We start from the raw sequence: 136,185 nt of genomic DNA on the forward strand, positions 1-136,185 counted from the left end.
CCCTGAATTGTGCTTGCAGGGGCTCTTCTGCGACCTGACTTTTTGATTTGTGACTCCTCTTTGGCCACATTTCTGAAATGCCGGAGGCACCTCATATTCTTCATCGGTATCATCTTCGTCTGAAATATCTTGAACATTCTCCTCAGAAGACTTGGTTGACCTCTTGGCCACACGATCTCTAATTCTCTGACTGAATGGATTTTTGTCTGAGCTGGTGCCAGCCTGCTCACTCATCATCCTCTTCATCATCTTCTGAAACATTGCGTACATCTGAGGGTCGATACTGTCATCTTCTGGTTGCTCTTGGTCTTTGTCTGACCTTGGCGAATTCATCTCTCCTTCTGATGTTGATGAGTAGATGATACGCTGAATTGGTGCGGTCTTCTTCCCTGACCTTGTCTGAACCATCAAATGTTGTGAAGGCTTTCTTGTATTCTCTCTCTTTCTCTTTCTCTACAGGACTCTGCAGGGCAAAGATAGGATCAAATTTTGAGGAATTTTTTTTGGATTTTTGGAAGGAAATATTGAAGAAAATATGGTAGACCATTGGAAGATTATCCCATTACTAAGGAGTGAGTCGTCATAAGGATTATGACAATTGTGTTGTCATTCTTTATAAGAGAAATAAACAACAGAAAATGTGCCTTGTTACCTAGGCGAGGTCGTCAACCACGAGTAAAACACCATTTTTGAAGGAAAGAGATATCTTTTGGAAAAACAATCCGCAAACAGATTTAGAATAAGGAGAAGGCAAGTGGGTAAATAGTTTCCGCCACAATAATCAAGGTATGCACGAGGAAAATGCGGTGAAGAATTTTGCAAGTAAACAACAGGATCGAAAATCCAATGAGAGAAAACATATGATTTTGAAAAATTTGCAGGCAGGATAAAAATGCAGCTGGAAATTCGAGATCCAATAGAACGGGAGAATGAAAAATCACCTGGAGTTTTGAAAGAAATTGAATATTTGGGAAAAACCATCCAGGGTTTTAGAAAATAAAGGAAAATATGAGAATATGGATATTTGGAAAGATATTTTTGAAAAAAATATGAGAGAAATAAAAGTAGCATACAAACTCACATCCTGCATAAACATTTATGCACATTCAGCACTCCCTAAAAAGCTGACTCTAGATGCATCATTTTGAAAACAGTTGTAGGACCTTAATCCTAACTCTAAGTTCAGATCATCTTTGTCCAATCCAGTTATGCCGATATACCCGAATCGAGATCCGAGGTACGTGGCATAGAATTTCCACTCCGGTTCTAAGGTAAGGTTTTCCAACATCCTTGAGCGCCTACCGATATACTTCGGACTGTGGCCCGCGGTACGTAGTAGGGGGGTGTTAACCCAAATAGGTGGCCCAGTTGTGAGGCTCTGTCCCGAACTAGGGTTCTGGAAGAGAGCCCAGCAACGTGAAGACCGGGTAATGATAGGTAATGGGGGTTTTGAAAAAATGATCACATGCAAGAAATAGAAGGCTCTAAGTCCTAGAGAGATAGATTTTGAAAACTTTGAAGAAGCACACATTGTTAGCATTCAGATCCTAAATTGAGGAGAGTTGTATTTAGACCTAAGTCTATGTGAGCATGAAAATTTCTCCTCAATCTAGTCCTACCAAACCATGCCTAAGCTACATGCAGTCAATGTCAGCTAGGTCAGAATCTAGGCTCCTAGGCTCACATGATATTGAAAGTAAAAGAGCTGACATTTTGTGAACATAATTTTGATAATTAAACTAAGTCAAGCATAATTTAGGTCAGACAAGGACAGGTCCCATCTCGATCGCCAAACCTGTTATCGTCGCAAAATTTTTCCCCCGTCTTCCCTTTCTTGCGGAAGAGAGAAAGGAAGGAACGCTTTCGCGATTCAAACTTGACCGGATTTTGAAAATTTCTTTTGAAATACTCGCCTTCGTTTTGAAAATTGCGGGAAAATCCATGGGATGGGGCTCGACCTGTCGGTACGAGGTTCGACCGTTCATGCCGCCTTTAACAGGGGTAATCGAACCAAGGACCAAAATTGTGCTTGACTTAGTAAGATCATCGAAATTATGTTCTATCCTAAATGCACAAAGAATTCAGGCATGTGCTATGAGAATTTTGTAAAATGCATCTTGGAAAAACATGATGTATGCTTGGAAAATATTTGGAGTTGAAAAGAATCTCTCAGGAAAGAGTTCAATTTCTCAGGAAACTCATATAAAAAGGGTTTTTGAAAACATGAGAAAGCTTATAAAGATGTGATAAAATCAGGAATAGTTGAAAATCCTGGGAAAATGGGAGTGATTCTTGAGAAAAGATGAACCTTTTGAAAAGGGAAACACTTCTTAGGAAAACTTGGACTTTGAGAGTTTTCTTAGGAAAATGATGGAAGATTTATAGGAAAACTCATTGGAGAAGGAAATTCAAAACTTGGGGAATCGAAATCCTGGGAATTTTACCTTTTGAAATACTTGGAAATCGATTTTGGATCTTGGAGAAAGATTGGAAAACTCTTTTGAATCTCTTAAGAAAATATCATTTTCCAGGGAAAACTGTGGAGAAACTTGTCTTTGGAAAACCGATTTTGAAAAATCCTTAGAATTTCTTGAGAAATCGATTTCTTGAGAATGAAGTTTTCTTGAGAAAATCTTGAGAAAATCAATGATTTCATGATGCAAATGACATGAGTGAATGAATGCACTTTGAGAAGATTTTCTGAGGAATTGGTTGGAAAATGTGCATTAAGTCCAAATAAATCCTTTACATATTCTGACTGTGGCCATGAATATGTTCAGAACTTAGTTGATTTGATGCACATGATTTTGAAAACTTCAGAAATATGATGTGCATTTTAAGATAGCCTAAGAGTGTAGGCTCAATGTGACTAGTAGAAAGATGACGGATCTGGGTCTCGTCCATATTCCGACTAGGGCCGTAAATATGGATCCCACCGAGTCCGTCAACTCCCTAAGAGTTGGTGCACGTGCCATTCGTGAACATCCATAGTGCTTTTGAAATAAGATGTATGCATCACATAAGCAGGATATTTGCATAAATTCAAACTATATGATATGCATCCTAGTCTAAGCAGGAAATTAACTCTCTTATTCCAAAATTTACATTATTACATCACTAAATAAAGGAAATAAAAGAAATTTGCAGACTTCAGCTCCTTCTTTTGAATGTCTCTGCCAAACTTGAAATAAGGTTAGCTCAAATATGTGGGTTTTTCCAAGATTTTCCAATAATATTATGAAATTATTGGACTTAATTGGATATAAACCCTATTCTCATGCTTCCTTGATATTTTGAAATGATGAAAATGCTATAAATTCAGTAGAAAACAATTTGAAATTCGGAATTGAGGTTAAAATAACCAAAATACCCCTAAAATTAAAATTACACCTTTAAAATCAGGGTTCTTTGAAGGAAAACTTGGTAAAATTGAGATTTTGAAGTTCAAATTGAATCAAATGATGATAAAATGCAGTAAGAGATATGATGACATGCTGCTAGACACATTAAGACTGTAAAATCAGAATTTGGTATTTTGCAATTTATCAAAAATAACGATTTTCGCTTGTTTTTCGCTTGGATCCGGGTCCTGCGGGACCCTGTTTTGGTATTATGGATGATCCGAACCTCAAATGGATTCCAAATTGCACCAAATTCGGTATAAAGCATCTAAACACTCTGATAAACAACCTAGAATGCTAAAAATCACGAAATGATATGATTTAAATGCTAAAATTTAAGGAAAGTCCTAAAAATGATGGATTTTGCCTATGGATCCGAACCAAATGCAATGCCTAATATGATAATGCAAGATTTACACCATTAAAACTTCTGATATTTTGCAGACTGCTAAAAGACCAAAAATGGAACATTTTTGGTTTTTACAGCCTCGGGATTTGAGCCATGGTGAGTTCAATAACAGAGATTTAGTTCTGACAGAGGTAAAAATCACACTAATCTGATGAAAAATGCTAAAAAAATACAAAACAGCCATGGAAATTTATGAAATTAATCAGAGTTATGCACGACACATACATGAACAACTTTCATGTTTATGACTTCAGCATTTGATCAACGGAAACACAGATAAAAATATAACTATTTCTGCCTAAACTAACAGAACAGACAAATGTAGCAAAACAGAGGGCTGACAAGAAAAATCAGAAGCAGGGGTCAACACTGTTTTAAAAATTACAGTCTTTTAGATTCAAACAGAGGACATCTCGTACACCACTTTCACTTTTTACAGTTTCGGATTTGGAGCAACACACAAAGAGAAACCATAGCCCTAAGTCGATCCAAGATCTCAGAGGCCCAAATTAGGCTCTGACACGTGTCCCGAACTCTCAGATTTTTGTCAGATATAAGAAAAAAATCAGAAAAAACTGAAAAAATCATATTAAAAACTAGACATTCTCCAAAATTCATAACATTTTTCTAATCGAAAATCGAATCTTCCCTGAGGGATATCTCGATTTTACAAGTCGGCAAATGATTTTCAAAACGCATCCCAGGTGACAAAACCCGACTTGCCATTTTGAATGTTTACCGCAGTAAACAAATTCAAATGCCTCTGAATTTTTGGCAAAATTTTTGGGACACCTAAGGGCGCATTCAGTGATTTGTTTGGGATTTTTAATAAAAAATAAATGCATGAAATGACGTGTGGACTGACTGACAAAAACAGGGACCTACTGAAAATAAGCAGAATTGAAATAAATGCTAAATTAATCCAAATTAATTCATGAAATGTACTAAATGAATGAAATAAAATGCAAATTAAATCTAGCTAACTACATGCATGTTAAAATCATCAAGGAAGTATAATTATGTATTTTTATATATGTCGTTTTATGAGAATAGCTCAATCCATCCCTCTGATGAGCTCTTTCTTCAAACGACAACATGAATCAAACCAAAAGAATTATCATAGTGAAATCAATAGGAATGGAAGCTTACCTTGTGTTCTCCAGCGGTTTTAGAACTCCCAAAATGAGTGGCTACCTTGATAATGGGCTCCAGAGGGGCGTGAATCCAGAGGAAACCAAGAAAGAATGAAAATGGAATTCTGAAGTTCAATTCTCAAACAGGGCTCTCAGAGTGAAAATGCTAAATCCAAAAGAAGCTCCCCTAGGCTGGACATGGGGCCTTGTATTTATAGAGATTTTTGGAAAATTTTGAAATTCAAAGAAGCTTAATCTGAGCCCTCCATGTGGCGCCATCTCAGAGGGTGTTGTCTTGGAGTTTGAAATTCAAATTCTGCTTTATTCTGGAAGGAGGAGAGACTTCCATGTGGCGCCATCTCAGAGCATCCACATTGCCATGTGTCAGAAGGTAGGAGCAGAGGAAGCAGAAGACGCCACCTCAGAGGGGTTTGAATTCTACTTTTTCTGATGAAAGGAGAGACTGACATGTGGCGCCATCTCAGAGCATCTTCATTGACATGTGTCAGAAGGAAAGGCAGAGGATTCAGATGGTGCCACCTCAGAGAGAGTTTGAAATTTAAATTTCTGCTTTTTCTAGAGGAAAGGAGAGACTGCCATGTGGCACCACCTCAGGGTGGTTCCTACAATGACATGTGGCAAGAGGGAGGAAAAGGGACACGTGGCACCATCTCACACAAAATAGAAAAGGTGAAGTTCAGGATTTGTGCCACCTCAGACTGGAGTTTGAACATTTGAATTCTAGCTTTCTCTGAAGGAGGCAGAAAGTGACATGTGTCACTTGCTTTTTCTGAAGAAAGCAGAGAGAGACACATGTCCCTTGCTTTTTCTGAGAAGAGCAGAGGGTGACATGTGTCACTTGCTTTTTCTGAGAAAAGCAGGGAGTGACATGTGTCTTCTACTTTTTCTAAAGGAAGCTGGAGATGACATGTGTCATCTACTTTTCTGAGAAAAATAGGAGGGAGACATGTGTCCTCTGCTTTTTCTGAAAGGAGCAGAGATTGACACGTGTCGCTTGCTTTTCCTGAGGAAAGGAGAGAGTGACATGTGTCACCTGCAGGAGACATAATTCAAATGGTGCCACCTCAGGGGAGACAAGTTCTACTTTTTCTGAACAGGACAACACATGACACGTGGCATCTCATGGTGACCTTGGAATGACACTTGGCACAGGGTGAAGATGGTAGACATTGACACGTGGCATAAAATAAAGAGGATGACTAATGACATGTGGCGGCATCTTAAGGTGGTCCCACACTGACACGTGTCAAAGGGTGGCAGAAGAGAGAAGGTGACATATGGCGCCAACTCTAGGTGAACCCTATGCTGACACATGGCAGGTAAATGGGAGGAGAGAGAAAGGACAAGTGGCACCAATCTAGGGGACAAGGTTCCTATTTTTTTGGGTTTTTCAAAGTTTAGGTTTTTCAAAAGAAAAGTCTATGTGACACCACCTCAGTGTGGGTCCCACATTGCTTCTTTATTGAAATAAGAACAAGACCAACCTCTTTTTGGAATTTTCATAAAATCTGGGCTAATTGGTAAAACAGGATTTTTTGGAAAGAGTTGGCCCCTGTAGGGCAATTTTGTAAAAGGAAGATATTTGAAATTGTCAAAAGGGCAAAATCTGAGATAAGGTGGCTGAAATCCATATTAAAACTATCCAGATCATTTTCCTGAGGAAATATTTTAAAATTCAGAGCCCTGGGGGTAAAATGGGAAGAACTGATAATTTTGAAGACCCAGGGTTTTGAAAAGAGTTAAAATTCTAATCTGGATTGAAAATTTTGAAATCAACAGTTCTGGACCTCGAAATGACATGCTGTGCAGTGCAGTGATTTGAAATGCTCATGCAATGATAGGCAATGTCATGTCTTATGCAATATAATCTTGAGCCAAGACTCGGAGATGTCTGTCTCCTGTCAGGAGTAAAATTTTGAACATCTGAGCTAAAAATAGGGAAATTTTGAGAGTTCCAGATGAAATTTAGACTTTTGCAAGGTCCGGGCTCAGAAAATGACCATTTTGCTCTCCAGCGATTTCAGAGGCTGGATGTTGATGCTTGGTGGAAATGTTGTGGAGGTGAGTGAAAATTTGGGGTGTTTACAGATGCCCCTCTTTGCTACTAAGCCGGCTCATGGCCGAGCTTAGTGGCAAAGAAAAACACACCAAATTTGGGTTATACATAAAAAATGCCCCAGTTAGAAGGATCTGACTGGGTGTGAAGAAATTAGCCCGAGGAAGATGGTAGATATGGAACGAAGAATGAAGAGGAAAGATTTGCTCTATGAGAGCGAAGTTCAGGTTTATGCCCTTGACCTGGATGGGACAAAAATACCTCGTATGGAACGAAGCTCAGGTTTGGCCCTTAACCTGATTGGGGAATGAAATATCTCCTCGAAATGAGACTCAGGTTTGTACCCTTAACCTGATCGGGCGGAAAATGAAATACCTCTTTGATTGAGGCTCAGGTTTGTACCCTTATCCTGATCGGGCGGAAAATGAAGTACCTCTTTGAATGAGGCTCAGGTTTGTACCCTTATCCTGATTGAGCGGAAAATGAAATACCTCTTTGATTGAGGCTCAGGTTTATACCCTTATCCTGATCGGGTGGAAAATGAAATACCTCTTTGATTGAGGCTCAGGTTTGTACCCTTATCCTGATCGGGCGGAAAATAAAATACCTCTTTGATTGAGGCTCAGGTTTGTACCCTTATCCTGATCGGGTGGAAAATGGAATACCTCTTTGATTGATGCTCAGGTTTGTACCCTTATCTTGATCGGGCGGAAAATGAAATACCTCTTTGATTGAGGCTCAAGTTTGTACCCTTATCCTGATCGGGTGGAAAATGGAATACCTCATCAAAGGAGGCTCAGGTTTATACCCTTATCCTGATTGGGCGGAAAATGAAATACCTCTTTGATTGAGGCTCAGGTTTGTACCCTTATCCTGATCGGGCGGAAAATGAAATATCTCTTTGATTGAGGCTCAGGTTTGTACCCTTATCCTGATCGGGCAGAAAATGAAATACCTCTTTGGATGAGGCTCAGGTTTGTACCCTTATCCTGATCGGGCGGGAAATGAGATACCTCCTTGGATGAGGCTCAGGTTTGTACCCTTATCCTGATCGGGCGGAAAATGAATGGAATCCTCGAAGGAAGAGACCATGATGGAACCTTCGGATTTTGCACAGTAAATCCGATAGGGGTTTTGCAAAAGGAAGGAAAATGGGGTCCCTAAAGCTTGAAAATGGATTGGTTTTGGGCGTCTCATTGCTGAGACTAAAATCAACTTTTGAAATTGCCTTTTGCGGGAAATGATTGGTGGTTCGACCTCGAACCGAAATGGGACTGTCTATGGTGAGACAGTGGGGACACAGGGAAGTGTGCAAATCTGAGAGTTCATGCTCTCAAAGAAGGGAAGGAATCAAGTCCTTAGGAGGGATTTAAAATTGGTGTCAGGATGCATCGAAGACGGATATCAAGCTCTCACTTCACGTCAGGATAGCTAGAAAATATTATCAAAATATTGAGAATTTTGTTGTTGATTCCAAGTTTTTGAAAATGTTGCACATGGCTGCAAAGATATTCTTTCTTTTCTACCCAAAGCATTACCTCCAAACAAGTTTCACTTCGTAGAATCGAAATTGGAAACCCAAATTGTTTGCAATTGACCTTCTTCAAGGAAGCTATCAATTTTCTTGATATGAACAAGAAAGAGAATTTGATATTATGAAAGCAATTGATGAAAGAATATTGATAATAGAATTTCACAAAGTTAAAGAGGATTCTTGATAAATCTGGCAGCTTGATATCATGAGAGCTTCTCTCTTGATAATCTTTCTGCACTCTTTTGGCTCTCTGGGTTTTTGCTACACTCTCCTTCATTTTGGAGATATTTTGACTTTTTTTTTCTCTCTCTTTCTTTTTCCTCTCTTGCTCTCTTTTGGAAGGGTATGTCACAAACTCCTTCATCTTGGAGATGTTTCGATCCTTCTTGGACGATGGGTTTGGAGATCTTTGGATGATAGCTGAAATTAAATATCTTTTAGGGACTGTCGAGAGGTTCATCGCATCTGCCTTCATCTCGACAGTGCTTTGGACTTTCCCTGGAAGGACCCGTCACAAACTCCGTCATCTTGGAGATGTTTCGAATCTTCTTTGGCCCCAGGGGTCTACTCGCCTAATTCGCCTTCATCTTGACGACAGGTGAGAGATCCTTTTTGCGGATATTTAATTGCAGCTTAGGTGATTCTGAGGAGACAGGGTTTGGGTAAATGCTCTCTTTTCTAGCACTCAGGATATTTCCACTGCCTCATTTTACAAGAATAGCCTTTAAAAATGTGCCATTGACTGCGATCACTATCAATCATCTATGGCTTTGCAAAACATTGAATTTTCTTTGTTGGCCATATCGAGGATTTATCCTTCATCCTTTTGGTTGGCCAAATAGAAAGAATTTGAAGATTGAATCTCTTTTCGCAAAAGCTTCACTCTTTTGGAAGTAATGCTGAAGGTAAACTGAAATAAAGATTTGTGCAATAAAGATTCTGAAATCAACAATTGATTGACAAATTGACAAAATTTTCTTGAAATCCTTGATGAAAGAGAGCACATGAGGTCCAGCTTAACGCATCCGTGACGAAAATTCTCCTCTCTTTTCCTCAAAGGAGGTGACTATCAGTTCACTGGGAACAATATCAGTTCAATTAAGAACGACCATCGGTTTGCTGGAAACAATATCAGTTCAATTAAGAACGCCCATCGGTTTGCTGGGAACAATATCAGTTCAATTAAGAACAACCATCGGTGGGAATAATATCAGTTCAATTAAGAACGACTATCAGTTCGCTTGGAACACTATCAATTCAATGAAGAACGACTATCAGTTTGCTTGGAATACTATCAGTTCAATGAAGAACGACTATCAGTTCACTTGGAACACTATCAGTTCGATGAAGAACGACTATCAGTTCACTTGGAACACTATCAGTTCGATGAAGAACGACTATCAGTTCACTTGGAACACTATCAGTTCGATGAAGAACGACTATCAGTTCGCTTGGAATACTATCAGTTCAATGAAGAACGACTATCAGTTCACTTGGAACACTATCAGTTCGATGAAGAACGACTATCAGTTCACTTGGAACACTATCAGTTCGATGAAGAACGACTATCAGTTCACTTGGAACACTATCAGTTCGCTTGGAATACTATCAGTTCAATGAAGAACGACTATCAGTTCACTTGGAACACTATCAGTTCGATGAAGAACGACTATCAGTTCGCTTGGAATACTATCAGTTCAATGAAGAACGACTATCAGTTCACTGGGAACAATATCAGTTCAATGAAGAACGACTATCAGTTCACTTGGAACAATATCAGTTCACTTGGAACACTATCAGTTCAATGAAGAACGACTATCAGTTCGCTTGGAATACTATCAGTTCAATGAAGAACGACTATCAGTTCACTTGGAACACTATCAGTTCGATGAAGAACGACTATCAGTTCACTTGAACACTATCAGTTTGGTTGGAACACTATCAGTTCGATGAAGAACAACTATCAGCTCGTTTGGAACGACTATCAGTTCGCTTGAAACACTATCAGTTCAGTGAAGAACGACTATCAGTTCGTTAGGAACACTATCAGTTCAATGAAGAACGACTATCAGTTCGTTTGGAACACTATCAGTTCAATGAAGAACAAAGACCATTATAGAGAGTTGAATCGCTTCTATGAATGGTTTCAGGATTATCCCCTTATCCTGAACGGGGAATGAAAATTGGATGACCTGGCGATCAAAATTGAGAATTTTGGTGATTTTAAAATTGGGAATTGGGTGACCCGGAGGTCGAAATTGAAGAATTGGATGACCCGAGGGTCAAAATTGAAGAATTATGGAAAATGATTCAGGTTTATCCCTTAACCTGAAGGGGAAATGGAATTGGGTGCATAGTCAATGCAAATGCAATGCACATGCACATGAAATGCAAATGAATGCAAATGAGTGCATATATATGCAAAATGAGAGAATGGTTTGTTCTGCCTGCATACAGGATGTTTTGAGGTAAAGATAAATTTTCCAAAAAAAATGCCCCAGTGTAACTAGGGAGAAAATTTTGAATAAAAGAAGGATAATTGATGAATAAGGCGACAAGCTTCTTGACTGATAGATGTCCTCAAGATATTCTTCATAAGAGAGACATTATGAAAAGGAAGAGGAAGTAAATAAGACGACACCAAGCTATTGAAAAATTCGATGACTTTATTGATGCTTTAAAATCAAGGAAAGAGAATGGGATTACATTATTCTTTTGAAAAAGCAAGATGGGAAATGGGAAATTGTTGGCATTGTCATCTTCTTGAATGATTGTAGAAAAAATCTTTGTCAGGATGATTGGTCTTCCTTTTCATCTTCAACGAGGAGCTTCTTGTCAATGTAGTCTTGAACAATGTTCTTAAGGACGAAGCAGTTTTCTGTATCATGCCCTACTGCTCGATGAAACTTGCAAAATTGTTCTTTGAATCTGCCCATAATTGCTGGAGGATCAACAGCTTTAGGCAATCGGACAAGGTCTTTCTCAAGCATATACTCGAGGATACTCTCGAGTGTCTGATCCAGAGGGGTGAATTCTCGATCAGTTCTCCAGTCCTTGCGCTTTGATTTTTCCTGATCTTTCTTTTGATGCTGAGGGCTGGATTGGAGAGGTTTATCACTGTTGATGTCCTTCCCCTTTTGTTTTTTGATTCCCTGAAAACTGTTGCCATGATCATTCTTGTTGCCTTTGCTATTATTGAAAGATTTAGACGCAAAAGTGAAGTGAGCCTTCTTCTTTTGTTCACCTTGAGGATTGTTCTTGGAAAATGTGAAGCCTTTATAGACTCCATTCTCCACACTCAACTCGAGCCATTCTGCTCGTTCAATGAGTTCAACGAAAGATTTGGATGGTGAGGTAGAAATTAATCCTCTCAGAGGTTGCGAAAAATTATTGAGGATCAATGATAAAGCATGTCTTTCTGATATAGGATCCCTCATTTTGTTGCAGGTCTCTCTCCATCTGCGAATGAAGTCCCTTGCCTTTTCATTTTCATTCTGCCTTAGATTGCAGAGATGGCTCAATGTTGGGAGCGCTTCAATATTGAACAAGAATCGTTCAACGAACAAATTCACGACTTTGTCGAACTCTTTCAGTTCTATAGGATTGACATGTTTCGCGTACCATTTGGCCGCGACTCCTTCCAGGCTGCGAGGAAAGCATAAGAACAGTGCTCTATTGTCTCTTTTGAACCTAGAGCATTCAGCGAAGAACATGGCGAGATGGGCTTTTGGGTCGCCAGAACCATCGAACTTGATGAATTTTTGGGGAAGATTCTCCAGATCATCATCCCCTTCTAAACCGTCGTAGAAGTCTTCGCTGGTGAAGACTTTCTTGCCCTTGTCGCGGGCTTGCAGATCCTTGACCACTCTGGCCATTTCCCTGAATTGTGCTTGCAGGGGCTCTTCTGCGACCTGACTTTTTGATTTGTGACTCCTCCTTTGGCCACATTTCTGAAATGCCGGAGGCACCTCATATTCTTCATCGGTATCATCTTCGTCTGAAATATCTTGAACATTCTCCTCAGAAGACTTGGTTGACCTCTTGGCCACACGATCTCTAATTCTCTGACTGAATGGATTTCTGTCTGAGCTGGTGCCAGCCTGCTCACTCATCATCCTCTTCATCATCTTCTGAAACATTGCGTACATCTGAGGGTCGATACTGTCATCTTCTGGTTGCTCTTGGTCTTTGTCTGACCTTGGCGAATTCATCTCTCCTTCTGATGTTGATGAGTAGATGATACGCTGAATTGGTGCGGTCTTCTTCCCTGACCTTGTCTGAACCATCAAATGTTGTGAAGGCTTTCTTGTATTCTCTCTCTTTCTCTTTCTCTACAGGACTCTGCAGGGCAAAGATAGGATCAAATTTTGAGGAATTTTTTTTGGATTTTTGGAAGGAAATATTGAAGAAAATATGGTAGACCATTGGAAGATTATCCCATTACTAAGGAGTGAGTCGTCATAAGGATTATGACAATTGTGTTGTCATTCTTTATAAGAGAAATAAACAACAGAAAATGTGCCTTGTTACCTAGGCGAGGTCGTCAACCACGAGTAAAACACCATTTTTGAAGGAAAGAGATATCTTTTGGAAAAACAATCCGCAAACAGATTTAGAATAAGGAGAAGGCAAGTGGGTAAATAGTTTCCGCCACAATAATCAAGGTATGCACGAGGAAAATGCGGTGAAGAATTTTGCAAGTAAACAACAGGATCGAAAATCCAATGAGAGAAAACATATGATTTTGAAAAATTTGCAGGCAGGATAAAAATGCAGCTGGAAATTCGAGATCCAATAGAACGGGAGAATGAAAAATCACCTGGAGTTTTGAAAGAAATTGAATATTTGGGAAAAACCATCCAGGTTTTAGAAAATAAAGGAAAATATGAGAATATGGATATTTGGAAAGATATTTTTGAAAAAAATATGAGAGAAATAAAAGTAGCATACAAACTCACATCCTGCATAAACATTTATGCACATTCAGCACTCCCTAAAAAGCTGACTCTAGATGCATCATTTTGAAAACAGTTGTAGGACCTTAATCCTAACTCTAAGTTCAGATCATCTTTGTCCAATCCAGTTATGCCGATATACCCGAATCGAGATCCGAGGTACGTGGCATAGAATTTCCACTCCGGTTCTAAGGTAAGGTTTTCCAACATCCTTGAGCGCCTACCGATATACTTCGGACTGTGGCCCGCGGTACGTAGTAGGGGGGTGTTAACCCAAATAGGTGGCCCAGTTGTGAGGCTCTGTCCCGAACTAGGGTTCTGGAAGAGAGCCCAGCAACGTGAAGACCGGGTAATGATAGGTAATGGGGGTTTTGAAAAAATGATCACATGCAAGAAATAGAAGGCTCTAAGTCCTAGAGAGATAGATTTTGAAAACTTTGAAGAAGCACACATTGTTAGCATTCAGATCCTAAATTGAGGAGAGTTGTATTTAGACCTAAGTCTATGTGAGCATGAAAATTTCTCCTCAATCTAGTCCTACCAAACCATGCCTAAGCTACATGCAGTCAATGTCAGCTAGGTCAGAATCTAGGCTCCTAGGCTCACATGATATTGAAAGTAAAAGAGCTGACATTTTGTGAACATAATTTTGATAATTAAACTAAGTCAAGCATAATTTAGGTCAGACAAGGACAGGTCCCATCTCGATCGCCAAACCTGTTATCGTCGCAAAATTTTCCCCCCGTCTTCCCTTTCTTGCGGAAGAGAGAAAGGAAGGAACGCTTTCGCGATTCAAACTTGACCGGATTTTGAAAATTTCTTTTGAAATACTCGCCTTCGTTTTGAAAATTGCGGGAAAATCCATGGGATGGGGCTCGACCTGTCGGTACGAGGTTCGACCGTTCATGCCGCCTTTAACAGGGGTAATCGAACCAAGGACCAAAATTGTGCTTGACTTAGTAAGATCATCGAAATTATGTTCTATCCTAAATGCACAAAGAATTCAGGCATGTGCTATGAGAATTTTGTAAAATGCATCTTGGAAAAACATGATGTATGCTTGGAAAATATTTGGAGTTGAAAAGAATCTCTCAGGAAAGAGTTCAATTTCTCAGGAAACTCATATAAAAAGGGTTTTTGAAAACATGAGAAAGCTTATAAAGATGTGATAAAATCAGGAATAGTTGAAAATCCTGGGAAAATGGGAGTGATTCTTGAGAAAAGATGAACCTTTTGAAAAGGGAAACACTTCTTAGGAAAACTTGGACTTTGAGAGTTTTCTTAGGAAAATGATGGAAGATTTATAGGAAAACTCATTGGAGAAGGAAATTCAAAACTTGGGGAATCGAAATCCTGGGAATTTTACCTTTTGAAATACTTGGAAATCGATTTTGGATCTTGGAGAAAGATTGGAAAACTCTTTTGAATCTCTTAAGAAAATATCATTTTCCAGGGAAAACTGTGGAGAAACTTGTCTTTGGAAAACCGATTTTGAAAAATCCTTAGAATTTCTTGAGAAATCGATTTCTTGAGAATGAAGTTTTCTTGAGAAAATCTTGAGAAAATCAATGATTTCATGATGCAAATGACATGAGTGAATGAATGCACTTTGAGAAGATTTTCTGAGGAATTGGTTGGAAAATGTGCATTAAGTCCAAATAAATCCTTTACATATTCTGACTGTGGCCATGAATATGTTCAGAACTTAGTTGATTTGATGCACATGATTTTGAAAACTTCAGAAATATGATGTGCATTTTAAGATAGCCTAAGAGTGTAGGCTCAATGTGACTAGTAGAAAGATGACGGATCTGGGTCTCGTCCATATTCCGACTAGGGCCGTAAATATGGATCCCACCGAGTCCGTCAACTCCCTAAGAGTTGGTGCACGTGCCATTCGTGAACATCCATAGTGCTTTTGAAATAAGATGTATGCATCACATAAGCAGGATATTTGCATAAATTCAAACTATATGATATGCATCCTAGTCTAAGCAGGAAATTAACTCTCTTATTCCAAAATTTACATTATTACATCACTAAATAAAGGAAATAAAAGAAATTTGCAGACTTCAGCTCCTTCTTTTGAATGTCTCTGCCAAACTTGAAATAAGGTTAGCTCAAATATGTGGGTTTTTCCAAGATTTTCCAATAATATTATGAAATTATTGGACTTAATTGGATATAAACCCTATTCTCATGCTTCCTTGATATTTTGAAATGATGAAAATGCTATAAATTCAGTAGAAAACAATTTGAAATTCGGAATTGAGGTTAAAATAACCAAAATACCCCTAAAATTAAAATTACACCTTTAAAATCAGGGTTCTTTGAAGGAAAACTTGGTAAAATTGAGATTTTGAAGTTCAAATTGAATCAAATGATGATAAAATGCAGTAAGAGATATGATGACATGCTGCTAGACACATTAAGACTGTAAAATCAGAATTTGGTATTTTGCAATTTATCAAAAATAACGATTTTCGCTTGTTTTTCGCTTGGATCCGGGTCCTGCGGGACCCTGTTTTGGTATTATGGATGATCCGAACCTCAAATGGATTCCAAATTGCACCAAATTCGGTATAAAGCATCTAAACACTCTGATAAACAACCTAGAATGCTAAAAATCACGAAATGATATGATTTAAATGCTAAAATTTAAGGAAAGTCCTAAAAATGATGGATTTTGCCTATGGATCCGAACCAAATGCAATGCCTAATATGATAATGCAAGATTTACACCATTAAAACTTCTGATATTTTGCAGACTGCTAAAAGACCCAAAATGGAACATTTTTGGTTTTTACAGCCTCGGGATTTGAGCCATGGTGAGTTCAATAACAGAGATTTAGTTCTGACAGAGGTAAAAATCACACTAATCTGATGAAAAATGCTAAAAAAATACAAAACAGCCATGGAAATTTATGAAATTAATCAGAGTTATGCACGACACATACATGAACAACTTTCATGTTTATGACTTCAGCATTTGATCAACGGAAACACAGATAAAAATATAACTATTTCTGCCTAAACTAACAGAACAGACAAATGTAGCAAAACAGAGGGCTGACAAGAAAAATCAGAAGCAGGGGTCAACACTGTTTTAAAAATTACAGTCTTTTAGATTCAAACAGAGGACATCTCGTACACCACTTTCACTTTTTACAGTTTCGGATTTGGAGCAACACACAAAGAGAAACCATAGCCCTAAGTCGATCCAAGATCTCAGAGGCCCAAATTAGGCTCTGACACGTGTCCCGAACTCTCAGATTTTTGTCAGATATAAGAAAAAAATCAGAAAAAACTGAAAAAATCATATTAAAAACTAGACATTCTCCAAAATTCATAACATTTTTCTAATCGAAAATCGAATCTTCCCTGAGGGATATCTCGATTTTACAAGTCGGCAAATGATTTTCAAAACGCATCCCAGGTGACAAAACCCGACTTGCCATTTTGAATGTTTACCGCAGTAAACAAATTCAAATGCCTCTGAATTTTTGGCAAAATTTTCGGGACACCTAAGGGCGCATTCAGTGATTTTTTTGGGATTTTTAATAAAAAATAAATGCATGAAATGACGTGTGGACTGACTGACAAAAACAGGGACCTACTGAAAATAAGCAGAATTGAAATAAATGCTAAATTAATCCAAATTAATTCATGAAATGTACTAAATGAATGAAATAAAATGCAAATTAAATCTAGCTAACTACATGCATGTTAAAATCATCAAGGAAGTATAATTATGTATTTTTATATATGTCGTTTTATGAGAATAGCTCAATCCATCCCTCTGATGAGCTCTTTCTTCAAACGACAACATGAATCAAACCAAAAGAATTATCATAGTGAAATCAATAGGAATGGAAGCTTACCTTGTGTTCTCCAGCGGTTTTAGAACTCCCAAAATGAGTGGCTACCTTGATAATGGGCTCCAGAGGGGCGTGAATCCAGAGGAAACCAAGAAAGAATGAAAATGGAATTCTGAAGTTCAATTCTCAAACAGGGCTCTCAGAGTGAAAATGCTAAATCCAAAAGAAGCTCCCCTAGGCTGGACATGGGGCCTTGTATTTATAGAGATTTTTGGAAAATTTTGAAATTCAAAGAAGCTTAATCTGAGCCCTCCATGTGGCGCCATCTCAGAGGGTGTTGTCTTGGAGTTTGAAATTCAAATTCTGCTTTATTCTGGAAGGAGGAGAGACTTCCATGTGGCGCCATCTTAGAGCATCCACATTGCCATGTGTCAGAAGGTAGGAGCAGAGGAAGCAGAAGACGCCACCTCAGAGGGGTTTGAATTCTACTTTTTCTGATGAAAGGAGAGACTGACATGTGGCGCCATCTCAGAGCATCTTCATTGACATGTGTCAGAAGGAAAGGCAGAGGATTCAGATGGTGCCACCTCAGAGAGAGTTTGAAATTTAAATTTCTGCTTTTTCTAGAGGAAAGGAGAGACTGCCATGTGGCACCACCTCAGGGTGGTTCCTACAATGACATGTGGCAAGAGGGAGGAAAAGGGACACGTGGCACCATCTCACACAAAATAGAAAAGGTGAAGTTCAGGATTTGCGCCACCTCAGACTGGAGTTTGAACATTTGAATTCTAGCTTTCTCTGAAGGAGGCAGAAAGTGACATGTGTCACTTGCTTTTTCTGAAGAAAGCAGAGAGAGACACATGTCCCTTGCTTTTTCTGAGAAGAGCAGAGGGTGACATGTGTCACTTGCTTTTTCTGAGAAAAGCAGGGAGTGACATGTGTCTTCTACTTTTTCTAAAGGAAGCTGGAGATGACATGTGTCATCTACTTTTCTGAGAAAAATAGGAGGGAGACATGTGTCCTCTGCTTTTTCTGAAAGGAGCAGAGATTGACACGTGTCGCTTGCTTTTCCTGAGGAAAGGAGAGAGTGACATGTGTCACCTGCAGGAGACATAATTCAAATGGTGCCACCTCAGGGGAGACAAGTTCTACTTTTTCTAAACAGGACAACACATGACACGTGGCATCTCATGGTGACCTTGGAATGACACTTGGCACAGGGTGAAGATGGTAGACATTGACACGTGGCATAAAATAAAGAGGATGACTAATGACATGTGGCGGCATCTTAAGGTGGTCCCACACTGACACGTGTCAAAGGGTGGCAGAAGAGAGAAGGTGACATATGGCGCCAACTCTAGGTGAACCCTATGCTGACACATGGCAGGTAAATGGGAGGAGAGAGAAAGGACAAGTGGCACCAATCTAGGGGACAAGGTTCCTATTTTTTGGGGTTTTTCAAAGTTTAGGTTTTTCAAAAGAAAAGTCTATGTGACACCACCTCAGTGTGGGTCCCACATTGCTTCTTTATTGAAATAAGAACAAGACCAACCTCTTTTTGGAATTTTCATAAAATCTGGGCTAATTGGTAAAACAGGAATTTTTGGAAAGAGTTGGCCCCTGTAGGGCAATTTTGTAAAAGGAAGATATTTGAAATTGTCAAAAGGGCAAAATCTGAGATAAGGTGGCTGAAATCCATATTAAAACTATCCAGATCATTTTCCTGAGGAAATATTTTAAAATTCAGAGCCCTGGGGGTAAAATGGGAAGAACTGATAATTTTGAAGACCCAGGGTTTTGAAAAGAGTTAAAATTCTAATCTGGATTGAAAATTTTGAAATCAACAGTTCTGGACCTCGAAATGACATGCTGTGCAGTGCAGTGATTTGAAATGCTCATGCAATGATAGGCAATGTCATGTCTTATGCAATATAATCTTGAGCCAAGACTCGGAGATGTCTGTCTCCTGTCAGGAGTAAAATTTTGAACATCTGAGCTAAAAATAGGGAAATTTTGAGAGTTCCAGATGAAATTTAGACTTTTGCAAGGTCCGGGCTCAGAAAATGACCATTTTGCCCTCCAGCGATTTCAGAGGCTGGATGTTGATGCTTGGTGGAAATATTGGGGAGGTGAGTGAAAATTTGGGGTGTTTACAAGATGTAAGAAGCAACAAAATATGTCATTCTCTTCCATTGAAGTAGAATTTGTTACGACAATGAAGCCATACATGATACTTCAAGTACAAGGTTTTGATGATGAGCAAGTGGAATCAACTGCATTTCAGCTAAGGCTATGAAGAAATTAAAGAATTCGATGAAGAATCTTTGAAGACTAGTGTGCAAATGTTTAATTCATTAAAAGTCTTAGATTCTTGTAAGAGCCTTACTTAGAGTGCATATTTAAGTTGCATTTCACCTTAAAAGTCTTTAGAAAAACTTTTCTAAAAGAACCCCTCATGAAAATCTTTTTAGAAAACTCTTTTCTTAAATTTTCATGTTTATTAGTCGACCAATAGACTTACCAGTCGACTAATCCTTTCGCGCCATATTTTCTAAAAAGTCATTTTTGTCAAATTAGTCGACCGAAGGTTTTATTAGTCGACTGGACAGAATGTCTGTTTTTTGAAAAATTAGCAACAGTCGACTAATGGTTTTATCAGTCGACTGAACAGAACATGTGTTTTCTGAAAATTTAGCAGCAGTCGACTAATGCTTTTATCAGTCGACCGAACAGAATGTTTGTTTTTCAGAAGATTTTAGCAGCAATCGACTAAAAGGTTTTTCAGTCTACTGATGATATTATCAGTCGACTAACTTTTCTCAAGTCGACTAAGTTTCAAAAGTTCAGATTTTCAAACGGCTCGATTAACAGATCCGTCGACCGACGATAACTGTCAGTCTACTAATAACTAACTATTAGTTGACTAACTGATGTTTCAATCGACTAATTTTGCCGTTTTCCTGAAACTTCAAAAAGGCGCGTCTCTTTGTTTTTCAAACGTTTTGATAATTCAAAATGGACTGTTTTGACACCCTTTCATACTCTCAATGTATGGAAATTTTTAACTATAAATATGAGTGCATTTTACACTCAAAACAACAAGAATTCAATTGATTTGAATCATTTATTTATTGTTTTTCACTCCTATTCATTCAAGTATTTGTTTTCTCACTCACTTGATATTTTCACTTTAGTTTTTCACTCAAATCACTTTGGGAGATAGTGAATTCGTGAGTAGAGTATTTCAACAACCTCAAAAGCCAATTGCATCTCATTCGCATTTAAAAGAAAGGCTCATAGGTTGTATTTTAAGTTGTTATTTCTTTTCTGTAAAAAGGACTCCTTGGTGTAAATGAGTTGTTTGCTTTCAGTAGGGTTGTTACTGAAAGTGGGATCGGTTTTGGTCTGTGTGATCTTGTAGTTTACAAGGTTGATAGTGGAAATCTCAAGCGGGTTTTGCTTGGGGACTGGATGTAGGTCGGGTTAGACCGAACCAGAATAAAATCTTGTGTTCTTTGTGTGTTTGCTTTTCGATTTGCAAAATCCTTCAATATTCCGCAGACAATTTTTAAAAGCACTATTCACCCCCCTCTAGTGCTCATTGCCTCGATCCTAGTGCACTTTCAGAATTTCGTGTCATGACAACAACTGCGTTTGAGTTAGTATGGTTGAAACAATTATTAGAAGATTTGGGAGTTCACATTGCAGAACTCTTGAGATTATGTTGTGACAACAACAACGCAATATACATTGCAAGCAATCATACATTCCATGAAAGGACCAAACACATTGAAATAGATTGTCACTACGTTCGTGAAGAATTCTTAAAGAAGACCATCACATTATCTTATGTTTCATCTGAGTATCAATTGACGACTTTTTTCACTAAAGCACTCTCGTCACCTTGATTTCACTTCTTACTTGGCAAACTCTCGTTTGTTACACCATGAGTTTGATGAAAGGTGTTAAGATAAGCTTCTAATATATATATATATATATCCATATGTGTGTAAACTGGAATACCTATCAGGGGTATTCCGATCATTTTACATTGTAATAAGAGTCAGCCCATTAGGGGTTGACTATTTTTTTTTTTTGTAATTTACCTTTTGTACCGTGTTTGAGATAAGCTCCAACTAGCTGTTGGAGCTGACCGTTGGGAGTAGCCCAACAACTATTTGGGCTGCTCCCTATGTTCCTTGTCTATTATAAATAGGGCTTCAAGCTCTTTATACTTCAATGCCTTTTTTGCATTTTATACAATACAAAAACCTTTATTTGACCCTTGTGTGGGTAGTGTGGCTTGATCAATCAAGTGTTCATCTTGTTGGTTGTATTCTTGTAAGTTCATAAGTGACACTTGTTTGCTTTTGTTTCATTTCATTACAACTGAACTGTAAAATATGTAACGAGCTTGTTAAATGTTAGTTTTAGAATAATCATGATATTTTATGTTTGTATCTTTTGTAATCAAGTTGTATCTTGGATTGAACCCAACCAAGAATTCTAGGATTTCACCTGGGTCTTGTTGAGTAGATTGGGGACAGTAGGGTCTGGTAAACCCTTGTTACTTCATTCTCAAAATAGATTGACCAGTTGTGAACATTGGTTGCATTTGGTTTTGCTTTAAGATTTCACTGACTTTATCTGGTAAAACCGCTACACTCCCTTTAATCTGTGTTCCACAAAGAGTAAAGGTTCTGATGGGCCAACTCTTAAGCTACAGGACCCCAATTGGATGGATTTAGGTCCAGGTTCAGGATCTGCTATGCCAATACCGGGTCGGACTGGCATAAGTGAGTTCTAGGTAAGTGAGAGGACATAGCATTCTCATTGTAAGGGAACTAGGAGGATGTTAATTTAAGTTGCTAATATATTTTCAAAACTTGGAAAACCACCTCACTTATGAGCTCACTGGTGTAAAAACCTCAGGTCATGCTTTCTCACCAGGGAGTACACCCAAAATTTTTTCTTGCGGCAAGGGATGCACATCTGTGAGTTTTAAACTTGTGATGGTGCACCTATGATGTTTGTGAGTCACCCTTAATAGATGAGCGGAGGGCTGAATATGGTTTCTTTTTTCTTTTGTAAGCAAGCTAGGAGATAACTTACCAACGGGGGGCTTCGCTTGTCTGGCAGGAGCAGTTAGTGCACGTCACCTTGTGTTGGGATGTTGCAAGTTCGAATCCTAATGGTATGGTTGTATAACTGGTAGGGGTCTGCCTAATCCCAGCTTTCTCGGTCGAAAAAAAGCTAGGAGATAACCCCACGAGATTCCAACTGGACATTCTTAGGTTGTGATTGCGAGATCCAATCATCTATCTCATTCAACCCTGCTTTTCTTTCATGGTTGACAATACTTAATTCATCTAATATACATACATGAAGTTTCTAATGATCTTAACTGGAATGAAGGGAAAATAGTAATTATATACAAATCATTCTTTTAATTTTACAACAAACAAATTTTGACATAGAAACAAATCTTAATAGAAATGAATGTTGATTCGTAGAACCGAAGTATGGAGCTTCAGTAGATTGTGGTGGTTGCATTTTTATATTTTTATTGTATATTTTTAAATATATATATATATATATGTACACACACCATATTTTTCCAAATTTTTTACCACAAGGATTTTCCTTTGCTAAGAAAATCCAAATGGTAACAAGATTTGTGACTATCGTTTGTATTGTAGTAGTACGAAGTAAACAAATCGTATTAAATCGGTTCTTCACCAATTTTATTGAAAATCAGCATGAATGGGTTTTCTGCCTAATTTCTAATTTCAGAAAATGACTATACTGGAACAAATCGTATGGAACCAGTTCTTCAATTTTCTTGAAAATCAACATGAATGGGTTTTCTGCCTAATTTCTAATTTCAGAAAATGACTGTATGGGTACTTTGACATGATTCTCTAAAAACTCTATAATTTTTTATATTATTTTGATGTCTAAACTCAAAAATATCCAACATCGTTAGGACCTTTTTATCCTTTTCAACTGCAAATTGAGACCTTATTGTGATAGAATTGTACTGCCCGTCGGCTAGTGCAAACACACACTTAAATCCAAAATCGCACATTTTTTTATTCGGACCTCATGAACTCGCACAAATTTATTTGAAATTTTTTTGATGAAACTAAAACCACCAAAATCACAAATATCCTACATTTTCACATATACGTCAATATTTTGCATAAATATATTTGCAAAACTCCAATCACAAATATCCTATTTTTCACATATACTTCACGGATTCACATAAATATATGTGCAAAACTCCACTTAAAGGGAAACAACAAAATTGCAAATGTCCTACTTAAATATTTGCGACTATATTATTATATGTGATTTTTCTTAATATTTGTGGAGTTCTTGAATCATATATGTGTTTGTTTTTTATTTGAGGGTTTCTTGTTTTCGTTTGTATCTGCAAAAAACTTCGATCTAAAACCTTTGCATTGATTCTCGTGTAATTTGGCTCTGCATTTTGAGGATGTTGCAGTATCATCATTATGATCGACTTCTCCGTCTATAGGTTCAAAAGGTGATTTTCATATAATATATACATGTGTATCTCCATGCATATTTCTACTTAATATGACAGCCTACAATTAATAGTGCAAACGGATTGAACTCACGATCATTTAATATCTTCATGCGTATTTCTGTTTGGTTGTTGCTATATATGTTTTTTGTATGTTTTCTTGTGTTGTCATCCATCTTTCTGTCATCAGATTTACCGTTTAAAATTTACTATGTTTACAAATTTTTTATAGAAATATATATATATATATATATGTTTTTGATGTAGATGATTTATGATTGTTTGCTTGTCTTTTAGTTAATATTTGTTGTTTTTGTGTTGGTGTAATGGGGCTAGGGTTCACTGTGCACGAGCATTGAAATGGCTAAAGTACAATACCGTGGTTGTTGTAGGCAACCAATGACGGCGTTTGAAAGGGTTAAAGTACACTACCGTAGGTCTGATTATACTAATTGAAAATCTATTGTGCTCTCTAAAAATAGTATATTTAAGGAATCTACGACTTTGATATCTCGTAAAATTGGATATGCGGCAGACTTAGTGAGCCTCCGGTATAGTTATTCTCCAAACTTAAATAACCAAGAAATATAGATGGATGTTGAGGACGATGATGATATAGAATCAATGCTATTTAATAGTGATGTTTACTTGGATGTATGCAAAGTTAATCAAAGAGCAGTTAAACAAGGAGTAATTGATTAATGAAATGATGCAAACCCCACGTATTGCATGTATCTCAAACACCATCTATCAAGTAGAGACCTTTACCGATTATCCAACTTTCTCAAAAGTAGATGATATTATTGTTGTACATGATCAACAGATCACTGCAAATGATGTGGAACCACATAGGCAAACCAATGCCAGTGATCTTCATCGCAGTAATTTGAATGACATGCAACCTTCCTGAACATACGATAGTACTAGGTATAAATTATAATTTTGATATGATTTATTGTTAAGATGTAGGTGTGATGATGAATGTGATGTTTTGATGGTTAATCTTGAATGTTAGAAATGCAGGAATGATGCATATATAGAAGCAAATTAAGCGATAGATACAATGAATTTTGATTTAGTTGGTGCAACCGAACATTCAATTAGCGTTATTTGTAATAATGTTGATAGTGAAGAATCAGATGATATCGATGATGATGAGTATACTATATCGATAAGAGAATATAAAGACAATTATGGCATGGGACAAATAAAGGCAGGTGAAAGCGATGCACTAATGACATTTGAGAATGCAAACCCTTGGTTCTCGTTTAATGGGTTCTCATATAATAAAAAACAATTGAAAATCATTTGAAGCAGAGACACCATATTTGTATGAGCAAATGTGTAATAAAAAGCGTAATGATGTGAACAATTCTAATGGCTAACAACAAACTCAAACGATTGAAAAATTACTTTGGGCAAAAGGTTTAATGATTTGCAACATTGTCGCAAATTTTTAAAACATCATGTGATCAGGAATAACTATAAAGCAAATTTCTTAAAGAGTTGTAATAATAGTCATTGTCGTATGCACGAGGAAGAACACACATATGACAGTTGATTGCCTTTAAAAGATCCATTGCACAAAGGTACACGTAGTAGGTTTCTTTCAAGTGAAAAAGTATGAAAGCAAGCATACATGTGGTGGATCACTCAACAACCTTGTAGTGGATAAAGTGTCTTCAAAGTGGATTTCATGTGTTATTCACAAATGCATGCACGATCACTCAAAGATAACTCCAAGAGAAATCATGAATGATATTAGTCGCAAGAATGGTGTAGAGGTTACTTATAAACAAGTATTGTGTGGACGAGAACACACTAAGACTGCATTATATGGTTCATTCAAAGAGTCCTTTAAGATGCTTTCTACCTATTTAGATCATCTGAAGAATGCTAACCGAGAATCGCTAGGATATATTAAGACCGATCAGAAAGATCAATTTCAGTATCTGTTTTTATCTTTTTGGCCAAACATTGATGAGTTTTTGAATGAATGCTCTCCAGTTCTTATGGTAGACGATACATTCCTAAAAAAAAGATATACGAGTTTATTGTTCTGGTAGCATTTGCAGTTGTTGATAAGGAGTCAAATGATTCATGAAAATGTTTTTTAATGCATCTAAAGTCGAATTTATACACTTCGACGAGTTTAGAGAGAGTGGAGTATTGACTAAAAATGGTTTGTAAAGCAGGGTGACCTAAGGTTAACTGACGGAGAACAAAACACAATAATATTGTGCCATACAAGTGCAATGTTTGTGGTGAGGTTGGTCACAATAGGAAAAACACAAATAACAATATGTTAGAGTACATATGCTTTGCAAAATGTAGGATTTGTTCATCTTTGTTTAATGAATTGATTTTGTGTGTATATCTAGTATTTTTTAATAAATTACTCTAATGTCTTATGTCTTTTATGTATATCTTAGGTAGTTCATGATGTATAACCGTAGAGGTTACCGCGGTAGAAAGGGAACCAAACAGTTTTAAGTTTCGAAGAGTAATGAACAAATTGTCGTACCCCAAGTATAAGCATTATCCTGAATCATGTGTGTATATTTGATATTAATCATATATAATTTATTTTGTTGTTAAGAACATGTTAATGAAAAATGAAAAGTTATAGAAGAGCACCTCAGAGTCGAAAGAGTATGAGTTTGGCAAAAAAACTCTTTTGACAAGTGATGTAAGTGTCAGATTTGCATGTTCTTTTGTTTATTTCTTTTTTTATGTTTACACATTATTTTGTTTGTTCTTTTGTTATCACACTAGATTTACTATATAGTATCTAGCAAGATTCGTAAAAAGACTCCAAGTGGCTCACAACGAGGATAGAGAAAGAGACAATTTGCTGAAGATCCATTACCTTACCCTATATTTCTTTGAGTATGAGAAACAATGTTTATATTGTTTTACTATCGATTAACAAAAACTAACTGGTAAACCTTGTCTATTTATAGCAAATGATCACAACTAAAGGGCAGCAATGTGAGGCATCTGACTGCTTGTTGAGCAACGACTTGCCATATCATTTTCTTGATGCTGACAAGGTATGTTTTTATGCAACTTTTCATACTTACAAATAAATTTTCACGTGCATAATGACATTAAATTAGATTTATTTTGCAACTCTAATTCCTTTTAATTGGGATAATGAACATTGGGTTCTTTGAGAAATGAACATGAAAGAAATGGACTTCAGGCTTTAAAATTTCATGCCAAACACATATTTAGCAGATAAAAATCTCAAACAAATAGTACGATAACATAACTTACTCAATAATATACTCACTTTGTTGTGTATGTTATCTTATTTTCATTCATATGTATTGCAGGTTCATTTTTGTTAGCATAATTTGCATTTGACTGTTACACATATTGGATAACGCAGACCATGGAGAGTATTTCTCAACAAGAGAACAAGTAATTACTTTGCATTTGTTTGTTAACTCATTTCATACATGTACATATACACATGTATGAATGATATGGACAATCTTGCTATAAAATTAATGATGTTTTTTTGTTTGGACAATATCTCTATTGTGTTTAGATTCAGAAAAATAAGTATATTTGCAATGTTTTGATGCGGAGGTTCACAAATATGTTTATGTGATTTTAGAACATATATACGAAACAATCAAATTTTTGTGAATCAGTAGGATTTTCGCAAATATGTTTATGTGAATTCGTGAACTATATGAAAAAAAAGTATGATATATGTGATTTTAGCGGTTATGTGTAACAATAAGATTTTTGCTAAACAACCAGCTTTTTGTGAATCAGTAGGATTTTCACAAATATTTTTATGTAAATTTATGAATTATATGCAAATGAGTTGGATATTTGCGACTTTGGTTGTTAAAGCAGTTATGCAAAATAATAACGTATATGCGAAACAGTTGGCTTTTTGCAAATAAGATTTTTGTAAATATGTCTATGCGAATTCGTAAATTATGTGCAAATGAGTTGGATATTTATGATTTTAGTTGTTAAAGCGGTTATGCGAAACAATAAGTTTTTTGTGAAACAGTCATATGTTTGCAAATCAGTAGGATTTTCTCAAATGAAGGTCATTAGTAAGATTTTTGCGAATCTGATTTTAGTTGTTTCAGTGGTTAATGCGAATTCATGAATTATATGCGAAAAATATGATATATGCAATTTTTGTGATTGCAGTTTAAGAGGAGTTTCACACATATGTTTAAGCGAATTTATGAAGTATATGAGAAACAATATGATATTTGCGATTTTAGTGGTTTCAGTTTTTTAAATGGAGTTTTGCATATAGCAACATAAATAACAATGACATTATATACAAAGCAATGACATTATATAAAATTCCGTTCATAGAAACATTTCCAAATGTATACTCAATGACCCTATTCAAATGACATTATATACAAATCAATGACATTCAAATGACATTATATACAAATTCATTCATAAAAACATATCCAAATGTATACTTAATGACCTCATTCAAATGACATTTCTACAGTTGAGGATGTTGTCATTAGCGCGATATAACTCCTCGATGACCATATTTGCATTCTTGAGAAAGTCAGCTTGAGTACATATCACATTCTTGAGCATGCACATTTCTTCAAGTTCAAGAGTCAATTCTGTCTCCAATCCACTTATGGTCCTTTTGTGGTTCTCTCCAATTTTCTTCTCTCCCTAAAAGGCCCTCTTTACAGAGGAAGAAAATACAACCTATAGGGTGGCTAGAAAATTGTCATTGATGGCACATGTCATGGACAACAAGCCGATATCTTCGTCACCCTCGTGCCAGTTTTAAAGTTCGAAGATGAATATCGTGAGGTAATCCTTCGTCCGATCCCTAATGAAATGTGACAGAAATTTGTTAATTGTGCAGGGGTCTACATTAACCTCAACCCCTTGGTCAGGTACCTCATCCTCCCTCTTATCACTGCCACTGTAGGTGACCACATCTTAAGCTTCATTTAGAGCATCGAGGTTAACAACGACCTCAGTGCAAGTCAATGGGTCACCCTCCTCCTCTTTAGATGCTTATGGGATGGGAGATAATAATGTGCCCACAAACTACTCAACTTTTTCTGCACATGATGCCTCAAATATGGGTTACTTTGAATTTTGTAAATGTTTTTTTACAACAATGAAGTTTTTTTTTTGCAGCAGACTGAGTGAGCGTAATGAGGGCGACTGATTACCGAGAGTGCATTTTTTATGAAAAACATCGGACACCCATAATTTTGGCTTTAGTTGTGAACCCCTCTCTACCCACTTCTACAAACTAAGCCATGCTTTCAAATTATCAAGATGACCGAGTTCATATTTCTTCGTTTGCTTTTATTGTTATGCTACAACATTAGATGATGTGGGTGTGAATCCCTTCAACAAAGTCTTTTTATTGGTCATATTGTATTAATAAACATATTCAAAAAAATTTATAATAATAAGACAAAGAATATGGAAAAAGCATTACAAAAAATAAATAAACTATTTACGAGGATGAGTAGTCAAACAAGTTATCGTCGATGGAAAAATTAAAAAACATTTCAAAAAAAAAACACACGGTTTGATTCAACTGTTAAACAAAGAGAACACTCTGCTTACCAGAAAAATACACTGTCAATGGTTCATAAGTGATGAAGGGCCACCTATGAATAGTGGTAAGAAATAGCTGCAAAAAATATTTGCCGAAATAGTTATTAAAAGGAAAGCAGGGTGGGGACAAAAGACAAAAAAGCTCTAGATTATGTAAAAATAAGGTTAGGAACCACAACGAGTTTATATATGATTTGATAAGTCAAAAAAATAAAACACAATATTGCATATTTGTCATAAATTGGTAAATACTTAAGTATGATAATTGTAACATAAGGAGATTCACAAATACATTTATGCGAGATCGTGAAGTATATGCGAATAAATAAGATATTTGCAAATTTGTAGTTTCTGGAGTTTCACACATATTTATGCAAATTCGTAAAGTATATGCAAAAAATATGATATTTGTGATTAGAGTTTCACAAATATATTTATGCAAAATATTGACGTATATGCAAACATGTAGGATATTTGTAATTTTTGTGGTTTTAAATAAATTTATGTGAGTTCGTGAGGTCCGCATAACAAAATGCATGATTCTAGATTTAAGTGTGTATTTGCACTAGCCGATGAGTGGTACAATTCTATCACAATAAAGCATCAATTTATAATTGCGAAGGGTAAAAGGGTCCTAACGATGTTGGATATTTCTGAGTTTGGACATCGAAAGAAATATCAGAAATTTTAGGGTTTTTAGAGAATCATATCAAATTATTTGTACAGTACGATCATTTTATGATAACTATGATATTTACTGGCTATTATATTGTTTCAGAATTAAGTGCATATCTTAAAATTTGATTTTGACCCTATAAGATGTCATTTGCTTTATTTATGTATGAAAAAATATATGGTGGCTTTGTTCCATGATACCACTCACGTTTGCATAGATCTAACCACCAAATGGTATATCTAACCATATCAATGTGTTTTGCATGATTTATTTAGTATATTAAAAGGTTTTATGATGTTTAGTACACCATAAGATATCATTTTTGAGACGGTCAAAATCAATGACTCACAATTCATGAAAATAATGGTGGTTTAAAATAGTATAAAACATCATGTTTGAGTCAACCTTAACACATGAAAATAACAATTAGAATATGCTAAGCCTGATCCAATGGTTAGATTTTGCTTTTGGAGATTAGTTTTATGCATAGTGACAAATATCGTGAGCTTTATGAAAATCTCGCAAGTAACTACCCAAAAGTTAACAATGGTAATTTCTCATATTTTTTAAATTCTCATATTTTTTATTAAAAACATAAATATCATAGTTTAAACATGTTATTTATGTTTTTATCGGCTTTTTATCATGAAAAAACTGTGGTTTTTATTTTTAAGTATTGCCATTTATATTTTATTATAAATTTTATATATTTTTAATTTATTTGTTTGCCAAAATTTTGTCCCAAAATGCAAGATTTTAGAAAAAAAATCAATTTCTCACGAGCTTTTTGGCTGCCGAAATTTTGCTATTTTTAACTTTTGTCACTATGGTCTATGTAAATGAAGCAGGTACCACCGTAGGTGATGTATTTCCTTGTTTTAGATAAATTTTTGTTGTATTTGTGATTTGTCATGATTTTATTTTTCCAAAAAAAAAAGTTCAAACAAATCGGATCCAAGATTATTCGATTCGGTTCGGTTCGGTCCGGTCCAGTAACCGATTCTGACAACGACTGCCCTGCGGGGCCGCTGGCCGGCGCACCACAACATGGCACGCGATGATAAGTATTTCAGATTTGTGGCTTAAAAAAAGAAAAAAAGAAAAAGCGAAACAGCCCTCACCCCAAAAACAGAGAAAAAAAAAAAAGATCCCAGAAATGGCGGAGCGTCTCTCTACGGCTTGCTTGGGCGCACGCCCCCTCCCAATGAGCAGCAGCGGCAGCAAGAGATCCCTCCTCCCTTCTTCTTCTCCTCTCTTCAAATCCTCTCTTCTCTCTAAGCCCTCTCTCTCCGTTTCCTCCAATTCTTCGTTTTCGTCTTCTTGGTCTTCTTCCGTTCTCTTCTCGGTATGTTTTCATTCCTCCAATATCGTAGTCATCATCGTCGTCTTTTCTTTTTATGGCGTGTTTGGATTCAGGGAATATGGTCAAATTCGTTTTGATTTAGGGAGTTCAGTGAAATTGAATCCGCAATTCCACTAGATTCTTCTTTGCGATTGGAGAACGGATGAAGAATTTTAGTGGAATTTAGTGGAATCGGTTCCCGGTTCTGCTGAATTCCCTGAACCCAAAGGCATTCTGCTTGTTTGTCTCGGAAGTAGTTATGGGGGAATCAAAGGTTTTTTATTCCGGCATTGGGTTGTTTGGGAGAAAAGGAATCGGTGGAGTCGTGAAAAGCAGGAAGGGAATATGTGTACATCAGCCAGATGACTTCTAAATCCTTTGTTTTTGGATTCAGTGTGGGAGAGAAGAAAGTTGTTAGGTCCTTCTAGAAAGAAGGAAACCGTTTCCTTTTTGAAATCTTCGGCCAGGTGCTGCTTCCAAACAAGAGGATTTCTCTCGACTTCTTCCATATTCCGTTTTCCAATGAATTCACTCCAAGTGATTTCCATCAATTCTTCCCAAATGCCACCTCCCTAATCCAATCATCGCCCCTAGGATTTTTTGTTCTCCTGTTTCTGGTCGATGATCTTTTGTTTTCTTGTGCGGGAGTTTTCTTTTTTGGTTCTTGTTCTGATTTGGTTCCTTGATCATGATTTAAGAATGCAAGGAGACGGCTGGTTCACTCGGCGAACGCTAGCAGCACCGTGTCGGTGAGATGCTTCGCTTCGGATCCTGACCAATTGAGGAGGGCCAGGGAGGACGTCCGGGATCTCTTGAAAGCCACCTTCTGCCATCCCATTCTGGTAACTCTTTAGCTAAAACCTTTCGTTACTTGATGGTTTGCATCTTTATTGTATATGAATTCGTTTGGTTCTTTTACTAATACCAGTTCGTTTTCATCTCCTCTTGAAGTCTTGGATTGGTCTTTGGTTGAGCTTTTATGGAACTATGATCACATAGGAGTTTCTCCATAAATTGTATTGATTCCTTTCGGTGGATGTGATCTTTATGAATCTTAATGATAAAATTTTTGCATGTTTCTACAGTCATTTTTTTCCTTTTTCAAAATTTGTGCATGTTTCTACAGTCATTTTGCATATTTATTTTGTGCATTAGAAATTTGAATTTTTGAAGTGCGGATTTTGGATAATTGGTGTGTGTCTATCTGCAATATTTGGATTTTGTTTTTTCAGTTTTAGAAGAATGAGTTTAGAATTTTTCATGACCAATTAAGGGTTGGAAACGTCTTAAAAGTTGTTTTTGGAAAAATGTAGGTTCGACTAGGATGGCACGACGCAGGTACCTACAACAAGAACATCAATGAGTGGCCACAAAGGGGTGGAGCTAATGGAAGCTTGAGATTTGATATAGAATTGAAGCATGGAGCCAATGCTGGTAAATGTGCTCCTGTGTCATCCATGGTGTTTGTTTTTGAGTTAATGTATGCCCACCCACCCACCCACTCGTGCTCATTGTTGCCAGGGCTGGTGAATGTTTTGAAGCTGCTTCAACCAATCAAGGACAAGTATTCTAGTGTGACATATGCAGATTTGTTTCAATTGGCGAGCGCCACAGCTATCGAGGTCTCCTTTTTTAAAATATTTGGCTTACTCTGAGCTTCTCTTATGCAACCATTTTTTATATCATTGAAAACTTTTTACCTTCTTGTTTCCAATGTACTAGGAGGCTGGAGGTCCCAAAATCCCTATGAAGTATGGGAGAGTAGATGTTACAGGTCCTGAACAATGTCCAGAGGAGGGAAGGCTTCCAGGTTAGTGCATAATTAGTTAAGAGTTTATTTTTTGTTACCTTGCCCTTGTTTGTTGCCAAATCTAGAAACTGCTGCTTTTGGTTACTGTCCACATACCATCGGATTGGTTGTTCGAAAGTTTTGTTCCTTCAAATCTCGAATTCATGTTAAAGGACACTTGTATTGCATGTAATGACGGTTTATTTTGCTGTGACATAAACTAAATTTATCCTTTATTGAATACAGTTCCAGCTGTATTGCATTATCTATGAGGACTATATGAGTAAATGATGGAGTACCAATTAACACCTTCACAATTTTCTCATGTTATGCTTGTAGATTTAGCTTGTTTTGTTCTGCACTGGACTAAGCATGATTAATTGCAGCAAAAGGAAGACCTCAACATCCATTCTTTGGACAACAGTTGCATATTGAAATACCCCAACATTACTAAAACATATTGGACAATGTGCCATTATCAACTTAGCATCCCTCTGTAAAACTTCACCATGTCAACAAGTTGATAAAGATTCATACTTTTATCATTTTTATTTGGAGTTAAAGACACAAAATTCTCTTTTCATGTCTAGATGCTGGCCCTCCTTCACCAGCAGATCATCTACGTGAAGTGTTTTACCGGATGGGCCTCAATGATAAGGTTACCTCTATCTTTACAACTTGGAAATTGCATAGCCTGTTGCATCTTATGTTTTGATTTGCTCTTCTAATTTAGTGTGGTCCTTTCTGCAGGAAATTGTTGCATTATCTGGTGCTCACACCTTGGGTAGATCTAGAACAGAGCGGAGTGGGTGGGGAAAGCCAGAAACCAAGTACACTGTGAGTAGATGCATTCCTTTTCTTATCATGTAGATCATATTTTATATTTTTCACGGAATGATTCTTACTTGTGTCCTTTAGAATTACCATATGAAGGGATTAGAATGACCTGGATATCCTTAACATGTGCAGGTTTAATTTTTACACACACACATATATATATATATATATATATATAGGAAACTAGAATATATAAACCAGTATAATATGTAAACTGGTTGAACCAACAGGAACCGTCCGATCCTTGTGCAATCCCTAACGCACCCATCTTTTCTCTCTCTCTTTCTCTCTCATCCACACTGGAAGACCACCACTCACCCACACTGGGGGACCACCACTACAGCGGGAGGCCATCTGGTGGGGCGAAGGCTGCGTGACCCGATCTGGCTAGGGCTGGGTGAAACGCAGAAGCGAGAGGGAGAAAGGGGCGGTGGGGAGACTGTCCGGCAGTGGTGGAGGCCAGGGATGGCGGTGGGGAGGCCGGGGACGGTGGTGGTGGAGGCCGGGGATGGTGGCAGGGAGGTAGTCCTACAGTGAGTAGAGGTGTCAGTGGGTATAGTTTGAGAGGGAGCAGGGGGCGGTGGGGAGGCTCTAAGAAAATTAATAACTGTTTCCCCTAATTGTGATAGCAATTTGTTTCCATTCTTATTTCCCAACCTAGTATTTATGGTGGCAAGTTAGGGATGCAGGTTAGTCAATAAAGAGGAACCGATAGATATCAACGATCTGATATGACAGCCATGACTCAAGGTTCAACTTGTTAAGATATACATATATGTATATACATATACATATATGTATTTCTGTTCTATGTAAACAGAAATACCCATCAGGGGTATTTCGGTCTTTTCTTGTAATAGGTGTCAGCCCATTAGGGGCTGACTATTCTCCTTTTTTATTTTCTTTGGTTTTTGTATTTATTTTTTTGGCTGTTGTCAGCTTTTTCAGACTGAGGGGACAGCTCCAAATAGCTGTTGGAGCTGCCCCCAACAGTCACAAATGTGACCGTTGGGGGCAGCCCCAACAGCCACTTGGAGCTGCCCCCTCTCTTGCTCATGTATAAATAGGCCATTAAGGCCTTGCATTTGTTATCTCTTTTGGAGAGTTCCTCCACACAATAATATATATATTTTTGACCCTTAGGAGGGTGGTTTGGATGATTCAATCAAGTATTCTACTTGATTGAAGTGTGTTCTTGTTTGTCCATAAGCGACGTTCTTTGGATTTAGTCCATCTCATTACATGGTATCAAAGCTTTGGAGTCCTTGAAGTGTTGTTCCAAGAGGAGAAATCGTGATAAGCATTAAAAGGAGGAGGATTGTGAGCTTGAAGAAAACAATGAATCGTTGCATCGGGAAGCGCATCACCTCTCAAGCAAACCTTGTATTTCTTTTCCTCTCATTTTTTCTCACTTTTTTCTATCTACCTCTCTCTTTTCTTGTTGTAAAAGAATGGAGAATGAAAGGGAAGTAATCGTCTCCATTCCCGTACGCCTAAATGATACAAACTATGTGATGTGAGCATCCATAGTAAAGCACAAAATATGAGAAAAAGGCTCATGGGGTTTGGTGGACGGTACCAAAAAAGAACCCAAACTCATTCTCACCAAAATTGAGAATGGAAAAGAAGTGGCTCTTCAAGGAAAGGAAATGTCTAAAGTCGTTTTTCAATTATGAGAGAAAATGGAAAGAATGGAGGATGGGTCATTCCAAGATAATTGGATGACTCATCAATAGTGTGGATATTCATAAATGTTCTAGTTTAGCGAAATTTGATTTTGCTAGTGACGCATGAAAATATCTTAAAGACATGTATAGTCTTAAAGATACTGCCCACATATGTAATGTTCAAAATATGATAATTTCGTTGGGGCGTTCCCTACTGAGCAACGCGCTGTACTCTATAGGCCCGAAGGCAGTGATAAATGGGCAAGGGTTGCTAGGTCGTCGCCCGGAAGCGACGCGTCACACCGGCGCTTGGGTGTGGTGTCAAATAGGCAAGGGTTCCCTCACTTTGTTGGACGGGTGGGGGTAAAGAAGTTAGTCCAAGACCATAAAATTAGGTTAGCCACTTGGAACATAGGGTCTTTAACTGGTAAGTTGGTAGAGTTAGTAGATGTTATGTGTAGGAGAAAGATTGATATTTTATGTCTACAAGAGACCAAATGGTAGGTGAGAAAGCAAAAGTGATAAAACCTTGGGGATATAAGATTTGGTATACAGGAATAAATAGGAATAGGAATGGAGTAGGGATTGTTATGAGTCGTGAGTTTATAGATAATGTAGTTGAGGTCCGTAGGAAGGGTGATAGGATTTTACTTATTAAATTAGTATTAGGTATGGATATTATTAATATTATTAGTGTTTATGCACCTCAAGTAGGTTTAGATGATTCCATTAAGCGTCAATTTTGGGAAGATTTAGATAGAGTAGTACAAGGGATATCTTATGGAGAAAAGCTTTTCATCGGTGGTGACCTTAATGGACATGTAGACATTAGTAGGGATGGATTTGAGAGTATCCATGGAGGCTATGGTATAGGAGAAAGAAACAAAAGTGGAGAAATGATTTTAGATTTTGGTTTGTCCTATGATATGATCTTAGCAAACACTTGGTTTAGGAAGAGGGAGTCTCACCTAGTAACATTTAAAAGTGGGGTTAATACGAGTCAGATAGATTTTTTCCTACTTAGAAAGAGAGATAGGGGTTGTTGCATCGATTGTGAGGTTATACCGGGAGAAAGTGTAGCTACACAACATAAAGTCTTAATTTTAGATCTTAGAATTAGACAATGCCGCAAAAGGGATAGACATAGGATAGATCTTAGAATTAAGTGGTGGGCACTGAAAGGAGCTAAACAATGAATGTTTGTAGAGCAGGTAGTTAAGGAAGCTGATTGGTGTCTCGAGGAGGATTCAGAATCAATGTGGAATAAGATAGCGGGTGGCATGAGAAAGGTGGCTAAGGAGGTATTGGGTGAGTCTAAAGGCGGTGCACCGTTAGGTAAGGATACATCATGGTGGAACGAGGATGTCAAATTAGCTATTAAGGTTAAAAGAGAGTGTTATAGAAATCTAAGTAAGAGTCGTGATAATGAGAATTTGGATAAGTATATGATAGCAAAGAAGGAAACTAAAAAAGTAGTTTGAAACGCGAGGGATAAGGTATATAAGGAGGTTTATGACAAATTGGATACCAAAGAGGGTGAGAAGGATATTTATAGGCTTGCAAAGATGAGAGATAGGAAATCGAGGGATCTGGGTATGGTTAGATGTATCAAAGATGAAACACAAAGGGTTTTAGTCAAAGATGAGGAGATTAAGAAGAGATGAAAAGATTATTTTGATAAGCTATTTAATGAAAGTCATGCTCAGGATCTTAGAGACTTCTCCATTCCTTTTCATAAGATGAATCGTGACTTCATGCGCAAGATTCAAAAGAAAGAAATTGCAGAGGCTTTGAAGAAAATGAAATCAATAAGGGCAGTTGGCCCAGATGGTATACCTATCGAGGCTTGAAAATGCTTGGGAGAGAAGGGTTTAGAATGGTTGACAAATCTTTTTAACAAGATTTGGCGGACAAATAAGACTTCTAATGAGTGGAGGAAGAGTACTTTGGTGCCTCTATATAAAAATAAGGGTGATATACAAGATTGCACAAACTATCGTGGTATAAAACTCATGAGTCATACTATGAAACTTTGGGAGAGGGTGATTGAGTCTAGGTTGAGGAAGGTTGTCATGATATTGAAGAATCAATTTGGTTTTATTCCTGGAAGATCAACTATGGAAGTTATACATCTTCTTAGACAACTTATTGAGAGAAATAGAGAGAGGAACAAAGATTTGTATATAGTTTTTATTGACTTGGACAAGGCATACGATAGAGTACCTAGGGACGTTCTCTGGTGGACAATGATGAAGAAATGTGTTTCTCTCAAGTACATTAGTATAATTAAATATATGTATGAAGGAGTAGTAACCAATGTCCGCACTTGTGGAGGGGTGACAAACAATTTTCCTATAACGGTTGGGTTACATCAAGGATCTGCTTTAAGCCCTTTCTTATTTGCTATAGTGATGGATGAGCTTACGAGATCAATTCAAGAAAATGTGTCGTGGTGTATGTTGTTTGCTGATGATATTATTTTGATTGATGAGTCTAGAGCTGGGGTTAATGCTAAGTTAGAATTATGGAGACAGACATTGGAAGCAAGAGGTTTTAAGTTGAGTAAGAGTAAGACAGAATATATGGAATGTCGGTTTAGTAAACAACGAAGTAGTGATGGGAGTGTAGTGAAGCTTGGTGAGCAAGAAATACCGGTGGATGATTGTTTCAAATATTTGTGATCTATCATTCAAAAGTATGGAGAAATTGATGGAGATGTAAATCATAGGATAAAGGTTGGGTGGATGAAATGGAAAAGTGCAACTGGAGTGTTGTGTGATCGTAGAATGCCATTGCGGTTGAAGGGAAAGTTTTATAGGACGACTATTAGGCCCGCTTTACTATATGGTACGGAATGTTGGGCTGCCAAGAGACATCATATTCAAAAAATGAGTGTAGCTGAGATGCGTATGTTGAGATGGATGTGTGGAAATACAATAAAATATAAGATTCAGAACGAGGAGATACGTAAGAAGGTAGGCGTTGCACCCATTGAAAATAAGATGAGAGAATCGTTTACGGTGGTTTGGACATATTCGGCGAAGGCCTAATGATGCTCCAATTAGAAGGATGGAGAAATGAAAAAATATATTAGTTAAAAGAGGTCGGGGTAGGCCTAGGAAGACATGGATGGAGATGATAGGAAAGGATATGAATGCTTTGAACCTCACCGAGGACATGGCATTGGATAGAAATGATTGGAGGAGAAGGATTCACGTGGAAGACCCAAAATGATTTTCTTTTTTGGTTCATATCGCCGACCCCAATTGTTTTGGGATGAAGGCGTAGTTGTTGTTGTTGTTGTTGGTGGTGGTGGTTGGGTTACATCAAAGATCTGCTTTAAGTCCTTTCCTATTTGCTATAGTGATGGATGAGCTTACGAGATCAATTCAAGAAAATGTGCCGTGGTGTATGTTGTTTGCTGATGATATTGTTTTGATTGATGAGTCTAGAGTTGGGGTTAATGCTAAGTTAGAATTATGGAGACAGACATTGGAAGCAAGAGGTTTTAAGTTGAGTAAGAGTAAGACAATATATGGAATGTCGATTTAGTAAGAAACGAAGTAGTGATGGGAGTGTAGTGAAGCTTGGTGAGCAAGAAATACCGGTGGATGATTGTTTCAAATATTTGGGATCTATCATTCAAAAGTATGGAGAAATTGATGGAGATGTAAATCATAGGATAAAGGTTGGGTGGATGAAATAGAAAAGTGCAACTGGAGTGTTGTGCGATTATAGAATGCCATTGTGGTTGAAGGAAAAGTTTTATAGGACAACTATTAGGCCCGCTTTACTATATGGTATGGAATGTTGGGCTGCCAAGAGACATCATATTCAAGAAATGAGTGTAGCTGAGATGTCTTAGAATTCCACCTTGGTACCTGCATTGAGAAAACGAGAGAGAGAGAGAGAGAGGCGAAGAAAGGATTACGAGAGGGGGGCTGCGGCTCACGATTTCTTCATAACAGAAATCGTGACCTAATGCCTATATTAATACACTTAAGTGTACACAGTGGGTCGGGTCGGGTCTGGTGTATTATTCGAACCCGGATACAAATAAAAAAACATACAAATAAAAACAGACTTATACAGGAATGGAATTCGGGTCTGGTACAAGATCCAGACCCAAAACACTATTCACCTTTTTCACCCTCCCTCAAGTTGATCATGGTTATGGACCATGCACAACTTGCCTTTAAGCGACCAAAAACGATCCTTGGTTAACCCTTTCGTAAATAGGTCTGCAACTTGTCTTTCAGTATTGACGAACCTAGGCTCAATCTCTTTTTCTTCAACTTTCTGTCTCACAAAGTGTTGGTCAATCTCAATGTGCTTAGCACAACTGTGATGTACTGGATTGAATGACATGTTTATAGCACTTTGGTTGTCACATAGCAAGATAGTGTGAGAGATCTTTTCTCCTACTTTAGTCAGTAAATGTCTGATCCATGTGACTTCGGCAGTAGCAACAGCCATAGATCTATACTCAGCCTCAGTACTCGATCTAGTGATAGCCTTTTGTTTTCTACTACTCCAAGAGACTAAATTTCTTCCAATGAAGACACAATGTCCTGATGTAGATCTTCGTTCATCAGGATCTCCTGCCCAGTCTGCATCACAATATACAGTGAGTCTATGATCATCTTTGCCGTATGGCTGTGGTGAGTATGTCAATCCAGCCCCAATAGTCCCTTTCAGATATCTAAGGATTCTCTTGACGGCTTCCATATGTCCAGTACGTGGCACATGCATAAATTGAGACACTTGATTGACTGAATAAACAATATCAGGTCTAGTGAATGTGAGGTACTGTAACATTCCTATTATGCTTCGATACCTGGTGGGGCCATCACACAAATTTCCATCATAAGCGCTAAGTTTTTGATGAAGCACGCTCGGAGTTCCCAGAGGTTTGCAGTCTTTCATGCCTGCCTTGCTGAGAACATCTACGGTGTACTTGTGCTGAGTGAGTGTCAAGCCATGAGCCTGATTATCAACTTCTACACCAAGAAAATAGCGTAGAGCTCCAAGATCTTTCATTTTGAACCTCTGATCTAGTAAGTCTTTTACTTCTTGGATGTGGGCCGCAGAGTTTCCTATGATAACAATATCATCGACATATATCAATAACAGAGTGGTCACAGTCTGATTTCTGAAAATAAACAATGAGTGGTCCAACATGGAACGTGTAAATCCATGTTTCTGAATCTCTAGTGAGAAGCTGCCAAACCAAGAGCGAGATGCTTGCTTCAGACCATAGATAGCTCTTTTTAACCTGCACACATGAGTTTTACAATTTTGTTCTTGATATCCAGGGGGTTGCTCCATGTACACTTCCTCCTCCAAGTCCCCATGCAAGAAAGCATTTTTTACATCAAGCTGACTCAACTTCCATCCATGTTCAACAGCCAGAGAAATGATAATTCGAATTGTTCCCATTCTTACATCTGGACTAAAAGTCTCATCATAGTCTTGCCCTGCTTCTTGAGTAAATCCTTTTGCCACGAGCCTTGCCTTGTATCGTTCAATGGTTCCATCTGGCTTGTACTTTATCTTGTAGACCAATTTACATCCGACAACATTTTTGTCAGGTGGTCTGGGAACAACTTCCCAGGTTCCACATTCATGCAAAGCTTGCATTTCATCATTCATGGCTTCTACCCACTTGGTAGAAGTGGCTGCTCTGATACCAGTTGTCACGGGCTAATTTTCCAAGGCCAAATTTTTCGCCTTTCAAGCCAAGGAACGCATGTGCGACACTAGGCCTCACGGCCTAGTCAGCCTCACAGCACGTGTGTCCCACACGTAAACTTCTTACCCAGCAGAACGTCAACTTAGCAGACTCTTCTTTTCAAGAAATCCTTCTGAACATAGTCCATCGTGCATCTGATCGTCACTTACGTGCATAGCCGTCCCATACCGGCTAACACCTTCAACCGTCAAGCCAAACGTGCCTTACTACTCCCACAAGCAAGCGCACGTTGACAAGAGCTGAAACATGCCTTCATAGCACTACTGACTTAACCAACATCCAACACGGGTCATGAGGAGCATAACACATCCCAAAGCCTTTACCGATGCATGCCATGCCTCCAACCATCATTGCAAGCCACCTTTCTTCAATTCCAGCCATCCGAGCCAACAACGCACGGATGCCTTAGCCTCGCGTGCCATGGAGCAGATAGGTGAAAAAAAACTTTAAAATTTCGATTGGATGTCAGAACCTGTTTAGAAGAGATGAGGGCTTCAGATTGGCTGTTGATGGGTTCGGCTGAAGGAGATGGAGAAGACTCGCTAAAGGAGCTGTTGATGGGTTCGGCTGAAGGAGTTGGAAAGGACTCGCTGAAGGAGTTGTTGATGGGTTCGGCTGAAGGAGATGAAGGTGGCTCGCTGAAGGAAGAAGATGAAGACGTGTCGCACCTGACGAGAACCTTTTCCGGCCCTTAGGCAGATCTTGACTCTGATACCATCTTAGAATTCCACCTTGGTACCTGCATTGAGAAAACGAGAGAGAGAGAGAGAGGCGAAGAAAGGATTACGAGAGGGGGGCTGCGGCTCACGATTTCTTCATAACAGAAATCGTGACCTAATGCCTATATTAATACACTTAAGTGTACACAGTGGGTCGGGTCTGGTGTATTATCTGAACCTGGATACAAATAAAAAAACATATAAATAAAAAACAAGACTTATACAGGAATGGAATTCGGGTCTGGTACAGGATCCAAACCCGAAACACTATTCACCTTTTTCAAGATGCGTGTGCTTAGATGGATGTGTGGAAATACAATAAAAGATAAGATTCGGAACGAGGAGATACGTAAGAAGGTAGGCGTTGCACCCATTGAAAATAAGATGAGAGAGAATCGTTTACGGTGGTTTGGACATATTCGGCGAAGGCCTAATGATGCTCCAGTTAGAAGGATGGAGAAATAAGAAAATATATTAGTTAAAAGAGGTCGGGGTAGGCCTAGGAAGACATGGATGGAGATGATAGGAAATGATATGAATGCTTTGAACCTCATTGAGGACATGACATTGGATAGAAATGATTGGAGGAGAAGGATTCATGTGGAAGACCCAGAATGATTTTCTTTTTTGGTTCATATCGCCGACCCCAATTGTTTTGGGATGAAGGCGTAGTTGTTGTTGTATGTAACCTTCAAAATAAGGTGAGAACTATGACTCAAGGAGAGATGAGTATTAGAGAATATTATAATGCACTCTCTCTCCTTTGGGATGAATTGGCTCTTTTTGAGCCAAAATGGCATTGCCCTTAAGATGTAGAACTCCGTGAAAACCAAACCAAAACAGAGCATTTCTACCAATTTGTGAATGGGCTTAGGCCCGAATTTGAGGGAACTAAGTCCGCTCTCCTTCGTAGAGGTGGTATGCCATCAATAGTCGAAACTCTTGAGGAATTGACTACAGAAGAAAATAGATTAAAGAAGTCATCCACCTCAAAGGATGAAGAAACCGTGATTGCTATGTCAAAACCCGGTAATCATACTAGGAGTTATAAACCTCCTCATTTTATAAAGAATGAAATGTGAAGAATCCCCAACTATGAAAGAAGTGATAAAAGAGGTGATTATGAGTACAAAAAGGGTGGCAAAATCATATGCTACCATTGTTATGAATCGGGACACATCAAGCCTTTTTTGTTCCAAAAAAAAACAAAGAGGATCACTGAGATGATAAGAGAGTTGCTTCGGTTGAAAGGAATGATGTAGACGACTCCAAATGCATCGGCTCACTATCCTTAGCTCAACTAATGGAGGCGCTACAACCAATGTTCAAAACTCAAGCCTCTTCCTTCTCGGGAGAGGCCGTATCCACAAATGGTGACCCTGGTAAGACATTGGATTTTAGATTCCGGTGCCTATTTTCATTTGACTCCAAACGAGTCCATATTATCCGAATGTCATCCTAACCCAAATAATTCTTATGTTTCAACCGCCGATGGAACATCTTTAAAAATAAAAAGTTTTGGGATTTTTCAAAAAACAACCAAAGTTTCACATACCAAATATTAGAGTTGTGCCAAAATTAAATTTAAATCTTTTATCTGTTTCACAAATTACGGATCATGGTTACAAAGTATTATTTTCATCTAATGATTATTTAATACAGGATCTCCAGTCCGGGAAGCCGATTGGGCAAGGACATAGAAGAGGAGATCTCTATGTAATGGACAATCTTGAGTTATCAAAACAATCTTTTTGTAATTTTGTGAAAAAAAAAGATATAAAAAATTGACACAAAAGACTAGGGCATCCTAGTGTGTCCAAATTACATTTGTTTCAATTTCTTACTATATATAAAGAAAAAGATTTTGTTTGTGAAGATTGCATTTTTGGCAAAATGAAGGCTTTACCCTTTGGGCCAAGACACTTTATATCAAAAAATCCATTTGAGTTAGTACATTCGGATGTATGGGGACCGACTCCTGTTATTGTAAAAGTATCTTCAACAAGATACTATGATCAAGACCTTAATATTCTTGATGATAAACACGTGCACACACGCACAACAAGAACTCTTTAGAACACTTATGCACAAAGGCACAATCCACTAAATCTCGCAAATGCACACAAGCATAAAAATAAGGAACTTGTATTGAAGAAATTGGAGAGCATAAGCTCCAAAAAGAATGCTTTACAAAGGGGAGAAGACCCTTATTTATAACACAAAAAGGGGGCCTTGGAGGGGCCCCAATGTGATCGTTGGAGCCCTTCCAACGGTCACAAATGTGACCGTTGGAGGGGCCCAACGATCATATTGGGTCCCTCCCAAGGCAATCCAAAAAGAATAAAAAAGAAAAAGAAAAAAAGAAAAAGTAAAAAAGTAAAAAATAAAAAAGGAAATTACATGTACATTCCAAATTGAATATGCGCAAAAATAAAAAAGACTAAAATACCCCTACAACCGATATATATTTATATATATATAATTAGATAGATACATATACATATATATTATATATATATATATGTATATGTATCTTTCTTTATATATTTAAAATATATATATGGACATTACAATGATAATGGATTACAATTTAACACCCCCTCAAACTTGGGGCATGATGACCGAAAGTTTGCCAAGAAGAAAGTTGAATCGCGGAGAACACAGATCTTTGGTGAAGAAATCTGTCAACTGATATTCTGAAGTTACATACGGAAGATCTATGACTCCTTTAAGATATGCTTCATGAACATAGTGACAATCCATCTCAATGTGTTTAGTTCGCTCATGAAATGTATGATTTTTGGCAATATAAATTGCACTCTTGTTATCACAACATAGCTTGGTGGGCCCTTCAACATTGATCCCCAAATCTTCTAATAGCTGATGAATCCATACAATTTTCATGGTAGTAGTTGCCATGGCTTGATATTCAGCTTCAGTAGAGGATAAAGACACTTTTTGTTGCTTCTTGCATCTTCATGAGATCAACGAGTCTCCTAAAAACACACAAAAACCAGTGGTGGAGTGACGGTTATTTGGGTCACCTCTTCAGTCAGAGTCAGTATAAGCAATTAATTTCAATTCAGAAGAGGAGGATAAGAATACACCCTTGTTTAGTGTACCCTTTATGTATCTTACAATCCACAAGATGACACTCATGTGAACTGATGTTGGTGCATGTTGGAACTGACTTGCAGTTTATCTGGTCTAGTAATACTCAGATACATCAATGATCCTACAAACTGTCGGTAGGGGGTGAGATCAAAGAGAGAAATACCATCATCAATCTTCATTTTGGCTCCCACTATAGCAGGAGTTTCACAAACCTTGTGATCCGTAATACCTGACCTGTCAATAATCTCAGAGGCAAGCTTACTTTGAGATAAAAAATACCCTCTATGAGAGTATGCTACTTCAATACCCAAAAAATAAGTTAGGAATCCCAAATCAGACATTTCAAATTTATCCTTCAAAATTGATTTTATGCTTTTAACCCCTTTAGAATCACTTTTGGTTATAAGCATATCATCCACATATAAAAGCAGAATGACAATCCTTGTATTGGTTTTTCTAACAAATAAGGCAGTGTCAATGAAACCGGATGAAAAACCATTTTCTAACATTACGGAGTTAAACCTATCATACCAAGCCTTGGGGGCTTGTTTTAAACCATAAAGTGCTTTGCGAAGGCGAAGTACTTTCCCTTTGGGAGTTTCCATTCCTGGTGGAGCATCCATATATACTTCTTCATTCAGATCACCATTTAGGAATGCGTTTTTAACATCCATTTGATAGATGTTTCATTTATTGATTGAGGCAACGATGATGAGACATCGGACAATGACCATCCGGGCTACAGGGGCAAAAGTTTCTTCATAGTCAATCTCATATTCTTGACTATATCCCTTAGCAACTAATCTCGCCTTATATCTCTCAAGAGATCCATCGCTTTTAGTTTTTACTTTAAATACCCATCTACATCCTATTGTTTTTTTACCCTTAGGAAGATCTTGAAATTCCCAAGTTTTGGCTCTTCTTAGAGCACCAAGTTCATTCTCTATAGCTTCTACCAATTCAGAATATTTTCGTGCTTCCTCAAAATTTCTAGGTTCTACGTAAAAATGAATGACACTAAGACATGCCCTATATTTAGGTGAAAAAGTCATATGAGATAAACCTAGAAGGAGCTTTCCTAGGTCTTTCGGTTCTTCGCAAGTTCTCCTCTCTTGGAGAGACAGTCCTTATGGTGTCATCATATCTTTCAAGAGCACTTCTAAAGGTGTTTTTATCTCTATGAACATAGGTGAGGGGCTCTCTAGATGATCCTTGATCGATATGTTGATGAGGAGGAGAGAGCAGAGGTGATAGTTTCCTCAGTTTCATTATCGCTTGAGTTATTCGGAGTTGACTCATCATTACTCGTATCATCATCTTTAGCTAACATTTCAAATAGAAAGGAATAATCCACGTTCTCATCATGAGATACAAGGCTTTCGAAACCACTAAGATTTAAAAAAAAAACTCACATTTTTGGAGACATACAATTTGTCATTTTTGACATCATAACACCAAAAACCCTTTTGGGTTTTCAAATAACCAAAAAAGGCGCAAAGAATAGCCTTTGGGGAAAGCTTATCATTTTTATCCGTAAGGACAAAACATTTACATCCAAACACCCTTAACCTGTTGTAGTTAGGTTCCTTCTCGTATTATTTTTCAAAAGGAGAAATTTTGTTTAAATTTTTTGATGGAAGTCTATTTATGAGATAGACCGATGTAAGGGCTGCTTCAGCCCAGAGTCTTTCTGTAATGTTTTGCGAAATAAGCAAAGTTTGAGTTGTTTCAATAATATGCATATGGTTTCGTTCGGCTAATCCATTATGTTGAGGGGGTTTTGGACAAGATTTTTTATGGAAAATACCATAATTTTCAAGATAACTTTTGAATTCATTTGATAGGTATTCTTCTCCAGAGTTGGGTCTAAGGATTTTTAAGTTCCCATTAAATTGATTTAAGATCATCATATGAAAAGTTTTGAAAATCGAAAAAACTTCATGCTTATGTTTGAGAAAGTATATCCAACAATACCTAGTGTAATCATAAAAAAAAATCACGTAATATGAGAATCCTCCTTTAGATATCACAGGAGCCGGACCCCATACATCGGAATGAACGATTTCAAAAGGTTTTGTTGTAAACATGGATCTTTGACAAAGGGGTAAACTTTTTATTTTTCCAAGAATACATTCATTACATGTAAAATCTCCTTTACAAAGATGTTTAACAAAAGGTAAATATGAAATTTTAACAATATTGGGATGTCCAAGTCTCTTATGCCATACATGAATATCTTTATTTTGGACAACATTACAAAATTGATTCTTGAGAACTTGAAGAAAATCCACATAGTAGAGATCTCCTTTCCTAGAGCCTTTCCCAATCAACCTCTCGGACCGACGATCTTGTATCCAACATTTATTAGAAGAGAATTTTATATCGCAACCATGGTCCGAGAGTTGAGAAACTGAAAATAAATTTAAATTTAGTTTTGGTATGAATATAATTTTTGGAATAATAAAATCTTGTTTTTCGAAATTGCCTATTCCTTTAATTTCAAGGGATGTTCTATCCGCCATTGAGACAAAAGATGAAAAAGAGTTTTTAGAGTATTCGGAAAGAGAACAAGCACTTGGGGTCATATGAAATGATGCCCCAGGATCTAAAAGCCAAGATGTCTTACCGGAAGGGGAAGAGGTTGACATAGCGGCTCCGAAAATTCCTCCCTTGAGAAGAGGTTGAAGAGCTTCCACAATTTGTTGTAGAGAGAGAGACATTTGAAGAGGATGGTCGTTCTTCCGGTTGAGAGGTGGTGGCCATTGCAAGCAATTTCTTCCATTTTGGGCAAATTGGTTTGATATGCCCCGGTTCTTTACAAAAATGACAAGTTAATTTGCTATTAGTCTCTCTTTCCATTTTGCCGACTTCCTCCTTGATTTCGATTCTTAAAGTGAGGAGGTTTGTAAGTCTTCACATGATTGCGCGGTCTTGAAATTGCATTCACTCCTTCACTTTCTTCTTGAATAGAAGAGGTAGCAAGGATACTAGGATTTGCTTTTACTAATGCCCATACGGGTTTCCTCCCTACTCAATTTGGTAATAACATCTTCAATGGCGGGAGATGTGAAAGAAGAAAGAAGAAAGAAGAAAGAAGAGAAGACCAAATTTGTTCAAATTCGGGTCTAAGACCATTTAGGAAGTTAAAAAAACGATCTTCCTCAAGTTGTTTGCGTCTAAGATTGATAGCTTCACCACTCCATTTGGGTTCAAGCATAGCAAGCTCGTCCCAAATGGAAGACAATTCGGCAAAGTATTCCCGAATAGTCATTTCATTTTGTTGTAAGGTCAAAGCCCTCTTTTGAAGGTAGTATTTATGTGATAAATCTCTTGAAGTATACATTTTTTCAAGATATAGCCAAGCTTCAGAAGCTTTCTTGAATTTGATGATGTTCGTATTGATCTTAGTTTCAACGGATGAGAAAAACCACAATAAAATCTTGAAGTTTTTCATTTCTCATTCGTCATGTTTCTTTGAATAATCTTCAAGAGCTCTTTGTCTTTCTTCTCCTTAAAGAATCTTTATATCTCATTTTTCCATAATAGTAATTTTTGGTTTGGGTTCTGATATCGAACCTTGAACATACCCCCAAAGTCCCTTTCCTTTAATATGCGATTTCATATTACCGGCCCAAACATGCTAGTTTAAACCATTGAGTTTAAACCCGAGGGAGAAGTGAGTCTTTTTCGCCCAAGGAATATGTACCTTAATAGATTTTTAAGTCTTTCTTGACAAAGAAGACTTCTAAAATATTGGTCGAAGGAAATGATCCACTCCATCTCCAATGGCTTTGAAGGCACATTTTTCGAGGTGACCCAAGAATGTGGAGAATGCATGATCTTTCTTCCTCAAACCTTGCTCTTATACCATGTAAAAGTATCTTCAACAAGATACTATGATCAAGACCTTAATATTCTTGATGCTAAGCACGTGCACACACGCACAACAAGAACTCTTTAGAACACTTGTGCACAAAGTCACAATCCACTAAATCTCACAAATTCACACAAGCATAAAAATAAGGAACTTGTATTGAAGAAATTGGAGAGCATAAGCTCCAAAAAGAATGCTTTACAAAGGGGAGAAGACCCCTATTTATAACACAAAAAGGGGGCCTTGGAGGGGCCCCAATGTGATTATTGGAGTCCTTCCAACGATCACAAATGTGACCGTTGGAGGGGCCCAACGATCATATTGGGTCCCTCCCAATGCAATCCAAAAAGAATAAAAATAAAAATAAAAAAGGAAATTACATGTGCATTCCAAATGGAATATACGCAAACTATGTCACAGGGATTCGGCTAGCAGGGTGTCGCACGCGACGCGGGTGCGGGTGCAGCACCGAGTGCGGTCAACGCACCCAGGGTCATTTTGGTCCAATTTTTGGACTTAAAAAAAATTGCCAAGAATTTTTTTTTTGTCCTATATGACACATGGATTCTCCAACTAGGTGCCGCACCCGCACTCGATGTGGTCAACCTGACCCTGGGTGCAGTCAACGCACCTAGGGTCATTTATGTCCAACTTTTGGACTATATATATATATATAATTTTTTATATTTTTGTCGCACCCCCGCACCCAGGTTTTTTGAAAGTGCCGCACCCCCGCACCCACACCCGCACCCATGTGACATAATGCGCAAAAACGAAAAAGACTAAAATACCCCTACAACTGATATATTTATATATATGTATCTTTCTTTATATATATAAAATATATATATGGACATTACAATGATAATGGATTATAATTTAACAGTTATATCCAAGGGCGGGGTATCATACTATGTTGTGTTTGTGGATGACTATAGTAGACATTCTTGGAATTTTTTTTTAAGCAAAAATCAGAAGTATTTGAATGCTTTAAAAGGTTTCATTATTCAAAATCAACATTCAAATTTTTAGATCCGATTCCGGGGGAGAATTTGTATCATAAGAATTCAAAAACTTTCTTGATCTAAATGCATCAAAAATCTTGCCCATATACTCCTCAACAAAATGGACTAATCGAAAGAAAGCATAGGCATATTGTTGAGACCACTAAAACACTTCTTATATCAAGAAATGTTCCAAAAGTGTTTTGGATTGAAGTTGCTCTTACGACAGTTTACTTGATAAAAAGAATGCCTTCAAAAAATATTGAAAATATATCCCTCATTGAAAAATTGTTTAGAACATCTTCCGATTATAACAGGTTGACAGTCTGTGGATGTAAATGTTTTGTTCTTACAAAATCCAAGAGAACTATGATTATTCATTTCTTTTTAACCTTGTCAACGAACATGAAAGGTGTGAAAACATTCCTGATGAGCATGAGAGTGAAAATGAAGACACTCATGATGCAAGTGAGAATGTAAACGATGACCTATTTTATAATAACATACAAACCTATACTCGACGTACCGAAGATCACCCACTATGTGCTTTAGAAAGATATTCTCAAAATCAAGATATAGATTCTACTAGTATTAGAAAATCGGTAAGAATTTCAAAAGCCCTAGTAGATTTGTATCATATGATTCCTTTGAACCTAGGTATAGATCATGTCTGTTAGAAAGTGACTTGGAATACATTGGGTTCAATAATGAACCCATACTTATGCACGTGGGGTGCAAATATACCCATTAAAGGGAAACAACATAAGCACATAATGTGCTAACACATAAAACCCATAAAAAGGGAAAAATATGACATAAAGTCATAAGTTGCATATCATTGAAGAATAATGGAGAAGGGGTAAAAACCCCATTACAATGGAGCATAAGCTCCCTCAAGAATACAAAATACAAAGAGGAAATCCCCTATTTATAAGCATGAAAAGGGACCACCTTGGGGGCTCCCAAAGGGGACGTTGGAGAGCCCCCAACGGTCACATTTGTGACCGTTGGGGGCTCCCAACGTCACTTTTGGGAGGCCCCCAATGTGGTACGAAATCCAAAATTATAAAAAACAAAAAATAAAAATAAAGCAAAAAATTACAATGCATATTCCAATTGGAATATGCGTAAAATGCTAATTTACAAGAATACCCTTGAGGGTATTTTAGGAAGATAAAATATATATATTTATATATATATATATATAAAGATACGTATACATATATATATATATGTATACGTATCTTTATATATATATATATAAATATATATATGTACATTTAAGGATCAACATATTTTAACACCCCCCCTCAATCTTTGCGGGGAAACGAAAAGATTGAACAAAGGGCAAGACTCCAAGAGGCTCCGGCAAGGATGCAATAGAACTTGAAAAGGCCTTCCTCCTATTGTCTTCAAATTTCCCGAACTATCCAGGGTACTTCTCTTTGTCCTATCTCCAAGATCCTGTGAAATAACAACAAAGAAACAAGTAAAACAAATCTTTGTACTTTTATTCAAATGGAAAATTTCTAATTAGCACAGTTTAGAAGAGATGCAAATTATGCAAAAATGACACCAAAGTTTCAAGATCATATATCATGTTTAAAACAAAGTGAGCGGAAGCAAATTATGCAGAAATAAATTGCAAGAATGCATAATGCATTCATAAGGTCCAACGTTGGACAAATATAACCTCATAATGGGGAATAACAAAATGGTCCACTAAGGGACACCACAATAAGCCTACGAAGAGGCATGACATACATAAACATTATTGAATGAGGGCCCAAAAAGGCCATAAAGAGCATATGCATATACTTATCATGAACTGAATTAATACTCAAAGAACTCATTAATGAACATGCATCAAACATGTAATGAAGTGCCAAACAAGAGAAACAAAGTCTCCAAGCATACTTTAGGCAAAATAAACCCAAGAGTTCACAAGGTTTTAAAATCATTTATGAAAGACATACTTAATACACATTTTGCATATAAGGGTGGCAAAAACCATAAGCACTTAATATATAGATTAAATGCTAAGAAATCAACTTGATATGCATATCAAAAGTATGATTTGCTTGAAAAACACAAGTCATGAATGAAATTTTGCAAATTTCAACAATAGTTTATCCATTACAAACATCTTCCTCATTAGTCCTCCAAATCCTATAAATCAAGTGTATAAGCTACTAGATCAAGAATATAAAGCCATTAAAGGCCAAAGACACACACAAAGGTGTGTAAAAGAACCTCTTGTCTACATATAATAATACTTGAAATAAGTGCATCTACGACAAGAACAAGAGAATACATGCCAACATGGACTAAAAAGTATCTCTTGTCTACGTAAAAAATACACTTAAAACCAAGTATGTTCAGCTACTAGAACAAGAGTAATAAGCCAACCATGGGCTAAAACATAATACATCTCTTGTCTACATATGATAGCACTTGAAATGAGTGAAATAAGCCAACCATGGGCATACATCTTAAGCGACTAGAACAAGGACACAAACGCCAACATAGGCTAAAAATCACACACCATGGTGTGAATCAACGTGCCTTGTCTACATATAAAAACACTCAAGATAAGTGTGTTCAGCTACTAGACCAAGAGAGCAAAAGCCAACAAAGGGCTAAAAACACACGAAGGTGTAATAAAATTCTTGTCTACATATGATGACACTTAGATAATGGGCAAAAAAGGAAAAGACTTTTGAGGCAATAAACTTGTAATGAAAATAAACCTCGAATAAAACAATACTCCTTTTAAAATGAATTCTCATAACAATAACATGCATGTAAAAAATATCTTCAACAAGATACTATAATCGATAAAATAAAATTCTTGAGAACAAATGTGTGAACATACACACACCAAGAACACTTAGAATACTTGTGCAAAATCACAAGAACACAAAATCATAAATGTGCAAATGCACTCATAAGATTCATAAACAAGAAAAGGTTGGGCAATAATCCCAAAACCCTTGATTTTTAATATACCTTAAAACATTTAAGGTTTTAAAACACCATATGTCCATCACATTTACATAGAAGCATCCATAATATCAATGGCCACAAGAGAAAAAATGAGTGACACTCATAATTAGAGATCATACAACAAATCATTTTAGAGTCCCAAGGTGCCCATAACTCACCTTAACAACCATCTATAATATGGAAGGTGGACAAACTAAAATGATATAACACGAGGTGCCCATAACTCACCTCAACAAACATCTCTAATATAACGATAATAAGGCCAAATAAAAGATGCATTAAATAACATGTGATGGACAAATATAAATGCCACAAAAAGGCAATAAACACTTAAGGAATCATTTTTCAAAGAAAAGAGGACCGATTAAAAAATTGAATCAAAAGGTCCAATAATCAATAATGTGCTTTATAACAACAATTTTGCATAAACACAAATTATGCTTAATCTTCAAACAAGTCATTTATACCAAAAAGGACTTATTAAGCAATAAACACAACAACATAAAGAATTCATCAAGACAATCAAGCTTTTAATCAAAGAAATCATAAGAACCATAATGGTTCACAAAGAAGGCTTTAACACAATACTCAAGGAATGAATATTTAAAACACTTGAAAGTTTATAAATTTGGGATTAAATCCCATACAACAATTTTTAAAAAAAACCTTTGATTGTGATGAGATATGCGGAAACATTCAAAGTGCTAAAAGCACTTACAATGATTTAAAAAGGACTCAAGATCTAAATTCATTATATTTTTCACAAAAAATAAATGTGCATAAAGGCTCCATAATGCAAAAATGTCTACGAAGAGACAATACACATGTGAGCACAAAAGGCTTTATAAAAGATGTGCACGAAGGCACTCATACAATACTTGAACAAATACACACCAAGGTGTAAACAAACATGCACTAAGGCATGTATTTCATAAAAAAGAGGGAATGCATACAAGCGCAAATATTTGAGAAACAAATGTGCACAAAACACAAAAATACACAAAAGTGAGCAAGTATGCACTTTATAAAAAGAGCAATGCTTGAAATTCTCAAACTTTAACAATTGCAATTGAGGACAAAGAAAACCATATTATGGTCAATGTAGGCATTTTTAAAAGATATTATTAAAAGGTTTCGAAACCTTATGAAAAATACAAACCAACAAGTTTATAAAGATAAAAAAAGAAATCATTTATACCAAAAGGATGCAAAAGATGAACTATGCACTCTATGTAGTGTGAGAAATTCCTTTTAAAAAATCTTTCCTAATGGTTTATCATAAAAAAAAATTCAAAAAAGAAACATTGAAAAACTTTTAGGAGTTCTTATGAGTTATCATTAACAAGAACTACTTTAGGATTCAACAAAGATTTTTAGATGTGAGAGATTTTCATATAAGGATTATATCAAATTTTTCAAAAAATGCACTAAAATTCATAATCAAAAGAGGAACTCAAATCAAATTAGGGTTCATATGAGAGTTAAGAAATTTTAGGCAAAGATCATTACTTTAGCAAGAAATCATATATATAATTTTAAAAATTAACTTATAGGTCAATCATGATATAGTTATGTAAGAATTATAAATCTCACATAATTGAAGGTAATTTTTAAAAAAAAAAAACATAAATTGCTATTATATGCGATGAGTAGTTCGATAAACACAAATTATATATTTGAACAACAAACGAGTTCACCAAATTTGAGAGAGATAATTTTAAAATATACGAGCACACGAAATGTGAAAAGACATAATTCAACTATCATAACCATTAAACGAACAAACTATATGCAAGAAACATATTTTCAAATGCATAATATTTTAAGAAAAGGGATACATACCGAATAACTTCAAAGCAAAAAAGGAAGAGCAATGAATACTTCACCATTTCTTGAGCGACACGCTTTCCGTTGCACCAAAGGACAACCCCATCGTGACCTTGCTTTGATACCATGTTAGAAAGTGACTTGGAATACATTGGGTTCAATAATGAACCCATACTTATGCACGTGGGGTGCAAATATACCCATTAAAGGGAAACAACATAAGCACATAATGTGCTAACACATAAAACCCATAAAAAAGAAAAAATATGACATAAAGTCATAAGTTGCATATCATTGAAGAATAATGGAGAAGGGGTAAAAACCCCATTACAATGGAGCATAAGCTCCCTCAAGAATACAAAATACAAAGAGGAAATCCCCTATTTATAAGCATGAAAAGGGACCACCTTGGGGGCTCCCAAAGGGGACGTTGGAGAGCCCCCAACGGTCACATTTGTGACCGTTGGGGGCTCCCAACGTCACTTTTGGGAGGCCCCCAATGTGGTACGAAATCCAAAATTATAAAAAACAAAAAATAAAAATAAAGCAAAAAATTACAATGCATATTCCAATTGGAATATGCGTAAAATGCTAATTTACAAGAATACCCTTGAGGGTATTTTAGGAAGATAAAATATATATATTTATATATATATATAAATAGAGATATGTATACATATATATATATATATATATGTATACGTATCTTTATATATATATATATATAAATATATATATATGTACATTTAAGGATCAACATATTTTAACAATGTCTTATGGCTATACACTCATATACAGAACCATCATCTTACCATGAAGCTAAAAATCATCAAGAATGGATTAAAGCGATGAATGACGAAAGAAACTTTAGAAAAGACAAAAACTTGAGAAATCCAAACATTACCTAAAGGAAGGAAAACTATAAGTTATAGATGAGTCTACAAAATAAAAACTAAATGTGATGTGCCATTGGAAAGATATAAAGCTAGATTGATTGCTAAGGGATATAGTCAAGAATATGGAATTGACTACGATGAAACCTTTGTCCCAGTTGCTCGAATGACGATTGTTAGAACTCTTATCTCTATAGCATCAATTAAAAAATGGCCCATATTATACTCTTATCATGTAGATCATATTTTATATTTTTCACGGAATGATTCTTACTTGTGTCCTTTAGAATTACCATATGAAGGGATTAGAATGACCTGGATATCCTTAACATGTGCAGGTTTAAATTTTACATATATATGTAGGAAACTAGAATATATAAACCAATATAATATGTAAACTGGTTGAACCAACAGGAACCGTCCGATCGGACGGTCCGATCCCTGTGCAATCCCTAACCCACCCATCTTCTCTCTCTCTCTCTCTCATCCACACTGGAAGACCACCACTCACCCACACTGGGGGACCACCACTACAGCGGGGGGCCATCTGGTGGGGCGAAGGCTGCGTGACCCGATCTGGCTAGGGCTTTGTGAAACGCAGAAGCGAGAGGGAGAAAGGGGCGGTGGGGAGACTGTCCGGCAGTGGTGGAGGCCGGGGATGGCGGTGGGGAGGCCAGGGACGGTGGTGGTGGAGGCCGGGGATGGTGGCAGGGAGGTAGTCCTACAGTGAGTAGAGGTGTCAGCGGGTATAGTTTGAGAGGGAGCAGGGGGTGGTGGGGAGGCTCTAAGAAAATTAATAATTGTTTTCCCTAATTGTGATAGCAATTTGTTTCCATTCTTATTTCCCAACCTAGTATTTATGGTGGCATTGGATAGAAATGATTGGAGGAGAAGGATTCATGTGAAAGACCCAGAATGATTTTCTTTTTTGGTTCATATCGCCGACCCCAATTGTTTTGGGATGAAGGCTTAGTTGTTGTTGTCTTATTTCCCAATCTAGTATTTATGGTGGCAAGTTAGGGATGCAGGTTAGTCAATAAAGAGGAACCAATAGATAGCAACGATTTGATATGACAGCCATGACTCACGGTTCAACTTGAGATTGTTGCATTCTAAGCTTATTGAGCGGACTCACGTGCTTAGCTGACCTGATGGCCAAGTTTCTATCTTTTGTAGATATAAGATACCAAGTGCCATGGTTTCAATATTGTGAACTTATCATCTGTCCTCTACATATAATCCATTTATTATGGTACTAGTTGATTCGTCTGCCTTTACAATTAGGCTCAGGATATATGAAATGATTAATTCTAAGGTTCTAGAAAGTTTCTTTGTGTGAATATATAATATCTCAAAATGGTTCCAAATTTAAAAAAAGAAAAACTCATTGTTTGATAAAAATGGTATCTTTGCAAATAATATAAAGGAGCATGGTTTAATGATGAATATTTACCTTAGGTCTGGAGGAGTTACGGTAAGAGATGAGGACAGATTTGAATGGCGTAATGTAAATTTTACCTATGAACAGACGTGTTCTGATCAGATCAGCAGCCAGAGAGAGAGAGAGAGAGAGAGAGAGAGAGAGAGAGAGAGAGAGAGAAGCTTTTGCAATTGGCAGCCACAATTAACTTGTTAGCTGCAGTAATACTTCATTAGGTTTAATAGGGTTACAATCATTTTACAATGACGAAGGTGCCCTTCATTAGTTGCACATGTTACATTAAAATACAAAATAGAACTCGTGAATGGATATGGATCCTTTATCGGATCCATATCCAATCCATATTCTAATACCCTCCCTCAAGTTGTGCATGGGAATGGACCATGTGCAACTTGTTCTTCAGATTCCAGAAACAGTGCCTGGTAAGACCTTTTGTAAACATATCGGCAACTTGGTTTTCTGAAGACACATAAACTGGTTCAATCTCTTTGTCTGCTATTTTTTGTCTGATGAAATGTTGATCAATCTCAATATGCTTAGTCCGACTGTGATGGATAGGGTTGAATGCAATTTGTATAGCACTTCTATTATCACACATAAGTGTCAAATTTGAGATGTCCTCTCCCATCTCTGCAAGTAGATGCCTAATCCAGGTCACCTCTGCTGTGGCAGCTGCCATAGATCTATACTCTGCCTATGTGCTAAATCTTGCCACAGCCTTCTGTTTTCTGCTAATCCATGAGACAAGATTTCTCCCAATGAAAACACAGTATCCTGAAACAGACCTCCTCTCATCTGGATCCCCTGCCCAATCTGCATTTGTATAGGCCAGTATGTCATGTTTTGGTGTCTTCCATGAAGATTGAATATATATGAGTCCATCACCCACCGTTCCTTTTAGATAGCGAATGATGTGTTTGACAGCATCCATGTGACCAGTCTTTGGTTCATGCATGAATTGAGACACTTGATTAACATAATATACAATGTATGGTCGAGTAAAAGTAAGGTATTGCAACATACCCACTAAACTGCGATATTTAACTGCATCAGGATATAACTCACCATCACAAATGCTGAGCTTTTGGTTGACAACACTAGGTGTGGGTAGAGGTTTACAATCTGTCATTCCTGCTTTAGCCAGAAGATCAAGAGTGTATTTGTGTTGAGTTAATGACATTTTTTCATCTTGTCTGTCCACCTCTACACCAAGAAAATATCTCAGTTTCCCAAGGTCTTTCATTTTGAACTGCATACTCAACAAAGCTTTAATTTGTTGAATGTGGTCTGGAGCATTACCAGTGATCACAATATCATCAACATATATGAGTAAGAAAACCACAGTGGTACTATTCCTGTATATAAATAGAGAATGGTCAAGTTGGGAACGAAAGAAACCATGTTTCTGAATTTCTAAGGAAAAACTTTCAAACCATGACCTAGAAGCTTGCTTCAACCCATACAAAGCTTTGGTTAATTTGCATACATATTCTTTTGTGTCTCCCTCTGCATAACCTTGAGGTTGCTCCATGTAAACCTCTTCCTTTAAGTCCCCATGAAGAAATGCATTCTTAACATCAAGCTGACTAAGGGTCCAACCATGTTCAATTGCCAAACCAAGAATAATGCGAATAGTTCCCATTTTTACCACTGGGCTGAATGTCTCATCATAATCCTGACCATATTCTTAAGTGAAACCCTTGGCAACAAGACGTGCCTTGTACCGTTCAATACTACCATCCGGTTTATATTTAATTTTATATACCCATTTGCATCCAACGACATTTTTATCTAGAGGACGGCCAACTATCTCCCATGTTTGACACTCGTGAAGTGCCTCGATCTCCTCATTCATCGCTTCAATCCATTTGTTGGATTAGATAGCTTGATGAAAACCAAGTGGTTCATCGTGTTTTTCAATCTTGGATAGGAAAATTTGAAAGTCCATAGAAAAGTTGTCATAACTAACCCATTTTTCAATAGGATGCCTTATCCTGCCTGATCTTCTCGGTGCTTCTCTGTTATTGGACGATGCAATGTGTTCTTCAACAGGTTCATTTGTTCGCTCTCTGGGTCTCTTGATATACACATTACCTTTGTATCTCAGACATTCTGTTTGTGATGCAACATCCGAAACCGTCTTCCCATGTATGCTTTCAGGGGTTAAAGTAGCATGTTCTGCAGTTTGTGAAATAAGTTCTGCACTAAGCCATGGGTCATACCAATCAGCAACTGCACCAATATGTTCACGATTGACGTCTGCTTCTTTTCCCAGAAAACTATTTTCATCAAAAACAACATTTCTGGAAATTCTTATCTTCTTATTGACGGGATCATAGCACCTGTAACCCTTGTATTCATCTGCATAACCTACAAATTGGCAAATAGAGGCTTTGTCCTGGAACTTAGTCCTCATGGATTTGTCAATATGCACATAACATGTGCATCCAAAAACTCGTAATTCATTATAATCGGGATGTGCCCCAAAGAGAACATAATAGGGAGATTGATTTTCAAGAATGGGCATAGGAAGGCGATTTATCACATGAGTGGCAGTGTGAAAAGCTTCAGTCCAAAGACTAATGGGTAAGTTACTCCCATGTATCATACTTATGACGCTTTCCACAATATGTCTGTGTTTACGTTCAGCAATTCCATTTTGTTGTGGAGTGTACAGCCAAGAAACTCTACGATGCATCCCATTATTTTGGAGAAAATCAAAAAATTCTTTGGAGGAATACTCACCACCTCCATCACATTGGAGAATTTGAATATTTTGAGAGAATTGATTTTTAACATAGGCATGAAAGTGACGGAAAATGAGAAAAGCTTCTGATTTGTGTTTCATAAAAAATATCCAGGTAAAATGAGAGAAATTGTCAATGAAGGATACATAATATTTACTTTCAGAAGAAGGATTGGGGATTGGGCCCCAAATATCTGAACATATTATCTCAAAGGGCATGGAGGCTCTTTTATTTATTTGATGAAAAGGAAGTACATGACTTTTGCAAACCTGACAACTGGGACATATTTTATCCTTCATTGAAGGTGAAACAGACTCTGAAAGAAAACCATTTGACACTAACTTTTCAATAAAGACTTGACTACAATGACCAAGACGAGAATGCCAGAGATCTGACTTATTGCATTTGGATGTACTTAGGACGCTTTTAGAGACGAGATCAGACTTGAGCTTCATGATACTGGAGGTTGGATCTTCATTAAAGACATACATGTCTCCACGTCGCTCTCCTTTAGCGAACATCTCCTTCGTTTGAAGATCCTTGACAAAGACAGAAGTAGGAGTAAATTTCACAGATGAATTGGTAGAATCAACAAGTTTAGAGACAGAGACAATATTTTTCTTTATATTTGGTGCATGAACAACATCAGATAAAGGGATAGATGACTCAGACAAAGGAATGAGGACGTTGCCTTTGTTTGAAATAGGGTGGTGAGTCCCATCTCCAGTTACAATATTAGATTTTCCAAAATAGGGAGTCAAAGTAGAGAACTTACCTGCATTGCCAGTCACATGGGTTGCTGCCCCAGAGTCAACATACCATATTTCATCATCATTTTGCTTCAGATTCAAGTTGGCCATTGCTGATAGTAGAAGATCCTTAGCATCATCACTGACCCGAAATGTACCTGCAGTTCCTAATGTACCAACATTTCTAGTGTTTTGCATTCTATTCCGATTTTGTGGGTTGAACCAGCAGTTAGCTTTGATGTGACCTCGTTTGTTACACTGATAGCATGTGGGAACATTCCTTGAAAAACTAGCAGTGGAATTTGGTGGTGTAGGTAGTAACCCACGTCCACCCTGGATTGGATTTTCCTTGCCTCTGTCTCATCCTCCTCGTGCACGATCAGCTATCACCCCTATGGCAAGAACCTCATGCGTAGATGATTGTCCCGTTGAAGCTTCAGACATGCTTTTCAGTGTCATCTCATACTGAAAGAGTTTGGCACGTAATTCCTCAAAACTGAGCAACGTAGGCAAGCACAATAAGGATGTAACAAGAACATGATATTCTGAACCTAGTGCATTTAGTGTCTGCTGCACCTTTTCTTTATATGACACTGGATACCCAACCATAGCTAATTGATCTGTGATGCTTTTGACTTGATTCAAGAATTCAATAATGCTCATTGTACCCTTTTTTAACATTTGAAATTCGCGTTTAAGAAACAACACTTTAGCCTCTGATATCTGAGAGTAGGTCTGAGCTAAAGCCTCCCACAAAACTTTAGATGTGCAATCATCAGGAATGGAAATCAAGACTTCTTGTGACAATGTGGAACTGATGTACGCGAGGAGGGCCTGATCGCGCTTTATCCAAGCAACAAATGCAGGGTTGCGAATAATCTTCGGCAATCCTCCATCATCTTTGTCTTCAGTTGTGAAAAATTCTGGAGGCATTGGAGTGGATCCATCCAAGTGGCCTGAAAGATCTTGGCTCCGAATAAAAGGAGCGATCTGCCTTTTCCAAGTCAGATAGTTGGTGGTGGTTAGCTTTTCTGAAACTAATTGCCCCAGGAAACTGGAAGAGAGACCCGAATTGGCGAAAGAGTCCATTTGAAGATTTGTTGACAGGAATGGAAACGAAAAACACTAGTGGCTGAAGCTGGCCTGTTTTATCATAAACTGACAGTTATGACAGAATATGATAAGGCAGCAGTAACGACAATCTGGTCTATGGCAAGTGAGAGTGAAATCAGATCACTATCGTGACATATAGAAGCAATGGAAATTTTAGGGCAAGAAACAGAAATGAAAGAATGTTTTAGAGTAGGCGTGACAGGCAAAATCTAGATTAACACTAATGTGAAGTTGGTCTTTCGTAGGAAGGAGTGGAACCAGATTCAATCAGGCAGGGTCTTGGGTTTATGAAACTAAAGGTGAACTCGACTTTTGCAGGAAAGGAAAGAAGCAACAAAGAATATGTCTCAGGTCTGAATATATTTCAAATCAGAAAATGGGGACAGGATGGAAGTAAAAGCAGCAAAGAGACCTGTTGGCAGCAAGGAGAAGTCGACTTTTACATCGACTGGGCAAGTCTGTCACGCAGCATAAGTTTCTTCACGTCGACTGAGCAGAACCCTTCACGCCCAGAGGATCCTCTGCTTTGATACCATGTAAATTTTACCTATGAACAGACGTGTTCTGATCAGATCAGCAGCCAGCGAGAGAGAGAGAGAAGCTTTTGCAATCGGCAGCCACAATTAACTTGTTAGCTGCAGTAATACTTCATTAGGTTTAATAGGGTTACAATCATTTTACAATGACGAAGGTGCCCTTCATTAGTTGCACATGTTACATTAAAATACAAAACAGAACTCGTGAATGGATATGGATCCTTTATCGGATCCATATCCAATCCATATTCTAATACGTAATAGCATCATGAGTTTTTAAGGTTACATCCGGAAATTGGTTTTAAAGAGCTTACTTTTTCATTGAAAAATACCTTTTGGCTAGAACTGTGAGATGATGTTTGGCTACTCAAGTGCTCTTTAGGGTAGCATTATGAACCATTTAAAGGTGTCGTAACTAGTAACTATTATAACATCAGAGCTATTCTGGTTATCATGCTCACGTTGCTTGTACTTGGTCCTTTCACTTAATGTTGTTATTTTGGTCAGTACCTTTAGTTTTGAGTGTTGTTTGTTGCACTTAATTCTGCAAAGGTGTTTCATTGAATATGGATAAACCAAGGATTTTTGGTTTCTGAGTTATGTCATTCAATGGATTCTACACGTGTGGACACTTGTATCAAATTGTAGGATAGTTTGCAATTTCCAAATTTGGAATTGTTGCAGCCATTATGTGGACTCAAGGTCATAGTTCTTTGAAGATGATTTTGCCACTTTATAAGCTCCTAGATAGCATCTTAGTTAAAGATAAGAACATCTCTCTTTCATGTGGACAAACTTCCCCATCTATCTTTGTTTTGAGACCTCTCTCCTTGCATATGCATACCAAGGTTGTGAATCTCTTATTAGGAACAACATTCACCATGATTCAGATTTATTCAATTAAATCAACACTAATTGGTAGTCCCAATGGTCAGGAATGCACTTCGCACATACTGGATCTTGTCACATGTAAATGAAGTACTACCCCTGTTAACTATGCACTTTGTTTTTTTTTCTTTTCTTCCAGCTTTTGATAATACCGCCTTTGCATCCAACTGGATGCCATCTTGCGATCCCCATTCCATCCATTTCTCTCTTTTAACAAGGTTCAGCTAGTGTTCATATTTTATTTTAGCTTCTTTTTCTTCGTCTTTTACAGAAAGATGGACCTGGGGCACCTGGAGGACAATCATGGACTGTGGAATGGTTAAAGTTTGACAACTTCTACTTCAAAGTCAGGAGGAAGCTTCTGGCCTTTAAAACTTTGGTTTTCCCTCTATCTTTTGGTATATTATTTATTCTGCACGTGAAACATCCAGGATGTTAAAGAGAAAAAGGATGAAGACCTACTTGTTTTACCAACAGATGCTGTTCTGTTTGAGGATCCAGGATTTAAGGTAAGCTGAATTTCAATGTCCCTTTTTGATGTGTCCTCAATAAACTTTGTATTTCTAACTTCCATCGCTGAACCATTTGCATTCCCTATTTGTGATCCATTTTAGGAACATGCAGAGAAATATGCTGCAGACCAGGACATATTTTTCAGGGACTATGCGGAAGCTCATGCAAAACTCAGCAACCTGGGAGCAAAATTTGATCCCCAAGAGGTTCATGTTTCCTGCTTTTGAATAGTTTGAAGTTGAATTTCGTTACAGTTGATGAAAGTCGGTTAACACCAAACCGAGTCTTATATGTCCCCATCCTTTGTTAATCAATATTTTATGGTTTTTGTCAGGTTGACCTAAAAGAGCTGTTATGTTTATGTGCTGCAGGGATTCTCAATAGATGATCTAGAAAGTGCCAAACCAGAGAAATTCATTGCTGCAAAATACTCATCTGGAAAGGTTGTTAGTTATTCAAGATCACCTTTAAGTCATTCCTGCTTTCAGAAAACTCAATGTGCATAATGAATTGTTTACCATTCATTTGCAGGCTTAAACAAAAACAAAGAAAATCCTATTTTCTACTGGTCTTTTTTAGTAACACGATGAAGATTTCAGCTCAACATCAAAGCCATGATATTAGGACACACAAAAGGAATAAATAAATGTTGTTATATATTTGACTGCAGAAAGAGCTGTCGGAAGCAATGAAGCAGAAGATCCGTGCAGAGTATGAAGCTGTTGGTGGCAGCGCAGATAAACCTCTAAAGTCAAATTACTTTCTCAACATTATGATTTTGGTTGCTGTTTTAGCATTTCTGACATCTTTGCTTGGGAACTGATTTTTGGCAGCTCCCCAAGTCTACTGTGCCTCAGTTTGTCTACATTTCATGCCGGTTCTCCATTAGTGGAATGATCTTGGGGGATTCCATGACTACTCTCTCTCATGCACGTGCACACACACATGCATACACACTCTTCTTTTTTTTCCTCCTGATAATTGGGAAAAACCCGTCACTCTGCAAGCCATTGGCATAACACATTAACACTAGGCCTTAATCGCCCACCAGAGAGTACACTCAGCTTCAGCCTTGCGGCAAAGAACGTGCACCCATGGTTTCAAACTCGTGGTGTCTCTTCAACTTGGTGACATTTACGAATTGCCCTGCCAAATGAACAAAGCCTGTGTGGGTACTCATTGTTTTTGCATATAGCAATATATTGGAATTTCTGTGCAACCACAATCTAGATAAATGGTTAGGTCTATCTTCCATCGTCACAATGGGTTCCACCATGTCATGGTTATTTTTTATTCGGGCTGGATCATGCCAGATTTGAATCTGATCTGAATTAGATTCATGCCATAAAGTTGAATCAGTTCCGAAATGTGGTAACAGTTATCTGGCAAAGAAAAAAAGAGCAAGAAAGCAAGCTATTTACATGTAAAAAATGCAATTAGATCAGATTTTTATCCGAAATCAGGATCAAATTTGACTTATATTATTGATCTGAACCCAATTTGAATCGAAAACAATCTAATTTAACATGTCTGAATCTGACATCTTTAAACATCCGAAACTTCTAACATGTCAAGACTTGGATCAAATATCTGACCATATCCCATTTGTTAGAACCCCTAACCTTTGAAACATTGTGTTTTGACAAAAAAACATGATTTTTAAATCATGAAGTTTTGGGCTGAGTTTGGTTGCTTGTGAGGGTGCTGTGCAAATGAGATTCACTTTCTAAATCTTATGAGAACTCTAATCTCATGAGGTCTCATTTGCAAAGGCCTGCTTTTGGGGTGCTGTGCACAACTCACTTTTTAGGTTTGGTTGCTTTTTGGGTAATGTGCAAATGAGATTTACTTTCTAAATCTCATGAGAACTCGAATCTCATGAGATCGAACCAAAACGTATCCAAAATACAAAGGCACTAGCTCCTGTAGTTACTGCTAAAAGCCTGCCCATCATCACTAAAGTTCTTCACATATGTGTACATATTTAATCATGATGTAACAAAACCTTAGCGTTGAAATGAAATAGAATATGATCCAGTATTAGGGTCTTTAACAGCCTTGAAGTTGTCCAAACTCATGCCAAACCGCCCTAACAAAGAGTTGCCCATTTCTTTCAACTTCCACGCAATCAGCACAATCAATTGAGTTTGATTGCAATCAAAGATCATGCCATTATGAAGAATGTGCAAATAAAAGTGGTCTTGTATACAAGCATGTGTTTTTGTCTGGCCTCGCAATGTGTGTGTGTGTGAGAGAGAGAGACTTGGTTCATCAGAAAATCCAAGTAATTCATGAAATTAGCACAACAGACAGGAAACATTGAAACAATGTCATAAAAGACGTAAATGCATCAATTCAGAGTTCTCAATAAGATGGACTAAAATTTAGTGGAACTTTGACTCCGTTTGAGGAAAAAAGTTCACTAGGCAGGGAAATTCATACCATAATAGATACTTTTAACAGATACATGTGCTGATTGCTGCATATACTCAAATCAGTTACTGTGACACCGCACCATATTCTGATAAACCATGGATTTCACAAATCCAGGACCAATGCCAAGAGAACACACATGTGGCTAAATATGTTTGGCACGCAGTTTGCACTATATGCAGTTTACTGTTCATCTAAGATGGAAAATAAAAAACATCAGTTACCTTGAATAACAGGTTTAAACAAACATGGCAAACGTTGAGGGAACATGCTTCTTGCATGTTTATCAGTAAATAAACACGCAAGCATTGTAGATACCTCGATCATACCATGTCCATGATATACATAGCATTTTATAGTACCTTCTCGCATTGTAGATACCTCGAGTATACCATGTCCATGATTTCGCCGTTCCCCAGCAACATCGCCAAAAATTTGGTGTGAGTTTTATGAAAACAAATTTTAAAACAATATTTTTAATAAAAACAAGTGTGAAAGCCAGATACCAAATAATAAAAACCGGCTCACACAAGTGGTGGAGTCCGGGTCGATCTCAGGGAACGAGAAATACTTGTATTCAAACACACAAGCTAAACTACTCTTTATTGCCAAAAAAAAAAACTTCAATTAATCGAGTTAATAAAGAAATGGTGCAGCCCTCTACCAAGAATTTTAAACAATAATTAACGGCCTTATTACAACCCAAATAATTGAATTGAATTAAAAAAATGAAAGCCTATCCTAAAAGAAAAAGGAAAAAATAATCTTCAGTGCCGAGGTCTTTTTGTCCCCTTTTGAAACTTTGCTTTTTTTATTTGCATATCACTTTGTGGTCTCTTGAGGGGCTCCATGAGGGGTCTTTCTAAAGGGCACTTCTGAGGGTCCCTTGAGGGGACCTTTTAAAGACCTTGGAGGGCTCTTCAGGAGCACAAAATTCGCTCTACCACGTGTCCAAACACTTTCCTGCAAAACACAAAAACAAAAACACCACGGAATCTATAAGAAAATCAATTAGAAATATGACGAAAAACACAAAAACATAAAGTAAGGACAAGAACTAACTATAAACTATTTGTAAAAACTAATTAAATTTTTAAAAAAAAGTAAAATATGAGCTCAACAACCATCCATCAGAACTACAAACTAAATGAATTTAAGTTATTTTATTGAAATGTCTATTAAACTAAAACATGAACATAGATAGTCTAAATAACTAATATTAGCAAATAATCTAATTAACTATTAAACAAAAAAATTAACATGGGAATCAAATGAATTACTAAACAGCTAAAGATTTAATGCAATAAACGAAAACAATTAATTACTACTGGATCACGGCTAACTAAAACAATTAGCTAATAAAACATTACCCAAAACAACTAGCTAATAATGCTATTGACATCTAATATAGTTAACAATAAAGGAAACTTAACTAAGGACAACATATAAGTAATCAACTGATGATCCAAATAATAAACTCAACTCACCTAATTATTAAGTCAATGGCAGCATACACTATACACCTAACTTACTAAAAAAAAACTGTTACTTACATTTAGTTGAATCACACACAGAATTTAATATGCAACTATCGTCAATCACTTTGGATCGTGATTGACGATAGTTGCAATTCAAAAAATGTTGCAGCTATGATAAAGGACTCAACCATCTGATCCTAATTGTTGTGACTATTGAAATTAAATGACCGAACCTGAAGAGTAAAAAGCGGTGAACCCTACATAAACAAAAACGTTGAACCAAAATGAATAACAAAAACAATGCAGCAAAATAAACGACTGACCAAAAAAAATAGCTGAGCCTAACGCTATATGCACGGACTGAATTGGCTGTTGAGAAGGAATCAAAATAAAAAAACTCAAACACGATGCTACCTTCTTTTTTTACGCTGTGTATTTTTTTCTTTTTTATTTTTTTTATTTATTTTCGACAGCTAAAAACAAAAAAAAACCGTGTAACATGTAGATCTAACTGCACGGTACACACCACACACAACAAACTAAAATGCACACAGATCAGGGGACAACCACGATGTGCTGGACGTGACCACCAACGAAAACGAGAATACACCAGCCAACACGACAGACCTACTTATCACACACACACATGTTAACCCTAAAGAACAAAAGAAAGAAACAGATTCACGCAGAATTTAGGATATGATTTTTTTTTCAGCAAAATAAAAATAAAAATAAAATAAGAAACTATTCTGAACACATAAAAAGAAGAGGAGTTGAAGAAGAAGAAGGGAGGAAGAAGATGCTTAACTTATAGAGTGGACTAGGTTGAGAAAAGAGTGGCCGCTCCTTTGCATTGACGACGCCCGTTGAGGAGAGATCCCCCGGCGAGAGAAGGGTTGAGAGAAAGAAGAAGGAAGGAGAAGAGCCGGTGGGAAACAGGGTTTGAGAAGAGAAGGGAATACGTTTTTGCAAAAGAGGACAACCCTCTCAAACCCTACGTAGGGTATTTAAAGAGAGGGGCTTTTGGCTCTTTTTTAAAATTTCAACCCATATTTATTACAAAATTTCAAAAAGAAAAAAAAAATAATTTCTAAAAAACTCTAAAAACCTACATTTTGCCTCATCTATTTAAATTTCCTAAAAACTATAATGCTGATTTATTTTTTTCTCGAATCTAAACTTACTTAAAATCTAATATCCTAAATAAAATATTTCTAACTAATTCCTAAACGACCTAATTCACCAAATTAACTCGCAATTTATGCTTTTTTCGATATTTATCTTTTTCACGCGTTTTCTCGAAACTAATGATAAATGTGAGAATTTTATGTGATTATTCATCGGATCATGCATGCATTAATATGATAAAATGCTAAAATAAATGCAGGATCAGCTACTAAACGGCCTTTATATCTTTCAAGAGTACCATCACTCTTGGTTTTAATTTTATAAACCCATCGACATCCTATAGTTTTCTACCCTAGAGGAAGATCTTGAATATTCCATGTAGAAGCCTTTTCAAGTGCAGCTAATTCAGCTTTCATGGCTTCTATCCATTTGATATCATTTTTTGCTTGAAAATATATGGATGGTTCTTCATATGAGTGAAGTAATGCAATAACTGCCCTATATGTAGGTGAGAAAGACTCTTATGATGCAAACTTTCCTGGAGGCCTCGAGACTCAGGATGATTGTCTAGTTAGAATGTTAGAATATTTTTCAAGTGCACATGGAGGATTAGACTCTTGTCGCCTAGAATATTGAATACTAGTATCTCTATGAACTTCTTCGTTTTCAACATTAAGATCAATAATTCTTTGATCATCATCAAAGTTACAATCAAGGTCATCCTCATCAGATGTTGATGTTAAATCAAAGAAGTTTTCCTTTTCATGAAAGGAAACATTTCTAGACACATATAGTCTATTATTTTTGAAGTCAAAACATCTATAACCTTTCTGTTTTTCAGCATATCCTAAAAAGGCACAGGGAATCGCACGAGGGGAAAGTTTATCATTTTTGTCAATAAATATGAAACATTTGCACCCAAATATTTTTAGTCTAGAGTAGTCTGGAGAAATGTTCATAAGTTTTCCAATGGGAGTGATATTTTGTAATGAAGAAGATGACATCATATTAATGAAATAGGTGACAGTTAAGGCAGCTTCTGCCCAAAAGTCTTTCGGGACTTGATTTGCTATTAATAAAGTTCTAGTGGTTTCTATAATATGACAATGTTTTTGTTCTGCCAATCCATTTTGTTGAGGTGTATAAGGACAAGATCTTTGATGTGTGATGTCATGCAATTTAAGATAATTTTGAAAATCTGTGGATAAAAACTCTCCCCCTGAATCTGTGCGAAAAATAGTAATATCATTTTGAAACTTGTTTTTAACCATATTATGAAAAATTTGAAAGTATGAAAATACTTCAGACTTATGTTTGAGAAAGTAAATCCACGTATGTCGGGAGAAATCATCGACAAAAATAACATAGTAAACAAATCATTCTTTAGAGATTACTGGTGCAGGACCCCAAACATCCGAGTGTATTAATTCAAGTGGTATTGAAGATAAAAAGGTTCTGTTCTGAAATGGTAATCTTTTCATTTTGTCGAGAATATAATCTTTACAATCAAATGATTTAGAGTTACACAATTTTCCTAGATTTGGAAAATGTTGGATTTTGGCTATATGTGAGTGGCCAAGTCTCTTATGCCACAGTTCTAACTCTATTTTTTGAATATTATAACAAAAAGCTTTCTTCGACATTTCTAAAAAATTCATGTAATAGAGTCATCCTTCTCTATGGCCTTCCCCAATCAGCCTGCCTGACTGACAATCCTGTACCCAACAACCATGAGAAGAAAAGGAAATATTACACCCATAATCAGAAATTTGAGATACAGATAAAAGATTTAAATTTAATTTGGGAACATGTCTAATTTCTGGAATAAAAAATTTCTTTGTTTTATAAAATTTTTCAAATTTTTTTATTATTTCTATTTCAAGAGAAGTCCCATTAGCAGTAAAGACCTTTGACACGCTTGTTTTATTTTTAACACATTTGGATAGACTTTGATTATTTTGGGTCATATGAAAAGATGCACCAGAGTCAAGGAGCCAAGAAATTTTACCTGGATCAGAAAAATATGAGGTTGTTGCGCCGATTGAAGCTTCAAAACCGAAGAGGCACGAGGGAGAGGGTAACAGGGTCGTCGGGGGTTGCTCAGGGAACCGGTCATCAGGTGACCTCCGGCAAGCAGCAGGTGACCGAGACGAGGGGGGGGGGCTGAGACCATCGGCACACGAGGTTGGATGGGAGGTCTCGTCGCCAGGACTCGCAACCATGTCGGCGTCAGGCGGTCAGAGAAGGGGGTGTCTACTGAGGCCACCGGACTGGGGGTGGTCGGTGACAGCCGGAATAACCAGAAAAAGGGGCAAGGTGAGTGGCGGTGATCGTCGGGAAACACAGCAGAGAGAGAGAGACAGACAGAGCGATGGTCGTCGGCACAATCATCGACAGCTGCTCGGAGAAAGGAGAGGAGACTAAAGGCAGTGACGGTCGAACGGGGGAAGAGGCGGCGAAGGTGGAGGGTCGCCGGCAGCTCTGGTCGCCGGTGGCTGCAGAGGAGGGGGATGTGAGACGGAGATGGGAGGTGGAGAGACGGAAGGGAGGAGAGAGAGAGTGGCGAGGGTTTTACCCCTCGCCCCTCTCAGCCTGCGTCTTTAAAGACGCAGGCTCTCGCGAAGGTTCAAAAGTCCGGGTCCGGGTCGGGCTCGGGTCCGAACTCATATCCGAGTCTGACACAATGGACTAACCTCGATACGTGTCCGGCACGGTTTCTTTTTACAGGCTTTACATTTATGCTGCCAGGATAGCGACCATGTAGGCTGACTGACCCTATGATGATTTCTCGGAGTAAAAAAAACAACAACTGACATCTATTCAACTTGGTGAAGCTCGTAAGATGGCCATACCAGATGACGGGAGCCCTAATGGTCCGTCTGCAGTTTACTTGAAAATTCGTTATAATACTTTGTTGGAAAGTATATTCGACACAAAATGACAGCTAAAATACAATCTATTGTTTTAAATCTGATTCAATTGGGTCATCATATAAAGTAACAAAACTTGGGTGGGTATATTTAGGTCGTCCAGTTATCCGACCCCATATCCAACCCGTTGACAGCACCGAGTGCTTAAATATGGAGTTGACAAAAAAATAAATCTTGTTTTTTTCTTTTCTAGAAGGCTGGGGAGAGCTAATATTCCTAGAATTTGATGGAAAATGTTCTGCATAAGATACGGCTGTGATCTTTGATATGTTACATTTTCCAAATTCAAACAACTCAAAAAAGCAAAACTGGCAGATACTTCTGACTTGTTTTGAATCATCCATGAAACAGAATTTGCCTAATGTAAGGCCTTAAAAACCGGTACATCCTTCCACCTCCTTAGCATTTTGATTGGATCCAATCTCTCTCTCTCTCTCTCTCTCTCTCTCTCTCTCGCGCGCTCGCTCGCTCGCTCTCGCCCTTGTGCCATGGTAATCCTGTGCACCTGCAAGATTTCCATCTGATCCTTAGCATCCCTAAAGGCTTCTCATTCCCCTTGAGTTGTACACAAAGCCCACAGGTCTCTTCTCATGAAATGGCACTCAGATAAGCATTCCCCATCTCATAAAAGGATTAAAGAGGCTTAAATCCAAAGCCATAAATCAAGTTACCAGGTACCCATGTCCTACATATGAACATATCTCTATATACATAACCATGTACATGCATCCTTCTTTCTATGGTTATTCATTTCTCTAACAGACAAATCATTCATGCATTTATGCGCCAATAATAACATTAAAGAGTATCCATGTGATTTGGTCACATCCATCGTTGTCTTCTCCCATGTTCTTCATTTTCTCTGTTCTTTGTAGCCCATGGATGGTGCTACGTTATGTAACATACGTGTTCTCTCTCCTTTATTTTTTTGCTTCATTTTTTCTCTGTGCATTGGTACACTGCAAAAGGTAAATAAATATATGAATGAACATGGATGCATGTAGGTTTGCACTTTTTCTTTTTCTTTTTTTCTCTTTCCCCATTCATCTATTACTGCTCATTTGCTTATATGGGCGCATGCATGCTGGTGTTGCATACATATATATTCATGAAATCACTCATTTTATTTCTTATCTTCCTGGCAATATATCAGATGCATATATGAAATATGTGCATGTTTTTTTTTCTTTTGATGGAGTTCCCCGTCGAAGCAGGTAATCTTCGGATGGGGTCACCGACACCCAAGCCCTTACAGAGCCCACCAGTTAAAGGCAACCACACACTTGGTGGCAATCGAACCTGGGATGAAGGGGTCAACACCTTCTCCCCAGGCCCCCAGTCACTAATGTTTCTACCATTTATTATGCATGAAATACCATTGGACCCTTCAATGGTTGGATGGTGGTGTGCCTTAGGTGTGAAAGTAGCACAATGTTTGATGGATACATGGACCCAATGACGCATCATCTTTACCTGCCTCTATTGACCAAGGGCGTAGCATAGTTGGCTTTCTTCCTATTGCATTGATGGTTTGGCATAGTGGGATGGGGGCCTGGTTCAAATCCCATGGGCATCACCCCCTGCGTAAGCCGAAGCTTGGTGACTCCCATGAGGTTGAAGGGTAAGCCCTCGGAGTTTTATGCTGACATGAACAGAAACCATAAGTACGGCAGGCTGAACCAGCACGACTAGGTCTCAGCACCTGGAGCGGTTTCTAAAAGTAAAAATAAAAAAATGGATGCATGGATTATTTTCACAATGAAAAAGCAACCAGTGGTTATACATAGGGTGATGAGAATTTATGTTAAAAAGCAACAATATCAAGCTTGTTGTCTTGTCATGCCCACAAGGGCTCTGCCTTCCTGGCTACTTGAGGTGCCCGTGATTTGTCACCTGACATGGGATGTCCACGGTTCGAAGTCCCCGGAGAATGTCTCTTCCCCCAGGTCGAGACTTCAAGGGTTTTACCATTTGGAGGCCTGCAAATGTGGGGTTGGTGATGAGGGGGTTTTCCTTTGCCTAGACAAAAAAAAAAGCTTGTTGTCACATGGGATGGGCTTACCTGTGAGCCACCATAACTCCATGTTGAACCTGCATGCCATGATGCACATGACCAAGAACTAACTTTCACATAAAGTTTATAAATTCATGCACATTTTACTTTCATTTTTCCTGATGCAATATTTTTCTTCATAACAAGCATACAAAATTTGATTTATAAACATGAATTCATGGCTCTTCTCTTCCTCTAGGATCTCATTAAGAAAGACAAAGAAAGCCATGCACGGATTTGATTACAGGAACAATGGAGAATCAGGCAATGAGGCGACTACCTCAAACTCTGGAACTCCTACTTCCAATGCCTACAAGCACCGGACTGCTGACAGCCCCTTTCCTAGGGACATCTCAAGAAGTAAGAGTCGTGCTTATATAATAAAGGCCCCTACTGTTGAACGCAAACTTGAGTGCACGCTGGAGGAGCTCTGCAATGGCTGTGTCAAGAAAATTCTCATCACAAGAGATGTCATAGGAATGGATGGGTGAGCAATGGACCATCTCCATACCATAATCCTCATTACCAAATTACCATTATCATGAATAGTTATTGCCTGGAATGAACTGCTGGGGCTTGCATCATGTCCAAAGTTCATCAATAATAAAAAACTTCTGCTGATAGGTGGCGATGTTTTGTTTCATGCGTGATTCTCAAGGAAAGGACATCTCATAATTTTCCAGCATATTAATACTGATGTCATAATCTTGATTATTTGGGAAAAGCCTCGCAGGTGAAAATCCCGCTATATTTAGAAAAGTCTGGCTTTTCTTGGGAAATATTGGCATGTATAAAGATGGATAAAATTTATAGAAAAAACTGTATCGTATAAAAAGTTAATTTTTTTTTGTGGCGTTAATATCATGATAAAAATTTGATATGTTCAAAACCAGTGATATTTCAAAAATGTGTAGGCCTTCAAAGATATGATGATGAAATCCTGTTGTTTTAAGAATATCAATGAGAAACAAACAACTGTAGGAAATGAAGAATTTGGAGCTTCTTCCTTCCTCATTTCCTTTTTCCCTTTTTCTGTTTTTCATAAGAGAGGATTATTTGAAGGTTCATGATAGTTATCAAACATGTTTCACTTGACATACACAATTTTTATGTTAGAGCTGTACTACTGTGGTCTTACATAAATTTCTTGGTATAGTATCTGAAAAACTATTGACTTACCTAAACATGTGAAGAGTTTGAGGAGAATAATCCAACTTAATTAATTGACATACATTACTTGTATTTGGTCTCTGGATTTTGCAGGAAGATGGTTCAAGAGCAGGAGAAGTTGAGGATTAAAGTGAAGCCTGGGTGGAAGACAGGGACCAAGATCACATTTGAAGGTTTGGGCGACGAGCGGCCCGGCGTGCTTCCGGCAGACTTAGTATTCTTGATAGCAGAGAAGCACCATCCCCTGTTCAAGCGGGATGGAAATGATCTGATCTTGATGCGTGAAGTTCCATTAGTTAAGGCTCTAACTGGTTGTGTACTCCCCATCCCTATTCTTGGTGGAGACAAGATGAGTGTGCCTTTCACTGAAATCATATATCCTGGTTATGAGAAGATAATCAAGGGCCAAGGGATGCCTGATACAAAAGCTCAGGGGAGGAGAGGGGACCTCAGAGTTCAGTTTCAAGTAACATTTCCTGCATGCTTGAGTAAGGAACAACAGAGGGGCATAAGAGAACTGTTTCAAAACGTGTCCATGTCTTGATAAACTGCTTTTCTTGTTCTGTTTCATATTTTATCTTTGATATTTTTTCACTAAACTGAGGAAATCACACTTTGTACCATAGGATACAAGAAGACTGTCTTAAAAACTATATGCATGTTAGCAATGACTGCCTTTGGTGTTTGTTAAATCATTTAAGAGGGCGGTTGCTGCCTCTTGGTCCCTTTACTTTCTCAGTGTATCCTAAGAATCATGTCATGTTTCAAGTGAACCATGTTAGGCAGAGTGCACGAGAATTTGAGTGTCAAGTTTTGTTTAAGGGTGTGTTTGATGCGCTGGACAAACACTGCCTGGACAAGCATCCGCACAAGGGCTCCGGTCTTCCGGTAGTGGTGACTTATGAATGTGACAAGAGACATCATGAGTTTGAAACCCACGCAGGTCATCCATTGCCACAAGTTTGAAGCTGGATTTATTCTTTTGATGAAAACGAAGAATTTCAAGGATTTTATCAACCGGAGGCCTGCCAACCCTTGGGTTAGCTAAAAGGGAAAAAAATCTTTGGGTACTTTTGGTTCTATCACATGGAATTCACTTCTTAATACATTTTAGAGAGTGAATCTCATTTGAACAAAAGCAATTAAACATAACTTTTTTGGCACAAAACCTAAAAAGCACCCTAGTTAGCACATAACTAAAAAATGAATTCATTTGTGTGAGATTCACCTTCTCACGAGATCTAATGAAATTTGAAATCTCATGAAATTCTGAAAGTGAATCTCTTTTGAAGAGTATTTTCACTTTTCAAAAACACAAGGTACCTTTATTCTCTCAAAGCAAAGATTGCCAAGTATCAAGTTCGGGTTCTTACTTATAACTGACTGTTTTCTGTAAATGGCAGGAGCATATTTGTTAGTTTTTCTTTTGTTGGTCACTGTAGGTTTGTTATTAGTCCCTAGAATTTCATGAACCTGATCATATCTGCAATTCAGTAGTCCAATGTTGTTAAAATCAGTCTGAATCAGCCGATTAAGATTGAAGCAGACTAAAGATTCAAAAGGGGCTGATTGAAGGGTGATTCAATTTATTTTCTTTAATATTTTTAAGGGGTTAAAAATTTTCAATATTTTTTTATTTTGTTTAATGACGTGTATCATTTGATGGTAAAAAGTTGATCGATTCAGCTTGACTTGATTTAATTTTTGCATTTTTTTAAGAAACAGATTTACCTAGTGAATCGTTTTTAACAACATTGCTGTAGTCTTCATGTCCCAACGAGTCCTTAAGGATCCAGAGGCACTCACCTAAAACATAGTTACAGAAGTCACAGACAATCCCAAAAAAAAAAAAAAGGTAATTTACATATAGGCACCTAAAAAAAGGTTAAGGCATGCTTCTGACCTTGATTGAATTTAATATGCTTGCACAAATCTGGATCCAGAACCAACAAGGCCTAACCACATACATTCCATATCACCAATATGGGTTGGATATAGGTTCATACCAGGTCAGAGCTCCTACCTGTCTGAGCCCATACTGGCATGAGAGCATAAGTTTTCCTTGTTGGTAACCGGGAATCGGATCCAGCTTGATAAACTTGACATGCTCATCTATCACCATTTTAGTGGTGTGTCCCTGGTCACATGACACAACACGCTCAGACACGATGACATGGTCACTGACACATACATATATTATTTTAATCTTTTAAATAATATTTAATAAAAATTCACTGAAAATGCAATTTTATGTATTAAAATATCAAAAAATAGTTTTTTATTGACTAAAAAAATCAGTGACCTTGTAAAAACTTGCTAAATTGCTTGTTGTACTTGCATCATGTGTCGGTTTATATCCGTATCTTTGTGACATGCTGATCAGAAGACCATGGCTTGAGTCATCTAGCAACAGGTTGTCCAAGACAACTATATCCAAGGCCCATACTGAGCACCATGATAATTCTCAACTTGGAGATCACCCTGTTAGTGATGTAGCAATTCTTTATTGCTCAAACATGAACGTTTTTTGTTTGATAATCCAAAGGAAAAACACCCCCATCACTGACCGCACATTGGCTGGCATCAGGTTGGTAAATCCCTTTAGGTTCACCCTGCCCACTGGAGAGTACACCCAGCTTCGACCTTGCAGCAAGGGACTCCACCTGTGGGTTTCAAACTTGTGACGTCCCGTCAACTTGGTGACATTTACAAGTCGCCCCTACCAGATGAGCAGAGCCTCTATGGGCACTCAAGCATGAACTTTTACCTCTGTATTGTGGGTAGACATCAGGAAAAAAAAAGAAAAAAAAGTAACACGCCTTCTTCATCTGGTTCTCAAGAGCTGTAAACCTGACCTGGGCCATGCACGAGAAGAGCACAGACATCATAGTTCCAGAACTTTTTACTGGCATTTTTTTAATAAAAAGAGAAAAATATCTATGCCGAAACTCATTTCACCATCATAAAAATGTTATGGTCAATCTGTTTCTTGTATATGACGAATTTACTAGGTTGATATGAGCCTGTAAAAACTATGGATTCAACAATACAATCTGTCTTGATTATCTACCTCACGCTACAAGCAAGCAATGTTTCCAACAGCCAAGCTCGTTACGTGCATCTACGGAAATGCTTATCATGTGATACCATCTAAAGTAAGCCTTCTCCTGCCAGCAGCAATCATATGCATTGTAGTCACATTGCAAACAAAGAAGTGAAAAACATGAAATCATTTTGAATCTTACTTAGCTCATTCAGAGAAGCATCACTGATGCCTTCAGATGTCTTGATGAGCCGAACTTTACCTGTTAATGTTCATAAAAGAAAGCTGAAGTTAAAAATTTATTGAAACAATATAGTTTCCTACAAAGAACTTTAGGCTATGCAACTTTTTTGAAAGCGGGAGGCGGGAAAGAAAGAGAGATCTATGGACTAGTGTCATTAGACAGTTCTCAACGGATTGAGAACAGGTGACCACCGTGGTGGTTACCCATGTGGTCAGCAAGGCCCTATGTCAAGCTGAAGGCCCAGGATCGAATCACGTTGGCAAATGGGGGCTGTCATTGCTTTACCATGGTCGGGGCATGTAAGGCTGGGTGGTTGTGTCCTCAACACGGGGAGGCATGCCCATTAAGTGTCCCAGTTCTCAGTGAAGGTTTTCCTTCGTCAAAGAAAAAAAATGAAAACCCAGTGCAACAAGCATTTTTGGATTGTGGACAGATTCACAGCCATGCAACTTGATCTAACCACGCAAAGCAGAATAGATCAAAGAAGCTGGCGAGTAAACATCCAACATATCTGAGACTTGACTCGCTCATCCGAGTCCTGAGTTCTTTCCTTTTTTCCTTTGTTGAAGGAAACAGAAGTGTCATTCCAACACAGAAAGAAGGAAGAAAATTTTCCCTAGAAGAATTACAACAATCAGAAAATATAACATGAACAAACAGAAAAAACACTTTAGCCTCCACCAAGGGCAAATCTTTTAGGCAATTCGTGAAACATCATCCATTTCCCTACTTTCATCAAACACAGCCTTCTGTCTTAGAGTCAGGAGCTATCCACCCTTAGGACACCCAGTAGTTAGCAGCCCTGCACCTTCGGTGCTGGCAAAATGAATAAATAGAAGGAAAATGATGTAGCAAGATGTCCTTCCCTAGTCCGAGGTTCTGCCTAGAAGGAAGACAATTTCCCATTTCCATATCTATGCCAGTATCTCCTGAAATCCTTCAAGACCCCAACACATCTTTACCAAATACCAGTTCCCCTTCTACATCTATGATTCTAAATGCAATTATAAGGGCATCCTATCAAGCGATATTTATTCTTGATGAGATTTGTCCTAAATGGCAACAATTGTTGGAAATTAATGTGCAATAGATTTTTTTTTTTTTTGGGGGGGGGGGAAGAAGAAGGATCTTTGTTAGAAGCAAGAAATAAGAACTCAGTGACTAGACAGCACCAAGATTCTACAGAAGTGCAGCATAGAAAAGAAAACCCCCAGAAACAGAAATAAAAGAGAAATCCTAAGTAATTAAAAACACTTGTCTTTTCAAAGTTGGAGGAAATAGGTTTTAATTGCCACCTTTTCCCAAGAACAGGTACTTGAAGTTGAGAGAGATTGGCAACAGAATTGTTGGAGCTTGCTGTCATAAATTCTTTTTTAGTATGGTTGGTCAAGTCCTCTTTATGCAGGCTTTGATACTAAAACTTGTTGGTGCAACCAAAGTATGTAATGGCATGCAACTAGGATATAGAGGAGAGAAGGGAACACGCATACAACAACAACAACAACAACTACGCCTTCATCCCAAAACAATTGGGGTCAGCGATATGAACCAAAAAAAGAAATTCATTTTGGGTCTTCCACATGAATCCTTTTCCTCCAATCATTTCTATCCAATGCCATGTCCTCGGTGAGGTTCAAAGCATTCATATCCTTTCCTATCATCTCCATCCAAGTCTTCCTAGGCCTACCCCGACCTCTTTTAACTAATATATTTTCCCATTTCTCCAACCTTCTAACTGGAGCATCATTAAGCCTTCGCCGAATATGTCCAAACCACCGTAAACGATTCTCTCGCATCTTATTTTCAATGGGTGCAACACCTACCTTCTTACGTATCTCCTCGTTCCGAATCTTATCTTTTATTGTATTTCCACACATCCATCTAAGCATCCGCATCTCAGCTACACTCATTTTTTGAATATGATGTCTCTTGGCAGCCCAACATTCCGTACAATATAGTAAAGCGGGTCTAATAGTCGTCCTATAAAACTTTCCCTTCAACCGCAATGGCATTCTACGATCGCACAGCACTCCAGTTGCACTTTTCCATTTCATCCACCCAACCTTTATCCTATGATTTACATCTCCATCAATTTCTCCATACTTTTGAATGATGGATCCCAAATATTTGAAATAATCATTCACCGGTATTTCTTGCTCACCAAGCTTCACTACACTCCCATCACTACTTCGTTGCTTGCTAAACCGACATTCCATATATTATGTCTTACTCTTACTCAACTTAAAACCTCTAGCTTCCAATGTCTGTCTCCATAATTTTAACTTAGCATTAACCTCAGCTCTAGACTCATCAATCAAAACAATATCATCAGCAAACAACATACACCACGGTACATTTTCTTGAATTGATCTCGTAAGCTCATCCATCACTATCGCAAATAGGAAAGGGCTTAAAGCAGATCCTTGATGTAACCCAACCGTTATCGGAAAATTGGTTGTCACCCCTCCACAAGTTCGGACATTGGTTACTACTCCTTCATACATATCTTTAATTATACTAATGTACTTGAGAGAAACACCTTTCTTCATCATTGTCCACCAGAGAACGTCCCTAGGTACTCTATCGTATGCCTTCTCTAAATCAATAAAAACCATATGCAAATCTTTGTTCCTCTCTCTATATCTTTCAATAAGTTGTCTAAGAAGATGTATAGCTTTCAATAAAACCAAATTGATTCTCTGATATCATGACAATCTTCCTCAACCTAGACTCAATCACCCTCTCCCAAAGTTTCATAGTATGACTCATGAGTTTTATACCACGATAGTTTATGCAATCTTGTATATCACCCTTATTCTTATATAAAGGCACCAAAGTACTCTTCCTCCACTCATTAGGCATCTTATTTGTTCGCCAAATCAAGTTAAAAAGATTTGTCAACCATTCTAAACCTTTCTCTCACAAGCATTTCTAAGCCTCGATAGGTATACCATCTGGGCCAACTGCCCTTCTTGATTTCATTTTCTTCAAAGCCTCTGCAATTTCTTTCTTTTGGATCTTGCACATGAAGTCACGATTTATCTCATGAAAAGGAATGGAGAAGTCTCCAAGATCTTGAGCATGACTATCATTAAATAGCTTATCAAAATAATCTTTCCATCTCTCCTTAATCTCCTCATCTTTGACTAAAACCCTTTGCGTTTCATCTTTGATACATCTAACCATACCCAAATCCCTCGATTTCCTATCTCTCATCTTTGCAAGCCTATAAATATCCTTCTCGCCTTCTTTGGTATCCAACTTGTCATAAACCTCCTTATATACCTTAGCCCTCGCGTTTCGAACTACTTTTTTAGCTTCCTTCTTTGCTATCATATACTTCTCCAAATTCTCATTATCACGACTCTTACTTAGATTTCTATAACACTCTCTTTTAACCTTAATAGCTAATTTGACATCATCGTTCCACCATGATGTATCCTTACCTAGTGGTGCACCGCCTTTAGACTCACCCAATACCTCCTTAGCCACTTTTCTCATGCCACCCGCTATCTTATTCCACATTGATTCTGAATCCTCCTCGAGACACCAATCAGCTTCCTTAACTACCTGCTCTACAAACATTCTTTGTTTAGCTCCTTTCAGTGCCCACCACTTAATTCTAGGATCTATCCTATGTCTATCCCTTTTACGGCATTGTCTAATTCTAAGATCTAAAATTAAGACTCTATGTTGTGTAGCTACACTTTCTCTCGGTATAACCTTACAATCGATGCAACAACCCCTATCTCTCTTTCTAAGAAGGAAAAAATCTATCTGACTCGTATTAACCCCACTTTTAAATGTTACTAGGTGAGACTCCCTCTTCCTAAACCAAGTGTTTGCTAAGATCATATCATAGGACAAACAAAAATCTAAAATCCTTTCTCCACTTTTATTTCTTTCTCCTATACCATAGCCTTCATGGATACTCTCAAATCCATCCCTACTAATGCCAACATGTCCATTAAGGTCCCCGCCTGAAAAGCTTTTCTCCATAAGATATCCCTTGTACTACTCCATCTAAATCTTCCCAAAATTGATGCTTAATGGAATCATCTAAACCTACTTGAGGTGCATAAACACTAATAATATTAATAATATCCGTACCTAATACTAATTTAATAAGTAAAATTCTATCACCCTTCCTACGGACCTCAACTACATTATCTATAAACTGACGACTCATAACAATCCCTACTCCATTCCTATTCTTATTTATTCCTATATACCAAATCTTATATCCCCAAGGTTCTATCACTTTTGCTTTCTCACCTACCCATTTGGTCTCTTGTAGACATAAAATATCAATCTTTCTCCTACACATAACATCTACTAACTCTACCAACTTACCAGTTAAAGACCCTATGTTTCAGGTGGCTAACCTAATTTTATGGTCTTGGACTAACTTCTTTACCCCCACCCGTCCAACAAAGTGAGGGAACCCTTACCTATTTGACACCACACCCGGGCGCCGGTGTGACGCGTCGCTTCTGGGCGACGACCTAGCAACCCTTGCCCATTTATCACTGCCTCCGAGCCTAGAGAGTACAGCGCGTCGCTCAGTAGGGAACGCCCCAACGAAATTCTCATATTGGTTCATTTTCATAGGGTATGACTAAGTTTTTATGCTGGCTGTCACAGGCCTACCGCAACCCTCCTCCTTTATCCGGACTTGGGACCGGCTACACAGGCGGAGTTAGAGAAGGGAACACACATGGTAATAAAAAATTTACTAAAAAGAGAGGATTTGTGGAGAATATTTTTTTGTTGTAGGGACCGAATTGAAAATATGAAACACGCAAGGGCACCCTACGTAGGCTATTTACCCAAATGAATTTTTCATTCCAGCTCAAGGTGATGCAAGATACATGATACCCTACTGATCTATGTATAGGATTAGGCCTCTTAATATAGCCCGTGCTTAGGGGAAAAGACACAACATATAAAACTTAAAGCTATTCTTTTTAAAATTCATTCCCAAGAAAAAGTTAAGGGAGACAACTTTTCCTCTACATAAAAATCAGTGAACACTTCTATCAAAGCATATGTAAATAGAAAAATGAACATAAGTTATTAGCACATACCATCACGGCGCACACATATTTCAGCCACATTTTTCACTAGACCGTTGATGCTATCGTTGTAGACTCTGGTCTCAATGTCCCCTTCAACAAAAACTGGTGAGCTGAATACAGAAGGCAGGAAAAAAGAATCCAGTTGAAAAATAGAAGCAACTAGTGAACTCTATATTGACTGCAGAGTTGCATTCGGAGATATCAAGATGGCATGAATCTGAAATCCCATCCCCAAAAACAAAACATCTAAAAAATGAATCCAGAACAAATGAAAATTCATAATACATACTCCTTTAGAAGTTTCTGAACAGCATAAGCTCCAAGTGACTCGTTATGTACAACAATTCTGTGCCATTGAACTGGTCTTGGCATGTTTTCTGATCTTACAGTTCTTTGATCAAACATGCCTCCTGTTCCCACAGTGAAAATGGTCACAGTCCGCCCATTCCTTAGGATTTTCTGAACTGGAGCTTGTCCAAGTCTCCCACAGATGATTGCCTACAGGAAATTAAAAGCACGTTTGATTTGGGTCTCATTTATTTTTTAAACAAACCCATTATGACATAAATCTTCCCAAATGCTTCAGTTTGACATCTAGTTTTTATGTTTAGAAAGCAAAAAGCAAAAATACCCTGTGAACCCCTCGAAAACTCCAACCCTTTTTAGGATCTACACCCTGTGGCTGAATCTCTCTCTTCTTGGTGATAAATTCATCATCATCATCATCCTTTCCATCTGAATGGGTCTTCTCAAACTCCTCAAATGAGATATTGGAGTAGCTCAATTGCGATCTTCTTTGCAGACCTATGACAAATAATGCCTGTAAGTGACGACGAAGGATGATTTTTATGTTAACAAATGTCTTTCCCAACCAGAGCTGCAATTGTAACAGAGACAAGGACTTGGAAAGACCTCAGATTTTCCCTGTTGATTTTATCAATTATTGAAAGGAAAACATGAATTGCATATACAGATTCTACCTACTTCATGGGTGAGGATCAGTGAGACTCTGATGGCACAAGCCAGAACTAAAAAGACTAGAAAGGCTAGAGTCTTGACTGATTTGGATTGAGATGAATATCTAAAATCATTTTCTGACTTGCAAAACCAGATATATGCTTTTCAAAACTCAGAATTAAAGGTAAAAGGCAATAAGGACAAGGAATTAAAGGATCTTCCAATGTGAAAATATGAAAGATTAGTCAGCCATCCAGAACCATTGTAGTCACATGAAAGAAGAGATTGATCCTTTCACACGTAGGCAGTGAACACACATATGAACACATGCATAAATAGCCAAAATTGTTCCTCCTAAAGGAGGGGTCTGGAACAAAACAAGAAAGCTATTAGGCATTTTAAAATTCAGAAGAGAACTACATTACCATTTTACGTGGTGGTATCAAGTTATTTTTTTCCCATTTTCCTTAAAAAAGAAACAGCAAAGCAGAGAGAAAGACCAACAGAAGAGAAGAGTCCATTTTCTTCTTAAAACTTCAGATTAGGATAAGATAGTACTTCACTTTCTCTATCTAATGAGCATTACATTTCTAAGACCGCTGTAATAATACTATGTGATAAGTTTCCAAAAAGGTCAGACCAGTCGATCATCCCACCCATGAGGTGAACCAAACTGACCAAATAACAAACAGTTGGGTTAAGCTTCGTACTCGGATTACATTGAGTCACGAGAATGAAAGCCCAAAACCAGTCAGTATAATTTAAAGTGTGTGTGTAAATATGCATAGATGCCTGTAAAATACTCATTCAAATCACGGCAGTCAGATATCTGAAAAAAATCATAGCTCAAACCCAACCTACATATTATTCACGTTTTTATGCCTATACCTGCTATTTGGGTTCTGGTCAGGTCATATACCTGACGCGAACACCACCCATTGACAGCACTACATGCACGTTATCATTTTCTACAATTTGATCAACACCTTATACAATATGCTATATAACATATCAAACACTTCAATAACAATTTGGCAGACAACATACCCACACAAATACCTTTATACACATGCTTGCAGGCACGCACAAAAAATGTTTCTCTATGTGAATGGTTGGTTTACCATCTCATTCATAAGATTATCATGTTTCACTCAAAAGAACATCCATTCATATAATAAGATGGAAGAAAACAAGGAAAAGGGAAGAGCAGCACTTGCATATGAACCCACAAAACTTGCATATTAAATTATATCGTAGAGGGCCCAAGTATTTACCAAAACAATTTGCTCTTACGGGATACCAGCTTGAATATTGTGCAAGTCTAGACACAAGTGAAGTCAGCTTTGTGTGCTGCATAGTTGGAAAACAATGAACTGCAATGACATCATGTTAAATCAGGATCAATAGAGTTCTTTATTGAAGATTGCTGAATGCCAAGACAGAAGGACATGAAACCTGTTCCGCAAGTAACATTTCACAATGGCATGTTTCTGCCAAATATACTCCAGCCAGTGGCAGAGGCACGTTCGAGCCAGGGTGGTACGATGGGTCAGGGACTGCCCACCCTGACCCTCCTTTACGCAGAGAGAGAGAGAGACTCTCAAATCCATATCCGGCCGTCCAGCGGCCTCTTCGGCACACACACCCTTCTTCTTTTCCATTTCTTTTTTTCAAATTATTCCTTCATCAGAGTTTTGATTTTAGGGGTTTTATTTGTTTTTGTTTTTCAATTAGCAAGGTATGATGTTTGTTAGGGTTTTTTACTTTACTTTTTAAAAAGCATGAATGTTTAATTAGGGTTTTAGAGTTTTTGTGCATTTTTTTAATTAGCATGACACATATAATGGAAGCTTGATTTTGTTTAAAATATTAGGGGTTTTGTTTTTTTAATTAGCATAAATCTATGGGGTTTTTTTAATTAGGGTATTGATTTGGATTTTTCAAATCACATAAATGTTTAATTAGGGTTTTTGTGTTCTTTTTTTTTCAATTATCGTAATGTATGATAATAGCATGAATGTTTTGATTTTAGGGGTTTAATTTTTTAAATTAATATAAACATTTAATTAGGGTTTTAAGGTTTTTTGTGTGTGTTTTAATTAGCATTAGGCATGTAATGAATGCTTGATTTTAGTTAGAATATTACGGGCTTAGTTTTTTTTCCGGTGAGCATAAATCTATGACCTTTTAGGAATTAGGGTATTGGTTTGGATTTTTCCAAATGATGTAAATGTTTAATTATGGTTTTTGGGTTTTCTTTTGCGTTCTTTTTTTTCTCAATTAGCATTAAGCATGACTCCATTAATGAATGCTTGGTTTTGATTATCACTTATCAAACCCCTAAGTCTTTGACTTTTGTTAGGAATTAAGTTTTAATTTTGGTTTTTTAAATGACATAAATATTTAATTAGGTATCTTTGTGTTTTTTTCAATCAACATTAAACATGATTCCATGTATGCATGTTTTATTTTAGTTAGAACTTTAGGGATTTATTTTCTTTTGGTTTGGGTTTTTTTACTGTGCATTTGTGCCCACCCTAGTTTAGATTCCTGGCTTCGCCATTGATTTCAGCTAGACTGTATTGATACTCGCAGCGAAGTAAAATAAACATTAACAATGGCCTATCAATCTTATCTCCATTCCAAGTTATCTAAATTACCAATAATGGGTAATTGTCATTACATGATAGACCGTATCAAAACCATCTAATCAACAAAAAATATAGGTATCTAACTTCTCATGTATATGAACCATAGTTTCCTTCTTGAGAACTCAATGCTAAACCATCCAATCAAATTAACTAGTTCAAAGAAACCAAACTAAAAGAGTTGTATTAGTCAACAGCAAAAGATTAAGATGGATAGATCTTAATTACAAAGTTATTAAGCCTCAATCCACAAAAAAAAAAAACACAACAGCAAGAGAGAGAGAGGGAGAGAGAAAATAAGTCAAGTGGACTGCAAAAACTAGGTCACAGATTGTTCACACTCCATTGATTTTGTTCAAAGAATATCCAATCACTTGTGAGACAAAAGGTCTCTGAAAAGATCCTGTTTAAATGTGATTTTGTGGACTATTCTATCACTTAATGTGCATTACACCTTTAGCTTGACACAAAAATGACTACGAACAACTTAAAATATTACCTTCCAGGCTAAGAAGTCATAAGGGAAAATTTGAAACACGATATGTTTTGGCGCAAAAGAAAGGACAAAAGGATTAAAGATAGATCGAAAAAGTAATCCCATGATCCACTAAATGAAAAGTGAAAAATAAATTAGACCAGGGGACGTTTGCTTGGCCCAAATGGTCGAACTCCCACGTAATTGCCAAAACCAGACCAATCCCCCAATCAAGACCCATAAGCAATGAAAATTCTCTTAAAGAAACCACAATGTAAAATCACCCATTCAAAATACACAATCCAACTCCTCTAAAAAGGTCTTGAAACGTGTACAAGGTTTGGTTCAGGAAAAGGATCACATTTACAAGTTAAAAAGAAAAACAGCAATCTTTATACACCAATATTTAGCTACACTAACCAAAAGATACCTTGCACAAAGTGAACAGCTAATCATGTCATCAGTAGCAAGCAATTATTTCTTTAAGTAGGCAGGAATATGCCTCATCTCCTTGCAATCAGTTGTTTGATTTTACAGAAACAGTTAATAAGCACTCTGGATCATGTGAAATGCAATTCGAAACAAATGTGATGCCCCATCACCGAACACAGTGCATGATGCTGGCCCTACAAAACATGCCACGAATTGGTTAGCCGTTGTAGGACTCACAGTCTAAATGGGGCAGGTGTTATGCGGCCAGGCAGTCTGTGCAATGTGATTGCACCTGATCCTCCCTCAATAATAAGTGCCTAACTTTTTCAAAATATACAAGGACTTTTCCTCCTCCTGGAAATATATACTCGTTGGTCACCAGCGCCTGGATACAGAATCCTAAGTTCGCAGCCAACCAATGTAATTATCCACCACAAACTTCAAAAGGAACTCAAAGTTGATAATCTAAGTGAGGAATAGCTTCAATTCCACATATACTCTCCTAAGACAATGACCAAGGAACGGATCGCTCTTCAAAATGACAACATCAGCAATGATCCATACATAGAGCGCTTTCCAAAATGACCATACCAACAATGACCCACACAGAACACTGCACAAAGTGATCAATAAAAGATTGGTTTCATAAAATACTTCATGAGATAACCATATGAACATTGATTCATTGATATCATTTTTCAAACGAATAATGAAGAAAACAACCAATAAGACCATAAACAAGAATCCTCAGACGCAAATTAACAAAGAGTTTGTGGGTCACACATAACAAATCAGATAACCCTTCATGCAGCTCAGTTGGATGACACCAACTTCCACAAGAGTCACTTCGCTCCCTTCAACTCATCATCAAAACCCATGAAATGATGGTTTTGGGTGTCTCTCCAGATTTTCAATGACCTCACCAATAAGGCAGCTACAGAGCACCCCAAAATCCACTCTCTACGCAAAACAGAGCAACCCAACAAAACTTTACACCCATCAAACAGAAACTCTTTGAATTCTCCCGCTACACAGAATCCATTCCAATACCAGAGAGAGAGAGAGAGAGAGAGATTTTACCTTGTGCAAGAGCCCGTTGGAGAGAGGATGAGGAGGAAGGCCACCGTTAGAAGCAAACTGAGTGTCGGCTGCAGTTTGCTTCAAGAGAGAGAGAGAGGGCGGGGGGGGGGGGGGGGGGGGGGGGGCACGCAGAGGTGGTTTTACTTGGTAGGTAAAAAGAAAAACTACAAGGGCAGATTCGTAACTGAATTGGGTTATGAGTAGGGGTAGCAATCGGGTCGGGTTGGCGGGTTCGGCGGGTCAGCATACCTCAACACGAACCCGACCCGTTTATTAAACGGGTCGGCTGTGGCAAACACGAACCCGACCCATTTATTAAACGGGTAACCCGACACGACATGGTTAACCCGTTTAATAAACGGGTCGGGTCGACATGATCTGATTACATGACACGGTGACACAATTATTAAACGGGTCAGCCCGATAACATAGACTCGATCTTTCGATAATTCAAGATTCGGAATAGGCGGAAGGGGTCTAGATAGAACAGAGAGACCAGTTCTCATTCAGAATAAACGAAGAAATCCAAATCCAAAAAGAAAAACGGAAAAGAAGAAAACCTCCACCTATTGAAAAGAGCAGTAGATTTCGCCCAAAAGAAGAGGATCGAGACTAGAAGAAGTAGAACGTTCGCGACGAATGACAAGAAGTTGTATGCAGCTCTGTCGAAGAGCAGCCAGAAGGCCAAAGCCGCCACGAGGACCGCAATGCAGACATTTTGTCGCTTCCATAACAGGATATCAGCAACTGCAAGAGAAAACCCTATCTCTGATCAGCAATCGGCACCCAAAACCACAAAAACTCTGGTTAATTCTATCTTAAATCGAACGGGAAACTAGCGAAATCAATAAGCACAAGGCCTATTGAAAATTGTGATAAATGCAGACAAAATTTTTGCATATGTGGTAAATATTCGAGAAAAGAATTTGCTCCCCCAATCGAGGGATCGATGAATGGACTTCGTAGGGTTAGGGTTTTCTGAGGAAGGAGACGACTGGTTCTCATCCATCTCGAGGAGAGGGAGATGAGAGAAATGTGAGGAGAGACAGAGGAAGAGGAGCAGGCTTCAGTTGGGGCTCGACCAAAACAGTGGGAGAGGGCTCAGGCTCTGCGGCTTGTAAAGTTAGAAGTTAGGGTTAGATAAGTTAATAACTTTATATATATATATATATATATATATATATATATATATATATATATAAACTGGTTGCGGGTTGACGGGTTTGTGTAAATGGGTTGACCCGCCCGCCTAACCCGTTTATTAAACAGGTCATACGGGTTGGCATACCCCTAACACGAACCCGACCCGTTTAATAAACGGGTTAGACAGGTCGACCCATTTACGACACGAACTCGTTTAAGACAAACCCGAACCCGGCTAAGAAGCGGGTTGGCGGGTCGTGTCAGATTTTGCCACCCCTAGTTATGAGCTTAGGTGGATCAGATTTTATCTAACATCCGATTGAATCCGATTTAGTTTAGTCGGACCGAAACCACATCCGATTATAAGCAAGTGCGGACATGGTTTTGGGTTTTTGCTACCAAATCCGAAACATAATTGATAGATATCTGAATCCAATTATATGTAAAAAAAAGTATATTTGGTATGAGCTTTTCACCATCTAAATCCAAAATTTGAATTTGTGTAGACAACATTCATTAGCTGGATCTGGTACTGATCACATCCTATCCAAATCTGAACTGTTTACATAGCTTCTAATAAGAGCTAAGCCAACTGGGTTGCTAGGAAAAGAAAGTTTTGCCTTTGAGAGTTTTTCATATGAGAAGGTTTTCAAAAGAAAGTTTTTTACTTTTTTGTGTAGCATGAGAAAAACATAGTAAAAAATGTGAAAAAAGGAGAGAGGAAGAGGAGGGTGGTGGTTGTAATGGTGGGTGGTGGTGAGATGAGTGGTGGTGAGTGTAAAAATAAATTCTCTTGGTAGTAAACATTACTCCACCGCACTTATGGAGGAATGTTTTATATCAAAAAGTGTATTTTTTTTTAAAAACTCTTTCAGCAAAAAAGTCTCTCTCATTTGGAAGGGTAAAAAAATCCGTACCAAAATTTCATTTTTATAGCTTTTCCTATATCTTTCTTGTTTTCAAACGTGCCCTTAAGCTCACACAAAAAGGGAAGCGGATCCGGTCATGCTGAACATGAGCGTTTTTTCTCATGCTAACATCGTGTCCGTCTGTTTGCATTTTGGATGAATGCCACTTAGTTTTGTTGGCTTTTTAGCTTTTCAAAATACAAATTGGACGGCCACGGTGTTAGCATGAGCAAAAACGCTCATGTTCAGCATGACCTGATCTGCTTCCCACAAAAAGTCCATAAAAAACCTAAGAATTGGCTAATTGGGTGAAATGATCTTTTAGAAAAATACTACGATTGAATTGAATCAAATCGTTTGTGAATAAGACCGATTCAACTACTTTTTACCATCAGATAACATGTGCATTAAACAATAAAAAATATTAAACTAAATTTTAACCTTATTAAAAACATTAAGCAATATATTGAATTGATTGTGAATAGTTGAGTCAGGATCTAGGGTTGTACACCAAACCCAACTGGCTCAGGCTCGCCCACTTTATAAATGAGCCGAGTTCAAACTGACGTATAAAGCTCGGAAGAGCCATCGAGTCGAGCTTGAACAACTTGTCAAGCTTGATAAGGCTCGTTTGGTTGCGAATCCAATATATATAATATGTTTGCAAATAAAATCAAATGATCATTGTTTGCGTAACGGACAGGGTTTTAAACTTTTCTTCGTAAGGTGTTGGTTTCAATCCCCTCTTTTGCCTTTTTTTTTTTTACGCTAATCTAAACAATTTTTAGTATATATATATTTTTTTCAATGTCAATAATAAAAAAATGTGCTCTGTTTTAGTGGTGGGTCACTTGGTTAAAGTTAAAGAGGTTTGAGGATCTAATCCCACCTTTGCTAAAAACTTGTCTAGATAATGGCAAAGCTGAGGGAGGGCATCAGGTGCAGTGGCACACTTCAAAGTGTGCCATGTGATGGCACCTGATCCTGGCTCTGAAAAGATGCCTTTTTGAATTGTCATTGAACCTATTCGATCCAAGGAGGTTTCAAATTTCAAATAGGCTTGCAATGGTAACATTGGTTTTATTGGCACTAATGATGTTCTCATATTATCTATTGGGAAGTCAGGATTGCAAGAGTTATCTACTTAAGATAAAGTTTTTCTTTGGGATAATTCAAGCTAAAAAACCTCATTAGTCTTCCTTGCCCACTATAGAGTAATTTTTTTGTATCAGAAAGTTTTCATGCAGTATGAGATCCAATCAACTAGTTGAATGGTTAGGTGATACTATTGTAACATGAGGGTATGTTTGATTGTTTGTCCAAACATGGATAGAACAGTTGAATGGCAAAAACATAACACATGTTCTGTCCAAAGTATGAACAATCGTACTTGTCAATCGTTTATTTTGTCTGGACAAGAACGTGTGTTCCTTGTGTGTGGCATTTGATTGCTCGTTATGCTAGCTTGACACATATGGATAATGGGCCGGATAAGCTTTGGATAGTATGGCTCGATCCTCCCACCCATGGGAGTTGTCCCCCATCTTCTCTATAAAAAATTTAAAGAAAAAAACGGGAAGAAGAAAAAACCATGCATTATGGCCCACTAGTTTCATAATCTAGAAACGTTTTTCATGATGTTTCCAATTGTGAAAACATCTCACCAAAAGATTTTTTTTTTTTCATGTGAAAGGCTTTTCTATGAAAACTTCACATTGTTTGTGTAACATGAGGAAAACATCTCACCAAAAGATTCGTATTGTTTTGGCGAAAAATCAATACAAAACAGAGCTAATTCAGCTTATTTTTAAAAAATGTTTAAAAATAGTTTAGAGGGAGAGAGATCCATGTAACGCATTGGAACTTTCCTCAAAGTGTTTGTTTTGAGCTAGGAAAAGGATCAGGTGATCTTATGGATCACACGATCATTTGCATCAACAGGTCAATGTTGTCAGAATCGTTTAAAAAAATAATTAAAAACTATTTTAACTAATTTTTTTGTTTTGTTTTAATTACTGGTTCAGGTCATTTGTGTATCGATTTTCTACTGACAACATTGACCTGTTGATGTAAATCCGATTATCTAACCAACTACAAAATTATCTAAGAAAAAAAGAAAATTCAAGAAAATACAGAAATCTGAAAATTAAAAGAAATAAAACAATTAATCCATCCCATCTACATAGATCATTAGTTTATACGTAAATACGATTTTACATAATTCTAAATAAAAAAAACACTTTTTTTGATAACTTTCTTAAAGGATAACACTTATCTCAAACATATGTACCCAACATAGTGATCTAATATTCAAATACAAATATTCAAAAAATAAAATCTAAAATCGATCCCAATTAATACTTATGAGCCCAGATCTTCTACTATGCTCCTGCACCACCTGCACAACCAATTATCATAGATAATGTCCTTGTGGGGTCCAACAATCTTTCATAGGGCAGGTTGCTTACTTGATTGTGGGGGTGAATGTCTCTATCTAGGGGTGGCAATCGGGTCGGGTTGGTGGGTCGACCCGGTGGGTTGGCGGGTCAGCATACCTCAACCTGAACCTGACCCGTTTATTAAACGGGTCGGCTGTGGCAAACACGAACCCGACCCGTTTATTAAACGGGTGACCCGACACAACCCGCCAACCCGTTCAATAAACGGGTTGGGTCAGGTAAACGGGTTGGCGGGTTAGCGGGCCGGTTTGCGGGTCGGGTTGGCTGTGTAACGCCCCAAAATTTCAAACTTGCGAACATTTCAGAAAACAAGCAAGAAAATAGAAAAAAACCTCTTTTCATCAAAGTTTGTTTATGAAATAAGCGGAAGACTATTTTTTTGTTAATTCAGAAGGCAAGCTGACAACTTTGGGCATGTTAGCTAAAAGAACCAAAACTCATAAATTTTGATATCCTAAGAAAAATTTGTTACAAACTCAAAACGTCTAGGACGCGAGCTAAGAGCAGGAAGAAGAAGTCCTGAAGTCATCTTGCAATCGCGTCATCGCCCGTGGTGTACTTAATCATCACCTATACCCATAGAATGAGTTAGTTTCGCAAAAAACTAGTAGGTGCACAAGAGAGACTATAGAAAACTGAATTAAGTACATTTAATTCAGTATGCTAAGTAGTTTAAAGCAGACATGCAGTTAATCAGGGAAGCATTGCAACAAGGTAAGTTGTTCAAAGCAAATAAGCAGTGTAAGTGGTAAGCGGTGCAAACGGGTAAGCAATGCAAATAAGTAAGTAGTGCAAATGCGAAAATAGTGCAAGCGAGTAAGTAAGCAGTACAAATGCGTAAGTAGTGCAAACACGTAAATAAGCAGTGCAAATGCGTAAGTAGTGCAAACGCGTAAGTAAGCAGTGCAAATGCGTAAGTAGTGCAAACGCGTAAGTAGTGCAAGTGAGTAATTAAGCAGTGCAAATGGCAAAACGTAGCAAGATGATTCATTTGATCATAAACTATGAACTACCACACTACAAGCTTGTTCTCGTTCCTAGAACGGGGTCTCTACATTTAATCATTACCAGAACATTGTTTGTCGCTCTCACTATTTCTAACAAACTCTTTGTCTTGAACAACCTTAAACTATTCTCATGTCTCAAGGCCTTACGCTGCCAACTGTCACCGGTTATGACTCACGTAAGGCGTCATACTTTCTCAGAAAAACCCACCATTTCATAGAAGGTCCAAAACATGATCTAAAATCAATAAAGATCTGATTCTCACAACAGGGTTCGGCATGTAATCATGCTAAAGCAGAAAGCCAAAACTCTAGATTCATAAGTGGTTATCCCAAACAATCTCAGAAGATCATCATAGCTCACCGTAACTTTTTATGGTAAGCAAAAATACAAGATCCACGTCGGATCGCTCGGTCTGCGATATATACGACCTGACAAAGAATTACCACTCTAGAGGGTATACCTGGTCTTGGATCATCCACTTCCTCACAGGAGTTCACCGTCTTTGTGGTTACCCATTCGTGGACAGTGTACATCCTCATAGAGATTCTACCGCTCTAGCCGGATTACCTGATCTGGGAAATGTACAACCTCACAAGGAATTGTCGCTCTAGATGGTATACCTGGTCTTGAACCATAAACTTCCTCATAGGAGTTCACCGTCTTTGCGGCTACCCGTTAGTGAACAGTGTACATCATCACACAGAATCTATCACTCTAACCGGGTCACCTGGTCTTGATCATACATACCCTCACAGCGAAACCTTTGGGAAGCCGGTCTCCAACAAATGTCATATACAATGAAAAATATTATAATACACACATCAACACAAATGATCGCTTTCAGGGTCGATAGCCACTATTACAATAAAAAAGATCAACGTCGGATCACCTGGTTTGGGAAATGTATAACCTCACAAGGAATTTCGCCCTAGATGGTATACCTAGTCTTGGACCATACACCTCCTCACAGGAGTTCACCGTCTTTGTGGTTACCCGTTCGTGGACAGTGTATATCCTCACAGATAATCTACCACTCTAGCCGGGTCACCTGATTTTGATCATACACGCCCTCGCAGATAATCCTTTGAAGATCCAGTCCTCAACTGATACCCTACTCAGTGATACATGCATCAATACAATCGACCGCTCTTAGGGTTTGTAGCCACCAATATGGGCACGTATATCAACAATATGCATCATATTACTTCACATGGTAAAGCAAAACACAAAGATCACCCATTCCTCTAATAAGGTTCCATGAACCAAAAACATATTATTGCATACTTCCAACATTTCTTATCACGTGGCATATCAATCACATCACATAAAAGCATATAATACTATGCATCATGTTATTGCCACAAGAAACATTGCAATCCTCAAATAGGACTTCAAAGCATGCGTAAATGACACATGAGAACATGCAGATATAGCGATCCAGCTGATTCTATAGGCGAAGAGTAGCTAACTATATCCTATAGCCAAACAAAACAACTGAACAAGACAAACACTCATAACAATGCTCGCAAAACATACAATTACCATCAAATGACTGAGTCCATCAACAAGTAATTAAATTAATCGTAAGGCATAAATCATTATATCGCAAGCTATTCATAAGTTATACATGATAAGCAATCATACGACAACAGTTATATCACAATATGTAAGCAACTTATAAGAAAAGTGACTGCATCAATCCTAGTTGCCACCAGTTCGTATATTACGAACTGTATGCAATCACATCAATCATAAGAGATGCAAGCCAACGTGCTATATCACAATAAGCACAAAACAATTCAACCAATGGGTAAAGCAAGTCACATGCTAATATGTAGCAATTGGCATAATGCTATTATTATAAGTATTTAACTAGCATGAGAAGCTAGATGCTACTTAGCAAAGAACTGTGTAAGCAGTTTAACAAACTAGAGTAACGTCTCGACAAGCAGGTCCAACTCAACGAGTAACATACTAAACTACCGTGCAAGCAAGCAATCGACCAGTGTGAACAAACTTTATGTTTCGATATTACTGACTTGTGGGTACACGCAGGCAAAACGTAGAAATAAGTGAGACTAATCAGGCATCTATTATTCTATATATTTTCAATAATCTGAATAGCTAGTTGAGTCTGCTCCTAAAGGGACGACTTTAGCCGAGAGAGGATTCTCCAAAGGTAAGTAAGCAGTGCCACAGATGCATCCAACTTCTGCAAAAGTGTTGAGCTAATTATTGTAGTTCATTTTCCTTAACTCTAATGACTGGGGAGGTCAGATCATTGCCCATGGGGTGGTTGTTAATAACCTATCCATTTGAGTTTTGTACCGCTCTGTCCTTTCCCTTGACATACAATAAGAAGTGAATGGGTGTGTTAGGGGTTGCTTAACTAACAACCCATTCTATGTTGTGGTCTTTAAACCACTCGAGCATCTTGTATGTGAAGGCGAATGTAAGACCATGTTATGTGATTACAACATTGTGCATTTAGCACAGTTCGAGGTCGCCCGATCGTCTCATCCGATCATCGCAGTAGTAGCGTATAGTGCACGACTACAAGTACTCTAGGATGAAAGGGGTATATCTCTTTAATAAGAGCCTCATCAGAAGTGTTTCACAAATATGTAATGCTTCTTAAACTATACTTTGACATTCTTTGTCTTTTGAAACAACCAACAGCTTGTGCCAACAGTTGGCATTGATTATCTCGAATATCATCCGCTATCGGGATATCTACATGCCTCGCATGACTCGATACCGACCTCAATAGACGGGATACAAATTTTTCAACAGAACCAGTCAATCACCTCCTTCCAAATGCTTAGATTTGGGCAATCTTTGATGCTTTTGTGCAGCTCTCTAAAATCTCAAGTCGACTATGCAGGACTACATATACGAAGAGCTAAGATCCTTGCGAGGTATCCCTTTCCTTAGACGAGGATGTATCACTAGCTTCTGACTCAACTCTTGTCGCAAGAGGGAGAGTGATAGATGTCTCTTGCATCCTCCACGAGGATGCCTCAAACACGTATGCAATGAGCGAAAACCTGAGTGTCATCTGCAATAGAAAGGCAGTAACACATATGTAAAAGCAAAACCTTTGCGCGATGGCAAAGTAAATGACTGTAAGCAAGAATGCAATGCAAAACCTTTGCGCGATGCTTGACAACAAAGTAAAGGACTATAAACAGGAGTGCAACACAAAACCTTTGCGCGATGCGCGACGACAAAGTAAAGGACAAGGATCGCGAAACCGCGTCATTGACTTAAATGCGTACTCATATAAATATATATGATATATATATGCATATATATTTATTTAATTGTTCTTTTTAGTTAATTGAACTCAATTCAATTGTCCAAGCCTTCTGTGCAATGTTCCCCTACCTTTGGGAGTTGCAAGTTTGCTAGCATATACGAGTGTAAGCGATGGATGACTCGGGTCACGAAGCGTGAGCAGAATCCGTCACACGATGTGCAAAAGTAACGATCTTAGCAAGCTAATACAAAAAATAGAAGGTCAGGGGCACTGTCGCTGTCCTGAGGTAAGGAAAGCAGAGGCAAGGGCATTGTGCCCTTGCGCACCTGCTATAAGCGCAAGAAGCAGGGGCAAGGATTGTGAGCCCCTGTCGACCTACTATCAACAAACAACGAGGAGGCAGGGGCCTCACTTTTGCCGAAAAAGAGCCACAGAGGCAGGGAGCTCATGCTCCCTGCCTGCAAGGACCAAAAAGGCAGGGGAGGGAGCAGAGGCTCCCTGCTGAACCTGTCTCAACAGGAAGCAGGATAGGGGGTGCAACCCACTGCTGGAAACGAGACATGCAGCAAGATCAAGGCAAAGAGGCGACCCCCCCTACAAAAAAAAAACAAGGTGCAGGGGGCAACAGTCCCCGCCAACCTTGAAGAAATGTGAGGCAGGGTCCAATGACTCTTGTTGTTGAAGAACAGGTGCAAGGGCCATCGACCCCTACTGTAAAAAATAAAGGGTAGGGGTCGATGGCCCCTGCTAGAACAACAAAAAGGGTAGGGGGGGGGGGGGGGCTCCTGCTGAGAAACGAGAGGCAGGAGCCAAGTCCCCTGCAAACCTATGATATGCAGGCGACAAGGGGCGTCGCCCCTGTCGACAAAGGACATGCAGGGATCCAGCCCTTGTCGACCTACCATAAACGACAGGCAGGGGCCCTGCCAATCCAAAAGTTTCAGGTGACAAGGGCGATGCCTCTGTCGGCCTACCAAAAGATGACAAGTACGAGCCACAACCCCTACCGGCCAAAGGCAACAAAGAGAAAGTGAGGGGCAGAGGTTGGAAACCTCTGCCAATCGATCAACAACAAGCGACAGGGGGGGCATCACCCCTTGTCAACCAGTCGGACACGGGCGACAGGGGGCGTCTTCCCTGCCAGCCTGACGATTGAAAAGGAGGAGAGAAGAAGACGAGGGTGCAGGGAGGGGCTCGACCCCCTCTCCTGCCGTAAAAGAGCAGGGAGGGGCTCAACCCCTCCTCTGCTAAAAGTGGGCACAGGGAGGGGGTTTGACCCCTTCCGTGACCCCACGAGGAGTAAGGAGCAGAGAGGGGGGGGGGGGCTCGACCCCTCCCCTCCCAATAGTGGCACAGGGAAGGGGGCTCAACCCCTCCCTTACTAAACACGTCGTAGGGAGGGGCTCGACCCCTCCCTCGCTGAAAAGAGTCACAGGGAGGGGGCTTTGCCCCTCCCCTGTGATCTAGGGCAGCAGGGAGGCGGCTCGACCGCCTCCCTGCGCAACGGAAAGGTGAGGGAGAAAGAGAGGGGATCGGGGGAGAGACGAGAGAGAAAAGAGGGGAAAAGGGTGTACTTGGGGGCCTGTCGGAGAGGAGCTCACCGGAGGAAGGAAGTCGTCAGAAGGAGGGGGGTCGCCGATGGGGGTGCTCGGCAACGCAGAGGTCGGCAAGGGGGGTCGATCGATCGATCGATCGAGAGAGAGAGAGAGAGAGAGAGAGAGAGAGAGAGAGAGAGAGAGAGAGAGAGAGAGAGAGAGAGAGAACAGAGGGGGCGGGGGGAAGGAGGTTTCGAGAGTCCTCTTTCTCTTTGTCGCTGCGTGCTTTTATTAGCACGCAGCTGACTATGCCCATGACGGATTCAAGTCGGGTTCGGGTCCGACCCAGGCTCAAATAAACCTTTTTTTTCTTAGGTTTTGCAGGCGGGTTGACCTGCCCGCCTAACCCGTTTATTAAATGGGTCAGCCAGGTTGGCGGGTTGGCACACCCCTAACACGAACCCGACCCGTTTAATAAACGATTTAAGTGGGTCAACCCGTTTATTAAACGGGTTAGTTAAAGCCCAACCCGAACCTGCCTAAGAGTTGGGTTGCTGCCTAAGAGGCGGGTTGGCAGGTCATGTCAGGTTTTGCCACCCCTTGCCCTATCACGTGATCCGTATAGTATAAAGGCTTCGTGACAATGACAGTCATGATGATTGAATTTTATTAATCAAGCATACAATTTCATGGAATTTGGCACTACTTTTATTAGAAGTAAGCTGAACATTAACTCATCAGCGTCTTAAATTTCATTTCTTGATACAAGCTCTAGGGTAAAGTACATGACTTTTAACAAGCTCTAGGGTTGGTTGTAGACTAGGGAAAAATAGGGCCCTGTACTGCCTGGTCTCGTTTGGAACGAGAATTAAGGTTAAAATCAAAACCTGTGCAGGAGAGAGGTGGGAATGAACTTATACTTTCATCCACCCTGCCTCACTTTGTTGTTGATCCTTGCTAGTAAAATGCTAAAATACTTTTTTTATGGATGACTGAGGTAAAAAATGAGTGTAAAACCCACTTAAAAAAATCTTTTTAGGATATGGATAGGATTTCAACCCGACCCGGATCCGATAACCCATTAGGGTTATAACACCCGATTCTTGGGGCGATGTTTTTTTTTAAACCCTCTTCCTCCCCCGCGCCGCTCTCCCTTTCCCCCCTCCCGTGCCTTTAAAAGAACGCAAGGGTGAGGCGAAACCCTCACCCCTGCGCTCCTCCTCTCTCGCCTCCCTCTCGGCTCCGCCCTCTCTGCGTGCGACTGAGCCGACGCCGCATCTCCTCTCTCTCTGCGTGCGACGACAGCGCCGCCTCCCCCTCGTCCCGCTCGCCGCTACCGGCGACCTCCCAGGTACGTTCCCCATTTTCTCTGTTCTTTTCCTTCTTCTACTTCTTCTTCCTCTGTTAGCTCGTCGGGGGGCCGGACCTGCCGCGCCCTCCCTCTCCCTCGGTTAGCTCGCCGGGAGGCTGGCGACCCCCCTGTCGTGCCCTCCCTCTTTCTCTGTGGTTGCCGGAAAGCCGGCAGGCGGCCCTTGCCGCGCTCTCCCCCTGCCATGCACCCCCTTCCTGCAGAGGGCTTTGTCCTTGCCACTAGCTCTCTGGCACATCGGCAGGGGCTGAGCCCCTGCCGACTGAGTTCACTGGCAGGTCAACAGGGGCTGAGCCCCTGCTGCCTCCTATGATTTCCAACTAATCGGCAGGAGCTAAACTCTGCCGTTTTCTGCCTTCTGGCAGGTGGCAACAGCCTAGCAAGATTGGTGGAGGGTCGGGCCCCTACCACCTTCTGTCACCATCAGATGCCCTAGCTGACCGGTGTCCCTTGTTTGATGTCGGGTTGGATCAGGCTCACAGCCTAGTCCACCCAGCCCCTTCTTTTTCTTATTTGAGTTATTATTTATTTGTTCTTCGAAGATTGCACGATGGACCAGTGCATCTCGTGGCCCCAGACTTACATTACTACTTTTAACTACGAGTGCAACACCAAAACCTTCAAGGTAGGGGAAAGTTGTGCAAAAAAGGCAGTAAATGAACCTAATTAAGTTGAAATAATTAAAATGGGCATGCCTAGATTTATTTTATTTTTTTTTGTGCTTATTTACTTTGCATATTTATTTGCTTGCATGCTTATTGGTTGTGGTATGGTTTCATACCTCTTGTATTATTTGCACATTTACTTGCTCAGATATTTGCCCGAGGTACAGTTTTGTACCTTGTGTGTTGCTTACCCATTTACTTGCTTGCCCATCTTTTGGCCGAGGTACGGTTTTGTATCTCGTGCATTTTGCTTATGTATTTTTTCACTCAATGTCTCATTTTGCACATCAAGTATTGCTTAGTACTTTGCTGGCACGCTATAATGGGCACATGCCCGCAGTTGTGGTATAGAAGTAAATGCAGTATGTTATATATTTTGTTTTTGCTAATTTTCGAAGGATGTGAGTTGCGCTTGTGCACAACAATTCATTTTAAAAGGATTCCTTATACAAATCCAGTTTTCAAATGAACCGTTTTGCAAAAATAAAGATTGGAAGCCTCGCAGGTTACGAAAGTGCAACTAAGTTTTCCAAGTCAGCACTTTCGAAAAGAATGTTTTACAACTATAATTTAATATTTTTATATGATTCAAAAACTCTGAAAAGGGGTACAACTTATCGAGGGTGCAGTCTTGCAAAGCAAGATTGAAGGTTTTGGGAGTTGCAATATACTAAGCAAGTCTCTCAAATTGCCGTGTCTTTGGAGAATGGAAGCAAGATCCGTAACTATCTTCTGCATGCAATGTTGTATCGTTACTTCAAAAGAGAGATTCAAGGCAATCTCGTATCGTGCAATATGCCATTGTTAATATAAATTAAAAGACTTGATTTTATCAAACTGAGTAATTATTGTATCACTTTTATAAAAGATAAATGTTGGGGTTTCTTTTGAGAAACCATTTTCCTTTTATCATAGTCATGTTTTTTGATAGGTATGGCTGTACCTTTGGATAAGTACATTACATTGGTGTTACGATGATTGGATGAGAGGTCTCTGGTAACCTCAAAACGTGTTTTAGCACCTTATTGTAATTATGTAATGTTGGTGATTGTTTGACAGGCAAGAGGCTTGTGAGGGTCTAAAGGACCAGAGTATGACAAATATGAACTTGCGTGATTACACTTTGTACTTTTACAAAGCAAATATGCTGGAGATTTTATGAGAGGAATCTATTTCCCTCTCATTGTGGTTGTACTTTTGAACATGTACGTTGCGTATTACGATGAGTAGGATGAGAGGTCTACGTTTACCTCGAACATGCAATAGCGTGTATAACTCACATAATGGTGATGGTTTCGCCTTCACAAGTAAGATGCTCGAGTGAGTTGAATGACCAAAGCATATACAACAGGGCGGCGATTAAGAAACTCTCGTTGTGCTCGTTTGACACAGTTCGTTAAGAGAGATGATGAATGGTACAAAACTTCGATGAACAAGTCATTAATAGCTTTTATGGGAAAAGACTCGGCTTCCCCAGTCACTGGAGTTAGGGAAAAATGGCTACAAAATATAGCTTTCAGGCACTTTTGCAGAAGTTGGATGCATACTTTAAAACAAGTGGAACGAGTAGCCTTTAGGGAATTCTCTCTCGGTCACCGACCATTCTCTTATGAGCATACTCAACTAGCTATTCGGGTATTAAAATATATGACATAATAGACCTTCGAACTAGTCTCAATTGTTTCTACGATTCGTGCCTTGCGCGTACTCGCCTGATCAACTAATATCGAAACATAAGTTAAACTATTCATATTATTGAGATATGCATGCTATGACATGACTTGCTTAGTTCAGTATACTACTCGTTGAGTTATGCACACTTGTTGAAGCGTTACAATAGTTTTTTGCTAGTAATAACTGACTGCTCGTACTAGTTAAATGCTTATGATAATAACATTATGCTAGTGGTAATATGACACATGTGACATGCTTTACTACTTGGTCTAACTACCCTGACTCATCATGTGATTACTTACAACTCATAATCTATGAACTGGTTGCATCTTAAGACTAATGTAACAGCTTACAACTCATAATCTATGAACTGTTTACAACTAGGACTAATGTAGCTGCTTGTCTTATAGGTTGCTTACATCTTGTGATTAGTATAACTGTTGTAGTATGATAGCTTACCGCGTGCAATTTATAAATTACTTATTATGCAATTGCTTGCACCTTATGAGGTAGGTAGTTATTTGCCGTAAAATCGTGTATACCTTGTGATAGTTGATAACTCACTTGATTTTATGGTTAATTGTTCACCTTGTTAACCTTTATTGGTTTGCATACTCAATTGTTCATGTTAGAATTACTTATTTGCATAGTTTATTGCACATGCTAAATATAACTCATGATTTTTTTCAATTTTATATTGACTCTCTTACGTACCTATCAGTTTTTCGTGAAACTGACCCATTTCATGACAGGTGGTGTTTGCGATGGCACGATGGCGTGACGAGATCAAGACAACACTCTTTCTCTGATGTTTCGCTCTTGAGGATATTTTGGTAAATTTGCATGAAGTTTTTTTTTAAAATCTTTCTTTTGTACAAGTCTCAAATTGCATTTTCATAATCTCTTTGGTTTTTTAAAATGTACGAAGTTGCAAATCTATTTGTCAAGGAAAGTTTGCGCTGAAATGCGCCCAAGATCCATTGACTTGCTATTTCAAACATTATTTTTTCTGCTGAATTATTATTTAAACACTTTGATTAATGATTGATTATAAAACTTTCAAACTTTTCATAAAAAGTTACAAGTCTTGGATTTTTGAGGCGTTGCAATGAGACCCCACCCCATTTGAACATGGATGGAGTAAAGAGAAAAGAGAAAGGAGAGAGAAAGTAAAAACACAAAATATGATAATTGATTCTCTAAACATTTGAGGGCTCTTAATAATAATCGACCCCTTCATATGTGGAACTGATTCCTTCATTTGAGGTTTATCAATATCAATAGCCGATTCTTTCCTATTATCGATAATCACTTGAGGTTTGATGATAAGCGATTCCTTCATTTGATGATAATCTATATCAATAGCCAATTCTTTCTATCTTCGTTTGTATCCACTAAAGTAGCCACACATGTAACATCATCTCTTCTATCCAACAATGTGTTGGATTAAACACTATCGAAAACTCTTTTAGTCTCCCTCAAACTAAACCGACTGCATGTGCCAAGTTGACCCCTCAACACTCTAAAGGGAGATTTTCCCAATGCCTTGGTGAAAATGTTTTCAAGTTGTCTATCCGATTTCACAAACTTTGTAATGACATTTTCATAGGAAACCATATCCCTTACATAAAGAAAGACTATATGAATGTACTTAGATTTGTTATGAAAGACATGATTAATAGACATGTGAAGAGCACTGATGTTATCACAAACTTTGTAATGACATTTTCACAAGCAACTTTATAAAAGAAATGTCAATGTTAGGCAATAACGAGAGTAACCAAGTGAGTTCAGCAGTAGTAGACATCATAGCATGATATTCTGCCTTAGAACTTGACCTTGCGATAGTATTCTGCTTCTTTGCACTCTATGTTATGCAATTGCTTCTGAGAAATGTACAAAATCTAATAGTAGATCGCCTTGTGATAGGGCAACCAGCCTAATCGGTGTCGCAAGAAGCAAATAACTCCAAGTTGTTGTGAGACAATTTTCATCCTGAAATCGATGGTTCTTTTAACATACAGGAGGATTCACTTGACTTCTGAAAGTGTCCAATTTTTAGTGCTTGCATGAACTGATTGACATAATGAGCTCCAAAAGTGAGTTCCAGTCTTGTGATGGTAATGTATTGTTGACAACCGAAAATGCTTTTGTATAGCATTGTATCTTCAAAATCTTGATCGCTTTCCCTATTCACCTGTCTTTTGGAAATTATGAGTATGTTCATCGGCTTGCAATCACGCATTTTTGCCATTTCCAAAATTTCTTTAGCATATTTGGTTTGACAAAGAAACATACCATCTTTAGTGTAGACCACTTCGATGTCAAGAAAATAATGAAGTTTGCTCAGGTCTTTGGGAGAATTTATTTTGCAATTCACCAAAAAAATCATTAAGAAGAGTATTATTGTTACCCATCAAAATCATATAGACATAAACCAACAAAATCATGATATCCTGCTTGAAATAAAAAGTGAACATGAAAGGGTCTGACACGCAAATTAAAAAACCACATGAGAACAAAAAATTTCTCAATCTTTCAAACCAGGCACGAGAAGCTTGGCGCAACCCATATAAAGCCTTCTTAACTTTACAAACATGCTTAGGATATTTTTCATCTTTAAAATTGGAGGGTTGTTTCATGTAAACAACTTCATTCAGGGCACCCTGAAGGAAAGCGTTCTTGACGTCTAACTATTTGATAACCCAATGCTTGACAGTTGCCACCATGAGGACAACTCTAATACTGGCAGGGCGAATGACAAGAGAAAATATCTCTTGAAAATCAATTCCTTCAATTTGATTAAAACTATTGGCAACTAAACATGCTTTAATTCTATCCAAACTTCCATCAGCTTTCAGTTTGGCTTTAAAAACCCGTTTTGAATCCACTATGTTCATGGATGGTTTCCATTGAACCAAGTCCCAAGTGTGATTAGCAGCCAAAGCTATGATTTCTTCATCCATGGCAAGTTTTCATCTCGAATGAGCCAAAACCTCTTTGATGGACTTCAGCTCGCGAGGAATAGAATCATACAAAACATAAAGATTAAGATATTTAGGATTTGGTTTAGTGATACTTGTCATACTTTGGGTCACCATATGATGTGGGGTCCGAGGCTGTTTAGAAGTAGGCAATGTAAGAGCTGTACAGTCGACTATATTCTCCTTACTAGTATGGATTGACGAAGCCATTTCAATTGGTATTGACAATTCATCAGTAGTAGGGACGATATTTCTGTGATGGGGACTCTCATTGCCACTAAAGAGAGGTTGAATGATGTCGATCTCCTGAATGTCGCTGTTAGGAGTGAGACTATAAAAACCCTGTATATTCTTAGAAGACTGGTCATAACAAGTAACATACTGGTAAAGCTTCAGTACTCTCAAGAGGTTTAGAATTATTGTTGGTCTCTTAGTTTTCAAAAAAACCTTTATGATTTTATTTTTCACTAACAGAAAACTCTTCGAAAATATTTTCATCTTTATATAATGAGACCGGATCCTGATAAGGCATGTTATACTCATCAAAGACAACATGTCTTGACATGTATATATGCCCAGTAGCAGGGTGAAGACACTTGTATCCCTTATGTTGCATGCTATATACAAAAATACAAAGAAGATATTTTGGATCAAATTTACTTTTGCCATAGTCCTCTCAAATAGGGAAAGCATCATGACCCAAAAACCTGAAGAATCAAATATTATGGTTGTGTTTCAAATAAACGAAAATAAGAGGAATCCATGTTTAAACCGGAAGAAGGATGATTGATAAAAAAATGACCGTAGAGAAGGCTTCTACCCTATATCATTTTGACACAGAACTATGAAAAATCATGGTAAGTCCCAATTCGGTGATGTTGCAATATTTTTTTTCCGCAACACCACTTTGTATCATCAAGATACTCGACAAATTTGTGACTAGTGAACTCCCCACTGCCATTTGAATGAAAGACTAATTTTTTTTATCAAATTAGCATTCAACATATTTATGAAAATAAACAAAACTCTCAAAGAAGTTAGACTTTCACTTCAAGAAATATATCCACATGAACCTTGTGTAATCGTTTGATAAAAATCACATAATAACGATAATTATCGCGAGACAAGATGGGCGCGGGTCTCCATATATCATAATAAGCAATTTCAAAAAGTTCAAGAGTTCTATTATCAAAATCCAAAAATGGTAGATGACAAGCCTTACTAAGCTGACAACTAGCATATATGAGGATTTTATTACTGAAAATAATATCAATAAGTTTACTTTTATTCAAATATCTCACGTTACTTATTTAAAGATGTACAAGCCATTCATGCCATTTTTTTCTAAAACCTTTCTAAATTGCGTGGAGAAAAATACCTTTGATCTTCCACCAAAAGTATAAAGGTCACCTTTTCTACTCTCTTTGGCCAATATTCTCTTTGTTTTCCTATTCTTTATAACACACACAAATAAAAAAAATTCAAAAATATATGTCAAGTCCCTTGTTAGCTTACTGATGGACACAAGATCTTTCTTGAGAGAATAAATATATAAGACATCTTGTAAAGGAATGGAAACAAATTTTACCTTTACACTGGCACTTTCAGTGTAAGTAATAGACATTTTTTCACCATTCTCTACCATCACAATATCATCGTCAATATAAGGTTTCATGTTATGTAATTTACCTGAGTTTTCAGACATGTGTGTCATGGCCCTAGTGTTAGCAAACCATTCATCTTGACTTTCGGTCATCATCATAGCAGCCAGAGCTTGAGGCACATCCTCAGGTTGGAAAGTATGATTGAATCGATTAAAGCAACTCAAGGCAGAGTGATTTTTCTTGTTACAAATATGACAAACATTTGTTTCCTTTCCTTTCTTTTTGTCATTTTGCATTTGAGATTTGCTATTTTTCTTAGGGTCATTAGAATTTTTGTTTTGAAAAAAATGTCCCTTTCAGGTAGACTTGTAATTATTATTTCCATGTACTATTTCCTTATTTGATGCATGTTGCCCATATAAAGCCATTTGTGGTTGGTTAGACTCGTACATCTTATTTCTGTTTTCGCGACTTTGCAAGAGGAATGATTTTCTTATACGAAGGAATGAGTGACTTCAAAATGGTTGTTACAAATTACTCATATTCAGGACCAAGTCCTTGTAATAGCCAAAAGACTTTTATCGTCTTCAACGGGTTTGTCAATGGCATCAAGATCATCACAAATGGACTTGGATTTTTTAATATAAGAATCAATCATGTCTTTACCTTTCTTGATAATAGTCATCATAGGCATGAGATGCAACTCCCTTTCTTGAGATTCCTAAGTGAAGGTGTCGACCAAGGTTACCCATATTTCCTTCCTTGTCTCAAATCCGACAACAAAACCAATAACACTTTCGAATAAGGTTCCAGTGATCCAGCCTTTCAAAAGACGATCTGATTTTTTTAAGGCTGAGTACTGAGGATTTAGAACCTTCTTTAATTCGAAATTAACATCTGTGCTAATATGAATCATTATTAGTGGTATAGGTGTCTCATCAGTATGAAACCCCTATATGTCTTGGCTTTCGATTAAAGCTTTATTTTGGGTTCTCTATAAAAGAAAGTTGGAGTGAGACAACTTAAAGGAAATAAAATTTGACACATTTAGTGTCGCAAGATATGGGCAGGTTAACGACTGAGACACAGATGAAGCCATGAAATACGAGATTCGCTAAATCACTTCGATGGCTCTGATACCATAAAGAAAAAAGAGAAAGGAGAGAGAAAGTAAAAGAACACAAAATATACATGGTTCGAATATGAGAATTCTACGTCAAGGACAAGAGAAAGCATTTTTCTTATTTTGATAGAGGAGCAAACATATGCTTAAATACAAGAAGGTAGAAAAATGTCAAAGCTAAAAGTAAAGGCTTTATCTGATTTTCATAACTAGTAACCGACCCTTTCATTTTAGTTGTTGATTCCTTCATTTGAGGCATCTTGATATCGATAACCGATTCTCTAAATATTTGAGGGCTCTTGATAATAATTGACCTCTTCATATGTGAAACCGACTCTTTCATATGTGGAACCAATTTCTTCATTTGATGTTTATCAATATCAATAGCCGATTCTTTTCACCGTCGTTTTTTATCCACTAAAGTAGCTACAAATGTAGCGTCATCTCTTCTATCGAACTATTTGTTGGATTCAGCATTATCGAAAACTCTTTTACGGAGGACATGAAATCGGGATGAAGGTTAAAATCAAAACAAAAAATGGAGGCCGGGACCGGAGTGGAGACCTTGTCCTCCGCCTTGGTCCACTGCCATCGGTTTTGGTATAGGGTAGTTTTTTCACTTACCCAAACCCTGTTTTTCGAGTGCCGGCTCCCACTTCCATTTTGCCGCCTCATTTTCCCGCCTCTCTCTCTCTCTCTCGCTCTCTGGTAGAGCCATGGAAGGAGAGATCAAGTCAGAATTTGCTTGCAATGGTTTTTCCTTCGACGCGAAAGAAGAGGCGATCCTCAAAAAATGTACTATCTTGGTGAGTTTTCATTGCAAAAGATTTTGACTGCCTTCCCCCCTTTGTTTCTTGCATCCCAGGCATGGCATTCTGCATAAATTACAAGATGGGTGCTTCAGAGCTCGTCTCTAGTTGGGAGGTTTACTATCTGAACATTTAAGCACGTTAGAGTTGATGCATCTCCTCTTCTTATGCCCCAACTTCAGTGTTCTTTCTCATCCCTTTGGTTTCCTCTTCTACCCATTTATGTATCTTTCCTCAAATTGATTATGGCCACCTTGAAGACTGGTTTCTTTTTTCTTTTTCGGTTCAATGGTAGCTTTGATTTATTTTCGGTAGTTTGTTGGAACCTTTAGATTGATCCTGGGTGTTACTTTTCTTTGTTGGGTTTTTGTATTGTGGTGGGAATTTAGACAAATCATGGGAAGCACCGTTTGAGATATTCATATGGATGGTTTTCTACTGTTTCTACAAAATGAGCAGAAAGATAGCATCCACGAGGAGGAGCCTTATCTGCACACTTATTACAGTAACGATGTGGACATGTAAGAATCGTTGACGCCCTTCTTTTGGTTTTTGATGATCTTAATTGGATAGTGGACATGGTAATTCATTTGTTATGCTTTCAATACTTTCCTCGTTTCTCAAGATTTTGTGGATATGCTAAAAATATTTGTGGTTTGGTTAATCCATAAGTGTCGACAAAGCCGCGATTTCTATTGTATACATTCGTTTTCCATATTATAAAGTTGTTAAAATGCAGTTGAATGTTACAACTTTTGCATCCACGCCTGCCTGTTTTTGCTGGTTAAGTCTCATGTTGTAATGCCGAACGTTATAAATGATTGTGGATCCTAGTTGGCATCTTGATCATAGGTTCAACTTGCATGTATTAAGCACACAGTCAGCTAGGATCAGGCTCTGATTTTGAGGCCTGGTGAATCGACATGCTCCTCAGCATCTCTTCTCTCTCTTGACCTCTTGCATTTTTTAGTCTGAAGTAAGATGCGATGGCGATGATTAATTATTCCACCTTTCACTTTCCACAGGTCTGCAAGTTACAGTTATTTACTAAAAAGTAGTATGTCACTCGGCCATCATAAAAAAAAATCTGGTGTGAAGACTGATAACGAGATTAATTCATGTTAGTAATCATTGTTATTGATCAATCAGATTTATCACACAGTAGCGATTAAAGAGTTTCACATTAATACACCAGAACGTGAATCATGTTTGGTTTGCAGCATTCGCTTTATGAACTTTTTTCCCTTTCTTGGGTTAAATGGCATTTTTTGAGAATGCCTTGATAGAGCAGAACAAATCTCAGATCATGGTTGTGTATTGGCTGCTGGACTTGTTTTATAAACACACTTATTGAATCATGATGAAGTGCTCATGATTGGGATTTTATGTTGATTCAGGTTGCTAAGTGAGGAACATAAGGATAGCATTGAAGACATTGATGGTGCTCGGTTAAATGGCTCATATGCAGATGAGATGAATAATTTGTCATCTCCTTCTCCAATGATTACTCTGGGAAGCACTGAGAAACTTTCTTCTGGAAAACCATCAGCAGCCAAAGTGCATCATATGACCCCTTTTGGTCACCGGACAAACAAATTTGTTTTACAGTTTGAATTCAATCCTCCAAAAGTCAAGAATGGCAAAAATGAAGAGACAATTGGTGAACTAGAAGATGATGTTATTAGAAGAGTTAAGCCTATTAAATGGTGTTCACTGGGAGTTTAAGACTCTGGACCAAAGCCAGGTTGCAGATTCATGTATGACAGAATTGTGGACCGGATAATGGTCATATGCTTGCATGAGTATTGCTTTTCTGTTGTTTGCTTTCTCTTATTCCTTTCTTCATCAGTGAAGTTATCTCAACTAAGATAGTGCCTTTTGGTTTTTGCTTGGTAACAGTTCAATTCTCTTGAAGGCCGAATCATGAGACTTGCAACAGCACTTCTGGCATCCAGAGCCTATGATGAAATAGTCGATGCAACTTTATCCTCACAGGTAATACCTTCCATATTTGTAGACATTGATGCTCTCTTTCTTTGATTTTTCTCAAGTGGTCCTTATATACTATGTTGACATTGGGATGCATCAAGTTCTCTGCTGTAGCTAATTAGGGTAATACTTTCACTGATAAGTCTCAATTAATTTCAGAATAGCTTGTTTGCTGTTGGGATGGTCTGCTGCAATGGTGAAGGCCGTCTAAACGAGAAGTCAGTAATACTACAGTGCAGGTATATGGATAAGTATGGTGCACACCCTGCCTTAGCTTATGCTCCCAGAAATATCTCTTCGCCAATGATCGAGATTTGGCTCTTTGCGTTTTGAATTTCATTTTGTTTCTTTAATAGTGTTGAGCATTTTGGAGGGCTCCATGTTCGTCTTGACCTCCAGAAATTACTTTAGTATTCATTATTTCCTGGTCAGGTGATTACCTTTTTGCTACTCCTTATATATGAAGCAATTTTTTCCAGATTCATTTAACTGATATATTTCTTAATGTGGATTTCAGGTGATTGGAGTTACATGATACAACCCTAGTGGCCACTGTTTCATCGTATCAAAACTTGTTGATTCTTTTCCTTTAGTTGGTTCTCCTGATGTACATTATTCTTCTGCAAAGAGGCATGCAATTGACCCAAAGTCTGATTTAGTGACGGAATCCACTGCATCAATAGAACTGTCATTGTAACATCTCGAAATCTAACCCGAATTTTTGAGGATTTTTTTATATAATAGCGGAAACAATCATTTCATTAGGTTAAACATTCATGCGTATTACAAGGGTAATCAAAGCAATAACATTCATTTTATTCCAATTAAACATGAAAACAGAGTCTTGAATAACATGAATAACAATAAATTAAAATTTAATCTGAGATATTTCAAGAACACAATAAATCCATATCTCGATCGACGCCTCAACCCACAACCGCTCATAATATTCTATTCTTCACCTGAAAATTAGTAAAATGATTAGAATTAGACTACAACCAGTTTAAGTAAGAAATACTGTAATTATTCTTGCAGGTATATCATGTGTCAAGTTTGTGATGTGTGTGTCGTACAAAATTTTTTAGCATTAACAAAAAAGATAAAGATCTATATTACTACAACAACAATTTCTAAGAAGCTAACTAACATGTATAATCAATAGTAAAATTTAAATATTCTACATGCATACAAATTTTATTGCATGCCAATTTAAATACATGCTGTTTAAAGTAACTTTAATGTATTAAATCATAAACCTGTTAACTTCATACTTCAATGAGATTCTTAAGATGTTCTTATTTAATGTTTTCTTTAATTATCTCGTGGGTACACGCGGCCAAAGACAATCGTAATAGAAGAGAACATTCGAGGGTTTATAATACATTGATGTTTTTTTAACCCGAACATTTTAATTGAAATTGAAATCTTAAAGGAGCGGTTAAATAATCGAGAGAACCTTTTAAAGGCCTAAAACAAACAAGATGCATCCCTAACCTTTAGAGAAGAACGTAGAGCTACCACTTAGGATACATTGGTAGTTTGAGTTTCCTAACTCTGAGAACTGGGAACCAACGAACCATTGTCGCTCGAAGAAAAAAACACTTATCCCTGGAGTTGTGTACCACCTACCATTTTCAAGATAAGCCCAAAGACTGAATGAGTTGATATTTTTATTTATTTAACTTCTCGAAATATTGAAGTATTTTTCCAAAATTAATTTTCTATTAACAGAGTAGTAGATCCCCAACCTTTCAAAGGTATACAAACCAATTCTTTTTCTATTTGATTGTGCAGACCCACTCAGAGTGCTTCAGTACCTTTAAATCGTAAAGCATGGATGTTCCAGTACTTTTAAATCAGTCATACCCATAAAACTTTAAATTTAAGTTTCTTACCAGTGTAATTGATATTGCGTGCCATATTAACAAACCAAATACCTAGATGTTTAAGTAAATCCTATGTTTTTGTGAATTGCATATGATAAATCACTGTGCTATACTGTGGGTAGCTTTATAAGCTTGGTGATGTCCATTCTATTTGGTTTATTTCTATTAGAAGTCTTGTGTTTTTGTATGATTCACATATGATAGATTAATGTGCAGACAATTGTAGATATTCTGTTAACTGTGTATTAAATGTAGGTGTATCCGTAAATCCTGTGTATTCACTTGATTTACTTATGATAAACCAAGGTACAGACCATGCTCGAGTTCTACATGTCTTCTGATTTTTGTTCTTCACCGAATTAATCGATGCTGAGCATGCTTAATCTGTTATCTTTTGTTTCAAAATTCATCTGAAAGGTGTTTGTGTGGCAGGCCATCGCCATGGATTAAACATGCCTAGGTGTTGTAATGTTTAAATATTTTGGTTACTGTTGATCATATCCCTAGTAATCGATGTTAATTAATCACAATTGAATCTTTTATTTCAGTCGTATTAGGTGTTCATAGTAGCTGGGTTTATTGAAACCATATGGGTTGCTCTCACAGTAGCTGAGTGAAGCCACCACAGTTTGATGATAATCACATACACTCGATTCAGTTATAACAACAATATCTCACCACTATTTCAATTTGATGTGTTGTCACCGAAGTTGATGAGATGCAACATTTCTACTAGTGTGTTCTTTATAACAGTTAATCCTAAAATACACTAGAATCTACATAGACAACTATAGTTAGAAAGGGAAACTTATGTTTGTGAAACATAAGAAAACTAAAATACCTGCACACGTAAGTAATGTTAGAACCCAATTGAATATATATATATATATATACCCTAAATGGGTGAATTATGGAGTTAGTTATTGTTTGAGAAACCTTACCTAATGGGCATTATGGGGTGGGTACTTGGTGTAGTTATTTGGTCTGTTAAGCTGACACACAATATCAATTACACTGGTGAGGAACTTAAATTTAAAGTTTTGTGGGCTTTACTGGTTTAAAGGTACCGGGGCATTCATGCTTGACAGTTTAAAGGTACCGGAGCACTTTGAGTGGGTCTACACAATCAAATAAGAAAAAAAAATGGTTTGTATACCTTTGAAAGGTAAAAAAGATTGAGGATCTACTACTTTGGTAGTAGGAAATCAATTTTGGAAAAATACTTAATTATTTCGTGAAGATAAATAAATAAAAAGATCAGACCATTCAGTCCTTGGGCTTATCTTGGAGAGGGTAGGTGGTACACAATTCTGTGGACAAGTGTTTCTTGCTTCGAACGACCATGGCTTGTTGGTCTCCAGTTTTCGGAGTTAGGAGACCTGAACTATCAATGTGTCTTAGGTGGTAGTTTTACGTTCTTTTGTAGAAGTTATAGATATATCCTGTTTGTTTTGGGTCTTTGTGAAGTTCTTTCAGTTATTTGACTGCTCTTTTAGGATTTCAGTTTCAGTTAGAATTTTCGAGTTAATAAAACACCAATGCATAATAAATCTCCGAATGTTCTTTTCTGTTATGGTTGACTTGGCTCGCGTGTACCTGCGTGATAATTAAAAAAAATATTAAATAAGAATATCTTAAGAATATTATTTGAGTAGAGAGTTAATAAGTTTGCGATTTAACACATAAACAGTTACTTTTAACCTGTAGGTATTTAAATTAACATGCAATAAAATCCGTATGTCTGTGGGATGTTTAAATTTTGCTACTGATCATACCTATTAGTTAGCTTCTTGTAAACTGTTGTTATAGTATGAATCTTTATCTTTTTCTTTGTTGACGCTAAAAAATTTTGTACGGCACACACTTCACAAACTTGACACATAATATACCTACAAGAAAAATTATAGTATTTCCTACTTAGACTGGTTATAGTGTAATTCTAATTATTTTACTAATTTTCAGGTGAATAATATAATATTATGAGCGACTGCGGGTTGGGGCGTCAATTAAGATTGATTTATTGTATTATCGAGATTTCTCAGATTAAATTTCAATTTATTGTTATTAATGTTATTCAAGACTCCGATTTCATGTTTAATTGAAATAAAATGAATGCTATTGTTTTGATTACTTCTGTAATATGCCTGAATGCTTAACCCAATGAACGAATTTTTTGCTGTTATATATATATATATATATAAATTTTTCTCAAAAAATTAGGTTAGATTTCGTGGCGTTATAGTTATGGTATCAAAGCTTGGGAATAATAAATCATGGTCGTACAACAACCTGACAAGCGCTCTGTGTGTATATTTCAATTTATTTAGTTGTGTTACTTGTATATTTACTGGTAATAATTATAAGAATACTACAATTCATAGATTATAAATGTATCTGTAAACAATATACCAGTGACGTAAATATTATTGGACGTTAAGGAATTACCGCTGACCTGACTAAGTATCAGGACATATTGAATTTGGACGGGTTATTTGAATATCACGCCGACGTTATATACCGTCAATGTTAGATGCCAATATTATGGTATCGACGAAACCACATAGGAATCGAAAGCCAGTATTCGAGAAAAGTACCCAATCTTTTTGTATAATCCTTGTATGTGGATTTTGAGGACGAAATTCTTTTTAAGAGGAAATGATGTAATAACCGCAAATTTTATCAGATAAAGAAACTTGAAATTTATGTATTTAAGCTGGAACATGGATATTTTTGTTGTTTTATTTGTTTATTCATATTTGGATCTCAGATATTTTGTTGGGATCTTCAATATCGGATCCATAATATCCTGTTCGGATCTTCGATATTTTATTTGGATCTTAGATATCGGGTCATTAAATTGATATTTAATTCCGGTTAAATGGGATCTTTGGTATTGGATCCTCAATATCATGGTCGTATTGGATTCTGGATCCAGAAAGAATTCAATGAATATGCGAAGTTTAAATTGAATGTTAATGAGAAAATTTCTATTTTGGATCTATTGCACTTTATTGAGATCCGTAATAGCCTAGGCGATGTTTGGATCCACGTTACTCTCTTTGGATCTTGGATATCGGATTCTTAAATTTCAATATCAATTTTACATCGGCAATACTCAGGTCCAATTATAACTCTACTTTGATATAAAGTAAGATCATTTCAGATCCATGATAGCGTATTTGGATCCATAGTAATTCAACTTGGGTCCATATTCGAAGTTTTAAAATATTAGCACTTAAAAAACTTAAAACAGTTGGATCCTCGAACGGATTCAGTTAGCTTGGTTTGGTCCCAAATTGGGTCGCGGGTCACGGTCGATCTAAAGGCGCACTTACATGTGCGTTAAAATAAAATTGGACTTACGTTAAAAGGCAATCACGAAAAAAAAAACGTAAGTTAAAAAGGGGAGGGTATGTAAACCCTAAATAGGGTTTACTTTAAAGTGGGGGTTGCGTGCTTTTATGCAGCCATTGGAGGGAAATGGGGTAACCGACCCCCGATCCCCCCGATCTCTCTCCCTCATCTCTTCAAAAAACCCCTCCCCGATTCTCTCTCTAACCGACTCTCTCCCTCTCGCATCTCTTAAGAAAACCCCTCCTCTCTCTCACTATCTCGTTATCCTTCTTCCTCCCGCTCTCTCTCTTTCCCCTCCCTGTTTCCCCTAATTTCTCCCGTTTTCTCTCTCTCTCTCGCGACGTGAAGGTGGGGCAGTGGTGGTTCGGCAAAGCTTAAAAAAAAACAGGGAACAAGCTCAACAAAGGTATGTTTTACTGTTTTTGTTCTTTAGGGTGTACTGTGGGTCGAACGTGGTGTGTGGGTTGCCAGAATCCTTAGTAAAAAAAAGGGAGGATTTTTAGGGTTGTCGATTTGGGGATTTCGGGCCACACATGACACTCACCCTATTCCTGTTCGGGTTTTTTTTTGATGTTGATCGGACTGCCGGGCATTTGGGTGTGAGGTCTGGGGACCGAACCCCAGCCTGTAATTGGATAAGAGTATTTAGCATTTCATCATTCAAAAAAAAAGAATTTCAGGTTATGCATAAATGATTTAGCATGTAGGGAATTTCAATTTTTGTATCTGTATATGTTCTGTGATATTCAGTCTATCTGATTAACTTTTGTTAGATGTATAAGTAAATCCCATGTTTTTGTGAATTGCATATGATAAATCACTGTGCTATACTGTGGGTAGCTTTATAAGCTCGGTGATGTCCATTCTATCTGGTTTATTTCTATTAGCTGTGTGTGTAAGTCTTGTGTTTTTGTATGATTAGCATATGATAGATTAATGTGCAGACGGCTGTAGATATTCTGTTAACTGCGTATTAAATGTAGGTGTATGCTTAAATCCTGTGTATTGACTTGATTTACTTATGATAAACCAAGGTACAGACCATGCTTGAGTTCTACATATGTCTTCTGATTTTTGTTCTTCACCGAATTAATCGATGCTGAGCATGCTTAATCTGTAATCTTTTGTTTCAAAATTCATCTGAAAGGTGTTTGTGTGGCAGGCCATCGCCATGGATTAAACCTGCTTTTAAACCTGCTTAGGTGTTGCAATGTTTAAATATTTTGATTGCTGTTGATCATATCCCTAGTAATCGATGTTAATTAATCACAGTTGAATCTTTTATTTCAGTCTTATTAGGTGTTCATAGTAGCTGGGTTTATTAAAACCATATGGGTTGCTCTCACAGTAGCCGAGTGAAGCCACCACAGTTTGATGATAATCACATACACTCGATTCAGTTGTAACAACAATATCTCACCACTGTTTCAATTTGATGTGTTTTCACCGTAGTTGGTGAGAGATACAACAATTCTACTAGTGTGTTCTTCATAACAGTCAACCCTAAAATACACTAGAATCTACATAGACCCCACTGTAGTTAAAAAGGGAAACTTATGTTTGTGAAACATAAGAAAACTAAAATACCTTCGCACATAAGTAATGTTAGAACCCAATTGAAAAAAAATATGGACCCAAGTTAATATTTTAACGGATCCTCCAAACCAGGTTAACCGGATCCGTCCGAGGATCAGACTCCTTTAAGTTTTTTAAGTGCTAATATTTTAAAACTTCGAATATGGACCCAAGTTAAATTACTATGGATCCAAATACGTTATCATGGATCCCAAATGATCTTATTTTTAATCCAAGTAGAGTTTTAACAGGACCCGAGTATTACCAATGTAAAATTGACATTGAAATTTAAGGATCCGATATCCAAGATCCAAATAGAGCAATGTGGATCCAAACATCGCCAAGGATATTACGGATTCCAATAAAGTATTATAGGTCAAAAATAGAAATGTTTTCATTAACATTTAATTTAAACTTTGCGGATCCACTGAATTGTTTCTGGATCAAGTATCCAATATGACCATGATATTGAGGATCCAATACTAGAGATTCCATTTAACCGCAATTAAATATTAATTTAGTGACCCGATATCTAAGATCCAAATAGAATATCAAAGATCCGAACAGGATATTATAGATCCGATATTGAAGATCCCAACAAAATATCCGAGATCCGAATATGAATAAACAAATAAAACAACAAAATTATCCCTATTCCAGCTTAAGTATCTAAATTTCAAGTTTCTTTATCTAATAAAATTTGCGGTTATTACAATCATTGGTATTTTCTTCTTTTTTATGCCTTTGAGTGCCAATAAATACATTTCTGAAGGCATTGTTTGTGAGTACTTTTATGTCATCTGCATTTGCACTAATCAAAGGCTCTTTTCGTTAGAGAACTTTTTTTAGATGAATCAAAAGTGGAAAGTTTACTGGGTTGTTAATAGAATTTACAGTTTCAGTTGCTTTGAGTTTTAGACTGGGCAATGTGAGCCATAAAAAGAGACTATTAGAAATGGCCAGGAAGCAAAGATTGTCAGGTCCAAAGAGGCTCATACCGAGGATCTCAAGATATTTGAAAATGAAACCATGCTGTTCACCAATGCCCTGTTTACCAAGATTCTCCTTGAATGAGTCCGGGTATGCTATCTGAAAAGACCTGCCTTCCTGTTGGAAGATGAAGTTGTTGAAGTTTATGTCCGTTGAGACAATTATTGGCCCACCTGCCAAGTTGGTCTTAAATATTGTCATCCAAAATTCTAATCAGTATGATAATTAAAAGGTGACAACAATTCATAACTTTGTATGGTTGTTAAGAGCATATTAGTCGAACTCGTCCTCGGCAATTCCTTGAGAAGTGCTTTCATCGGTAAATCATGATTAATCGGTAAAAGAATTGGTCTACCTCGGCATTTGGACTCTTTGCCAAATCGTGATTAATTGCAAAAATAATTGGTTAACTTTAGTAGGTCAATTCATAAACTAATTATGATTGATCCACTAGATAGTGTAAGTGTTATAGTTTAAATCAAAATTTTGTAATTGTTTTACTGAAAATAACATGTCTACATCTAATAATTTCATCATTCAAAATCCACAATGAACAAAAAGCTAAAATTAGTGAAAAAAAATTTATGATACATCTTTGTTTATCTAAAGTAATTGGATTTGAATTTTGTTAATTTTAATATGACATTAAATGTCACTTATATACATGTCTATAAATATTCAGTGCTCCATATCTTTTATGCTTTATTGGTAAAAGATAAGATTCTTTCTTATACTGAGACTCTCTCTTGTTAAAATGTATCATTCAACATTTGTAATATTATATATATTTTATATATAAAGGATAATACATATTCATATATGGTATATATGCATATGTATTATCCTAATTATATATATATATATAAAATATATATTTTTCTATTTATAGGCATAGGAGTAGTTTAGACATTTCACAGTTTTACGCATATTTCATTTGAAATATGTTTGTAATTTTACTTTTAATTTTCTTTTTTTCTTTTTTTCTTTTTTGTGGTTTGCGCCACCTAGGGAGGCTCTCCAAAGAGTCGTTGGGGAGCCCCCAACGGTCACAAATGTGACCGTTGGGGGCTCCCAACGACTCCTTTGGGAGCCCCTTAGGTGGCTCCTCTCTTGTGTTATAAATAGGGGTCTCCCCCTTGTAATTCCTTCACTCCTTGGAGGAGCTTGTGCTCAATTGTATAGGGTTTTTACCCTCTTCTTCCTATTTCTTCAATAATATTCAACTTATGACTTTAAGTCATATTTATCCCTTTTTTGGGTTTATGTATTAGCACTTGATGTGCTTGTGTTGTTCCCTTAAGTGGGTATATTCACACTTAATGTGCATGCGTATGAGTTCATTATCGAACCTAAAATATTCAAAGTCACTTTCTAACATGGTAATAGAGCCCGGTTACGATGGGGTTGTCTCTTGGCGCAACCGAAAGCGTGGTGTTCAAGAAATGGTGAAGTATTCATTGTTTCTTCTCTTTTTTAGAAGTTTTCGGTATGTATCTCTTTTCTTAACATATTATGCATTATGAAACTATTTTTCTTGCACATTTAGTGTTTTTTGATAGTTGAATCATTTCTTTTCACATTTCGTGTGTTCGTATATTTTAAAATATCTATTTTTAAATTTGGTAAACTTGTTTATTGTTCAAATATATAATTCTTGGCTATCGATTCCTCATCACATATAATAGTAATTTATGTTGTTAAAATTGTCTTCAATTATGTGGGATTTATGATGTTTACATAAGTATTTCATGATTGACCTATAAATTACCTTTTAAAAAATTATATATGATGTCTTGATTAATGATCGTTGTTTAAAACTCTTTTCTCTCATATAAAGTCTAATTTGTTTTGAGTTCCTCTCTTGTTTATGGATTTTAGTGCATGTTTTTTTTTTGAAAAATCTTCATATAATTCTTATATAAGAATCTCTCACATCTTTATCTTTGTTATGAATCATAAGTAGTTCTTGTTAATGATAACTATTTATGAGAACTCCTAAAGATGTTTCAATGTTTTTGGTTTATTTAAAGGATTTTTGAAAAAATGTTTGTGATAAATAGGTTGTTCGAACCATTGTAAAAGATCTTTTAAAAGAATTTTCCACACTATATAGAATGCATAGTGTATCTATTGCATCCTTTGGTATAAAAGATTTCATTTATTTTTTGATTTTCTTCTAATGATGCTAATGTATTTGTTTGTATTTTTCACATAAGGTTTCAAAAACCTCTTGATTGTATCTCTAAGGATGCCTACATTGGCCATAATATGGTCTTCTTTGTCTTAAATTGCATTAAAGCTTGAGAGTCTCAAGCATTTGCATCTTTTATGAAATACATGCATTATTGCATGTTTGATATTATTACGTTTTTTTTTCGTATTTTATTCAAGTATTGTGAGAGTGTCTTTGTACACTTCTTTTATAAAATATTTATGCTTGTATGCGCATTGTCTATTCATAGACATTTTCACATAGTACTCTCTTTTCAATAACGAGATGTTCTTATTGCCTTCTTTAGGGCTTGTGTTTGTTTTTATCCCTTAATGGACTTGTAAGATTGTTTCTTTTAAAATGCTTCCGTAATATCTTAGTACATGTTGTCCTAAATTTGCACATTTAAGATTTTTGCCATTTTGCATCTTGGTATACATATAATTGCAAATTATAAAGGCTTGATTTGTTTATTGGATTATTCCAAATCCTTTCTCACACATGACATAGCTTAAATATTTCATGTTGTGTTTATTAAAGTTTTTTTTTGTATAATGATCATGATTGAACATAATTTCGTATATATGCATCATTATTGTTATATGGCATATTGTTGTGATTAATTATGTTGGACCTTTGATTCAATTTTTAATCGGTCCTCTTTTCTTTGAAAAATGATTCCTAAAAGTGTTTATTGCCTTTTTGTGGCATTTATATTTGTCCATCACATGCTATTTAATGCATCATTTGTTTGGCCTTATTATTGTTTTATTAAAGATGTTTGTTGAGGTGAGTTATGGGCACCTCGTGTTATATCATTCTAGATTGTCCACTTGCCATATTATAGATGGTTGTTGAGGTGAGTTATGGGCACCTTGGGACTCTAAAATGATTTGTTATATGATCTCTAATTATGAGTGTGTCACTCATTTTTTCTCTTTTGGCCATTGACCTTTGAATCGGCCCTCTTTGTAAAAATCACATATTTGGAAAATGTTTTCCTTAAGAATTCATTGCCTTTTATGGCATTTTATCTTCTATCCATCACATGTTATATGATGCATCAAATTCTTTTTATATGGCCTTATTGTTATATTAGAGATGGTTGTTAAGGTAAGTTATGGACACCTTGTGTTATGACATTTTAGATTGTCCACTTGCCATATTATAGATGGTGGTTGAGGTGAGTTATGGGCACCTTGGGACTCTAGAATGATTTGGTATATGATCTCTAATTATAAGTGTGTCACTCGTTTGTTTTTGGTCATTGATTTTATAGATGCTCTTATTTATATATAAATATGATGGATATATGATGTTTGAAACCTTAAATGTTTTAAGGTATATTAAAATCAAGGTTTTGGGGATTATTGCCCAATCTTTTATTGTCTATGAATCATGTGAGTGCATTTACACATTTATGTTTTGTGCTTTTGTGCACAAGTGTTCTTGGTGTGTGTATTTTTTCCAAATTAATATTGTTATGGGTATTCTTTTTGAAGAATATTATTTCAATGTTTTATTTATATGTTTTTCATTACAAGTTTTATTGCATCAAAAGTCTTCTCCTTTTATGCCCCTTATCTAAGTGTCATCATATGTAGACAAGAATTTTATTACACCTTCGTGTGTTGGTAGCCCTTTGTTGGCTTTTGCTCTCTTGGTCTAGTAGCTGAACACACTTGTCTTGAGTGTTATTATATGTAGACAAGGCACGTTGATTCACACCATGGTGTGTGATTTTAGCCTATGTTGGCATTTGTGTCCTTGTTCTAGTCGCTGAGATGTATGCCCACGGTTGACTTATTTCACTCATTTCAAGTGCCATCTTATGTAGACAAAAGATGTATTGTGTTTTAGCCCATGGTTGGCTTGCTACTCTTGTTCTAGTAGTTGAAAATACTTGGTTTTGAGTGTATTTTTACGTAGACAAGAGATGCTTTTGGTCCATGTTGGCGTGTATTCTCTTGTTCTTGTCGTAGATGTACTCATTTCAAGTATTATTATATGTAGGCAAGAGGTTCTTTGGCACACCTTTGTGTGTGTCTTTGGCCTTTAATGGCATTATATTTATTCTTGATCTAGTAGCTTATACACTTGATTTATGGGTTTTTGGAGGACTAATGAGGTATTTGCTTGTAATGAATGAACTATTGTTGAAATTTATGAAATTTCATTGATATGTCGCTTTCTTTTAGATACAAGTGAATCATATATTTGATATGCATATTTTAAAATCAAATTGATATTTTTGGTAACTTTTGTATTTGCTATGTAAAATGTGTTTTTTGTCAATTGAGTGAGATTTTTCTAAATGTATAAGGTTCTCTACTCAAATAACACTCATTATTTTGCCTCCTAAATGGATTTAAAACCTTTTGAACTCTTGTGTTCATTTTGTCTAAAGTATGCTTGGAGAATTCGTTTCTCTTGTTTGGCACTTCATTACATGTTTGGAGCATGTTCATTAATGATTCCTTTAAGTATTAATTCATTTCATGATAGTATATGCATATGCTCATTATGGCCTTTTAAGGCCCTCATTCAATAAAGCATATGTAGCTTATGCCTCTTCGTAGGCTTATTGTGGTGTCCCTTAGTGGACCATTTTGTTATTTTCCATTATGAGGTTGTGATTGTCCAATGATGGACCTTATGAATGCATTATGCATTTTTGCAATTCGTTTCCGCTCACTCTTTAACATGATATTTGATTTTTTGAAACTTTGGTTTTCTAAATTTTCTTTTTATGCTAAAGTAATTATCCTATTATGCATAAATTTTGGACCTTGTTAGGAATGTTCCTTTTTGAGTAAAGTGCAAATATATTTTTGTTAGAAAGTGACTTTGAATATTTTAGGTTCGATAATGAATCCATACACATGCACATTAAGTGTAAATATACTCACTTAAGGGAACAACACAAGCACATCAAGTGCTAATACATAAACACATAAAAGGGATAAATATGACTTAAAGTCATAAGTTGAATATTATTGAAGAAATAAGGAGAAGAGGGTAAAAACCCTATACAATGGAGCATAAGCTCCTCCAAGGAATGAAGGAATTACAAGGGGGAGACCCCTATTTATAACACAAGAGAGGAGCCACATAGGGGGCTCCCAAAGGAGTCGTTGGGAGCCCCCAACGACTCTTTGGGGAGCCCCCAACGACTCTTTGGGGAGCCTCCCTAGGTGGCGCAAACCACAAAAAAGAGAAAAATAAAAAAAGAAAATTAAAAGTAAAATTACAAACATATTTCAAATGGAATATGCGTAAAACTGTGAAATGTCTAAACTACCCCTATGCCTATAAATAGAGAAATACATATTTTATATATATAATTAGGATAATACATATGCATATATACCATATATGAATATGTATTATCCTTTATATATATAAAATATATATAATATTACAAATGTTGAATGATATATTTTAACACCCCCCTCAAGCTTTGCGTGGGGGAACAAAAAGATTGAAGAATGCAAGAGGAAAAAATCTTAAGGCTTCAGGAGCCTTCAGTTCGAATGCCATTGCAAATGTCTTCCTCCAACGTCTTTAACGATGAGCACCTTCCATGATCTATCCAAGGTCCTTTTCCTCTTATCTTCAAGATCCTGAGGAACAACAACAAAGAACAATTAGAAAATATCTTTGCACTTTACTCAAAAAGGAACATTTCTAACAAGGTCCAAAATTTATGCATAATAAGATAATTACTTTAGCATGAAAAGAAAATTTAGAAAACCAAAGTTTCAAAAATCAAATATCATGTTAAAGAGTGAGCGGAAACGAATTGCAAAAATGATAATGCATTCATAAGGTCCATCATTGGACAATCACAACCCCATAATGGGAAATAACAAAATGGTCCACTAAGGGACACCACAATAAGCCTACGAAGAGGCATAAGCTACATATGCTTTATTGAATGAGGTCCCAAAAGGCCATAATGAGCATATGCATTTACTATCATGAAATGAATTAACACTTAAAGAAATCATTAATGAACATGCTTCAAACATGTAATGAAGTGCCAAACAAGAGAAACGAAGTCTCCAAGCAAACTTTAGACAAAATAAACACAAGAGTTTACAAGGTTTTAAATCCATTTACGAGGCAAAACGAAGAGTGTTATTTGAGTAGAGAATCTTACCTATTTAGGAAAATCTCACCCAATTGACAAAAAACACATTTTGTATACAAAAGTGGCCAAAAAACCATAAGCACTTAATATATAGATTAAATGCCAAAAATTCAACTTGATTTTAAAATATGCATATCAAAAATATGATTCACTTGAATATCTTAAAACACAAGTCATGAATGAAATTTTGTAAATTTCAACAATAGTTCATCCATTACAAACAACTACCTCATTAGTCTTCCAAAACCCATAAATCAAGTGTATAAGCTACTAGATCAAGAATATAAATATAATGCCATTAAAGGCCAAAGACACACACAAAGGTGTGCAAAAGAACCTCTTGTCTACATATAATAATACTTGAAATGAGTGCATATACGACAAGAACAAGAGAATACACGCCAACATGGACCAAAAGCATCTCTTGTCTACGTAAAAATACACTCAAAACCAAGTATGTTCAGCTACTAGAACAACATTAGCAAGCCAACCATGGGCTAAAACACAATACATCTTTTGTCTACATAAGATGACACTTGAAATGAGTGAAATAAGTCAACCGTGGGCATACATCTCAGCGACTAGAATAAGGACACAAATGCCAACATAGGCTAAAATCACACACCATGGTGTGAATCAACGTGCCTTGTCTACATAAAATAACACTCAAGACAAGTGTGTTCAGTACTAGACCAAGAGAGCAAAAGCCAACAAAGGGCTACCAACACACGAAGGTGTAATAAAATTCTTGTCTACATATGATGACACTTAGATAAGGGGCTATGTCAGACGGACTCGGCTAGGGAGGTGCCGCACCCGAGTCGACACGCCCCGACACGGGTGCGGACACGGACACGGCCTGGACTCGGTCAACGCCGAGTCGGACTCGGTCAACGAGTCCAGGCCGAGTCCGTCTTAATTTTGGACTCGGTCAACGTTGACCGAGTCCAAAAATGTCCATTTTTAGTACAAAAAATAAAAAAAAAGATCTTTTTATATATTTTTTAAATATATATATATATAGCATGAGTCTTAAACATTAGGCCCAGAAAAAAAATTATTCTTAAATATTATCATTTAATTCTCTCTCTCAATCTTAAAAGCTAATAAATTCTCATCCACGAGTACCAACACTTTTCATCCACCAAGTTCTCTCTCTTATAAAAGCTAATAAATTCTCATCCACGAGTAGCAACACTTTCTCATCCACCGAGATCTCTCTCTCTCTCTCTCTCTTTTTCAAATCTAGCTTTGAAAAATTAAAAGCTTTTAATGCTTTTAATTAATGTTATGAATTTTAGCAAAAGATATTTAATGCATTTACCAGAACATGCTTTTAGTTAATGCTTTTAATTAATACCTTGATGATGTTTTATTCCCATGGTAGCTAAGACTCGGCTGAGTCAATGATAAACTCAGCCTAGTTTGGTTCTAACCCAGTTATACTACTATTTTAACTCAGTTAGTTCAGGATCTGAGACAACTTGGAAGAGTCACGAGCCGAGTCCAAAATTTATATAGACATATGCACACACTGGATATATATATATATATATATATATATATATATTTTTAAAAATATATATATATATATATATATATATATATATATATATATATATATATATATATATATATATATATATATATATAGCCGAGTCCCCGTGTCCAAAATTTTTAAAATTGCGCCGCACCCGTGTCGCACCCGCACCCGCACCCGCACCCGCACCCATGTGACATAGATAAGGGGCATAAAAGGAGAAGACATTTGTGGCAATAAAACTTGTAATGACAAACATATAAATAAAACCTTGAAACAATATTCTTCAAAAAGAATACCCATAACAATATCATTTTGGAATAAATATGTGAATATACAAACACCAAGAACACTTGTGCACAAAAGCACAAAACATAAATGTGCAAATGCACTCATATGATTCATAAACAATAAAAGGTTGGGCAATAATCCCCCAAACCTTGATTTTAATATACCTTAAAACATTTAAGGTTTTAAACACCATATATCCATCATATTTACATATAAATGAGAGCATCCATTAGATCAATGGCCAAAAGAGAAAAAATGAGTGACACACTCATAATTAGAGATCATATAACAAATCATTTTAGAGTCCCAAGGTGCCCATAACTCACCTCAACAACCATCTATAATATGGCAAGTGGACAATCTAGAATGATATAACACGAGGTGCTCATAACTCACCTCAACAAACATCTTTAATAAAACAATAATAAGGCCAAACAAATGATGCATTAAATAACATGTGATGGACAAATATAAATGCCACAAAAAGGCAATAAACACTTTTAGGAATCATTTTTCAAAGAAAAGAGGACCGATTAAAAATTGAATCAAAGGTCCAACATAATTAATCACAACAATATTCATATGACAATAATGTTGTATATATACGAAATTATGTTTAATCATGATCATTATAAAAAGACTTAATCAACACAACATGAAATATTTAAGCTATGTCATGTGGGAAAAATGATTTGGAATAATCCAAGAGATTTGGAATAATCTAAGAAATAAATCAAGCCTTTATAATTAGCAATTTATTTGTATACCAAGATGCAAAATGACAATAATCTTAAATGTGCAAATTTAGGACAACATGTATTAAGATATTACGAAAGCATTTATAATGATAAAAGAAACAATCTTACAAGTCCATTTAGGGATAAAAACATACACAATCCCTAAAGAAGGAATAAAAACATCTCTTTATTGAAAAGAGAGTACTATATGAAAATGTCTATGGATAGACAATACGCATACAAACATAAATATTTTATAAAAGAAGTGTACAAAGACGCTTTCATAATCACTTGAACAAAATACGCAAAAAGCGTAATAAAGGAAAACATGTAATAAAGCATGTATTTCATAAAAAGAAACAAATGCTTGAGACTCTCAAGCTTTAATTATGCAATCATATGCAATTTAAGACAAGACCATATTATGGCCAATGTAGGCATCCTTAGAGGAAAAATCAAAATAATGAAAATCTTTTATACCAAAGGATGCAATAGATACACTATGCACAATATAGAGTGTGAGAAGATTTTTAAAATAAACAAATATTTAGATGCGAGAAATTCTCATTATATCAATATATATATAATTTTTTTTTTGTTTTTCACAAAAAGCACTAAAAACCATACACAAGAGTTTTAAGCAAAGATCATTAATTTAGCAAAAATATATATATAAAAAGTTAATTTATAGGTTAATCACAAAATTCTTACGGAAGAATCATAAATCTCACATAATTGAAAACAATTTTAAAAACATAAATTATTATTATATGTAATTTCAATTTTGAAAAACATAAATTACGATAATATGTAATGTGGAATCGATAACTTATATAAACAAGAATTATATATTTGAACAATAAACACGTTTACCAAAATTAAAAAGAGATATTTTTAAAATATACTAAAAGTAAATGATTCAACTATCAAAAAACACTAAATGTGCAAAAAAATACTTTCATAATGCATAATATGTTAAGAAAAGTGATACATACCGAAAAACATCCAAAAAAAGAGAAGGAACAAAGAATACTTCACCATTTCTTGAGCACCACGCATTCCGTTGCGCCAAGAGACAACCCCATTGTAACCGGGCTCTGATACCATGTTAGAAAGTGACTTTGAATATTTTAGGTTCGATAATGAACTCATACACATGCACATTAAGTGCGAATATACCCACTTAAGGGAACAACACAAGCACATCAAGTGCTAATACATGAACCCATAAAAGGGATAAATATGACTTAAAGTCATAAGTTGAATATTATTGAAGAAATAGGAAGAAGAGGGTAAAAATCCTATACAATTGAGCACAAGCTCCTCCAAGGAGTGAAGGAATTACAAGGGGGAGACCCCTATTTATAACACAAGAGAGGAGCCACCTAGGGGGCTCCCAAAGGAGTCGTTGGGAGCCCCCAACGGTCACATTTGTGACCGTTGGGGGCTCCCCAACGACTCTTTGGGGAGCCTCCCTAGGTGGCGCAAACCACAAAAAAGAGAAAAATAAAAAAAGAAAATTAAAAGTAAAATTACAAACATATTCCAAATGAAATATGCGTAAAATTGTGAAATGTCTAAACTACCCCTATGCCTATAAATAGAGAAATATATATTTTATATATATAATTAGGATAATACATATGCATATATACCATATATGAATATGTATTATCCTTTATATATATAAAATATATATAATATTACAAATGCTGAATGATACATTTTAACAGTTTTTTACTTGTTCTTTGTTGTTGTTTCTCAGGATCTTGAAGATAAGAGGAAAAGAAGTATATTGGATTGATCATGGAAGGTGCTCATCGTTAAAGACGTTGGAGGAAGACATTTGCAATGACATTCGTACTTAAGGCTCTTGAAGCCTTGAGATTCTTCCTCTTGCTTTCTTCAATCTTTTCGTTCCCCCACGCAAAGCTTGAGGGGTGGTGTTAAAATGTATCATTCAACGTTTGTAATAATATATATATTTTATATATAAAGGATAATACATATTCATATATGGTATATATGCATATGTATTATCCTAATTATATATATATAAAATATATATTTCTCTATTTATAGGCATAGGGGTAGTTTAGACATTTCACAATTTTACGCATATTTCATTTGGAATATGTTTGTAATTTGACTTTTAATTTTCTTTTTTTATTTTTCTCTTTTTTGTGGTTTGCGCCACCTAGGGAGGCTCCCCAAAGAGTCGTTGGGGAGCCCCCAACGGTCACAAATGTGACCGTTGGGGGCTCCCAACGACTCCTTTGGGAGCCCTCTAGGTGGCTTCTCTCTTGTTATAAATAGGGGTCTCCCCCTTGTAATTCCTTCACTCCTTGGAGGCGCTTGTGCTCCATTGTATAGGGTTTTTACCCTCTTCTTCCTATTTCTTCAATAATATTCAACTTATGACTTTAAGTCATATTTATCCCTTTTATGGGTTTATGTATTAGCACTTGATGTGCTTGTGTTGTTCCCTTAAGTGGGTATATTCGCACTTAATGTGCATGTGTATGAGTTCATTATCGAACCTAAAATATTCAAAGTCACTTTCTAACATCTCTCTCATGCATTTAATAGTTAGCTGATGTTTTGCTCTTTTTTAACATTTTATATTGGAGCCATAGACACCATTTAGGTCTCTCTCTCTCTCTCTCTCTCTCTTCTCTCTATAGTCAACAACCATACCGATGAACCACAATTCAGCGTTTGCATTTCCTCGCAATTTTCACGATCCACTGATTTCTCAAAGAAATTGGCATCGTTGAATCATCCCAAGTGAGGATCGTGATTCCTCGGTGATTTTTATGATTCATCGCCGAGGACAGCTAGAGTGGTGAGGCGCTTACCTTTCAGTTCTTTCCTTAACGAAAGAAAGAATATCAGAAGAAGCATTTGGATAGAAGAATTGGAGGGTTTCACCTAGGAAGGGAAGTGCCATTGAGCTAGGTGGTAGTTTCCCACAATGTTTGGGCCTCTTCCATTTGTGAATACCATAGGTGATTCCTATGACAAACAATGCTATCAAGCACAAAGCAAGTGCCCACATTTTTATGTTGAGAGAGAGAGGTCCATGAATGGCAACAAGAAAGAAGGTCCTTATATAGAGGCATGGTTCCGATCAAGGTCAAATTGTGTACAACCCAACAATGGTTATTAGAGTATGGCCCACACATCTTCATCATGCAAGGTGTGGTGAAGACCCAAGAGTTGTTTATATACTATACGATATGTCCTGATGTCTAGCAGTTTTACCAAAATTTTGTGCCTGATTTTCATTTAGCTATATTTCTTTTTGTTTTTTTACTCTCATGACATCTAGCTTGCATTTAAAACTTCTTTTCATGCAGATTATTGCTGCAGGTCCTTTTTGTACTTCTGATAACTTATTGTATGAGCCATTTATGGAGCTTCTTAGTTATGCAAGAAGGAACCAATCTCATTTGTTCTTGATGAGTGCGATGATATAAATCTCCTTTTTTTTGAAATTCTGTTTCACGATTTGATGATGTGATAATTTTCAACTTGTGGCAGTTGGGCTCATTTGTCGACTCAGAGCATCCACAAATAAAAAAGGAACCATTGGCAAAACCTTTGTGGAAATCATTGAAAGGGTATATGTGTTTCTAAATGCACACTATTGTAAGCACCTACAGATTCATGTTTCTAACTCTCCTAACTTTCTAATTCCAGCTACAAGATTACTGTGAGGATATGGGTTCTTCTGCTTGTGTAATTCTAGTTCCATCTACTCGTGATGCCAACCATGACTTTGTGTTCCCTCAGGTTGGGTTCACGGATTTATTTGCTTCCTATACTTGTTGATTTCCTAGGAATTATTGTGAAAAAATGATTAACCCGTTTACATGTATGTCAGCCTCTATTTGATATTAGTTTGTCCAAAAATCCCAATCATCAGGCAAGTATTTTCTTTCTTCATAATGTACTTTTTTATCACAATGATGGTAACCTTGTTCTGCCTCCTTGACATTCCATTTCATGTCTTTTGGTGTAGGTCACTTGTCTCACAAACCCAGGAATTTTCAGTGCAAATGAGGTAACTCCTGGACTTTTGCCATGCTTATATGTAATAACTTGTGCAAACTTAATTATGCATGTATGTAAATTTTCATAAATCTATTTGTGTTAACATGAGAAATTTAAATTGATTGCAACCATGGAAATTGTTTATCATGTTACAGGTTTTTTATAAAATTTTATATTTTTATTTAACTGCAAGTCTATCTTCGAGTTTGTTATGGTTTATCAAAATCATAACTTAGAACGTACAAGGTTTCTTATTCATTCATTACAAGGGTGCAATATATATGCATTATTGATCTTTTTGCTTTTCCCCCCCTTTTTGTTAGAAACCTGAAAGTGAAGTACCTAAGGTGTCATGGTATCAATGCTTATGGGAGGAACTTGTTTTAATAAAGAAAATTAAGCTACCAAGGTGAACATAGGGTTGGGCACTGGGCCAGCCTAGGCCAGCTTATCTGAATCTGATAACCAATCAGGTATTTGAGGAGAAAAGAGCCTGATGATCTCTGGCCTGGCAAGCTCTCCAACTATCCAACATGTATCTTTTCGGTTATGAGTCTGTTGCTAGCCCTATGACTCACCTGGGACCTGCAAGTCTGGGCAAGTCAGATTAGGCTGGGCCCTTTTACCTGGTTGGGTTTTTTGGGTTCCCAAACCTGGCCATGCAGCTTAGATTTAGTTTAGGTAGTTTAGGTCACCATTCATTAGACATGTGAAGGCTACAAGCTGTTTTCTTACAATGCATTTTACTTCTTTAGCTGCATCACTTCACTGATTTGAGCCATTGTGTCTTTTTTAGTTCTTATGCATACTTGGACCACCTTACATTCATTCAGATGTTATTTTCCTCTTGGCATGAATTTTGTACAAAGCTTACCTTTGTGCTTCATGTGCTTGCAGACTAAGGATTGTTTGCTTTTAAATCATGCAGAAATGTATTCGTCTTGATGTACACACTATGGATCCCTGTTGAAAATTCTACACAACCATTTCCAAATGAGTCACCAAATCTTTTTGTTATGTATTCATCTTTATAGAACTCTAGCAATCCTGCAGGTCAGAGTAGGATGCTCCACAACAGATGTCCTTAAGCAGCTTAGCAGTGAGGAAATATGTAGGGTGTCTACTGATGGGACATCAAGTGATCGTCTGAGTCGGCTGGCCACTCACATATTAAACCAGCAGAGGTATGCCAGAAAGTTATTTTTAATCTGCATAACTTAATTATTCCAAGGATCTGCTAATGCAGCAGCTCCATGTCTTTGTTGGCAGTTTCTATCCACTGTATCCACCACCAGCAGGGCTGCCTTTAGATCTTTCTTTTGCGCCTGAAGCTTTACAAATCCAATCAATTCCAGACATCCTTATCCTCCCCTCAGATCTTGCACCTTTTGTCGTTTGTACAGTGTGATACTTAGCCCATTGTGATGTTTGCATCATAATTTATCCACTGGTGCCCACCTGGAATAACATCATATCTGTATGAGGTGGTTCTCATGCATAGATCCCTCATATTTCCATCTTTGGTGAATGCGATACATGATTAGGTTGTTTCACAAACTGATATATCTATTATTCATGCAATGCAAATAGCCTGACTGTCTTCACTGCATCCAGGTTCTGTCGTTTGGATAAGAAACAAATGTGCAGTGCATGTGTTTGAACCCAGGTAGATTGTCAAAGGGCATCAATGGTGGCATCTTTCTAACAGTTAATTATAATGGTGATCCTGACAAGAGTAGTGCTTCCGTCATACGGATATAGGACTGATCTTGGCTTCTATGGACGTTGATTTTAATGGTCTCAGTGATGAAGGTTCTTGGGCTATCTCAATAGGCACCACTCAACTGGATCTCACAAGAGCTCCTATCCTCTTTGATTGGGAGTGCTCAATAATGGTCTCTAGTCTGTTCCCACATTTCTGAATTTCCATGCTGTTTAGTGATGAAAAAAGGATCCAGGTTACAGAATAGTCGCAACAGTCCTGGAGTTGGGGAGGTTGCACTTCTCTGTGTATGAATAACATAATTTGTTTGGCTTAGTGGCTGATTCATAAGCAATTTAACTGGGTTTGTGTAGCTGATGTGGAATTCGTTCAACGCTCACAAATTGACTAGAAATACTTCTGGCTATCACATAGCAATGACAAGTCAAAATTAGCAGTTGTTTACTCAGTGGTGTCCAGCCAGGGTCATGGAGCTTGATAGCGTGTTATGTATTGAGAAGCAGTTTAAGTTTGTTAGCCTGAGTTTTAGTTTTGACATTCACATTTATTGGAAAGTCTCTCTCTCTCTGGCATTCAATGCCAGCAAAAACATTAAAGCACTTTACCTGAATCTAAGCCAACTAAGCTAGGTTTGAAAACCCACAAACCCAAACCAGGTACATGTTACCTTGTTCAAAGGTTTTGACCTTTTCGCACCCAGACCGGAAACAAAGAAATGATGTCATAAAAGACATAAAAAGCATTAACTCAGAGTTCTCAATAAGATGGACAACAAAATTTAGTGGAACTTCGATTCTGTTGAGAAAAAAAAGATCATTAAACTTGAAAATTCATTCCATAATACATATTTTAACAGATGCATGTGCTGACTGCTGCATGTACTCGAATCAGTTACTGTGATGCCATGTCCTGATAAACCATAGATTTCACAATCCAAAGAACAATGCCAGGAACGCTATATGCAGGCTACTGTCATCTAAGAGAGAAAAAACATCAGTTACCTTGAATAACAGGTTATAACAAACATGACAAATATTGGGAGAACATGCTCCATGCATGTTCGTCAGTAAATAAAGAAGCAAACATTACCATGTCCATGATATATATAGCTACCGTTTGGGTGTAAATTGGGTTTTGTGCCCAAAAACCAGGTTTAAACAAAACCTGATTAACTGAAAAAGGCACCTCTCCCATCGAACACACACACACTCTCTCTCTCCCACACACATGGTATAAGTCCAGCCATTTTTTCAGCCGTTCACCAGACGCCATTTTTTCAGCTGAAAACCATTTTTTTTTGTTTTTCAGCATTGGTGGTGACTAGTTGGAAAATGGTCAGCCAGCGATTCTTTTTTTTGAGTTTTTTCATAGTTAATGTCTGGCTGGCTATTTCCCCGCTGTCCAGCTCTGAAGTGGCCTGGCCGGTGTCACCCGGCAAGGGCAACACCAGCCAAGAAATGGCTGGCTGAGAAATGACATGCCTTATATATATTTCTTTTTTGATCTTTTGTGATAAAAAAACAGCCCAATACCTTCTTGGAATGGGTTGGCTGCAGACAGGTAAAGACAGCAAAAGTCATGACGGGTCTCACCTTACCAGTTTCTGATTGATTGTACACTCCAATGATGTGGGTCAAATGGATGTCAGGCCTAGATCAACCTATCTATTAATAGGAAGGTATCCATGCAAATGGACATGCTACCACCGGTTTCCAGCATCATCATTACCAGAAAATTGTAGACATATCCTTTCCTTCATATTTTTTCGATGTAAAAATAAATTTTTTGAAGGTTGCAAATTCAATACAATACAGGCCATTGATTTTTTAACCCCCATAAAAACATGCATGTCACAGAAATATGATCTTTTTCTACTAAACCAAATATATAGATCACATCTGGAGGGTAAGATATGCAGAAAACATTAAAGAAAATGAAAATATTACTGTTTTTTTACCAAGGGTTCTTTACCCCCGAGCCTCTAGAAAAAGGTCAGGTGATCCAATAGATCACCAGATCACCTGCACA

General features: G+C 37.3%; 3 protein-coding genes and 1 pseudogene across 9 annotated transcripts; 3 read left to right on the forward strand and 1 right to left on the reverse strand.

The window, feature by feature from the left end:
* The first annotated feature begins 31,244 nt into the window (after window positions 1-31,244).
* On the forward strand, window positions 31,245-64,878 carry LOC149847400 (putative L-ascorbate peroxidase 6, chloroplastic/mitochondrial). Of its 6 annotated transcripts, none has more exons than XR_016430377.1 (12): window positions 31,245-31,496; window positions 32,192-32,335; window positions 32,807-32,927; window positions 33,015-33,115; window positions 33,216-33,303; window positions 33,873-33,940; window positions 34,033-34,119; window positions 63,721-63,828; window positions 63,927-63,958; window positions 64,064-64,168; window positions 64,334-64,405; window positions 64,494-64,878. XR_016430377.1 is itself a non-coding variant. In XM_089997006.1 (12 exons), exons 1-12 carry the CDS (start codon window positions 31,308-31,310, stop codon window positions 64,497-64,499), a joined length of 1,140 nt encoding a protein of 379 aa, XP_089853132.1. In that variant the 5' UTR covers window positions 31,245-31,307; the 3' UTR covers window positions 64,500-64,878. The 6 variants fall into 6 exon arrangements, 4 of the variants coding, with proteins under 4 accessions (XP_089853132.1, XP_089853130.1, XP_089853133.1 ...); XR_016430378.1 differs by having other exon boundaries at window positions 64,633-64,878; XM_089997006.1 differs by having other exon boundaries at window positions 63,721-63,847.
* A 6,494-nt stretch (window positions 64,879-71,372) lies between these two features.
* On the forward strand, window positions 71,373-75,764 carry LOC149847401 (uncharacterized). The gene is made up of 3 exons (XM_089994023.1): window positions 71,373-71,569; window positions 74,184-74,471; window positions 75,248-75,764. The coding sequence occupies exons 1-3, from the start codon at window positions 71,373-71,375 to the stop codon at window positions 75,696-75,698; spliced, it is 936 nt and encodes a 311-aa protein (XP_089850149.1). The 3' UTR covers window positions 75,699-75,764.
* A 2,313-nt stretch (window positions 75,765-78,077) lies between these two features.
* LOC149847402 (single-stranded DNA-binding protein, mitochondrial-like) lies at window positions 78,078-89,213 on the reverse strand. Its single transcript, XM_089997008.1, has 7 exons — window positions 89,112-89,213; window positions 85,751-85,849; window positions 84,151-84,323; window positions 83,809-84,017; window positions 83,529-83,629; window positions 78,400-78,459; window positions 78,078-78,321 (listed from the first exon to the last, which is right to left on the reverse strand). Exons 2-7 carry the CDS (start codon window positions 85,830-85,832, stop codon window positions 78,305-78,307), a joined length of 642 nt encoding a protein of 213 aa, XP_089853134.1. The 5' UTR covers window positions 85,833-85,849; window positions 89,112-89,213; the 3' UTR covers window positions 78,078-78,304.
* A 20,833-nt stretch (window positions 89,214-110,046) lies between these two features.
* On the forward strand, window positions 110,047-134,962 carry LOC149847403 (uncharacterized; annotated as a pseudogene). The gene is made up of 14 exons (XR_016428814.1): window positions 110,047-110,172; window positions 111,049-111,436; window positions 111,551-111,646; window positions 111,800-111,879; window positions 111,997-112,072; window positions 112,158-112,247; window positions 131,738-131,845; window positions 131,922-131,983; window positions 132,035-132,173; window positions 132,265-132,306; window positions 132,403-132,444; window positions 133,488-133,618; window positions 133,704-133,918; window positions 134,049-134,962. The product of XR_016428814.1 is annotated as an uncharacterized LOC149847403 (transcript).
* Window positions 134,963-136,185: the final 1,223 nt, after the last annotated feature.

The sequence above is a fragment of the Nuphar pumila genome, chromosome 2 (genome assembly GCF_984573655.1).
Source record: "Nuphar pumila chromosome 2, dmNupPumi1.hap1.1, whole genome shotgun sequence".
Classification (NCBI taxonomy): Eukaryota; Viridiplantae; Streptophyta; class Magnoliopsida; order Nymphaeales; family Nymphaeaceae; genus Nuphar; species Nuphar pumila.

Bases quoted from the DNA above. Each gene is read 5' to 3' on its own strand.
- LOC149847400 (XM_089997004.1), top strand. From the start codon at position 31,308: ATGGCGGAGCGTCTCTCTACGGCTTGCTTGGGCGCACGCCCCCTCCCA. The intron at 33,304-33,872 runs GTTAGTGCATAA...TTTCATGTCTAG, and splicing joins AGAGGAGGGAAGGCTTCCAG to ATGCTGGCCCTCCTTCACCA. The intron at 63,848-63,926 runs GTATATTATTTA...TTTTACCAACAG, and splicing joins GGTTTTCCCTCTATCTTTTG to ATGCTGTTCTGTTTGAGGAT.
- LOC149847401 (XM_089994023.1), top strand. From the start codon at position 71,373: ATGGTCGTCGGCACAATCATCGACAGCTGCTCGGAGAAAGGAGAGGAG. The intron at 71,570-74,183 runs GTTTTACCCCTC...CTCTTCCTCTAG, and splicing joins GGAGAGAGAGAGTGGCGAGG to GATCTCATTAAGAAAGACAA. The intron at 74,472-75,247 runs GTGAGCAATGGA...TGGATTTTGCAG, and splicing joins GATGTCATAGGAATGGATGG to GAAGATGGTTCAAGAGCAGG.
- LOC149847402 (XM_089997008.1), bottom strand. From the start codon at position 85,832: ATGCAGCACACAAAGCTGACTTCACTTGTGTCTAGACTTGCACAATAT. The intron at 84,018-84,150 runs GTATTTTTGCTT...AATTTCCTGTAG, and splicing joins GTTTTCGAGGGGTTCACAGG to GCAATCATCTGTGGGAGACT. The intron at 83,630-83,808 runs GTATGTATTATG...TTCTGTATTCAG, and splicing joins GTTCAGAAACTTCTAAAGGA to CTCACCAGTTTTTGTTGAAG.